This window comes from Oryzias latipes, chromosome 8, assembly GCF_053564925.1.
Source record: "Oryzias latipes strain Hd-rR chromosome 8, Olatipes_Hd-rR_3.1".
Classification (NCBI taxonomy): Eukaryota; Metazoa; Chordata; class Actinopteri; order Beloniformes; family Adrianichthyidae; genus Oryzias; species Oryzias latipes.
In genome coordinates this window covers 23,844,534-23,988,698 of record NC_136244.1, presented here as the reverse complement: position 1 = coordinate 23,988,698, position 144,165 = coordinate 23,844,534, and the positions used below count along the sequence as shown (strand labels likewise).

General features: G+C 39.8%; 2 protein-coding genes and 1 long non-coding RNA gene across 11 annotated transcripts in view; 2 read left to right on the top strand and 1 right to left on the bottom strand.

The window, feature by feature from the left end:
- Positions 1-29,090: 29,090 nt before the first annotated feature.
- Positions 29,091-99,936, top strand: spop (speckle type BTB/POZ protein). Of its 2 annotated transcripts, none has more exons than XR_013657594.1 (3): positions 29,091-31,710; positions 94,010-98,314; positions 98,955-99,936. XR_013657594.1 is itself a non-coding variant. In XM_078950994.1 (3 exons), exons 1-3 carry the CDS (start codon positions 34,927-34,929, stop codon positions 98,971-98,973), a joined length of 228 nt encoding a protein of 75 aa, XP_078807120.1. In that variant the 5' UTR covers positions 34,683-34,926; the 3' UTR covers positions 98,974-99,936. The 2 variants fall into 2 exon arrangements, 1 of the variants encoding a protein (XP_078807120.1); XM_078950994.1 differs by lacking the exon at positions 29,091-31,710 and adding an exon at positions 34,683-34,953 and having other exon boundaries at positions 94,010-94,191.
- On the bottom strand, positions 54,258-61,731 carry LOC105354518 (uncharacterized). Of its 8 annotated transcripts, XM_023957931.2 has the most exons (11): positions 61,403-61,725; positions 58,875-58,944; positions 58,317-58,403; positions 58,139-58,246; positions 57,964-58,068; positions 57,780-57,893; positions 57,596-57,709; positions 57,421-57,525; positions 57,246-57,350; positions 57,110-57,175; positions 54,258-55,398 (listed from the first exon to the last, which is right to left on the bottom strand). In XM_023957931.2, exons 1-11 carry the CDS (start codon positions 61,478-61,480, stop codon positions 55,178-55,180), a joined length of 1,173 nt encoding a protein of 390 aa, XP_023813699.2. In that variant the 5' UTR covers positions 61,481-61,725; the 3' UTR covers positions 54,258-55,177. The 8 variants fall into 8 exon arrangements, with proteins under 8 accessions (XP_023813699.2, XP_078807115.1, XP_078807114.1 ...); XM_078950989.1 differs by lacking the exon at positions 57,964-58,068 and having other exon boundaries at positions 61,403-61,731; XM_078950988.1 differs by lacking the exon at positions 57,421-57,525.
- A 40,500-nt stretch (positions 99,937-140,436) lies between the features above and the next one.
- LOC144994165 (uncharacterized) overlaps positions 140,437-144,165 on the top strand; it is a 6,195-nt gene continuing 2,466 nt past the window's right edge. Inside the window, exon 1 of the long non-coding RNA XR_013657593.1 lies at positions 140,437-141,611. This is a non-coding gene — a long non-coding RNA (uncharacterized LOC144994165). The remainder of the gene's footprint in view (positions 141,612-144,165) is intronic.

Genomic DNA, 144,165 nt, shown 5'->3' with positions numbered 1-144,165 from the left:
TTCATTTGTTCAAGGGTCTTTTGTGCAGGTCTGTATACACACCATTAGAAGACAGTCCTTGCTGACCTTGTACTTACAGCCAATTTGCTGTGATCAAGGTGACAAGTGCTTCCATATGGATACGTAGTAATTAGCTAAGAGGAGATGGAGAAAGGTTAGAGCTGGTGGGGCATTAGAGGACCTGTCACAGACTCCCGCTCATCTAACTCTCCCATAATCTGTCAGCTTGTCTGGGGGGCCTTGCTCCCCAGTCTCTTTTCTCACACTTCGCTGCTTCAGTTAATTGAAGCCACTCCAGATCAGTCAGGAGAACCGGTACAGCATGGAAGAAAACACCAAACCGCTCCTCTGACATGCCAGTCACTGCTCAGGTGTGGCACAAAATTCAATTCAATTCAGATTCTTTCTGAACTTTGAATTAAGACGAATTCTGAGTTCAGAACAACCACTGAGACTTTTCAAAGTCAGGCTTTTGCAAATTAAGCTTGAGATCATTCCTGAAAAAGTAGTATTTAAGAAACAATCCCATCAACCCTTGAAGCATTTCTGTGTGTGATACACTCATATCAATGAAACTTCATAGTAAAGAACAAGCACAGTAAATGAGAAAGAGATCTTGATTATCTAGAATAAGAATAAACTATAAGTTTTTAGTGCTTTTAAAAATGGAATACAATCATGGGCAGGATAGGATGTTCCTATGCATTTCTGCAATGTTGTTTTGAAACATTTGTGAGATAGATTTTTACATTGTCGGTTACAGCTTTGGAAAATGTATCCCGCTTTTCTGTTTTAGCACTTAAAAGAAACACTTTGAAGCAAGAATTCCTGAACTTGTAGCTTTCTTTGTTTGTTCTGCAGAGGCACAGCTTTATCCGTAGAACCATTGTACTAGTCTGCTGTATCCTCAGTTGTTCTTTTTTTTAAATCATAAATCCAAGCATTTTTGTTTAGACAATAAGGAAAAGGTTTTCTATTTTTGTTCAGATTTTGCAGAGAGTTGGGGGAAGTGTCACAGTATACATTTGTCAAAAACTTTTAACTTTTTGGAACTAGCCTAGGTTAGTTTTTCAAAAAACTTTTGTATTTTTTGTGTCAGGTCTCACCCTTAACCCAAACTGACACAAGCAGAAACCTTGTTTCTGGCTGAAGTCCTCTGTACATCTACAGCAAGTTCCCTCGGCTGTTGCTGAAAATGAACCATTGTGATGTTTGTCTGCAGTTGTTAAACTTTAAAGACAATATGAGGTTCAACAGTTCTTAAATTTCTATCAAATGTAAGATTTGTATTTTTAATTTTTTTGTATTTTTAATTTTTAATTTTTAGAAAATTGGTAAATGTCTAAATGTCTAAATTGTTGCTTGAAAAAAAGATGAATGTTATCTTCTCTTCGACACAGTTATAAATGAAACGGCGAGTTCATAAAAAAGAAACAAAAAAAAAAACAAGCAAAGTGCACCTATAGGATGAAAGCAAAACCGTTTATTAATATATAAATACCACTAAAATCAGAAGAACCATACAGAAGCAAAGAGGTTTCCAAAGATTAGTCTCCGACACGTTTTTTTATTTTCATTATTGTATTTCTTTTGTCTGACATAAAAATAGTTTCTTGCTTATCATAAAGTAGCCACATTAGGATTATGGTAAAGAAACAGTTTTTTCTCTAATTTATAGTTTGCTAGCTGAGTTTGGTAAAGGCAGTAAATGTAATATTTATCACTACGTTTTTATTGAATTCATCAGCTTTAAAAAAAAAAAAAACCTCTTATGTCTGTGTCTTTGAAAGCGCTGAAATTTCTCTTTGAAAACACAGTCAGCGGACTGTTTAGCGTCCAGATTGTTTTGAACTGTGCATGTGTAACTACAGTTACGGTAGGGTAAGGGAGGGAGACCACGTCCTAACCTGAATAGCTTCCCCAACATTTAGCCCTTCAAAAGATATGGAAAAAAATAGTGTCTTCATATCCTGTCGTTACTTCCGCTTGATGACATCATGAGTCGCCAGTCATCTAAATTAGTGCGTAGCTGTCAGCGTTTGGAAAAAACAGCAACTTCAGTTTTTTAAATTTAAAAGTCATGCTAAAATAAAAGCTCAACACTAACATTTAAATGTAAAATTATGTCCTTCAGAAATGCTTTTCTTCTTCGTACCACAAGCACAATGCAGATCACCATACTGACGGAGGAATACCCAGCCCTCAGCCCTCGGCTCCTCCTTTAAAAAAACATTTTCGGACACCACTATAGCTTGAAATGCCCCTACAATTGAAGCAATAGGGAGGAGCCAGAGGGGTTCAGAATTGGATTCATCCTTTTTTTTTTTTTACAGATTTGGAGAAAGTGATAATAAAGTGGAGTCTGCTCCCTGCTCTGCTCCATTCTGATGCATCCCCCTGCAGACAAATAGATCCATTTATGTGATTTATGTGTTCGGCTGGATAGCTTCGATATCGCTCGCCATTTCCGGTGCCCCTGTCATGTTAGAATGAGGCTGTGAGGGGCTTTAAGCTAGCAGGAGTGAGTGAAAAGAAAGAGATGATGGGAAATGAGGTGAGGCTTACTCCACACCACAACTCAGAGCCGAACTTGCAGAAACTATGTTCTAGAAAACAACATAGATTTTTAGATTTGTGGCTAGAATATTCATAATCATAATAAAAGCCCACATTGAACGTTTTGAAAATAGATCAAAAGATGGGTGAGAGGTTGGATTCAGGAGTGAGACTTAAAGGATAAAACTTGCAGAGCTGGTATTCTGCATCTTAAATAAAACACGTGCAGTACTGTGCCCCTCAGCGGCCTTGTTTGCTTCCTGCTATACTAAGTTCTTTAGATGCTGAAGGACAGTCATTGGGTCCACCGTAGATCTTTTTTTGAAAAGCCTCTTGGGAGTTAATGTCTGCAGTGAGAAATAGATCTTGTGTATTACTTTAAATGCCAGGCTTGTCCTCAGAACGCTTTATTGTAGTAGCCTTTACTTACACTGTAGCTCAGTCAGGTGACATTTAATGCTCAGTCATTACTTTGCCACGACAGCTTCAGTCCTACAGTGGTTGACACCAGCTTCAATATGAACAGACAGATGTGACAGCTGGCTCACCATATGTGATGAGCATTTTAGATCTTTATGCTGTAATTATTTCTCCCCTTGGGACCCGTATTGACATTTAGGTTTCTTAACATTTAAACCCTGTAAATGGCCAGCCACTAGTTGACATGCCCTGTTTCTTGGCATCCTGGAAGCAGACTGTAAACAGATGCACGCTAACTGCAGTGTCTTATTGTTCGACAGCTGTCATGGACTTGATGTCTTCAGATTCATCAAAGTTGTACAGAAGCTTCTTAGTTTTTCTGTGTTTAAACTTTTCTTTTCTTCCAGGAGAAGAGAAATGTGTTATATTTTTGTGAGGCATTATAATGTATTTGTTCTTGTGGCACACATTGATTGCATAGTGCAAATATTGCATAAAATCAAGAATTTGATTTGAAAGTTGTGTCAGCTGAATACACTCAGTTTTCTCTGAATAATTTTACTTCCAAATTTCCTTTTTTCTTCACTCTGCTGTCTCACCTGAGCGTTTTCATTTCACTTTCAGCCTCTGCTGGTTTTAATGTCTGTTGCCGCGGCAACTCTCTAGCTTTCTCCACTCATGTCTTTTTTTCTTCATCTCTCTGTGCTTCTTGTTAAGTCTGCCTGAGCTGGTTAATGGTTGTTTGTTTATTTATTTATTTTATCCACGGTTCCCTTTTACTGTAGAGAGAACTGTCCTGTCTCTTTACATGCAGCCGAAGTTAGCTGCAGGTCTTATTTTTCTTACTGGCTTTATTATTATTATTTTCTTTTACTGCGTCCACCTTGCAATTTCTTCTTTTTTTTCCACATAAATAAAGAAACTTCCACTGTTGGTTTTCAGTCGTGCAGAAAATTGTCGACTGTCATTGCTTATCCAATGACATACTTGGATGCAAACAAGTTTGCTTAGTGTACCTTGACTAATTCTTTTTTCTTTTTTTTTTTGTTTTCATGGTAGTTTAGATGGAGTTCAGACAATTTTGTGGGAAGTGTAGTGAAATGCAAACGGATGACAGCACACGTTTTGCAGAACATCTCAGAAATTTGGGCTATTGACTGATCTGAAAAAGTAAACAAATTTGGCTTTTATTTACACATTTATTCATTGCTGTTCTCAATTTAGGTGTTTTTTGTGAAACTAAAAAGGGTCTTTACACTCCCTCTCACTATAGAGCCCCTCAAACCAACAACTTAACATCACAGGTACAACAAGTGAGTGACCTTGGGAGCATCTCAGGCAGACTACTCTAGCAGTGCTTACTTCAGTCACTCCCCTAGGGCGGTTCAGTTAATCAACTCACCTGTTCAGCGTCCTATTTAAGTCCAGGTGTGCAAGCTGGTTATTCTCTTCCTTTACCGCAAGCTCTGCGTTCGTCACCGGTTCACATGTTCGCTGTTCTCTTTCTCAATTTTTCAGCGTCATGTTGTCTTCCCCCCATTCTTTTTCAAGCTCGATGGTCCCCTTTATTTTGGTGTGGGGGCGTCCGTCTGCCCCTTCTTTTTCGCCTGTTCAACGGGTATTGTCCTGGCTCCCGGCGCGCCTTTCGGCGCCCCAGTTCTCGCGTCTCCGGCGTGCATCTGCGGGGAAGCGTCCTGCAGTAATCAGGTTGTCAGTGGCGCTCGATCGGGAGTTGTATTGTCCTTCTTGAATGCCGTGTTCGCCGGTGTCTCTATGGTGAGCGTGCGTGCTACCCTCTTTGTGTGGTTTTTTTCTGTGTTGTGGCTTTTCCAAGTTTGCGGATCTTCCTGGTTCCTGGTTCCTGCTCCACCCGGTCATCGGTGACATCCCTAAGGACCCTGGGAATTGCAGTTCTTTTTTCTTGAAAGTAATGATGTGTACCTGGTTCGGTTTCTGCTGTGTGGCTCTGCGTCGTCCAGTTATCGTTTTGGGGATTGTGGGGTCTTTTCCATGGTTGTGAGGGTTGGCGGTCCTTGCCGGTCGGGTTTATCATGCTGGCTGAATTTGCTGTGGCTTTTGGCGTTTTCCCTGTTGTGTGTTATTTAGGAGCCGGATGTGAATCTTGGCCATCATTCGATGCTGGCTTTGTTATGGTGGCTCTCTGTTTTGTCTCTTTTCTGTTAAAGCTGCTGTGTACATTCGATAGTTCAGCCGGCGTTTGGATTGGTCCTTCGTTGGACCTGTCTCTCATTTGTGGACATTTTACTTGTCATTGGTCTCTTTTATGAAATATCTGAGGCTCCTTTTCTCATTTCATTTCGCTTGGCCCAGAAACGGCGATCTTCGTATCGTCACAACAGTATGCTCGGCGTCTGGTTCTGCTCCACCCTTCCTCCGTTGGGGCCAGCCGTTGTGTGGACAGCCACCCCGCTCTGTGTTCCCCAGAGACTCCAGCCCTAGCCTTTGGGGAACTAACATCAGCCACCCGTGTGAATGTGTCAGCTTCGTCCGCAGACCCGTCTTCTCTACCTATCAGATATTTTGTTCTCTCTGGTTGGTTTGTGGGGGCTATGTGATGGGCTCTTTTCAGTGCCCCGTTTTCCAGTCAGCCCCTAAGGGTGGCCTCTTGGAAGTATTCAGGTTTGACGCGACTTATTTTAGACCTGTCGGCGCCTCGCAGTTCATCCATTCTGGGCATCAGCAGCCTATTACCTCGTGATCCTTCGGTTTTGTTGGTTTTTTGCACTCGGCTGACCATGCCGTGTCCATGATTAATTCTACCGGTAGCAATGCAGGGCTGGGGAAGGCGGATTATAATGATATTCTCAATTTTCTGCCTCTCTGTCCCTCCCAGTGGCGTCTTCTTGGTGTTAGGTGGCGCACAAAGTGTTTATCAGTTTTGCCTTTTGGCTGTCGTAAAAGTCCTCATGTTTTCGACTACATTCTGCATATATATATTGTTATGTCTTGCTGCTTCTGCTTTGCTGCATCCCCTGTCATTCTGCTCACCTGGCAGGTGTGGCCAATGATCTTGATCAGCACCTGCCAGGTATTTAAGTCATAGGACCACAACCAAAGGAAGAGGCATGCAGAGAGAGCAGAGCAGGAGGCTGAGGAGCAGTGGGTTTGAGTTGGAGCTGTGCTGGTTGGTTGTTTCCATTTTGATTCCCTCTTGGTCCTCAGCAGTCTTATACTGCTGGGTTTTGTTATTTTAGTTTGGGGTTGGACCTTGGTAGTCCTTATTTGCGGGCTTTGTTTATTTTGTTTCAATAGTTACATTTTGTTAGGCAGCCTTAGCAGGGAGCTGCTGACTCCGACGGTCAACGTGGCTGGGTCAGTTGTCTCCCTGAATTATTTTCTGTTTGGCCAAGGCTCCAATCCCTTTGTTTTGTCTTTTGTTGGGACCAGCACAGTAATTATTGCTTTCTGTTTTACAGGACACAGGTTATTTCTACCATCTAATAAACCGTGTTCCTAAACTTTGGTGTCCATCGTCCATATGTTTTGGCCCCTTTTTGATTTACCCCTAGACTGGGACAGGTTTGCCTGTCGGGGGCCGTAACAATATATATATATATATATATATATATATATATATACTACCACGATTAAAAGAGACACCATAAGACAAGTAATAACAGAATAATTATTTTTTTATTTATTGTAAACTGTTTTACTTAAGATTTTATTTAGACATTAGCAGGGTGGGATAAGACAACATTTAAATTTTAGGGGGTACTGCAGACTTTTGGGGGATTTTTAAAACTAGTTTCAAGCATTTTCTTCCCTTAGTTTTTTCGATTTGGCCACACATAAATTTAGTAAAAATAACTACCTATATTTTTGTATTTTGGTTATGGATTATATCAAATATAATGGGTAGAACATGAGATGTCCTCCAATTCTGGAATGACCTTTGAATAAATAAATATTCACAAATGCAATTTATGCTAAATTTTCTTCATGAATAGATTCCATTATGAGAAGTGCCACAGGAACATGTTAAAACCATCATTTTCATTGGAGTGGGTCTTTAAAAGACATTCACTCCATGTATTAAGCTTATTAAAAACCTAAAAGATTGTCTTGTTTTGCTTCGTTATTCCTAATTCTTTGTTTCTGCCTGCATCCCCTAGCTTGTGCCTTTCTGCAATGTGGCATCTGCCGGAGCGGTGAAAGTCTCTCTGGTGTTTCTGATTGGCTGCTTAGAAATTGGAACGTGTCTGCCTGGACTCAAATGACTTCATTAGAGAGAGTGATCATCTCTGAGGGGGTTTGCACCAAAAGCCTCCTCCCTCAGAGGAGATTTAAACGGGTAAAACAGTTAACGCGAGTCATTTCAAATGGCACAACAAGCAAAGCAGATGAGTTTTTTTGGCCTAAAAGTTTGATAGTGGCAGGAGTGCTCTCTGAGACAGACAACGAGAAGGCAATAAATTAGGCAGGCTTGCATTCCAAGCATAACTGCTGGTTACGCTCCTACATTCACAGTGACGATCTGAAATGTCACCGCGTGTTTGTGTGAGTCTGTGCACTTTTGGTATTCTAGCAGCTTTATCTGCCTGGCATTTCCTTTTTTCAGAACCGTCTGCAGTACCAAGCACCATCTGATGACCCTCCAAAAGGCTCAGTGCTGCAGAGAATATTGAGGGGAAAACATGTAACCTTAACTTGAATTCGGAAGGCTGAGATTTGAAGGATGACACACATGGGGTTTTGTCACCTTTGGTAACACCAGCAGTTATTTTGCTGGTGTTATCTTAATAGTACCGGTGGGAGCGGATTTGATGCTGGCGGAGCTGACTTTTTGCGAGCCCTTGTGTGTGGGTAATGAACTGATGACAAATCAGACTGGCGGCTGATTAATACACATGATATGATACATTCACAGTTGTTTGGTATACGCCTGTTGCTGCAGCTCTGGGGTCCTTCTCTTTATAAGAGTGCAAGAAAGTTGGAATTAAAGTGCCAACTACATGGAAAAATGTAACTTATTTGGAACCTGTTCTGTTTTTTAGCTAGAACAACATTTGATGATCTTCTTCACGTAGCTCAGTAATGAGTTTAACACAATATATAGATTACACATATACACATAACACACACACCCACAGACTTTCATTTTTGTTACAAAAGTTTTTTTCCCCTGAACATTCAATTGTTTCCTTAAAAATAAAAATAAATAAATGGTATTTTACATTAATATTGATTTTAGTAGTTGTCTAATTGGTTAATGGAATACATAATCATTATTTGGATTACATTTTTTTGTTTACTTCAAAGGAAAAGGTTTGCTTTGCATTTTTAGAGAAACACAACTTCATCCAAAATATGCAGTAATGTGGAAAGATCAACCTGTCAGAGCTACCATTTATTAGCCAAACAGTTAAAAAACAGGATTGTTTCAAAACTTTTAATATAAACGCCACTTTAACAGCCTGGTGGGAATTTCTCAAAATATCAAAATCAACAATTCAACCGTGCAAAATGACACCCATCTGGAACAACCCGGACATCCTTATAAACAAAAAAATGATTCACTTCCCAGCTTGGCAAGCAGGGGGCATAAAACAACTAGAGCACATAATTATTGATAGAAGATTCATAACTCCCCAGGAACTTCAAAACAAACATGGAATAAATAACTTCTTGGAATATCAGCAACTTAAATCAAGTATTACTAAAAAGTATAAATATAAAGACGACGATTTAAAGCTACCAGATGTAGTTACCACTCTGATTAATTTTTCAATGAATAGACCTCTCTCCAAAGTATACAAACTTTTATGTAATTTAGATAACAATATTGCCCTTCCAACAACAAAATGGGATGCAGATTTGAGCATCAGCACAGATGAAAGCTTCTGGTCAGAACTCTGTCTAAACACCTTTAAACTGACAAAAAGTCCAAATCTGCAGCTAATCTATCTCAAAACTCTTCACAGAATTTACTTCACTGGACAGAGGATGTTCAAGATGGGTCTCAGTAACTCAGACATTTGCGAGCACTGTGATAATAATCTACCCGACAGCTACATGCACGCACTGTGGTTCTGCACTCCTGTCCAGGCTCTCTGGCAGCAGGTATGTGCCGATTTATCAGTCTGGCTTAAGGTTTCAATCACTGCCTCACCGTCACTTTGTGTGCTTGGTGACATGAGTGCCATCGATATAGAAGAAGGATTAGCATCTATCATTTTCATAACTCTTTGTATTGCCAAAAAAACTATTTTAATAAATTGGAAATACAAGAAAAATATAAACATAAGTCAACACAGAAATCTGCTGTTTGATCATAGATAGATAGATAGATAGATGACTTTATTAATCCCACAATGGGGAAATTTCATTTCTGTGGCAGCAATCAATGACTAAACAGAAAAACACCCCTGGGACCGTGGAGTGTCACTTTGACACGGTGTTGTACAGTCTGATGGCTGTGGGGAGGAATGACCTGCGGTAGCGCTCCTTCTTACACTGAGGGTGCAACAGTCTTGTGCTGAAGGAGCTGGTCCCGGCTGCCGCTGCTGCTGCGGCGGGGGTCTGGGTGTGGGGCCCCTTCCCTTCTTTCCTTTTCCAACACCAAAGATTTTCAAACATGGTTGAAATTAATAAAGTTTGGCCTCAATTACAAAAGGGGTTTATTCAGACCTTTGGTTTGTCTGAAGATTAATAACCCCTCTTATTAAAGTAAAATATGTCCAACACAAGAGGCCCCCAGCTCTCATCTGCCTGCCTAGCTGTTGGACAGGACAAGTTAAAAAAAAAAAAAAAAAAAAATGCAGTAATTTTTTTGTCATAAACAGCTTTTTCATCATGTAACCAGCCATTTCTATTAACGGGCCCATGTCATGCATAATCAACTTGTTTGAGCTTTTAAGTGAGTTATGATGTTAACTTCTAACAAAAAACAACCCCAAAGCGGTATTTTGATCCATTCATGCTTTTCTGAGTATTCCTCTAAAAAAACCTGCGCCCTGAGCACCAGCCCCTCCCAACCCACAAAAACAAGTGGGTGAACTGCCCCTTCCAGGAAGAGTCTGCGCTGCCAGCACCACACCCAGGCTGACAAACACACCCACTTTCTCCACAGAGCGGGGTTTGGTAAAAACTCATTCCTTTTATACACAATATGCACATCCATCTTTGCAGAAGTTCCGATGTTTGTTTTTGTAGATGAAACACAGACACGCTGCAGAGGCCGACTCTAGCTCCACGTCATGAAATGGGCGGCGCCTACAAGGAGCGAAAGGCGGAGCCTCAGAGATCGAGTCGTCTTACTAGACATAGAAAATTGAGAAAAATGAGCTGTGAAAATAAGTGATAAATAAATGTGTATCTGTATTACTTAATTATTTTTTGAAGTGGAATTAAAAAATAAAATTTATTTTTTACGATTTTCAATCAGCAGATTTCACTCTTTTGGGGGAATAACCCCTCTAATGTTGTAAAAGACTAATACATGCACCTATTATTTGATGACATACATAACTACAATCCATAGAACTGCATCATAACTTAGTTAGTAAAATACACATAAACTGATTAAGTGAGGGATAATCTGTGTGAGTTTCGTTTGAATCAGTTTATCTTCTGCATGAAATTTAAACTCAGTTACATTATCCTTCGCAAAGTATTCCTGACATATTTTTATGAAAGCTAGGATTTAAAGTGACATTTTTTTGTTTTGGGTTGTATAATCATTCACAGAAAATGTAAAGAGAATACCTTTAGCTTTAAAAAAAATAATCTGCTGCTTAACTAACACTTTATAAAACAGGTTTCCTGAAACTTAACTGAATGTGTGTGTATGTATTTGGTAATTGGGAAGCTGAGTGATGTGGGGGCAGTCGGGGAAGGGTCCTAAAGTGCAAACGATAGATAGCACTGAACTTATTAACGAAGCTACCTTTCCTCCCATCTCTTCATTGAAAAGAGCAACAGCAGAGAAAAAAGAGCAGAGGGTGCCCCTGGCTTCAGAGGCTGCTCTGTGATCTGTGAGGGTCTGGCCGGGTTCTCCACTCTGTACATCTCAGTATTTAAGCTGAATAAAGGCAGTACAAACCCATTCAGAGGCAGGTTTCATTTATAAATAATCACAGTGAATCCTGTAAAACACATCTATTCCCTCTTTAAAAAAGTATAAGTGGTTTAGATTAACTAGTACTTTAAAATTAACGTGTGCGTGCCCCACACAGATTTGCCCATATTTTACCCTCAGACAGCCCGTATCCGCATGTAGGGGCATTTGTGACTAAGGCATTAGCTGTGAGAACAGATAGATGCTCTTAATCCTGAATTGTAACGACTCTGTCTGGTTAATTTTTACCACAGTAGCCGCTGCAAAATGGTCTCAAATGCAGACGTTTTCCGAGAGAGGGAGATTAGATGTGACATCTGGTAAGAAGTGCAAATATTGTTCCCTGAGGTGAAAATGAACTGCTGTGAGGAAGAATGTCAGTTCTGAACCCCTGCGGCATTAGATTGTCCTTGATCCCTATATTGCAGCAGAGTGATATGACAGTATGACACGTTAAGTGAACAGTTGATCTTAATTGGCTCCTTCTCAGTCAGTGTGTCGACGTTGGTGATGGTGGGTTTCTCTGGGGATTAAAGTACTCGATGCTAACAGAAAGACCAGTGCAGGGACACAACAATGTAATTAAATAAAAACACTTTAATTGATATGAGCTTCATTGATGGGTTCTAATAGTGCTGCTGGATCCCTTGACACACATTTAAATTGTATGAGAAATACAAGACAGGATATTAAATTGCTGGATGGTAATTGGCAGTTCGGTGCAAAGACAGCACGCACAGAGACAGAGATTATTAGTCTTGTTTTTTGTCATGCTTTTTTGTAATTAGTTACGCTTTATTAAAGTTTCTCCTCACCTGAACTATAGGGAGTCCACATCGTGTCTAACAACAGCTGCGATCTTCAACTTATTTGGTTTGTTGCCCACTTCACACAGTTTTACTCAAAAACTTTGAACCCATTAAAACAGTTTATCATTTTAATTCTTATCGTGGTGGAGGGTTGATTTAGATGGAAGCAAAGACATTAGAAATTAGAGGTGTGAAAAGGAATTTAATGTTTTCCACAACTTCTCAGAAGTCTTTTGTGGGTGTTTTAAAATTAAACAATAGACTAAACATCTTTTATCACCTTTCTGAAAAGTAGGTAATTCCATGAATTTTTCACAGTTTTACTTGTAAATAGAAATTTTCTAAGAAATGAAGCGCAAAAATGAATTTCATAGAATTTGGACCTTTTAATGAATCTGTTGAACATGGAAGTGAATCAGAAAAAGCTGCTATCTTTGGCTAAATGTGAAAAAGTCATGAACTATCAGTACACAAAAAAAATACAATTTAATAGTTTGTCACAACACATCTTTAGTTTTATTATTTTACCACACATATTTGATCATTTTCAAAGCTTTTCTACATTAGCATATATAGTGTAACATTAGGATTATTCTTAATTTTAATAAAACACTTACACCATTACTCTATTGAATGTTTCAGAGTAATTTTCACTTAGTTCTTTTTAGGCTATTCTTTTCTTAGATTTATCTCTGTGGCTTTTAGCTTAAAATGGTACAATTCCCCGTTAATGATCAGATTTAATCAGTTTCTCATCTCTTTTTAATCTTTATGCTTTAGACTACAAAAGCTGAAAGCTGTTGGACCATAAAGTTTCAGACAAAGCACATGCATGATGTCTGACACCCTGTGAAAGAGCTGGATCAGAACAGATTAAACAAGCCACAGGGATGAAGACGAGGTGAAGGAAATACTTTGTGTTTGGTCTCTTTCATAAACTTGGACTACTGCTAATTATCAAGCTCTTTGGTCCTCGCTAAAGGTGTTTGAAATCCACTGGTTGGAGATAATTGAGCCAAAATGTGTTACATAACAAAGTCACGGTGAAGGGCAGCTGCCTAAAAAGGCTCTCTGCAGGTTCACTCTTTACTGTGTCAAACACACCTTCAAAATTAGAGTGACCCCATTGGAAATAGTCTTTCCACAGCGTTTGTCTTTGTTGTTTGTTGGCATCAAAGCTTTGACGATGTGGAAGCTACCTTTTTGTTTTTTGATAAGCTTTAGTCAAAACAGAGAAAGCTGATGGCAGATTTCTCTGACAGAACTGTTTTCTTCTAATTATTTGCCTTTAAACGTCATTCAGAGGTGTTCTGAATTTATTCCCCTGATTAGTGAGTTTCTACCCTCATGCAACATATAGTTTTTCTTCATTTATTAACTGAGCTCTGAAATTTAATTTGATGCTTTATGAAATATGGATGTTCGGTTTTGGATCTATAGATGCTGGATGGAGAGGGGTTCCCTGGAGGATGTGAGGAGTAAAGAGAAAACAAGGTGAGGAGCGACTCCCCGCAGGTCTATTTGCATTTTAATTACAAACGGCGTCATTGCACTGATTGCTGTAACAAAGCAGCCCCCCCCTTCTCCTTTCAGTCCTCCCTTTTGTTTCCAGTTCAAATCCCGTCAGGAGAAACCGACATCATGCCGGGGGCCTCTGCAGGGTGGTAAATAAACAGGGAGGATGCTGCACAAAAGTGTACGTCCAGAATGGTAACATGAGCTTAAGAGATGCTTTACCTCGCTGAGAGAATGTAAACATGGGACAAATGGAGTTTCTTATCAGCTCAGTCCAGGAAATCAGCTCCTGCCACAACAGGTTTTAGTGTGATGCCCTGACTGGCTGTACTGTAGTGAGGTACATCTCACTGCATGTTCATGGTTTCCATTGGAAAGCTGTCAAACCTGCTCCACGATGCCTCAATTAATGTGATGTTATTGATTATTGAGGCTGTGTATTGGCAAGAATGATATGATATCACCATATGTCACAATACCTCATGACACATTGTTAGGGGTGTATTGTTTCGTTTTACCCATGATTCAATTCACATCGTAATTTGTGGTTCCCGATCCAATTCATAGTGGATAATAGATCATTTTAAACGATCTGATTCTGTGTGTTGTCCGCTGTGATGCTTTTGGTCCTTTTTATGCTATATTAAAACAAAGCTACTATGTCTGAATCCAAATGTATGGATATAGTCGATGTAACCCGTGTGCTATCCTATGACCCCTGCCTTACATTGATGTCTTCTCCCTACCATGACAAAGATGGATTAAGGTGGAGAGGATTTCATGTAATCCATGGACACCAGTGAAGATCACAAATCATTGAAGAAAAAAGGTTCAGCGCACTGTCTAGTGGGTCTAGATCAGTGGTCCCCAAACTTTTTGTCACCGTTGACCGGTACAACGCAAGACACGTTTACCGCAGACCGGTGTGTGTGTGTGTGTGGGGGGGGGGGGGGGGGGGGGGGGGCAATTTTGAAGGCTTCATCGCCGGTCACCGCCTATTACGCACAGCGGGTTTGGTGCGTGGGAATTGCCCGTGGCGATAAATCCATATTTTAAATAGGTTTCTTGATACTGCCTGTTAAAGGCAGATTTCCCTTTTTTAGCGGGTGCAGGTTCCTCTTCTGTCCCTTCATTGAACCGTTTCGCCTTGTCAAAGCAACTTTCTAAAGAAGTTTGTTTTTTGCTCATCTTGTTTTTTTTGGGTTTAATTTTAGCGGGGTGTATCACGTGATGTTTGGTGTCGCGACTTTGACGTGCGTTAAGTGTGAAGGATGTAACAGAGGGAATCCGGTCACTTTTCAAAATAAAACGTTTTTTTTGAAAAAAAAAACAATAAAATGGAAATTATTTTTTCTTTCTGTGCATCCCCATGCCAAAATTTCCCGCGGCCCGGTGCCAAGTGTCCCGCGGCCCGGGCCCGGGGGTTGGGGACCACTGGTCTAGATGAGCCAACTCCCAATGTTAAAGTGCCTAGGATAGCACAAGGGTTAATAATAATAATGGATTAGATTTATCTGCGCTTTTTCTTGGTGCTCAAAGCGTTTACAATTGTCCATTATTCATTCACTCCTCATTCATTTTTGGTGATGGTAACTACTAATGTAGCCTCAGCGGCCCTGGGGCATACTGACAGAGGCGTGGCTGCCAGTTTGAGCCAACGGCTCCTCTGACCATCACTGAGACATTCATGCACGTTCACACACCAGTGGAGCTGCACTGGAGGCAGGGAGGGTCAAGTGTCTTGCCCAAGGACACAACGACAACTGGCTGGGAGGGAGCAGGGATTTAACCACCAACCCTTCGGTCATTGGACAACCCGCTCTACTACCTGAGCCACTGCCGCCCGATTTATTTCCTTTAGAAATGATTTTATACTGGTATCGGCCGCTTCGATTGACAACTTGACTCAGAGAGATCGATCTTGTTGGATCGTAGGAATATATATTGATTCATCAATTAATGCTACACCCTTTTTAAATTCTTTACAGGTATATTAGTGTTCAGTGTGCTTTCCTGCTGTTGATTCATTACTAAACTATTTCTGATAATAATATAAACATTAATATTTTACCCTCAATCCAAAATGTCCTTTTTGTTAACTTTAAATCTTCATTGTCTTGCACAAGTCTATTCTATATCAGGCTTCCAGAGTTTTGCCTGGATATTGAAGTCATTATTTGAGGCTTAATGTTTATTTTAGGTGATCTCTTCTTTAACAGCATGTTACAGTTGTTAAACATCCAAATATTTCTCTTGTTCTTTTGTCTTAAGCAGGACGTGCAACCCTAATGATGGTCTAAAGCATTAGAGGATGTGTGTGGCTCCTACATGGTTGCTTGGCTTTATAGCGGTTTTAAGTAGATATTGCAGGAGGGGAAAATGGGAATCTGAGGAAATGGTTTAAACAAGAGAAGGAGGCCATCAGTGATATGGAGAGCGATGGTGATGTTGTTCTGGTGGGGTTAGCTCCACGGTTCAGGGAGGACCTCTGTCGCTGCCAGTGCCTCTTAATCCATCACACCGCCCGCGGCCCTGGATCCGACACACTCCAGCGTTTCTCCGACCCTCTGTCGAATTTGTGCTCGGCTCTATCATGCATGTTTCTGTGTCTGGCATTTTCTCTTCCAAGTTCTCACTCCCTTTTTCTCTCTCAGAGTGTCAAGGCTATCAGTTGTGCTTCGGGCAAGATGGACGGACGGGTTTCCATGCATACTCTGCACTGGGCATTTTTCCCTTTCTCTGCTGTCTGAGAGACATGCCTACAATATATGTCTCTATTCTAAACCGTTAAACACTGAATTACCTCAATGAAAAGGTCATTAGTTTGTTTCAAATTTTCTTGCTAGAGTTAAAAGAGAAAATACGAATCAGTAAAGAATCCCTGCAATAAAGAATCTACCTGTGGACGTAAATATGTCAACAAATCGCACACACATACACACAGTTTCTGTCTTATTAGTTTGTTCTCAGAGCTCTTCAATCTGCCTCTTTTCCTTGCTGATTTGTTGGGTGTCTTTTCTGCACAAGGTGACCGTCAAAACACTGAACCATCCCCACCGTGATTGCAGGCTGTTTCCCATCAGCCACGCCACAGAGCTCCTCCCCCTGCCCACCTGGTGGCGCTGTCTAAACACTGTGCCACCCGCTTGTCTTTTTCTGATCCGGGGACCAGCGCCCCGAGGGATGAGCGGGTGGGTGCCTCTGTTTTTTGATAGCTCCCCAATTTAGATAACACATCCAAATCTGTCTAAGTGGTGGTTTGCTGTGTGTCTCATTATTTCTTTCTTTATTTTTAATAATGAATTTTTATTTCTGTTTTTATGTCTGGGTAGTAGCAGTAATGAATTCCAGAAGGCTTTCTGTCTCTCTCTTTTCTGTCACTCTTCACCTCCGATCTCGCAGCACGTCTGTTTGCCTGAAGTCCCTGCCATATGGCCGTGCCCGAGGATTGCTGGGATAAACATGAAATCTTTGATATAAAATCCATTGATTTGAGTGTGCATGACAGGCTTCTCGACATCTTCCGCAAGTGCAGTGAGAGCTCTGCTTTTTTTGGGAAAGAGACACTCACTAACCTTACGTCAAACAATTTGATACATTGAAATAAATACCAGCTGATTATTTTCAAACATTAGTGAGCTGCTATTTAGCCAAAGATGTTCATTGAATTAAACGTATATTAGTAAACAAAAATGTATAGATTAGTTTTTCCACTTTTAGACCACGATGAGTCTAACCAAGAACCAGCCAAGTCGCCATGCATTTAAAGACACACCGATAAAAATTTTGTTTTTGGTGTTCTTGTGGTATTTCTCCGATGACTGAGGACATATATTGAGAAAAGAAAGCTTAAATTAGCATTTCTGAACAATTATTTCCGTTTGAAACAGATTATTGACAAATAGATCGATGTACATTTTTGGTTCCCTCGTCCGAGCTGCAATCTGGCAGAATTTTTATTGCACCAGTTGGGGATGTGAGGGAGTTCACATGGACAGAGAGCTATCAGCAATGGGGAGGGGAAGGGGGGCGGGGCTCCTCCTCGGAAACAGTCCTATCCCACAATTCTAAAGTGAATTTCTAAAAAACTACATGCTTCTTTGCAGTCCTAGAAAATGACAGTTTTTTTCCCCCCATTTTGCTTAAAAACATTAAAATCATCATTACAAGGCCAATGGGATAGCTTAGAAGATAGATCAAAAGATAATTGGAGTGGGACTTGAAGTTAAAGTTTGTTAAAAGTTGAGTTATTTGTGCTTTTCTTTACAACAAAGTTCTTTAACAATTTTTTTCTATGGTTGGCACAAGACTAAAGAGAGTTAGGGCATTTCTTTATGTAACAAAACAGTGGTCTCCTAAACTGATTGTGAACCCACATACAAATAAACATCAAACACGATTCTCCCCAATGAGAAACATGTCTTCAATTAGTCAGCTTATCATTTCAGAGGAGTAAAAAAAACATTTTGTCAAACCAATAATTACCCAGCTAGACGCAACCTGGAAACATATAAATTTCACATCATGATTATTTTTTCTAAATTTGATCAGAGGCACATTTGTTTTCTTTTTTACAGTAGCATTTGCAACATGTTTGAATTTGATCTGCATTTGATCTACATACAAATTATATTTGGCGTGAACGGTGCAGGGATGCCACAATTCTCACTTTAAAACCCAAACCTATGTTACACCAATTAAACCCAGGTATTCATGTCTGTTTACCACTTGTTTATGTGAAATGTTTCAATAACGTGTAAAATTGATTAATTATTTATTATTTTATTAATTACACCAGGGTTAGTAACTGAAAAGGTTTCCTTTTTTGTTACCTGCAAATTAAAAATTTATATATTTTCTGATTTTTTTATTTTTTGTTGTTGTTATGTAATACACAAAACATTATGAAAAAAAAAACTATGACCCAAAAATCAAAGTTTGAACCCAGTCGTGGCAAAAGTGAGTTGTTGTTTCCGTATGTTGGATGTCCGTGGCAGATGCTCGCTCTGAAGTTTCCCATGAGCCTCTGTGAGGTCAAAGGGCATAGAAACAAAAACAAAACTATTATTTTGAGTTTTTGTCAGTCCCAAGCAAGCAGACTGCTGCTGTCCTGCAAGAAGAGACTTCACCAAAGTTCATTGTGACTTTAATTGAAATGTTTGTGTGACATTTAAAGTCTTACTCTGATCCCCTTCTGATCTATGATCAAAGCGTCTCCAGTGGCAGTTTAGTTATAATCATGAATTTTTTAGCCCAAATCAATGACCTGTGTTGTTTTCAAGGATATAGTTTCTGCAGAGAGGCAGGAATTCATTAAAAATTTGCCTCTGATTTGTGGGTGGAAGTTAGCCTCCCTGATACCCCATCATGCCTTTGTTTACACTCTCTCCCACTAGCTTACAGCCCCTCACAGCTCCAACTATACATTACCAGTACAACAAAAATAGCAAGCAATATTGGAGCTATCCAGTTGTACAGTTTTGATCCAGATACCAGCTCAGACAAGGAAAACAGTGACGTTCGTGAATCTAGTCTTTTACAAGTGGATGGAGTGGGGCAGGGAGACGTTGGCCCACTCGTTTCAGTCTCCACGTCACAACTGAGAGCTTTTTCCAATGACACTTTTTCATCTACTCCTGATTCATCACTATTTAAATATACAAATTCTCATAAACTTAGTTTTAATCTTAAAGTCTTTTATTTTTGTCCTCCATCATTAGAAAAATTCTACAAGAACATGTTAAAAACACCAAAAACGCCATTTTCAATCGGAGTGAGTCTTTAAAGCTAACAGAGTATCATCATATCGATGGTTTCTTTATCTGTATCGTTTTATCTGTTGTGACAGCCATCTTGTCAATACTATTATGACTGATCATAGTGGGTGAGAAACTCACAAGTTTGGGAATGGATGCTCAACAGCTTAGACGTCCAATCCACTGTGAAACCTGCTTCTTTGACAGACTTAGAGGAGGACAGATGGAAGAAAAATGGGTAAAAAAAATGCAATGTCAGCTTATCTTACTAGAAGATTTGCAGATGGAAGTGACATATGCTCAGAGTTTGTTTTTCATGGACAGGAGTTTACAGATAAAAAAAACATCTGAGCTCACACACACCCATCTGTGCATCATGGGTTGATTTGGTTAGCATTAGCTAGTTAGCATTTGTTTGTGATGTGGTTCCTGTATAGTCCGGTTGGCTGTGAAATGCAGACGCCGCCATCCCATCGCCTCATTCAGTGTCTGTATGCAAAGGAATCTGTCTTTTGGTTCGTCAGCCTTTCTGCAGAGCTGCTGTGTGACAGAGATGGTGGATGGACTGACAGAGTGGGAGCAGACCGTCACTCTGTAATGAATAGAAATCGTCTCTCCTCATCTGGCTTAGCTTCCCGAAAGCAGGCATGGGACAGCGTTGGGAAATGGAGTGTTCCTCACACCCTTTATTCTGTTTTTTACCTACTCCCACACTTGCTGCAATGCACAAAACACACACTAACATATTTTTCACTTTTGCTGGTTGTCTGCCCTGTGGTTTTTAAGGCCTCACTTCAGGCAAAACAGCTGGTGCTGATATTATTGGTAACATTAATCTTCATCACAGTGCTGTCAATACAAACACTTTTTCATGGAAAAGAATCCAGTGAAAGTATTAGAGTAGCATCATTATTTTTGGCAGGAAAGATTATATACTGTCTGTTTGTTTTTTACCTGGAAAGTTACAGAAATTAGCACACAAACTTTGTCAAAGGTAAAATATGTCCTTCAGAAGAATCTGACTTTTTAAATCAGTTAACAGCTTGATGTAAAAGGAATTCTACGAAGTGAATTTGTACACGGTTTCACTTCCACATCAGATAGTCCTGATGTGGGTCCAAAGAAAAGAAGTATCTTTTTCGGCTATGCTCACACTGCAGGCTGAAACGACCCAATTCCGATTTTTTTGGCCCTATGTGACCAATCTGATCTTTTCATGACAGTCTGAACGACACAGATCCGATCTTTTCAAATGTGACCCAGGCCACCTGGGTATGTGGTCCTGAATCCCATACATATCCGATCTTTTGAAATGCGACCTCCGTCTGAACGGCCAGGCCACATGTATCTGACCCGTACGTGATTGATACGCTACAAACGACACAAAAAGATCTCCGCTGTTGACAACACTGTTGTTGACATCCATTGTTAACGTTAGCTACTTCCGCAAACAATGAATGACGTCGTTCACCGTTGAGTACTCTTCTGCACATGCGGGTCACTTCTGGGTCATTTCACGGTCACACAGGAGATCACAAAAGTTTGCATTTGATTGGAAATGAGAACAGCCTTGCAAAAAAAGCGAATTTTTAAAAAAATATCGGAATTGAGCACTAAGCCCTGCAGTATGAATGTAGCCTTTGAAACTTTGCCATAAAACGTCATTTTTAGTAAAATATTGTCTAAAGGGATAAAAACTTTTAGAAGACATTTTAGATCAAAGGTTAGGTAAAAATGACTCCTGATTGGATATTGATCTGGCGTTGTCAACAGATAGTTCCCCTGATTCTGGAAATTGAGCTCCCACTCATAAATTCATATCTGTCTGTGCTGGACTGTTCTCATATTCACCTGTGTCACAGGATTAAAGAAAAATGTGCGAGGTCTGGCGGATATGATGAACCAACTGGCAGTAACAACACTTGTTTTCCATTTAAACTACCTAAATTTTGTTTTTTCTTTGTTATGAAATTAAAAAAATGTGTTTCTTTCAAACACTGCTGTGATCCATAACCCATAAGAAGCCAAAGCCATTTTTCTCAAAAATGAAAATATTTGGGATAAACCAACTGGAGCACAGAACACTCTGATGTCACTATGGGTACTTATGGGTTAAAATCATAATAATCTTTGTTACCCTTCATGTTATATTAGTTATTAATTTGCAGGAATGTCCAAATATTAAGTAAATATGTCATGTATACAAATTATTATGCAGAAAATTTGTAAACTGCATCAAAAGGTTTAAAAAATGCAGGAACAATGAAAGAAAAATATAGATATAAAGTTTAGAGACATACATTATTTTTCTTGCTTTTTTGTATTTTTTTCATCCAACAAAACAAGTTGGCAACTCTGCCTCTATTTTTTATTAGAGGAATAAATCTTGGATAATAAAGCCTTGTTGTATTATATTTATGAGAATGAAATCGATCCGGAGCTTCACTGTGGTTCAATAAACTGTCTGAACTGAACATCATCAGAACCTCAGAATTGGACATTTAGGCCTCAAAATGCAGCTTTATAGCTCAGACTAGGTGTGAAGGTTTAGTTGTCTGGTTTTATTGTTTTTATTTTTTTAATTCAAAACAAAAAGTAACTTTGTCTTATTTTTATTCCTTCTAATGTCAACACATTTTAATTCGCTCTTTGAGGTCTTGGAAAAAGTTTTTCCTTTCATCTAAATTATCACACATTCATCCTTCGTCCGTTAATTATTTTTAGAGAGAAAAAAAAAAAATTATTATAGTTTGATGTTTTCTTCTATTTTTTTGCTATATCAGTCATTCACACTGTCATCCTCACATCGCCATGGCGACTGACTTCAGAACATTTCTCCTCAGAGGGAGTCCTATGATTAACATGTTTTTTTTTTACTTTTCTCAGTTGATTATTCTGCTTTTTTCTTGCTAAGTTTTCTGTTCTTGATATAAAGGCTTGAAAAAAACCATTTGTTTCGTCTTTTTTAAGTGTCATCTGGGTTTACTTTGAGAGCTGTGAGCCTGATGCCAGTGTTTTCGTGTTTTCCTAAATTGATTCGCCGTGCGATTACTGAGTATTCACGCTGCTCTTTGAGGGACCATGAGCAAAAATAAACTGAAAAATTGTGCTTTAGATTTGCCCTTTTTACCGTTCCAGGCTAACGACACAAGCAGGAAAATAAACATTTCTCAGAAAAGTGTGAGTATCTGAACCTCTGTTAATTAATGGATAGTCTCAGGTAGTTCATATCTATGCAACCCTTTGATCCCAACTTTATTTGGTTATAACAGTTTTTTACAGAGTAAAAGAAATACCTCTGGTGTTTTTCAACAGATACAAACAGAAAAAGGAGGCATTGAATGGAGCAGGCATCAGCTTTTACTGTTAATTAAGTCATATCTTCTGCACGGTTGTTAGGTGTCACCTCTTCTTTCTCCAGTCTGCTCACCAAGACAAGGATGTCTTTGGTTTTTTTTTTTTGTTCCTCTCCGTCTCATTTCTTGCTCCGTCTCTTCACATTTCTGGTCTTATACTCAGTTCCTGACAAATTATATCAGGTCCTGAACTTCACTTTCAATCAGACACTAATTAGGCTTAGAAAGTGAAAGATTTCTTGGGTAGGACATTGTAAGACTTGAAGGCTGCGTGAGAAAGGCTGATCTTTATGACCTGTCATTAGCTATCACAGAATTTATGTAGAGAAACCTGATAGGTGTAAAAAAAAAAACGAGGAGATGAAATTACGGATTTAAAAAACAAAAAGGATGTTTTGAAAGTGTCAAGTTTTCATTTTTAATTGTATTCAAACTAATATTTAAGAGAAGATATCAAAAGTATACCTCAGACCACCTGCTGTGATATCAATGACTATGACGCTATGTTCTCAGCGGCCTAAGCGACACGCCTTTAAGCGACGGCTTTTAATGAAAAGTCAATGCAAACACGCTTATTTGAGTGCTTTTTACAGTTTTGGGGCTCTACAAACATAACATGTGCCCATTGAATGTGCATTAAAAGTTAAACAAGTTGAATTTTGACCAATCTGGGACTTGGATTGGGTAGTGACGTATGGGTAGAGAGAGTCCTTTTCTAAACACGAAAGTACCAACCGTTTGAAAATTTGTCATGGAGGAGATTTTCACCGTTTCGATATTTTGCAAGTTGGCCACATGCGCTAGTATCAGGTAGTGAGAGTCTAGTGTGAACACAGTGGGCTAAAAGTGCATTCAAAGAATTTACCACATTCTTGAATGCACTTAACATGTCCGGAGTGAATGAAGCTTTACACTGTACGATCTACACATTTCTGAAAATTATGGTATTAGAAAATTGTGAAATAGGGATGTCCTCCTAATCAGGTTTTTCTTTACCCTGATCTGGTCCCATGTTGTTTGATTTTGCCGTTACAGTCCCAATCCAATACTTTGGTTGCGCGCATTACCTTCTAATGAGCTCACACCTGATTGGTGGGTGCCATCGAATCGTTGACTTAGACCGACTCGGACTGATCACTGCTTACTGATGACATTTGGCTCCAACTGTCCGTATCCTGGTCACCTCCCACACCTACCTGTTAACGACCTGCTCACCTGCTCCCTATCAGCTCATCAGCCTGCAGCTTTTACCTGAACTACCTCACCCTTCAGCCGACGTCAGTCCGTCTGCTTCCTGCGGTAGAGTAAACTGACCCACGCTAAGCTCTCAAGCCGAGCTTTATGCCAAGTACCATGCTTTAATCTTCACACTGATCCACTCTGTGTTTTACTTCTCCAGGAATTAATACCAACTTTGTCTCCCCACTGTAGACCTCTTGTCATTCCACAGGAAACCAATCAAGCATCCAAATCTTCAGTCATGACAACTTCCACCAGACCAACAGCTCATCCGTTTCATCACCCACCCACACCACGTTCGTTGCAAGCGAGAACCCTCCACCACTACTGGGACTCAATAAAAACCTTGTTTTCATCTCACTTCAGTTTTTGTAATGCTTCTTTGACCAGCCCCTATCCAGCATAACCCCAACATTACGGTGTCTGCATTGCGGAAAAATGGCAACTGAACTGACTTCATTTGGGTAGAGCTGGAAGGAATCTAATTTTTTATGGATGATGTCGTCATACAGTCAATTTTGATGTTAAAAACAGTTTATTGCAGGTTTACAGTTAAAAAAGGGAATGCCATGAAATGAATCACAAAAAATAAAGCTACCAAATAAATGTCCAGGCAAACTTCAGAGACAGATTTGATCCTGTTTAAATTCTACAGATTCAAATAATGACGTGGCCTGTGTGTATATGAGAAATATCTGACTTTTTCAGTATTTTGGATGCACCAAAGCAACTTCCGAATAAAACATTTAATTGTCGTCCTTCACTTAGAGCCGCGATGGATGGGTGGGTGTGGCTAGGCTGGAGTCAGATGCCTGGCACAGCGCTCTGCTCCTCTCACAGCAAAACAAAGATGAATCCATGCGCAGATGAAGAAAGGCTTCCTCCAGTGAAGCAGAGCACACACTGCTGCTGTGCTCTGAATGCCAAAAGCTCCTTTAAAAGAACCAAATTCAGACTGCTTACATCCTGCTTTTTGAAAACACCACTCATTTAGACCACATCTTTAGATGCATAAGCACACTCTCAAGGTCACCGTTCCTTACAGTAATATTTTCTCCTTGTTCTAGTTAAAGTTGGATTAGTGTGGGTTTTTCCATGCTTCTGCAGGCCGCCTAACTGTTTTTGAGTCTGGACATTCTGCTCGGGAGTCATGGCTCCAGCTCTTCCTGCACCAGGTGTGCACGCCTCAGCCCACTCCTGTCCCTTCTGGCTCGTGCTCATGCCACACTCCTCTCTGCACCTGCTGCTTCCAGCAGGGCCACGTCCAGAGCCCCCAGTCCCCCTACCCCAACCCAAACAGTCCAGCAGCCCTGTGGCTTAGAGCTGCTGGTATTCTCATGTGAGGGATGCCTGCAGGAGTGACTGTGACATGTTAATGAGAAGATGCTTTTAAATGAGAAAACAAATACATTTCTTTGTCTTATCCAGAAAAAACAAAGGAAAAAGGTATTTTCCATGATAAAAAAGAACTGCTCTGATTTAGGTATTTGCTATCTAATTATTATTCTGTGACCTGTTTGCCGATTGTCTTACATTGCAATATTTTAAGATACAATAGTTTTAATAGTTTATGTGCCTAAATTATTATTATTTTCATTGGCTTCTGAGGAAAAAATGAGCTTTTGATCGAAACTTTCTGCAGTAAAGTTTTTTTAATTCGTGGCATTTACAATGTTAGTGTTATGAACCACTTTTGAGTCTTCTTTTGGATGCATCTGTACATGTTTATTATCTTCAGATTTTCCATGAATAAAGCGTGTCACTGATCATTTCTGATTTCTCACCTTCTTTGTCCTTTCAAAGCTGTTTTGTTTCCATTTTTACAAAATCCTTTCTTCTCCTGTCGTTTGTTGTCAGCATTTATGGAGATGAAAGGCAGTTTTGATGTCTGGTTTTGAAGTCCAAGCTGACCAAACATAGCCTACCTATAGACATCTATGAATGAACAGATCTGGTTTCACATGTGCCATTTGCTATGTTTTTTTGTTTTGTTTTGAGTTTCAGTAGTGAACTTCTCCTCAAAAGCTTCAGCTTTTGTCATGAAGAGAAGGCAGAGGTCATCAAAAGCTCTACTTTTTTTCTGAACAACTACAGTTTTCCCATCACCATTACCATGGTCACTTATAAATGTCAGCCATAAATTCTGGCTTTAAGTGTGATTGAAAAGATCCTAAACATTCTTATAAGAAGAAGCAAGAAATTGACTTTAATAAAAAAAAAAAACATGTATAGATAATAAAACATTAATAATTTCAGGGTGACTAATTTGTTTACTGTCATCGAGTGTGGGTTTGGTTTTTTACATTTGTAGTTGTACTGTTTGAATGCAGAGAAAAACCTTTCTCTGCATTCAAAAAACAGTTGCATATAAGATCCTGATGCAATGTTTGAGGACCTTGCCTGAAGTTTGAGATGCAAATAAAAGCTGACATTTTTATAAATTCCTTTGGGAAACTTCCAAAATGTGGTTTCTTATACTAAATATGAATTGGATCCAGATATAAAAAGACAAAGGAGGGGATTTCAGATATGTTTTTCTTAAACAACGCAGATATGTGTCTTACATCAGAGAAGGATGGAGATCATCTTAAATGCAATCCTCTGGTCAAATTCTAGATATGCTGTAAAATTGTGAGATGCTTTCAGGGAAAACATCGTATAGACTCCAGTTATGCTTAAAGCCTTAAATTCTATTTACTCAAATGTGACAATGAATCAAAGTTAGATCAAACGACCGAGTATTTCTGCTTTACAAATCAACTTGGCATTCTTTAAATAACCCCTTACAGCCCATCACGTCTTTTTTGGATGAGGACATTTTGATCAGAAATGAGCATGAGAAACTATCGAAAAAGCTCTGACCCAAATGTATTTTACGTTGAAAGGGTAAGCTGTGTTGTCTCAGTCAGAGTTCCAGGGTTGCTGGAGGTGAAGCAAAGCCCGACAGATCACTAAAAGAAACATTATTAATGCAACACAGATAGCTCTATATACCATAAAACAATTCAGAAAAATGTATTTTGAACCATTAACCTGCATATTATTGTGGATACATTTCTCAGTTCAGTTTTCTGATCAAAGATTTTCCGCTCAGTGACTTCAGAAGCTAAGATGACTCAGAAAAACATCTTGAATTCTTCTTCAGATCCTCTACAGCTCCTCACATTCAAATTGTTGATTCTGTTTTTTCATCCACTGTTTATAAGATATATTTGTCTCAATGGGCTTGGTATAATTACAGCCCCCATATGCTTCACATGTTAATTAACAGTCCATATGGCTTTGTTAGTGTTTCATGTTTCTTAAGCCTTAAATGGCTGTGTAACAATGCGTGAGTTAAATAGTCGTTATGTAAAACTCTTTCTTTTAGAAACGATGTATCTGTTTATAAAACAGACTTTTTCCATTGCGTGTTTAATTAAAGACATTGTTTTCAAATCTGATAACCTTTGTTTCATAATGAGAAAAAGTAAAAAATATATTATTTGATAGATGGAAGTTCTCTAAAGAACCTATGTCATAAGTAATTTTGGGTGTTAAATCGTAATACTACAAGTACGAGCTACAGTGAAATTTTTCTGTAATTGTGTCAGTTGTTTTTCAGAAAAAGAAAAGAAAAAGGACGAAAAAGTGCTTTTTCTTTTATTTTTACCAAACAAATTACGCTGATCGTGACATCTTAACATGATGCAACAAAAGGGCATAAATGTCTTCAATGTACGGAGCACCTGAGTTCCGTCTGTGCCGAAAGAGCTCAGACTAAAGAAACTTCACAAAACTCAAATCAAATCAAATCTAAACGTTGTTTTAGAGCACTATTTCGCTGCTAAAGTCCTTTACATAAAAACAATTTACAAACCCAAAGCAAGACAGATCAAAGCAAAACTTATCAAAGACATTGTTACAGTCCAATGTGTGGAAACACGGAATTTAGCAAAGACGTGATCATACAGTGTGGTGGAATGTTCTGATAATGTTCCCTCTGGATTTTTTGGATGTGGTGGGCTGAACTAAAATGTGAATGGATTTACCATTAATTCTGGTTTACTAGTTTTTTTGTACACATATTTAATTTACATTTATATTTAAGATGCTAAAGATCTTGGTCTTGGTCTAAAGGTCTTGGATCCATTTTAAATCAGTGAATCAAAATGAACTAATAGTCCACTCTAAATTGGATTGTCAACCACAAATTATGAAATGATTTTAAAATAATTATTACACCCCTGATTTAAACTGAAATTCTTTGAAATTGCACTTTTTTTATTCAAAAGTGTTAAAGAAATACATTTTAAATTCAGGAAAAACAAAAATATACTTTTTATGTAACGTATAATCACACTGAATGCTAATTTGTGCCTTGAAGCTGTTGCAATATACTCTTAAGTACATTTCTGCTTTGTTTCTGCTTTTGGAGGTGTGCAACACTCATAATAATGATGGAGTAGTTTTCAATCCACTCATGACGAGTCGAACGGTAGATAAACTCTTAAAAAATCTTGTTGGGAAAAAATCATGGGAAAAAAAAATTTAATAAAACCTCTAAGCTTCATGTGTTTCTTTGGTTTGTTTCATTTTCTTCCCCCTGTTGAGTCGCTACTCCTGAAGGTAAGGACGAGGAGAACAAATACTATTATCACTACTTTTGGTTGGCTGTCCAAAAAGTGTACTGTTTGCCAAATTTAAGTTTTTTTATCCTCAATGTCAAAGGACAAGAAAGCAAAGCAGATGGTAAGTGTTAAATGCTCATTACACAATTAAAAAAAACAGGCAAACAAAAAAAAATGTGTGTGTTGCAAGACAAACCTCAAATTAAGGAAGACATAAAATGTTGAACCTGCAGGATCCTCCTCACCTCCACAAAGCTTTAAGACTAGCCAGCCCTCTAAAAAAAACACACAGGAAAGTTTTAATTTTCTGCGTTTGCATCCTGAACACATTTTTCTCAGAAATGGATTTTTTTTCATTGCCAAAAAGTTATTTAAACCTTCATCCATATAATTTCATATTAGGCAGAAAACCGAGAATGCCTCAAAGTTGGCGAGTTACAAAATGAAGACCTTCTCTTACACCTATGTCTGCCGGGCTTTCAAATTTGTTGCTGGTGGAGAGTGTGTCTAATACGCCCAGAGTGTCTTATAATGTGGGGTTCTGATAGCCATACGGGCTTGAGTAATCACTGCTGGTTGGTTTCTTTTCTTGTAAATATATAATTCAGAGAAGCATGGGACATTTTTAATTTTAATTAAAAAAGACGCCACCTTTTTAGAAGTCTTCGTTTGCTTCCCTCCCAGTTGATGAATTTGATATGAAGGTGCCTTCAATTCCTGTTTTTCTATTTCTATTTCTATATATTTAATTGGGTTATGGGAGGAAAAGCAAACTTGTGTGGAACAGAATTTGCGGGTGCCAGATGTGACCGCTTGGTTATCAGGCTGCCTCCCTCCCCCTCGCTGCCCTGCGGCGTTCTCAACAAGGCGTGTGGAGGAGGAGAGATTGGGTGAGGGAATGGGGGCGGCCCGGGAGAAACTAGGTGGGAGTCGGAAGTCTCTTTGAATCACAGGCGAATGCGGTGAGGCTGTGTACAACCCCCTGTGGTCCTGATTGGGCAAAAAGGGAAATTCGTTTTTCCTGCTGTGAAACATTCCCCCAACGAGAACTTCCAGTCTTTCATTTATGTAGACCTCTTCTGTCACTTTTAACATAATTGAATTTTTCTTCCACAAATATTTATTTGATTCTGCAAATATATTGCTTCATGTAGGAGACTCAAAAGGAAAACTGGAATTTATTTAATTCAACTGCACTCCAAAAATGTTTATTATTTCTTACAATTTTTGTGAAATATCCCAAAAACCAGAAAGTTCAAGTGCAAGAACCTTATGCTACATGGACACATGGACGCATTAAAAACATGCTTAACGGCATTCTTGAACACGCTTTAAACGTACAGTGTTCAGACTGGACTGTTGCTACCAAATATTAACGCATGCCATCACAGTTGGAAGAGGCTTGGTGCAACATGTCGAAGCAGTGGAAATTCTGTAAATCTAGCTCCAGGATTTTTCTTTCACAACTCTGTTCCGATATATGAAAGAATTTGTGCCATAGAATTTTGGTCAGTCACAAACCGCAATTATTAATTTCTCCTTCACGATCAATTTTCAAATGGTTGGTGCTTCCAAGTTTTGCAACACGACGCTACCCGTAGTCCGAGTCCCTGATTGGTCAAGGTTTGGCCTGGTTTAACTTTCACCATGCGTTCAATGGCCAGACATTTTGTACAATGAGCTTCAAAATGGTGGTAAAAACGTGTGTTTTTTTAAAAAAATGGGGGCCCAACAGCCCATTAACATGCATTTACATAGACGTGTGTTTCGGAGCCCGGTTTGAACGTTGCATAATTCCCAACTGCCCCTCCAGGTGGATTCGAGCTGTGAGACCTCTCAATGAACCTGTACGGGTAGAGAGTAAATGTTTATGCACCTTTTGTTTAACGGGCATGCTGCGGGCGACAGGTGGTAGTGAACAGCTAAACAACGTTTAAGGGTGAAGTAGGTAAGATGCAGGCGGGTCGCACAGATTTTTCATTTTTCAACCCCTACTGTCATGGTGCCTCTGTCAGACTCCTCCCCCTCCCAGCTCTGCTCTGCTCCTGACTCACAGCTGTGACCCATCATCTCATCAAGCCTCTGTTCTTCATAAGGAGACCCAGCTCCAGCAGTCTTCGCCAGTCCGTTAACCCTAATGGTTTAATCTCAAGCCAAGAGAGTCACCACAGTCTAATACCACCTCGAGCAGCAGCAGTCTCACGGTTAACACGCTGACGCCTTCCATCCTCAAGAGCCACAGTTCCCGTGCTCCGCAAGAAACTCCAGCCACGCCACTCTCCAAGAACTCCAGCCTCGCCTCTCTCAAGAGCCGCAGCCACGCTCCTCTGGAACACCAGCCACGCTCCGCGCCAGGATCGCCCACTCAGATCTACAGTCACGTCTACCCATAGTCCTGTCTGGATCAGTGAAATAAATCTTACTTACCTACAACTTACCTGCCTCTTCCTTCTGGGTTCCAGCACTTGGGTCCGTTTCGTGTTCTGATCATGACACCTACTAAAGAATGCGCACTACGCAAGAGGCCCGTTAGTGCTGTTCAAGTGATAAATATGCACTCCTTGCGTGCAGCCTAACTGTTTCATTAGAAAGTGTAGCATGCATGGGCAGCATTTGCGCATGGTCATAGAGGATTCAGGACTAAAGTGCGACGTAAGGGCATCGCATTACAGCATTACCCGTACATCATAATAGTGTGTCACTTACATTATTCTTACAAATACTTACACTTACCTCACGCACAACAATGGTACGTTCTATTTTCATGGCATCCCTTAAGTTGGACATACAAGCCTCAAGGGAACTGCAAGACAACTGAGATGCAGCCCCTTTTATACAACCCTCTAGGGGCCAGGACAACCCAAATATTCAAGTATGCAAATATTCTAAAAGCTTTGTGCAGCTAGATTTTATTAGTTTGTTCAATTTATTCCTACAAAATCCGTGAATGTGTTTGACCTTACAACTTACAACTATTTTACACGCATCGCTCCTTAGAAAAGGCGGGACCATCTTGTGTTGTGAATCTCACTTTCCATCCCGTTTCTGTTTTTTGGGTCTCAGAGGGATTCTAGCTCTAAATAGTGTGCTGTGTAGAGCACACCCCATCCCATTCTTGCCATGTGTTCTGCTCCAATCTTCCCACAATCCCTCTTGGGAGAGCTGGTCTCCCCATTTCTCTCATCTTGCCGCTGGAGAAAAAGATCCAACTGCTTGCACATTTGTGACAGTGTAGTGAGCTCTCTGTCTCAGAGTATGGGGTTGGCGATTACTCTGATTGTTCTGGATCATTTAGAATCCAATTTGAATTTAGACCTCTGAAAAGAAAAAGAACAGCATCAATGCAGAACAGAGGCTTAATTAAGAAAGGTGAGTGTCTCCAGACTATTTCTACATTCTTTAAGTAGTAAAGCACTCTTTGAGAGTTCTGAACCAGCACCTTAACAACAGACCAAAGGTTGCAGGAAAAAAAAAAAATCTTGTTACATTTTTGTTTTATTTTATTTATGCATCAATGTCTGAGTATTCTTTTTAATGGTCCAAAAAGTAAAATGTAACCTTGTAGAAGTCCTTCTTTTTTGTGTCGAAACACTTCAACAAATGTGGGGCCGAAGGTAAAAAGCAATGAGTGTTAGTTTAGTCCAATGCTCAGTGGTGTATTTTGGACTGCAGCAGGACAGGGTCACGGTTGTTATTTATCTTTTTTTAAAGCTTTTCTTTTATTTTCTATTGGAAAGGGCCAGAAGAGTTCTGTTTTGTGTGTGTGTGTGTGTGTGAGATGCTTTTGCAGCACACTCATACAGTGGTTAAAAGAATAATGCCCTTCACTGTCATGGATAATGGGATACATTTTTAATTATTCCTGACATTATTAAGTGATTCTGAGCTGCTGCAATCACATTTCACAAAGCTTCTTGGTCAGAACTAATGCAGATGAATAGATGTATGGATAGATGGATAGACGCAGACTCGTTATCCAGACAGTCCAAAAGAAAAACACAATACAATACCAGGTGCAAGAGTACACAATATATAAAAGACATAAAAAAGTGTTATAAGAAAAGGCAGAGATGAAAGTATACAAACATTTATAATGTTTAAAAAATGGTTAGATTCAAATGCAGCTCTTCCAGCATTTCCATATCTGACTACTGAAACCATATGGCACTGGATATAATAACACTAATGGATGTGTGTTTTCTGATGCATTTAGTCTACAAATAAACTTGAAAATGAAGGTATGTATGTAGTAGTGAGAATAATTTATAATAATTGTCTCCTTGAATTTATTCCAAATTCAAAATAAACGTTTTGCTAAAGAAGACCTGAAGTTTGGCTCTAAACTCCATGTTGGCACTTTGTTTAGTTAATGTCTCTTTTGGACAAGGTTTCCACAAAGAATAACTGCAAAATGTTAGCTTTCATTTAAACAGAAAAATGTTTACATCAACAACATGGCTCCTAGACATCATTAGCCGGATCCAGAAGTCCAGGACTGGAGGTGTACCCCCACCCCTTCCCTTATTTCGGCCCAAAGATACTCCTTTTTTTGGTCAAAGAGGCAAATTTTACTGGCGACCCGACAGTTATCGGAGATGTCTCACATGGGAGATGTCGAAAAGCCGCTTATCTCCGGGACAGAATACGCTGATTGTGTTGAAAAGTTACAGTTTTCGAAGGAAAAGTAAAGACTAGAGCTAAAGCTCTGGTGTATATAAACACTTTTGTTTGTATCCTCTTTGAAAGGAATAAAAAGCTTACTGTTGTTTTTGGTCCAATTTTAAGCTCATCTTGCACACTAACCCTTTTTATTTACATCAATAATTTTCAATAAAAGGTGCTACAATTCTTAATACTTGTAAAATTTCCATATCCATTTTCATGTGGGCGGCAGTGGCTCAGGCGGTTGGGCGGGTCGTCCAATGGTCGAAGGGTCGGCGGTTCGATGCCCACTCCTCCCAGCCAACTGTCGTTGTGTCCTTGGGCAAGACACTTCACCCTCTTTGCCTCCAGTGTGTCTCCACTGGTGTGTGAATGTGCATGAATGCCCCGGTGATGGTCAGAGGGGCCGTAGGTGCGAACTGGCAGCCACGCCTCCGTCAGTCTGCTCCAGGGCAGCTGTGGCTACAACAGTAGCTACCATCACCAAGTATGAATGAGGAGTAAATGAAAAATGGACACACTGTAAGCGCTTTGAGTGACTTGAAAAGCGGAGATAAATCCAATCCATCATTTCCGGTTAATGATGTCTGGGCACAATCTTGTCGGCAGCCAGTTCCCCTTAATAATCCTTTTCCAAAGTGTTGCTGGTCAGTGTTTTGTTGGTTTCTCATGTATTTGTTGGCAATCTGGAGATCCTCTGCTAATTCTTTCTCAAAGATTAAGCCTTTCAGGATTTTGCTGTTCTACCAACTCGTGACATTAGCGGTATTTCAAACACCTGAGTTCCACAACAATGGTAAGAGTCCATTTATTCTCTGCCCTGAGACTGGCAGGTTGTTGGTTCAAATTTATGATTGGAGTCATACCAATGACTCTAAAAATAGAACCCAAAGCCCCCCTGCTTGACAATCAGCATTAAGGGGTTAGATTGGGGGCTTAAACCACCAAACGCTTTTTGAACGCAGTTGTGTCTGCTGCTCACTGCTTCTCCAGGGGATGGGGCAAATGCAAATTTGATAAAAGTTAATGAAACAAAAGTAGAAGAAGAGGAAACTGACATTCTTGGTTCAAATCTTGCTGGATCATAGGAAACAGCTGAGAGTGTCACTTTGTGTGGGCAATTGTCTAATAAACATGGTTGTGTAATAAAAGGACAAAAGAGGAGGAAAAAAATGTGTTGCTTTGTTGTTAGAAATGGAGGATGATGATCAAAAAACTACCTGAGCTGGGGCTGTGTTAGCATGTTTACCAGCTTGTTGTGGGTATGAATTAAGTTTACTGTATTGGCTGCATGATGACGGCGGATTCTTTTTAACCGAAAGCTTGACATTATCCCATGAACCCCTCCCGTCCGTTTCGGTTAGCCCTTGAGCCCCCCTCCAGAGAGCATGTCTCAGAGTCTGGATCCTCTGTTGATCTGTACTTACTAATGGAGATGGATTCAGGCGGCAGTGGCAGCCCGCCACCCTCCGCCTTCCACTAGACTTGGCCGCATCATTTCTCTCTCTGGCTTAATGTGCGGCTTTTCTCCTCTGAGGCTGTTGGGTGGGCTGTAAGTTGTCTCTTGACACTCCCTCGTTGCTTCCTCCCTCCTTGTTTTTACAGAGAAAACAGCTGCAACCCCCCCTGCAGACTCCCGCTCTGACAGCTCGAAGAGGGAAGATGGAGAGTTGTCACCCTTTGCTGCAAGCTGTTTTGTATTCACTGAGTTTCCTTGTAAAGTCTTTCGCTCAGATGGCGCTTTTGTTGTTGCTTTGTAGCCAGAGGCTAACTGAGTCGGTACGGGTGTGAGGGGGCCGGAGGGTCTGGTTAAGGCGGCGTTTCGGCGCAGTCCTCTTTAAAATCAGCAGCTAAAAACGTTTTGGTTGCCGTTAGTTGCGGCTGTGGGCGTGAGCTTGTCAGTGTGTGCTCCTTCGGTTACTGATGGAGGTGATCAAGCATTCTATGTGGGTGAGTGGAGCGTGGCTAATAAAGTAGAAAGCTATTGGTCAGTGTTAACATAATCAAATGGTATTGACGTTGGACGAGAGCCTGTCAATAGTCATGTTTGCTCTGACAATATCTCCTAAAGCTCCCCCTTTTAGAGATATTTTTGAAAGACTGCATCTCCGTCTGTCTGTTTTATATCAGACAGTGAGAATCGATGTGTAAATGGTAAATGGAGTTTAGATCTTTTTAAGTTGATAAACTGGTGCTGCACATTTATGGTGGCTGTGCGGTTGACTCCTCCACTAGAAACTCTTCCACTTGCAAACCAACTGCAAACCATCATCAGCTGTTGATCATAAATTGTAATTACTGCAGATTAAGGAAAGACTTAAGGAAAGACTGTGGTTGTCGTGGTTTGAGTTTGTTTTGTCTTGGTTTTTGTTTTAGTTCTTGTTCTGTCTTGTTTGGTTCTCTTTCCTGTTTTGTTTTGAAAGGTTTCCTGTTGTGTCATGTTTTTGAGTTTTACGTCCTTGGTCCCCATCTGCCCTGATCATGTTCACCTGTGTCTTGTCTGCCCTGTCTGTATATAAGTCTTGTTTCTGCCTTCCTCTTGTGCTGGTCCATTAACGTCTCTTAACGTCTTCGTGCCTCGTCGTCCCGTCATGCCATGTTCTATGTTCCATGCCACGCCACAGTGAGTTTTTGTTTTGTTTTTGTTATCCTGCTCTGCAGCGCTTTTTGTTATTAAAACCCTCTAGTCCTGAACCCGTTGGCCTCCCGTCTCTGCATTTGGGTCCTACCGGCTCTCAAGCCCACCTCACCGTGACAGTGGTCTGTTAAAGCTTCAGTCACATGAACTCATACTGGGGGGGGGGGGTATGAGTGCTGTGGGTTTTTGGGTTGTTGGGCCCGCAGAGGGTCGCAGAAAGAAGTGGGTGTATCTTAAGGGGAGCACAGGTGCGTTTTGCAGGCTTGTTGAGGCTTGTGCGGCCAACTCACGGGACGTCATGATGACGATGAATGATTGTCGTGGGTGTAGCAAGTGTATCTTGAAGTTTTTGTCAACAATGTAAAATCCGAAAGACACACCTGTGTCTCAATTACTGTATCTGAACTACTTTACCCTTACTTACCTTCACATTGGTGTCGCATTAGTGTTTACTAGGACCCGTCTCTCGCAGAATGCCCTAAAAAATGTGCATGAACGTTTTCACTGTATTGCTTTGATATTTCCTGATGGCCACCTGCGTGCCCCCGCTTGCCCCTATCCAACCTGTATTAACCCCTTTCTTTAGCCCGTTCGTCCGAGTCGGTCTGAGTCTACGTTTTCATCGAAACCATTCTCTCCAGCAGCAGTGAGCATGGTAGAAGACCACACCCCCCCGGGAGAATCTGTCAATCAACCGCCTTGAATGTTCAGCATGACCATCTACTTATAAAAGATCACCGACTTTTATTGAGGCATCACATTGGTCAGTGTATAACTTGCACTAAAGACAGACTTTCAGAGCTGGAATTGTTATTCTGACTTATCGAATGACTGAGTAATTATAGCTATATATATTTTTCTATAGAAGTCTATTGGATTTTGGCTTTGGCCACTTCCTGTTTGGAACACCAGGGGGGCGGGGGTCACTCAGTCCACACAAGGCCTTACCTGTGCTTCACTTGGGCCCCTATGGTTGCAAGGGAAATAAGGTGGTATTGGGCAGAGAGACCAACCCGTTTCTTGGTGGCCCTCTCTTTCTGTAAGCCGGCCGTGCTCCTCAGCTTCACTCCTGAATATGGATGCCCTGCTCAGTTAAACAGCTTGGCATCACTCCCACTCCCCCACCTTCTCTCCGACTCCAACTCAGGCATCATTTTTCTCACCTTCCTCATCACCTTCAGTCCTTTTTTTGACAGGGTGTGAGAAACTTTACTCCTTGCTGATGCTGCAGTGGAATTTTAAATTGGAAAAAAAACTTGTAAATCTTTGCTGATTTGATCTGAGCGACACCTGTGCACTCTTACAGACCACGTTTTTTTCCTCACTCATATTCTAATACTTTTCTCAGGTATTGACAAGATTCTTTTTAATTTAAAATGTAAAGATACATGTTTTTCTGTTAGCTTTAAAAAAAAAAAAAGTTTTCCATCGCAGTCTTTTTAGCAGCTGCTTATCCAGTCTTCAGTTGCATTGACTTCCACCGCCGTCCAGCTCTTTTTGGTATTCTGTCAGAGTGGCTGCACGCCCACAACCTTGGCCAGCTCACTCCAACAGTGAGAGCGAGCGATCCGACCTGCAGCTGATTCTCTGCCAAACCAGGTTCCTGATGCCTCACTGGCGAAGGCAGCAGGGCATTAGCTGAGCTCAGCACATGCATGGCCTCATCCTTGCTGCGTGTTTGCCTGCACACGTTCACACTGTCACCTCACTGTCATGGGTGAGCACTAAAGAACTTACACCTCTCTTTCTCTTTTCAGGGAGTCTGTTACTTGCTGAAAATTCTCTCACTTCTCCTTATTTATTCCTCTTGGCTTCTTTCCCTCCTCGTCTGTCTGTCCTGCCAACATCCCCCCCCCTCACTCCCTGGTTTAGTTTTTAACACTGCCGCTGGGGAAGTCCTCACTCATCACTGGTAGTCTTGTTTCTTACCCAAATAACACAACTTCACAAGTAGTTTCTGCACCTCTGGGTTTCATCAGAGTCTCACATGCCATGTCTTTCAAACACGTTTAAAGGACACGAAAGATTGAGTGCTAGTCAACTGAAGAAGAGTCCTCTTAGATGCCAGAACTCATACTGAGTTTTCTGTTTCATGTCTGTGCTGAGACATACAGAGAAAGTGCACAAAAGTCACTAAAGTTTGACTCTCTTGTCATTGCCGCTTTACTTTGCTGAAGAGGTCTTTGGTCTGTTGCACAAAGTGTCTACTTTATTTTTTATCTTTTAGTCAAAGCTGGCACTTCTAGATCACATAACTGGCAGTACAGTCAATGAATAAATTAGTCTTGGTGAAAGCAGAGATTTAGTGAATTTTTTTTGCATGCTTTCTTTGTGTCTCTGCGTGGTGATTGTGCTGCACGGCATTGTCAGCTTCTTTTGCGCCCACATTCTTAAGAAGCAGGGGATTACAGTGAAGGGTCTCCTGCATGAGCAGTGGTGGGAGTAACTGCATATGCACTGCACTCCTTCACCACTTCTCTCTTTGGCTGCCTGCTCCCTCAGATCCAAACAGGGGATTTGACACAGGATCTTACAGTAGCGTTGACACTTCATCTTAGAGCTTCCCACTGTGATCTGTCAGCAGAACTCCTGTCGGGATCGACGCAAAAGCAGCTCAAGCAGACAGACCCCTGTTTGAATTGCTCGGACTGAACGCATGTAGCGTACGCTTTCGATGTGAGAGCTTTTAAAGGTGACGGCCAACAAGTGAGGACTCAATAATTAATCTAAATTTTAATTAGCATAATGTTGTGGTCATCCTTTTTACCTTCTTCTATATTCCCAGTGGTCTTTTAATTATGATCACGCTATTTTCAGTTGTTGTTCTATAGGACATACTGTAGTTTCTGTAGAGTGGAACTATTCAGAGTGGAACAAATCATTCAAAATTTGTTATAATACATTACTTTGTTTTTTTGTTTGTTTTGATCATTCAAAATAAAACAATTTCAACATGAACTTAAATGCATTAAAATGTATTTAATTTTAAACTAGATTAGATGTGTAGATAGTTTCAACCATTGATTGTTTCCGATCTTTTTGTTTGCAAGAATCACAGGAACAAAAGTCATCATTATACATTATAATGACCCTTTTTGATGCTTGCTTTTGTATCTTGTCCTCTCGTCTCAGCAGTCCACAAGGGTGGAACTTGCAGCTGAAACAATGTTTTATGATTACAAGCAGTGAAGCGTTCTGTGGAGCAGCTATCTTTGATTCTTCTGTATCTAGAGTGCATCCATGTGAGCAGTGCAGTATCTTCAGAGTCGAGAAGAACCTGGAGTCCTTTATGTTCTGGTCTTCCCATGTTCGTAGTCCAGAAGACGGAGCCATGACCTGGAGATGACCGAGACTGCATGAGGAGAACAAAAATACTAACATAGAATCCACTGGCAGAAAAACAAGACAAAAAAATAAAAATTAAACAAAAAGGTGTCTATATTTATCTGAAACTGGAAAACTATTTCAGTCAGACAACTCTTGCAGAAGAACATTTATTTCACGACATCTTTAGGTTTTCACAACATCTTTAGGATGACATTCACAATATGATTCACAACTTCGTTTTGGCATAAGGCTCCGTTCAATTCCTTGAGACAATTATTTTTCCATACACTTTCGGGTAACAACCCCCGTAACGGAGCCCACAGGTGGAAGCCGGGGAGGAGGGAGGGGCAAAGAATGAGCGCTGAAGGTAAGAGAGAATGAACAATTGTACACCTGACTTAAATAGGACGCTAAGCAGGTGGGTTAATTAACAGACCCGCCCTAGGGGAGTAACCTGCAATTCTGCCGAGTGTCTGCCCGAAATGCGACGAGTCGCTTATTTCAGTCAGACAACTCTTGCAGAAGAACATTTATTTCACGACATCTTTAGGTTTTCACAACATCTTTAGGATGACATTCACAATATTATTCACAACTTCGTTTTGGCATAAGGCTCCGTTCAATTCCTTGAGACAATTATTTTTCCATACACTTTCGGGTAACAACCCCCAACACCAAGATCATCCAGAAGAAGAAGAAAATGTGAATGTATAATGTATAATCAGTGTGTAAATAAGATGAGGTGTGTTTTCGGCAGCATTCCATTTTCACTTCATTTCATTTCATTTCATTTCATTTTCCAGTATGACTGCTATGTGTTTACCCGGCACCATTGACCGTTTGGCCGCTCCCTTCGAGAACCACTCTACGAAGGGAACATGCTATCTAGTGTATCTGCTATGTGTTTACCCGGCACCATTAACCGTTTGGCCGCTCCCTTCGAGAACCACTCTACGAAGGGAACATACTATCTAGTGTATCTGCTATGTGTTTACCCGGCACCATTGACCGTTTGGCCGCTCCCTTCGAGAACCACTCTACGAAGGGAACATGATATCTAGTGTATCTGCTATGTGTTTACCCGGCACCATTGACCGTTTGGCCGCTCCCTTCGAGAACCACTCTACGAAGGGAACATGCTATCTAGTGTATCTGCTATGTGTTTACCCGGCACCATTGACCGTTTGGCCGCTCCCTTCGAGAACCACTCTACGAAGGGAACATTCTATCTAGTGTATCTGCTATGTGTTTACCCGGCACCATTGACCGTTTGGCCGCTCCCTTCGAGAACCACTCTACGAAGGGAACATGCTATCTAGTGTATCTGCTATGTGTTTACCCGGCACCATTGACCGTTTGGCCGCTCCCTTCGAGAACCACTCTACGAAGGGAACATGCTATCTAGTGTATCTGCTATGTGTTTACCCGGCACCATTGACCGTTGGGCCGCTCCCGTTCACCAGGGGAGCATACTATCTGAAGAGAGAGAGAGAAAAAGAAGACTGGAGGGGAGCCAACAAGATTACACAACCTGATTCAATTTAAACACCATGCATTTTATACTCATCATTCGCGGCTTCTACTTGAGGGAGGACTTCTCTTAAGATAATTATTTTCCTTACGCTTTAGGGTAACAAAAACCCCCAACGCCAAGATCATCCAGAAGAAGAAAATGTGAATGTATAATCAGTGTGTAAATAAGATGAGGTGTGTTTTCGGCTGCATTCCATTTTCACTTCATTTCATTTCATTTTCCAGTATGACTGCTATGTGTTTACCCGGTACCATTGACCGTTGGGCCGCTTCCTTCGAGAACCACTCTACGAAGGGAACATGCTATCTAGTGTATCTGCTATGTGTTTACCCGGCACCATTGACCGTTTGGCCGATCCCTTCGAGAACCACTCTACGAAGGGAACATGCTATCTAGTGTATCTGCTATGTGTTTACCCGGCACCATTGACCGTTTGGGTCGCTCCCTTCGAGAACCACTCTACGAAGGGAACATGCTATCTAGTGTATCTGCTATGTGTTTACCCGGCACCATTGACCGTTTGGCCGCTCCCGTTCGAGAACCACTCTACGAAGGGAACATTCTATCTAGTGTATCTGCTATGTGTTTACCCGGCACCATTGACCGTTTGGCCGCTCCCTTCGAGAACCACTCTACGAAGGGAACATGCTATCTAGTGTATCTGCTATGTGTTTACCCCGGCACCATTGACCGTTGGGCCGCTCCCGTTCGAGAACCACTCTACGAAGGGAACATGCTATCTAGTGTATCTGCTATGTGTTTACCCCGGCACCATTGACCGTTGGGCCGCTCCCATTCACCAGGGGAGCATACTACCTCAAAGAGAGAGGGAAAGAAATGAAATGGGAGCCGACATAAGAAGTACTCCTACCTGATCTTAGAACGTAAAGCCCACGTCCGCAAAACGCTGGCGGAACTATAATTCTAGCCGCCATGGACGACCCTAGGATGACACAAACTTACATCCAATACAATGCTCCCGATGACATCCTATGCCATGAATGAAATAACCCCATATTTGAAGCTTCCATCACATACTATGACGGGGTTAACGGCCATAAACATTTCATCTGGCATAATATTCACACAAGCTTAGTAAAATCCATTATTCTAAGCTGCCATCACACTATGACGGGCTCGACGCCATTATATACACATTATGCATGCTACTCACGCAGGCTTAATAACTGCCATTATTACGAACTCCAACGACAATACCACAACGAGCTTAACGGCCACAAAGTTTTCTCCCATTTGGCATACCAATTAAAATGATTGAATTGATACAACTTAGAGCAACCTAAATTTTGAGGCTTCCACCTGACAAATTTTTTCTTTCAACATTCATAATCCAAGAATTTCACACTCATTCTGCAGCTGACATAGATTGATTCAAGCCAGAAGTGTCCTTGGAACGCAGAGGAGGTCCACCACCCCTTCACTTTCAGTGCAGCAATAGGTACGTTGAGCAGTCATCGTTGCCGCACCAGATCAGGGAATGCATGGGTGACATCATTTCCTGGAAACGGAGAAGCTGATCGGGGCGTGAGGGTTCGCAGGCTCAGGATGCGATGCATAGATAAAAAACAAAGCAGTATTAGTCTTGACAAGAATATATAAATAACCCAGAAACTGATCAGTTTCAAAATGATTGAGATAAATTAAATAACAGTGCTTTTAAAAACAAATCTGAGAAAGTGAAATTTAGTAGATAGTTAAGGTAAAGACCCATTGTGGATTTATCGCACCCTAGAAACCACCATAATTACAAATTCCAACAGTGAAATAATAGTGAAATATATGACCTGCACGGAATCTTAACACCAATTTTTTGTTTTATATATTCCAATGATAAAAGTAACCTTTGACAGTTTCAGAGGGACGCACCTTCAGGAGGCCATCGAGGAGTAGGAGTAGTAGATGGGAAGAGTAGCCAAGGAGATTTGTAGATGAGGAAGGTCAACATCCCACGTAGCAGAGGATTACAGCTCGGCTGGATTTGAGGCCTTGTATATGATATTAATGGTTCTCAAATTTTAATTCAGCCAAGGGCGACTGGATACTGCAAAAGAGAACTTGAGAGCCATGAGGGATCATGGTTTTGATATTATTTTTGCTAGACTGAACCTTAAGCATTCAGAGGCGGAGTATAACAAGCCTCCAAATGGGGATGCATCTAGCAGAGTGCCATCTGCTTAGAAAAGGCAGACCGAAGACTGACTTGTGGACACAAGATTTAACTCTTGAACTAAGCTTGAGAGCGCAAGTGATATATTTCCTATGGTCAGGGTAGAAGTTGCTCAAAGTGTTAATTAACCAAGTCAACCGATGACACAATACTATCATTCAATATTGAAACAGCCTTAATATAATCTCCAAGGATGAATAACCGGACGACCCCTTAAGAACCATCAGAGCTGTAGATTCTGGCGGCCGGTCAAAAACAAACCACTCTTCTTAAATCCTTTTCCCCCAAACCAGAAGGCGCAGACACAGGAGAACAAGTGGAGGAAGCCTGAAGACACAACAGTCATCACAAAACCACTCCAGGCATAGAGAGGGAAAGATCAAACGCAAAACACGAAAATCCAGAACAGGAACACGCGGCCCAGGATCGAACTACCCCCAGCCGAGAAAACAAGGCCGCGACGAGACCGACACACTCACTAATGCGGCCGACGCAAGTCCCTGAGGACAGGGCAGGACCCACTGGGGTACACAGAGCAGGGAAAAAACAGGCGGAGCAGAACGTGCGGGGGCAATGAATGAGAATCGCTGAGTGAATAAAATGAGCCATAGACGCTGCATAAGAGAGACCAATCATAAGGGAAAATGTCCATAGAGCAGAGACGGGTCCAAGAGACACTGATTCACATTCCAACTAACCAGCAGCTACAACAACGAAGAAAACAAACAGAAGAACCGCCATAATAATAAAGCCAGCATCAAATTAAAGACAATCAAGATTTACACACAGCTCCCAAAGAACAAAACAGCAATAGAAAACAAATGCTAAAAGCCACGATAAATTCAGCCAGCATGAGAAACCTGTCCAAACGAGGTCTGCCAGCCTTCACAACCACAGAAAGGACCCCACAACCCCTGAAAAAAAAATAAAACAACCGGACGACGCAGAACTACGCAGCAGAAAAAGAATCAGAAGTGCATCATAAAGGACCCGGAAAAAACTACAATTCCCAGGGTCCTTAGGGGCGTGACGTCACCGAAGTAAACAGGAAGTGAGACGCAGCCATAGAAAACTACACGGGAAAAGTACCGCATGACGCTCACCGTGGATAATTGGGGTGACCACGGCAGACGATAAGACCCGACTACTCCTGATCGGGGGGCACGGACATCCCGAACATTGCGGAAAGCACACCCCCTGCAGATGCACGCGACCGCGGCGAAACGAACGCGCTGTGCGCCGTCAGCCGCCCACGGATCGTCAGCCGCCCGCGGATCGGAGGAGAAATTAAGGAGAGCAGACGCGGCGAAACCAAAACCCCACATCAGAAAGATGGGGATCATCCTTCCCAAGGACGGGGGAACACGGCAAGACGCCGAAAGAGAAGGAGACCCGCGGGCTCGGAGACCGGCGAAGAATGAGCGCTGAAGGTAAGAGAGAATGAACAATTGTACACCTGACTTAAATAGGACGCTAAGCAGGTGGGTTAATTAACAGACCCGCCCTAGGGGAGTAACCTGCAATTCTGCCGAGTGTCTGCCCGAAATGCGACGAGTCGCTTATTTCAAACCCTGGTTCTTTTTCTGCCAAGAGCTTGCACAGTTGAATTTTAAACTGACGTACGAATGCAGGCCAGGGACGCAGTGCTTTTACACCGTGTCACGTTGAGCAGATAAGCTTGAGACATTCTCCTATGGAGATTGGAATCTTGGTCACATTATTGTAATCTTTTTTTTTTTTTGGTTTGTGTTTCTTTTCAGTGCAAACACGATTCAAGAAATCCAATGCATGGATGATTGGATTTTGATGGTGTCATGTGGAAAGTACAGCCTTAGAAGCTTCTTCGGTTCAAAAAAGAATCAGCTGTGAAGGCTACAAACCAATTTGTTTCAAATGTTTTTTCTTCTTAGCTCGGAGGCTTTTGTCTGTATAGCCATATAATCTGCACTGGATAAGGTACATAAAAAATAATGCGTTAAACTCTTACTTTCATCATGTGGAATGGTTATGTCTGCCCTGATGGGAATGCAAAACACCTCCATAAACGGATTGTGTCACTGATTTAAAAATCCCTGAGTAGCATGTGAGAAGGCATTTCTCTTTCATTTACAAAAATGCTGTTTTGGGAAATTTCTCTCAAGAGCAGCTCTGATGAAGCTTTTTTTGTGTGCTGGACTGGTGTGTTTGTGCCTTGCTTTTTATTGCATACGCAATTAGCTTTAATTTGCCATGATCTGTGCAGCAGTCGTGTCCCCCAGTCATTATGTTCTGACCTCGTAAGCGAGCGTTCGTTTTTGTGACTGTAAAAAGCTCCCGCCACCGAGCACATGCAAACTCCACAGCCTTTCCAGGCTCTTCTGAATCCTTCCTGTCACTGTCACGATAATTGGCACTTAATAAACACAAGATAATTGGGCTGCTTTGATCCCTGCTATTTCTCACTTTTGGCCAAAAAGGCACATCTATTGTGTGTCATGTTTACTGTGGTGGTGAGATGAACGAGTGAAGAGGGGGAAATGGATTCTTCTCTCCTCTGAAGTGTTAAAAGCCCCCTGTGGGCATTAGTTCCTTCACGCTGCACCTTTTGCCATTGTTCCTCCGCTGCTCACCGCCTCAACTCATTACAAACCTCCTCTTCTGCGCGGACATTCCTTAATCATGCTTTAGAAGTCTCTTAAAAACTTTGTTTGTGTGTTTCAGAGTCAGAGAACACACCGATATGTCCTGGGGAAAGACTGGGGCTTCAAAAAGTTCATACGGGGGGTGGGGGGGGAACTTCCCATTAGACCAGGCAAATGGCTTGATGACAAACTAACACTTTTCTTTTCTGGGAGGTAAGGGGTTGAGACAGCTCTTTTGAACTCTGTTACTTTCTGAAAGCGTGATCACGGTGTCTCCTTTTTTTAAGCTCAAAATCTCCTCAGAGAAATTCACAGTACATGCTGCACTTTCAAAAAGGATAATTCTGTTTGTATTGTGGGTTCAAAATTGGAGAAGCTGTTTGAAAGCTGCACATAAACACTGGCATCTTTGACTGAAACTTGATACTGAGCTGTGTGTGCAGAAGAGGAACTGTTTGACTGAATACATTTACGACATCTCAAATGTTGAAAATGCCCTTTTCTGCTGTTACCGTCCTCATCGTATCTGCTTAACTACCAGTGATTTAGTATTTCGATTGGTGAAATATGCATGCTTTTACCCATGCTGCATCGCCTCTGGCTTTGGCTGGCTCTTTCATCGCTAACATACAAGCTGATTGTCATTCCTCCTGCATGGTGGATTGGCTCCGACTCCTCTGATCCAAAGTTGGCTGCTGCCTCTCATCGTAAATTCCCCTGTTGTTCTTCATCTGCAATACAGGGGGCAGCAGAGGTCAACTGTCCTTTTCCTTTGCTCCCCTCTGGAGCCGGGGAGCAGAGAAGAGGTTAAACCTTCCAGATATGTTAATGTTGTAGCTGTAATGCATGCAGCCATAAATGTTTAAAAAGGCATGGCAGTGGCTGTTTAAAACAATTCTAATTAACCCTGCGGGTACGGAGGAGAACATGTCTTCAAGTCTTCCCCTTTTGTAGTGTGAGAGTCTGTTTAAAGTTTTTCCAAACTGGGCTTATTGACAGAGGGGTAGGAGGGGCAGCACTGCATCTTGTGGGATTTGTGTATTTGCCGTGTTGTGTGTATTTGTGTTTTGAGGACGAGCATAAGAAAACATGAGCACATTCCTTCGCATGACCCTCTTTACGCATCCAAACTCCTCAAGAGGCAGGATGTGGAAGTTGCTGGTTCAAGTCCTTGGTGGCCACTGGCTCTCACATTAATTTGTCACTTTGTGACAATTAAATGGGCAAGAAAATCCTTCATAAACACATGGTAGTTTTTGACTTTTGCATGTTTAATAAAGACAGTCCAAAGTCACGGATGTGAGGAGGGAGGGTGTGATAGAGCAAGGACAGTCTGGGAGTAGGATGTCTAGCTGGGCTGTGATGAAGCTGCCAGATCCGAGGTCTGGTGGTGTTTTACACCAACACATGGGCAGGAGAGCTGGCAGAGCTCGTTTTGGGCGTGTTTTGGTGAGCGGATGGTGCTAAGAAAGTGTGGAACTGGTGTTTGAATCTGTTTTCCTGGTTCCCTTCCATGTGAAAGTGATGCCCAGTGTTTACTGTCAGAGACCTGGCTCTGCTTTCGTCCAGATGGTCTCATCCTGCATCTGAGAGCCCCGTCGCCCCACAGCCCAGATCTCTCCCTCTTTTTTCTTTCTCTCATCTCTTCCTCCTTTCCCCCTCAATGGTGTCTGTCATTCATTCTCAGCCTCCTCCTCCCACTTTCATGTTTTGCTGCTCTCTTAGAACGTTATTTTCATCTGTGTCTTGCTGGTCTTCTTAACTCAAGTCTGGCTTTTTTGCTCTCGGCATTGCCTCTCCTTTTCCTCCATCATCACTGACGTGCCTCATTTTTGTCATTCCTTCTTCTTTTTAATCTGTTGTGTTAAAGAAGCAAAGCATGTCGGCCAGAGAGGGGATAACCCCTTTATGTCACCCCTGGTTTTGTCATCCACTCAGTGACCTCCTGGGACATCATAGGTAAAAATGTATCTCAGGAAATCTGCTGTATTTTATGTTTAAGAAGAGCAACACCAGCCGGGGCGCCCCTTTGTCTCTGCTGTCTTTTCTGTCTACTTCTCTGCCGGAGAGATTTAGACACCTACAGGTATTTAATGAGGAGATAGCTCCTATTAAAGGTGCTGCGCTGGCTGTCAAAGTCAGCACAAAAGACAGACACAAAATGGAGGGATAGGAGTTAAAGGTTGAGGGAAAGGATGTCGGTCGAAAAGTGGTGACAGTGTGTGCAAAATTAAATTTAAAAAGTAGAATTTTATTTAATTTTACTGCAAAAAATATATGTGTTATACCAAGTATATTTCCCTAACTGTTAGTAATATTAACTTATGGCAGTAAATATAAATGAATGACTTAATATGGATTGTTATACCAGGATAAAATGACTTAAAAAAAGCAACATTTTGATGTTATGGTTGTTCTTTTTTCTAGGTCAAAATGAACTGAATTTGAAATGTATTTTTAAATATGAAGTCATAGTATACATTGCAAAAAAGAGGTAGACTAAAATAGGAAAATAATTCTACCGTTAGGACAAAAATCACTATAAAGTAATTTTCTACCTTGCCCAAAGTGCTGTACAGTCACAGTCCCATTCACGCTTTTACACTGCCGAACACTGGCGCCAACCTCTAACCACCAGGAGCAATGTGGGGTTCAGTGTCTTGCTCAAGAACACTTTGAAACAGTGGGGAGCAGAGCGGGAACCGAACCTGCAATCTCCCAATTAAAGTTCTACCACTCAACCTCTGCAAGTCATAAAGTAGTAATTTTATCCGTTCGTGCACCAATTTTTTTTTACTGAATTTGAAATACTATAAAAAGTTTAAATCTTGAAACCAGAGTTCCACACAAGCTTTCAAAAAGGAAAAAAAAGCCAAAAAATCCAACCGTTAGATAGAATTAATTCAATTGAATGTTATACAGCCCAATAGCAAGTAACTAGCAAGTATTTTTTCTAGTTCTAAGCAAATAGTTTGTACTTTTTTTAATACTAATTCTAATTAATTTTAATAATAGTGACAAAAAACTGGTGTAATAAGTGGAAAAGACTTATTTTGGAGAAAAATGAGAATATAATCTTAGTACAAGTTGGCCCATCTCAATAAATCGTCATAAAATCTTAAACTAGCACTATTCTTATAACATTAATCTACATTTTTGCTTCCAAAATGACAATGAATTTCAGTCTAACTTGTCAACATTAATTGAACTTTACAATAACATCCTTAAAACTGAACCAAAATTACAGCACAAATTGAGTTTTATGAGTCTTAAATCAAGCTTTTCTATTGTCAGGAGTACAGAGCAAAAATATTTAGACTCATTTTAATAGGAATTTTCTATTGTCTAGATTCCTAGCTCTCAATCAGACAAAAAATCAGTGTTGATTTTGAGAAAAGCTCGAAAAGGTGCAGAACAAAGAGAAGTTAAAACGATTTCAAACCTTATCTTAAATGCCACAAAAAAAGGTTTAAGGATCACATAATTTGTTGTGAAATATTAGCTATCAAGTCATTGCACAAACTGCATTTCTTTGCTATTTGGACTAAAAATGAATCAAATTTTAAATTTTTTACTGCATTTATTTTATCTATATTACATTTCTGAACCACCGAGACAAATTTCTATATCTTGGTTGTATATCTATATCTATAGCTGAAATATTCTCTATTTAAGGCTTAATGCTTCCTGGCCTGCCATCTGCCCTGCAGACGATAGAGATGCCTAAAAAAATAACTTCAGTCATAACAGCCACACGTCTAAGATCCTTTGGCACACGCGGAAAAACCGCAACAACTTCAGGCTGTCATGATTCGCCTGGAGGCAGAGTTTTGTTGACTGACAGTGTGGGAGGTACTACTCTGGAAGTCAGTTGTGACTGACTTAAAAGGAAAAAAGGGTATTGTTTTTGTAAGGATGAAGCTTCAATCTGCCAGTCATCTTAAATTGGCTACTGAGAAGCAAAAGAATTCAAGTTTAGTCATCCAAAAATCGAGTCAGGGTGCAGTAGATAGATTTCTTTTTACTGGAGATTTCTTAATTTGACTGCGCTTCCTGACTAGTTGGTTCTGAATCTGGGATGATATAAGATTTGGATGTTGTCTGATTTAGACACAGATATGTGAGGAGACGTGAAAGTTTCCCTCTGGGATTTTTTTCAGGTTTGGTATAAGACAAAAACAACAAAAAAGACCTCAGCGAATCGAAAAAGAAAGTAGGTTTATTAAGACGGAAATTTCCGACTGAAACAGAATCTGTAAGTGTAGTTTAATTATAAGAGGAATTTTAATCAGATGCCTCTGATGTTATTGGATGGCTCATACATGTGGACATAGCTCAGTAAATATGAAGAAATAGGAAGAAAGAGCTGTGTAGAGATATGATAAGGAGCTGAAAAAGACTCTTGACCCGCACCCTCAACCCCATCACGGATGGCGTTCAGGAGGAAGATCAGTTCAGTTAGTGAAGCGAGTCAAACTGTTCTAAGAGTTTGAAGTCATCCTCAAATTCAGATTAAGCAATAAATAATCTGCATCTGATCTGATAAGAACCAGATTACACAATAGAGGTGGGATTATATAAATCCACTTCTTTTCACTCCCTTTCAAAATTAAACTACTTGATTTTATTTGATTATCATCAAATGTAATGAATTTATTGTGACTGTTCGTGACGTGTGTGTCCTGTATGCATAACTGCAAATAAGTCTATTTATGACTATGATTAACATGAACGCACAAGAAGATGGCATCATCTTCTTTCTTCTTTGTCAATTTTCTTTGTTTTTGAATCAATGTTTCACTCAAAGACCAACTCTGATCATCTTCTGATCTATCATAAAAGCTTATATTTTTAATAAAGGTATCAAAAACCAAACTCAGCTCAATGACTGTATATTAGGGGTGTCAGACACCAGCCCTTGAAGGTCGGCCTCCTGCCGTTTTTTTGCAGCAGCCGCTGCCTTATCTGCTGCAGATTACTTGGATCAGGTGTGTTTTGCCAATAAGAAGCTCTGGTTAAAGGTAAGTTGGAAAACATGACCTGGAGTTTGAGACCTGTACTTCATCTGGTCAAAACACAAGTGCACAAAAGTGGTTTAGTGCATCCTTTTTTCAAAAGTAGGGAGCTGAGAGTAAAATGAATTCCCGACCCAAATCTTCCCGTGTGATTAGCTTTCAGAAGATTGACAAACTTTGATGAGATTTGCTGTAATGTTTTGTGACTGGCGTCTTTGCTGCCATTAGCTATTTGATAGGTTTCCCCTGGAGGCTCCAGCAACTGTGTTCCTCTAAGGGTGGGGTGGTGGTGGGAGCATAAGTCAGCGGCTGTGCTGATGTTCAGCTGTTTTCTCACGGCGTTGGTGAGGTTTGCCTCTCCTGTCTTTGGGTAAGCACTTTGCCGGGTGACAGCACCCATCCTTTACAGGGCTCTGCCATATGCTGTGCTGCTGTCAGAGGAGACAACTGCAGATGCTCCAGCTGCTCTCCTCCTGCACACCGAACACCACGCACACGCTGGTGCACAGCCGCCTTTTGGAGCATGATAAAGAGGCCGAGGTGGAAAGAGAAACATGGAGAAGGAAGTTAAGGAAAATGCATGCTCAATCAGATTGGAGTTTGGAGAAAAAACTGTTGAGTAAAATGTTTTCACGAATGGGGACCCCCTACGCCAAAAAAACAAACAAACAAACAAACAAACAAACAAAAAAAAACATTAAACAAAGGTGATTCTGATTCTTAAGGCTGGCAAGTTAAAGTCCCACTCAGATTGTCTTTTGATTTATATTCAGTGTTCCCAAAGGTCTTTTAATAATAATTATGCAGTTTTTAGCCCAAATCAACTATGTTGTTTCAAGGACATAGTTTCTGCAGAGCGGCAGGAGTTCATTGGAAATTCACCTCTAAAATGTGGGTGAGACTGTTGGCATGCAGCAACCCCTCCCGTCCTTTTGTCATAGTTCTCTGTTTAAAGACAGTCCAATGAAAATTGTGTTTTCAATGTGTTCTTGTGGCATTTTTCTTACTATGAAGGACTCATATAAAGACATTTGAGTTCAAAATGGCATTGTCTGAGTTTTCTTTACTGAAATAGTTGGGAAGCAGGAATAGATGAAAAACATCGGTTTAAGCTTATAGTTGTGTAAAATTTACACTCGACAGGTCACGAGCTCCCTGCTCTGCTCCATTCTGATGCATCCACTTATGTGGATGTACGTCTTTGTTTTCATTGTCCGAGCTGGTGTCTGGCTCAAAACTATACAGCTGAATAGCTCTAATGTTGCTCGCCATTTTTGTTGCACCAGTAATGTTAGCTTGGGGCTGTCAGGGGCTGTGAGCTAGCAGGAGAGAGTTTAAACATAGGGATGATGGGAAAAAAAGGAAGAGTCACCCAGAACTCAGAGGTGAATTTCTGATGAACTCCTGCCGCTCTGCAGAAACTATGTCCTTGAAAATGACAGCTTTAACCATTGGGAACACTTTAAAAATGGCTCAAAAGATTATTAGAATGGGACTTTACCCCTAAACAACAGAGATGTCGCTGGCGACACCAAAATAACACGCTCTTTGACATACTGTAAATAAATCTGCGACCATCCATGAGATCAACGGGAATCTGCTGATTCTGATGCAGAGAAAAGCGTCTCAGAATCGGGTGGAATTGCATTAATTACAGTGCAGCACAGAATGTAATGTTGAGTTCTTCCTCCAAAGGCATTTTTTCTTCTGCTTCCTGTTTCACTAGGATTAGAATGAAGAAACACTCAACTCAACACGCAATTTTTAACTTAATTTTCTTTGTACATGTCCTCCATCATGTTAGTAAACACAGTTTTCATCGTAGAAGGTCTTTCGGAAGCAGAAATGAAAATGCTCATTCTGGGTCAGGGACATGGGAGCATTGATTAGGCTGCAAGTCTGAGTTCTCCTCCTGTTATTTCACTGTGACGGCCTGCTGGCACCCATTTTTGAGCCACAAAGGATCCTATAATGGATGTTGTCTCTGTTGGGCTTTTGTAGCAACACTGCATCAAGTCTGGTTTTTAATCCCAACCAAGACTCCCAGCTCCTCCTCCTCCTGTAAAGATCATTGAAACTGAACAGACAGGAAACTTTCCCTTGCTCATTTATTGATGATTTTCTGTCCAGACATTTTCTACAAGTGCTTTAGATCAAGTGTCAGGGCTATCGCCACAGTCTCTTTCTGCGGCCCCCCTTAAATGGGGGGCGGGGGAGCTTGCAGAAGCCATGCAGAGGCTTCTGCTCTCTGTGAGTGTCTTCACGTCTGTTGAATCTTACTCACATTTACGCGGACAAATGCTTCTTAATAAACAGCTTTTTTTGTCTAATGAGGTGTTTCTAGATTGTGTAAGCATGTGCTCTTCTGACTACATTACACATCGCTATTTTAACCCTTTGGTGTTTTCCTTTTTCCCATTAGCAGGTCTAATTTTACTTACTGTCCGCACTTTCATCACACTAAGCTTGTGAAGACGTTTTTTTTTTGCCCGACCTAAACCCTGACGCTATGTGGTATAATCCTATATTTTGTGGTTGCTGGATTTTAAAATTAAATCCCCACAGCCTTATGAATAAGTCATTTTCTCAGGCTGCCTACAACCCAACACCTCGTCTTCCAGCCGTTGATGGTATAGGCCACCGTGTGAGTTGAGAAATCAGTCAATCACTTTTTTTTCCTCCACAGCAATTATGCCGTCAAGCATAAAAGTACACATCTGCTTTTCTGCAGAACTTGACTCAGCTTAATCAGTCTTAAGAGAACCACGTTGATATCTGACACATGTCAAAAGAAAATATGAACCCAAACATGTTAGAATATGAACACAAGAATGACAAACACTCACCGGCCTCTTAAGCCTTGCTAGACCATGTTGGACCCCCTTTCGCATTCAGCACTGCCTTAATCTTTGGTGGCATAGATTCTGGAAACAGTCCTCACAGGGTTTGGTCCATGCTGGCATCACACAGTTGTTGCAGATTTGTCGACTGCACATCCATGATGCCAGTCTCCCGTTCCACCACATCCCGAAGGTGATCTATTGGTTTGAGATCTGGTGACTGTGCAGACTATCTGAGTTCAGTGAACTCGTTGTCATGTTCTAGAAATCCATCAGAGATGATTCCAGTTTTATGACATGGCGCCTTATCCTGCTGGAGGTGGTCATGAGAAGATGGGGACACAGTGGTTATTAAGGCATGGTAGGCTGTGGTGTTGGAGCCATGCTTAGGTGGTCCTAAGGCAGGAACGGCGAACAAGTTTGACATCAAGAGCCAAATTTTTTCACTGACCTGCCAAGACGTACACACACAGACACGCAATTAAAGCCATATTATTTCCCATAACACACTCCTCTCCCTACAATACAACAGCAAGTATTGTACTTGTGTTTATGTCAACGAAAGTGTCCACCCTCAATACACACATCAAATGCAGCTTAGCCAGAGTTAACACAGCGACCACCTTGGAGTTTAGATACCCCCTACACACACACACACACACACACACACACACACACACACACACACACACACACACACACCCATTCTTGCACATACTACATAGTGAGGTCCAGGGAAATCGCCAGAGAAGTGAGGACCAGCCTTTCTGGTTCACTTACATGAGTGTAAAACGCCCTTTTGGACACCAGAGGTCGTCCTTTTTAACAATATGAGGTTAGATTCTGGGTAACATTAAGTTTTTGATAAAAGTTTTAAACTGTGTAAGTGAGGACCAGCATGGAAAACACACTCCAGGTTTTTAGTTTTCCTGTGGATGAAATATTGATGTTAAAACTTAATTCCAGGAGAGAGTTATGGTACAAAAATTCTTTATAATCAATTCTACATTTGTTTTAAGTAATTGATTTTGCAAGAATTGATTGTAAAACGGACTATGCATGCTTTCAAAGAAAAATAAAATTCAATTACAGTATTTTCAGGCTTTTTCTTTATTGAACACCTTTTAACAGCAAATCTGCTCATAGTAAAAAAACATAAATCCTTTAAAAAAGCATAAATCTTTTAGAAAAACAGAAATCTTTTGGAAAAACAGAAATCTTTTAGAAAAACAGAAATCTTTTAGAAAAATATAAATCTTTCAGAAAAACAAAAATCTTTTAGAAAGATATAAATCTTTTAGAAAAACAGAAATCTTTTAGAAAAATATAAATCTTTTAGAAAAACAGAAATCTTTAAGAAAAATTTAAATCTTTTAGAAAAACAGAAATCTTTTAGAAAATTTAAATCTTTTAGAAAAACAGAAATCTTTTAGAAAAATTTAAATCTTTTAGAAAAAAAGAATTCTTTTGGAAAAACATTAATCTTTCAGAAAAACAGAAATCTTTTAGAAAGACTTAAATCTTTTGGAAAAATATAAATCTTTTAGAAAAACAGAAATCCTTCAGAAAAACAGAAATCTTTTAGAAAAATTGAAATCTTTAAAAAAACTGAAGTCTTTTAGAAAGGCTTAAACCTTTGGGAAAAATATAAAACCTTTAGAAAAACAGAAATCTTTTAGAAAAATATAAATCTTTTAGAAAAACAGAAATCTTTTAGAAAGACTTAAATCTTTTGGAAAAATATAAAACCTTTAGAAAAACAGAAATCTTTTAGAAAAATATAAATCTTTTAGAAAAACAGAAATCTTTTAGAAAGACTTAAATCTTTTGGAAAAATATAAAACCTTTAAAAAAACAAATCTTTTAGAAAAATATAAATCTTTTAGAAAAACAGAAATCTTTTAACAAAAAATAAATCCAGAAACATAAATATATTGCACTTAAAAATAATAGAAATTGTGCATTAAATTAAGTAACATTAAATTAAAAGAGCAAAACAGGATAAATAATCCTAAATCATATTTTTCTTTTTCACTTTAATGATTTCATTGTAGACGAAGTATCTTATATCTTTCCATGACCTGTTTTTTAGTTCAGGAGACTCCTCGATGCAAATGCTGCAGTCAGTTTTTCCTGGTACCCTTCTAAGTCCAATAAAGCCGGCCATCTTTTGTGTGACTGCAGTTCTCTCTTCTTGGCTCCATGGCTTCTTAATGATTGCTCTTGGCAATTCTACAAATAAAAAAGAAAGCAAAAGAATTGAAGAAAAAATCTTGCAAAGTTTGTAAACAAATTTATAGTTTGAAAAGTCACATGTTCTATTTTTCTCAAATCTCTGTTATTCTCAAAGTAGCTTGGGTAATTACATGACTACAGTAGGTGACCAAATATGTTCATAACATTTTCTTCAAAAACTAAAAATAAAACACAACCAATGCTTGAGTCTTAGCCCAACCTTCTGCAGATTTCATCTTCTTTTCTGTAAAAAGCCAGACTCAGACATTTATTTTACTTAAGCTTCCGGCCCTTCGGCTTCCCCTCTGACTGCTAAAAAATACTTAATAGCGAGCACCAACTAGTTCCAATGGTTCCTAAGTCACTATAGCCGAAGTTTGTGACCCTGCATGGTGAAATGGCATCAGCTGACTCAGAAGCGGCCAGAAAATATTCTGATAGCTGAGGAAGAAAATCATGGAGAATAATTATCATCTGGATGAATAAATGGTGGATGAACACGGCCTCTTCTGGAGGAAGCCACGCTCAGAAACACGCTGCTGTCAGACTGACGCGCCATGGCCAACGCTTAAATCTGCAGGACCTCTCGCACTAAACTGATGAAAGAGGAAACACGGCTCCTGGTTTTAAGGCACAGAATGACAGAGAGACAGTCCTAATGTGTGTTATAAATTACACTACGGTCTATTTCTGTGAATAAAATAAAAAACTATTTATGTTCAGCAATATTCCAATGTTCTTTAATGAATGTTTCACAAAGCATTAAACATGTTTCAGAAGGTTTCTTGATGTGGAAGGATCGGTGACGGGCATTCTTCGGCCGCAGCAGGGGGTGGGGTTGGGGGGTGGTTCTCCGTATTCACGGGTGTGTCTGGTCCCTATGGTCCCTAACCCCAGCGAATATGGGGGGAATACTGGGATAATTAAAGATCAGTACAGTATTCCCTCCATATTCATGGGAGTAAGGGACTGGAGACACCCAAGAATCCACAGAATCTGCAAATACAGGAAACCACCCCAGCCCACTGCGGAAGATTGTCCGTCACCGATCCTTACTCATCAAAAATAGACTGTACCGTACTGTACTTTATAACGCACATTAGGAGTGTCAATCTGTCTCTCTGTGCCTTAATACCAGGGGTATGTTCTTCCTCCTTCATTAGTTAAGTGAGAGCTCTGCATCTCTTCGCCGCGAGGGTGTTCCACGTCCCGCTGTGCCACGGAGGAGAAGTGCTTTACTTCACGTGGGTGTGATCTGATGCACAGAAGTTTACATTCAAATGTATATAATGAATTTTTGTTTTATGCATTATGCATACATTTTAATGTAAAACACTAAAATTTGAGAATTCATTTCCATTCATTTTCTATACCCTTTATTCCCTTTCGGGGTCACAGGGCTGCCGGAGCCCATCCCGGCCACTTGGGCGAAGGCAGGGGATGCCCTGGACAGGTCGCCAGTCTGTTGCAGGATTTGAAAATACTATAATTTAAACTTTAAATGTACATTTTTAGATGAAATGTTCTCTTAAACTTGTCCTTTTCACAGCAATTAGAAATATGTTTATATAGACATACTGGAACTCATCTTTTGTAACCTGACCCTGCCTCTGTTTGCCTGCCAGCTGCCCGATCGTTGCCTCGATTTTTGCCCACCAGTGTCTCTCCTCCGAAGATCTTTTTTAAGAGTTAAGATCTCCAATCTTACCTCTTTTCTTTGAAATCAACTTTTTTTTCTTTTGTCCACCATAGCTGGAGACCTGCCCGCCTCCATCTGAGAGAGATATAATTAATACAGGTCTTAAATTACAGTTAATAACTGAGGTTTTCAAAGCTTAACGCACCATCATCGTCATCATCGTCATCGCCACCATGATGTTTCGGTGCTTCCATTATGGTGTCTCCTTTTTTCTTTCGTCCACCAGAGCTTGAGGCCTGCCCGTCTCCATCTAAGAGAGATGTAATTAATACAGGTCTTACACTACAGTTAATAACTGAGATTTTCAAAGCTTAACGCACCATCATCGTCATCATCGTCATCGCCACCATGATGTTTCGGTGCTTCCATTTTGGTGTCTCCTTTTTTCTTTTGTCCACCAGAGCTTGAGACCTGCCCGTCTCCATCTAAGAGAGATGTAATTAATACAGGTCTTAAACTACAGTTAATAACTGAGGTTTTCAAAGCTTAACGCACCATCATCGTCATCAACGTCGTCATCATCATCGCCACCACGGTGTTTCGGTGCTTCCATTATGGTGTCTCCTTTCTTCTTTCGTCCACCAGAGCTTGAGGCCTTCCCGTCTCCATCTAAGAGAGATGTAATTAATACAGGTCTTACACTACAGTTAATAACTGAGGTTTTCAAAGCTTAACGCACCATCATCGTCATCAACGTCGTCATCATCATCGCCACCACGATGTTTCGGTGCTTCCATTATGGTGTCTCCTTTCTTCTTTCGTCCACCAGAGCTTGAGGCCTGCCCGTCTCCATCTAAGAGAGATGTAATTAATACAGGTCTTAAACTACAGTTAATAACTGAGGTTTTCAAAGCTTAACTCACCATCATCGTCATCATCGTCATCGCCACCATGATGTTTCGGTGCTTCCATTTTGGTGTCTCCTTTTTTCTTTTGTCCACCAGAGCTTGAGACCTGCCCGTCTCCATCTAAGAGAGATGTAATTAATACAGGTCTTAAACTACAGTTAATAACTGAGGTTTTCAAAGCTTAACGCACCATCATCGTCAACGTTATCATCATCGCCTCCACTCTGTTTCGGTGTGTCCCTTTTGGTGTCTCCTTTTTTCTTTCTTCCACCAGAGCTTGAGGCCTGCTCGTCTCCATCTAAGAGAGATGTAATTAATACAGGTCTTACACTACAGTTAATAACTGAGGTTTTACAAGCTTAATGCACCATCATCGCCATCATCATCGCCACCATGATGTTTGAGTTCATCCTTTTTCTTTTTTTCACCAGAGCTTGAGGCTTGCCTGTTTCCATCTGAGAGAGATGTAATTAATACGTTAATACATTATGACCTGATGAGATATAAATCTTGTTTTAGTTCAAATCTTTGTAATATTTTAAAGGCCTAAACCATGCAAAATCTATTTTTAGAGCATTTGTGTTTTAAAATGTTAATTCCTCACTATAAAAAAAACCCAAAATGGTATTTTGATCCATTCACACATTTCCGAGTATTCCTCTAAAAACCTGAACTCTGACCATCAGCCCCTCCTAACCCAAGTAAATAAGCGCATTCTAGCGAACTGACATAGACCAGTGAGAACAGCCCCTTCTAGGCAGAATCTTCGCTGCCAGCACCCCCCCTTCGTAGGCTAACACAGACCAACTATTAGGCCCTTTAATGCTGCTGTATCATTACATGATGACCAGTGGTTATCTGCATCAAATCTACAGAAGGAAGTAAATGTAAAAAGCAAACAAAAAAAATCCAAACATCAGTCTTACCTGATGAGATGCATTCTTCAGCTGCTGTATGGCATTCAGTTCGATCAAGATCTGCCATAGCAGCCTCCAACTGCAGGACAGAGAAAAAAAGGCTAAATCAAATTGTTATTGGCAGCCTGAATTAATATAGGCTGCAAATAAAAAAATACACTTAAACCATGAACTTCATGAAGTGATGAACTTCTTTCAGTTCACCACTCTACTCCCCTCCTGAGGTTTATATTTGGTATATTTAACACATGAAAACAAAGTCAATAGCAGTACATAAAGGTGGACCTGTGGGCCATATGAATTCAGAGGATATCAAAGCTTCATTAGGTTGACAACTAAACAAATAACATAAAAATGTACATACACAAAAAATATTTTTCATCTGCTAAAAAACTGCTGCAAATTCAGTAAAACTAATATAAAATAAAGTGACATCAGGTAAAATTAAAGCCATAAGCGGCGTTGTATGGCCCGCAGATGCAACCCGCCTTCCGCGCCCAACTCTTCGCACCACTGCTGCCCTCACCGCCCTCACTTGCCACATTTGATCAAGTCTAGTCAAAACTGCTTACTCTAATTATTCTAACTATGCTATCTATGCTAATGTAGCTAAAAGTGCTAGCGTAGCTAAAAGTGCTAGCGTAGCAATCAGCGTCATCAACTCTCTCAGAAAAACACATTGCTCAAAATGCTAATGATGCTAAGTATGCTAGCTATGCTATTTTGGCTAAAGTGCTAGCATTATGATCAGCATCATCAACTCTCTCAGAAAAATATATTACCTAAAATGCTAATTATGCTAACAAGTCTAATGTGGCTACAAGTGCTAGCATAGTGATCGCTATACGTCATAAGATGGTAAAAAACCCACTTTTTTCAAAATGACTGCTTATCTGTTAATTTTATCTCCATAGCAACCATTTTGTGTTTTGGTCGCCTCGGGATGATGAACAGATCGACGTTAGTTTCAGACGAATCGGTAAAAGTAAACTTTTTGTTGTCCTTAGCAACAGTGGTTTTGTGCTAGACACGCCCAGATTCCTTATATGTCCATACCCAGTGTTTTTCAATGTATTCAGTTTCAGGCATGAATGCATGCATTCAAATTTTCACAGTATTCCATTGAGCAACATAAGAGTTATAACAGTGCGCCACTTTGCTAGCTCACCACGTGCACGCCGTTCAAAAACTACAACTTCTAATTCCAACAGCATGCCATTGAAAAGGTTTCAAGATGATCGATGAAAATTCCAACGACAAGTTTATGTTTGAATCCGGTGGTAAAGGTGTTTTTTATGGAAAATTCAAGATGGCGGCCTTTTCCAGGGGTCAAAGGTTGACGAAACTCCAGAGGTGATTGTAGACTTACGCTAGGGAGTTGCGAGTCAAATTTCCTAAAAAAAACAATCGCTTGAAAATAAGTTAATTTTTCCATATTGTGTAAAACGCAAAAATCTCAAAATGGCAGATTTTGGCACAAAATGGCCGCCAAATCATAGGTCATGTCGCCATCAAATAATTTGGCCTATTTGAAATAAAGATATAAATTAACATTCATTGTACATAAATTATGGGAGTCAAATCTACAACAGCTAAACCATGGGTCTGAAAAATCTAAAAAAAATTATTAAATATATAAAAATGAATGAATTTTCAATGTTCACAGTAATTAAACTATCAGAATATAATATTTTTCAATCGAATATATATCAATTTTGATATATTTTAATCTGACAGGAGCACATTCAAGTTCCTTTAAAAATAAAATTGTGTCAAAAAATATCCTACAGCAGTCCATTTATTGGCAGTTGTTATAATGCATTTCTCCCAATTAAGAACTTTTCTTCTAAACAGAAACTGCTGGTTCAACATACGATAAGAGTGTGTTCTTTAAACCTAATCTAAATATAAACAGTTTTGATAATAGATTTAATCATCGTTAATCATCTGACCTGTGCATTTTGGAAAATTGATAAAACCCATAAGGCCTCTTAATTTAGTGTCATGTCAGGTGTGGTTAAAAACAGATTTATTAAACTATGAAGAGATAACCAAAATAACTCTAATATGGTAACAACATGTAACTTACAAACCTATTATTTATGCTCAATAAAAAACATATTAGGCTACTTAGAAGCTCCATGTAAAAGCTCCTGCTGAAATAAATCAAATAGAACAACTTAAATTCATGACTAAAATTCAAGAAAGATGATTGAGCACCCCCCCCCCCCCCTTCTCCCATGCACCTGGCTCTTAGCTGTTGCCGTGCAGACTTACTTCTCCTCCCCCACTGGATGAGCTTGTTTGAGCATTTTTGTGAGTCATAAAACTCTCAGTGGGAGAATAAAAAACAAAATAAAGATTCTCAGCTTAAAGAGTCAAATTTTTAACATAATTGAGCTGTTTTAAAGATTTAATAATCTGCATGCCCTGGTTTTCAATCATAACTTGTTGGGTTTCACTTAAAAATAAAATATAAATTGAAAAAAACAAACTATTTAAAAATACAAAAAACATTAAATAAATTGTTTTCTTACCTGTGCCTTTTCATGCCTTATTTCACACTCTCCATGGTGAGTCTGCAACTTCTTGATCCCCTTTTGAAAACGCTCCATCTTGTCACTAAGCAGCTCCCTGCAGGTGTGGACTTTTGCCCTCACTGCTCTCTGGCAAAGCGCTGTGATTGGCTGATTCTGATGGGCCCATTAATTGAGCGGTGGAGGAGGGGTGACACCCTGCTACTTCATGAAGCCTAAAACTCCTCACTGAGTTTCCAGATATTGTTGGCCGTTTTTTCTTTTCAAATTAAATAGATAGATCAGAGGTGCTCACACTTTTTTGGCGTGTGAGCTAATATATATATATATATATATATATATATATATATATATATATATATATATATATATATATATATATATATATATATATATATATATATATATTTTTTTTTTTCAGAATAAAATACTGTTTAATACATGTAGTAGCTTTTTTGACATGTGAGCTCATATATATATAGACATATATACGTATATGTCTATATATATATATATATATATATAAATATATATATATACAGTAAATCCGCATTTTTCGCGGGGGTTATGTTCCAAAAAGAACCCATCATGGGCAAAATCCGTGAAGTAGAAACCTTTTTTTTAACAATTATTATACAATTGAATACTCTATTATACATTGAAAAGAAAGAAAAAAACATTTTACAGGCTCAACATTTTTATTTGTGATACAAACATTTTGTATCACAAATAAAAGTACTTTAGAAACTTTTTTCAACAAATAACTTCTGTACTGTACTGTCAAATAATAATTTTAATCATCGATGTGAACAGTAGGGTTCAAATTGCAGAGATAAGCACTGCCCACCGCGACCCGAGTAATTGGATTAAATGGGAGGAAATTTAAAATGATTTTGAAAAAAATACAAAGTACAGTGGGACAAAATAGTGACTCAGGTGTATTTCACTGCTCTTCAGACTGAGCCGCTGCATCCTGACTCCGCTCTGTAGTGTTTTCTTCTTTTGCAGCCCGCGGTGCCGCAGGTGCTTTTGCTGGTCCACAGAGTTTTTTCGACATTATGGGTTTTGGAGAAACTCCAAATTGCAACAGTATTTGCACGTACGTAATGTAAATTTGGCAAGCTGTTTTACGTACATGTACATATTATACTGCAATTTTATTGACTCTTTGCACAGCCTACACCTTGGGTCTGGTCTGGTGTGGTAGATCTGAACCTCTATAGGTCTTACTTAGAAGCCAGCACAATGGCAAAAATAAGACCCAGGCAATAAACAGCTACGCACTGCCATTTATCAGATACCCTGCAGGAATAATAAGATGGCCAAAGGAAGAGATACAGACCACGGATGTTAAAACATGAAAGCTCCTCACCATGCATGGAGGGTTCCATCCCAAATCCAGCACCCTGAGACTGTATGCTAGCTGCAAGGAAGAAGACCGAAGACTAGTGAGCGTAGAAGCCACTATCCAGGATGAAACATCCAAGATGCATGAGTACATCAAGCTCAAGGCCCCAACTGACAGTGTGCTCAGTGAATGTCTCAGGCAATGGAGAGCAGATGATACAGTGCTGGAGGACAGATCCTCATGGGAGGACAAACCCCTGCATGGGATGTACCACCAGACAATAACTGAAGTGGCTGACATCAAGAAGTCTTCCCAATGGCTAGAAAGGGCTGGCCTACAGGACAGCACTGAAGCACTCATCCTGGCAGCTCAGGAAAAAGCTCTGAGCAGCAGAGCCATAGAGGCTCAGATCTACCACACCAGACAAGACCCAAGGTGTAGATCTACCACACCAGACCAGACCCACGGTGTAGGCTGTGCAAAGAGGCGCCTGAAGCAATCCAGCACATAACTTCAGGGTGTAAGATGTTGACTGGGAAAGCATACATGGAGCGCCACAATCAAGTGGCTGGAATAATATACAGGAACATGTGTGCAGAATATGGACTGGAAACCCCAAGGTCAAAATGGGAGAAACCTCCAAAGGTGATAGAGAATTAGAGGGCAAAGATCCAGTGGGACTTCCAGATCCAGACTGATAGGATGGTAATGGCGAACCAACCAGACATTGTAGTGGTGGATAAAGAACGGATGAAAGCCGTTGTGGTGGATGTGGCAGTGCCAAGCGATGGAAATATCAGGAAGAAGGAACATGAACATGCTGCAAACCGTGTTTTGGGGGGAGCATGGCATTTCTAAAGGACTGCTGGCACCGTTGGAAGCGTGTGCCGCGGAAAAAACTGCTTCCTCTGTGAGCTCAGGTCCATCAGGGGGGTATGTGCAGTGACATATGTATCAGAGGTTGTTCGATTGGCTGTTCTGCATGTCAATCAAGTCCCATACTTCTTGGAGGATTTTGATTTTCTGACTGATTATTTAGAAATATATTTTTTATTTATCTTTGGTGGTCTGCGATCTACCCTCATGTCCTTGAAGATAGACCCGTCGATCGCGATCGACGTAATGAGCAACCCTGAGATAGAGATAGACATACAGATATATGGTCAGATAGATAGATATATAGTCAGACAGACAGATAAATAGAGAGACAGACAGACGGACAGTCAGATAGAAAGATAGACAGACAGATGGAGAGAAAGACAGACAGACAGACATTAAAAAATGTAGGCCTAAGTAAGTAATAAATATATATAAAGAGTAAGGGTAAAGGGGCTGCTTGTGAGTCACTCTCAGTCCAATACTAGCTTGGGTTACACGTGCAAAATGTCTTTGATTGGATCTAAAATCGTATTACATATGAACATGAGCCTATGTACATGTAATGTACATGGGACCAGAAAAACTTTATCTGATAATAACAATCGTTTACCTATGCCACATTTTTGATCGGAATAAATCATTTTGACATGAGCAGAACTGTCAAATACCGTAATAATATAAACGACTGTAGAAGAAGAAATTGGAGTTCCGTTGTAAACAAACAAAACTGCAGCATAGAGCAAGATGATCTTCTAAACATTCTTTTATTATTGTTGTGATTTTAATTAAGGGCCATTTTATTATGTGCAGCCAGTGCTTTATTCTTGGAAGCACAGACCCAGAAGAAGGGTTAGGTTTAGGTTAGTGAGTGCTAACAGCATTTAGCCTAGGATGTACTTAAAACCTATGCGGTCAATGCCACAATGTGCTTCTTGGCTGCACTTAAATATGTGGGAATAACATCAGCCATTATTTTGTCTGGACACGAATGGTAACACAAATCCACATGATTCTTTGCACGGTTTCTCAGGACTGTGCGTAGTGAAATTTCTTAATTCAAGTGCCACCTCCACCAGCTCACACACCATCTCAAAGCCGCTCCTCTGCTCTGAGACACAGTTCCCCTGGGAGACACAGTTTTCCTGAGTCCGGCAGCTCGATCATGCAGAGCATGACAGTGTGCAGTGCACACGGTAACAAAGCACTTTTCCCTGCTCACACATAAGAAGCTATGAGTCTGTCTGCTCTGCTCAGAGACATGGTTAGCAAACTCAGAGCAGCCAGTCGGTCCTCTTTGTGCTCCAAAGCCTCCTCTGGAGCGCCACACCGTCTTTGCACGACGTAAAAGCCAGTGCAGAAGTGAACCACAATAGTAATTAATTGTTTGTATGCAATTGGCATAACCCACCTATCTCAAGGAAATTTTTATCCGAATGAGTCTGATCGGGTCAGAGTATTTGGCGTGTTTACATGACGCATTTTTATTCTTATCAGGCGTTGATTCCAATTTCTTTTGTCCATGTAAACACAGCTACAGTTCCTTCATTCACTATCTAATGTGGGTTAATGGAATACAATTTTACTCTTTATTTTGTGCATGTTAAACAGCTATTGATAGGGAAAGAAGCTACTGTACGTAATTAAGTCACTTTTTTTACTGTAAAGTTTTAATGTGATGATCTTGGAAAATATGAGATTCATGAGATTTCAGCATTCTTGAATTTGCAGATCAACCTGCTGGGCCAAACCCCTCTCCACCGTTCAATTAATTGCTATCTATTTATCGGTCGATAGATAGCTGTGGTCCATCTTCTCTCTAAACGTTGTTCTCTCCAGTTTGTGGCAAACTACTTGAACTCCTGACCTCACTGTGTGCCGCAGCACTCTGATTGGCTGATTTTTGGTCGACCATTAATTGAATGGTGGGGGAGGGGGAGGCTCAGCAGGTATTTCTCAGAAGTCATCAAACCTAAAACTCCTTATCAAGTCTCCAGATATTTTCGAAGGGGATTTATAATTATTTTTCTGGCAAATTTAAACTCTATACAAAGGAACAATGAGTTGTTGTGCAAACTGTTAGACTAAAATATACATTTGTATCTCTAAGGCACTTGCTTTTTTGCGTTTTATAGGTTATTTACTATCTTAGACACAATTTAATAAAGGGTTGAAACAATTCAGGTCCTGCAGTTTTTGACTGGACCTGGTCGTAGATGGTCTGAGTGTGAAAAATGTGATAAATAAATAATGTTGAATAAAGGAGGCACTATATTCCTAGGACTGGGACATCCGCGTCAGGACTCTGATCAGAGAGCACAGGACAGATGAGCGGTTTAAACTTTTATCTTCAGTTTTCTTCAGTTTTTACAGAGCTCACAGCCTTGCCACATGTAGCCTGCCTGCTCCCCTCCCTCCCTCTGTTTTTTCCTTAGGACCTTGCTCGTCCAGATACACGCCTGAACAGAATGTACTAAACAGAGAGTAATTCACAGCAGTGCCTGAACAAATTATACTTAGCAGGTGGAAATTTACAACAACAACCCTATTTTACATTTTCACAAGTCAAATAAAAGGTTTCAGAAATCAGTTTGAAAATGTAGGGGGTGGGTTTAAAAAAAATAAACATTTGTTTTTGTACAACCTTACAAAGGGCAAATATGTTGATTATCTATTAAATTTGCTACCATATCAAACATGTTTTTGACAAGTTCAAGAAATACAACCACAATAAGTATAACAGGGTATTATGGTCTTGATCCTGTGGACAAGATCAGCTGCACCTTTAAGAAGCCTGCCATGGATCATCAAGGGGGCGGAGCTTAAAAGACCAGATGACCTAAAACAGGAAGCCTGGGCAAATTAAAAATGTTTGGCTGGGATTGTTAGCCGTGTTTTAGGATTATGCTTGACGTCCCAGGGCCATTCCAATACAAGCTTTACACCACTGGATTACGTTTTTGTAGTTCTCTCTGTGAATGGGTTATTGCATTTTTTTTTCCTTCACTTTTTTCCTTCCCATTGGATACAAAATTCACAGACTTGGAAAGAAGATGGTGAGATCAAGTCTGTTTATTTTGTTTATTTATGAGCGGTATTTCCAAATTTACAAAGTGAATGGTGGTGTATATATGGTGGAGTATATTTTGCTTAATGAACTGCTTGAGGGGTGGAGGGTGGGGTTATTATTGTTGATACATTTGAGACAGCTGATTTGTTTTTGACCATTATGTTTACATTTTTTACTCGCACATTTAATCAACTTAGTATTTAATTGCTTATCTGTGTTTTCTGCGGGAGAGCAGAGGGAATTGTTACAATTTCCATTTGCTTATATACTTTAGTTTATTTTATTTACTTTTTAATAATCAAAAGTTGAAAACATTTTGACACATTTTGCACCACTATAATAGGGTGCCCCTTAAACATCTCCATATTCTTAACTATAGTTCAGTTGCAGATATTACTGACCTTGTTTGGGGAGACCCAGGTTCAAACCCCACCTCAGGGTATTTTACATGATGGCTCATGCCAGTCTTCATACACTTTATGAACTTATTTCGTACTACAATAATCACAACCTTAATCTTCTAAACATTAATGCCCCCCTTAAAACTAGAACTGTCTCTTTCAATGTAACTGCCCCCTGGTTTACTTCCACCCTCAGGAAACTAAAATCAAGTGGACGCCAACTGGAAAGACTCTAAAAGCGGCCTCTATACCCATAAAGACACGTACTCCTTCTCCTCTACAAAGACTCAATTCCCAATGCCAAATCTACATATTACTCCAGCTTAATAAACTCAAGTGAAGGAAACTCCAAAACCCATGTCTCTATACTCTCAAAGATAACAGAACCTCCAAATTTCCTCACCTGTTCAGCTCGGATTTCTGCAACACCATCGCAACCTTTTTCACTTATTTTATTTATTTCAATAAAACCCTGGTTCACATCCAATTTCCCCAAACTAAACAGCAGTAAAAAGAACTTTTACTTGTAGGCACCAAGTCCAGTCTAAGTAAAATAAATAACATAATCCCTTTTGACAACTCCGTCATCTTCCCCTCCCCTTCAAGTTAAGTGCCTGAGTGTCATCATCACAAACTTCAACTAGTTCAAAACTATGCTGCTTGCATCATCATACAGTGCTCCCCGATCCATCATATCACACCCATACTCAAGCAGCTTCACTGGCTACATGTCCCCCACTGAATCACCTACAAAATCCTCCTTCTAATCTACAAAACCATTCATACCCCCCCCCCCCCAAACTCTCAGATCTCCCTCAAGTTTTAACTCCCACCCACTCCCTTGGGTCGTCATCCTCCCCTCAACTTGTTATCGAAAGTGCTCACCTTGTGGAGAAATGGGCATTTAGTTGCTCTGCCCCACAACTCTGGAACCCCTCCTCCCCGACCTCCGGATTATGGACTCACTCCCTCTCTTCATCTCCAGCCTCAAAACTCACCTTTTCAGACTAGTCTACTCTTCCTGACTGGACTGCATATTCTTTTTAAACTTTAAACTTAACGTCTTTTAAATCTGTGCTTTTATCCCTTTTCGGCGACCTTGAGTTCGAAAAAAGGCACCTGATTAATAAAATGTATTATTATTATTACTAAAAAATTATGCATTTATCATGCATTTATTAATACTTACAATTGTTAAAAGTGTCCAGACTTATTGGTCAGTGGTCAATTCAGATTAAAAAAAAATGGAAAAATTATTTTTAATTCCTAATAGAAAATGATTTGCTTCAGTAATTTGATATATTCTAACAGTTTATTGCTCTGAACAGAAAGGATCTCTTGTAGACTCTTCTGGTCGGGTCTGAAGGAAACACTGATCCCCATCGCAGGAAATCTGTTGAAGCTTCTGACTGATGACACTGTTTCTAAACCACTTAGTTGTAAAGATAATGCTCTGTTATGGATTATCTCCCTATTATGGTGTATCTATCCTCTTTCCCACAATGAGCTCTAATAATGAATATAGTTGTAAACGTTAATCAGTTCACATCAACCAATTTATGAATCAATGCTATGTATTTACTGAGGAACTAAATCAAAATATGTGAAATGGTTTTGATATGATCAAAAAGCACTCTTGAAGAATATGACAACAGATATTTACAACAAATGACCTGTTTTAGAAGTCTCAACCAATTTGACCACTGGCTTCTTTTAGCACTGGCTGGGCCACTAAGTCTTTTTTGTTAATAGTGCAAAATGCAGTCCTGTACCTCCTCTTCTAATATACAATGTCTAAAAGATGCTTACAAAATTTCTTAAATTTTACAGTATAAATACCAATAATAATAATAATAATAATAATGTATGTGAAACCCCATACAAGAAGTGTAAAGAGGATACATTACATTAGCGATTTAATTAAAAAATTAGCGATATTTAATAAATCTTTAGATTTTAATTTTAAAACTGAGTCACATTAGGTATATTTCTAAAAAAATTATATTTTTATATATATATATATATATATATTATATATATATTATTTTTAAACTATTAAATATTAAGCAAAGCATGCTTTTCTAGAGATGCCATTTTCAGTTAATGGACCATCTTGATGTAATTCCCGATTAGACCTGTAGTTGGCCCCAAAGTACGCTTTTACAACAGCAGTGCCTAAAAAAACTGTAGGGGGAGATCATGAGCAAAGTCTGTGTGAAAATTCAGGTGAAAAAAATGCACTTTTGGCCAAAAGTGGGGACTTCTGGGAAAATGAGAGGGAAGCATCTATGGGCAAAGTAGAGCAGTTTTCAATCAAAAAAAAAGTGAGAACCGGCAAATGTCCTCACTTCCAGAAATTGACCTCACTTTGTTGGTTAAAAACTCTCGCTGGTCCTCAGTAAGCAGTAAGTGCAAGAACACCCACACACACACACACACACACACACACACACCCACGCATGTGCACACACACACACATACTCTCTCTCTCACTATCTAATTCTCTGACTCTCTCTGACACAAACAACTACTCAGTGACGTGCAGTGAGGTTGATGCTGGTGAGGCACTGACTCCTCTGAAGTCTGATTTACGATTGTAAGAACGGAATATTTCACCATTCATCCAACAGTATTTAACTGGTAATTCTTTGTAACTCAACATTCCTCTTTTAATGACACTTACACCAACAAATACACAAACATCTGGACAGAGCATCCTTCTGGTGTCTGAGTAATTCATATTCACAATAAACACATTACATTTCAGATGTGTGTAGCATAAATTTTATTTTAACCTTCATTAAAAATGTTGCTTTTATAACTTTTTTTTTAATTTAAACAATTGAATTTTTGCATGAAAAGCTGATAATTGCTGGAATATTAAAATATTGTAATGACTCACGCGAACATCATTGTAGTGGGAAAACATGCACTGAACTGCAGTTTAACTGGAGGCTGTTTAAGAAATTTCTGTGCCTCTCCTTTCCGGTTTCTTTATTTGAACACATTCACAAACAGCCAGTCAGCATGGACATCACTTCTGCTCACAGCCCCCTGACTCATGGATTTACACCCAAGATTTTCCACTTCCCATGAGTCTTGGGGGCTCAAGGCGGGGCTAACCCCCAGGTCGCTACACTATTCACACAAGCATGCCCTGTCAGGTGTGTTTTCCAAACTGCATCTCAGAATTTCTTACCTTGCTGGAGTGATGCAATGATGATCTCAGTGGGATTTCTGGCATCTCCTACAAAGCCTCTGCAGATCAGGTTTTATTCAGTTGTAGCCATTCTGAGCAGTCCCTTTACGTCAGTGTCAGTCAACGGACCAATGCCTTGATTTCATGTGTTTCAAGGTAATAAATAGGAACCCGCAGACATACTGTATATTGGGGAGAACGCCGACAGCAGCTTGAGAGCAGCTCTTTGACATACGGGTATTTTTCCGTTCTCCAAAACGTAACAGGGCCTTCTTTCAAAGAGATTTCAGATCAATCATCTCCGGTTTGCTCGCTGCCTCATCAGTGACAAGCGGGGATCTCAGGCAGTCAGTCGTTGCATTAAAGGGTCGATGAGAAAAGAGATCAGCGGTTGCTTCCGCTACAGGTCTGCAAACCGCAAAGTAAATTTCCGTGCAGTTGTGCAAGCAGCGTCACGTTCTGCGCTTTATTCATTTGGATTGCAGCTTTCTGCTGTGAGCTCCACAAGGAAGGAAAGTGGGATGATGACCGTTTTTGAATGTGTACTTTGAAAAGCTTCAACTTGTTAATAAAGGAGACAATTTGTGTCAGATCAAGAAGAGTTTTTTTATTTTCTCCGGGATACGTTTTGTTCTTTTCTGCCATGAACTTTTTTACTGCTTCCAAAAGCTCATAATAATAAACATAGTGACTTGCCATTTCGGTCAGTGAAAAAAGTAAGAATCTTCCCATTCTTCCAGAAACGTCCTGTACTTATCTTTATACTCTAAGTTAAGCCATTTTGACCATGAGGGTACATTCTGCACCCACATGAAATGTTTACTTATTTTTTCACGGTAACCCGTGCAAACGAACAGCGGTCAGTTATGTGTCGGGAACAGCACTAAAACACACACACTGCCAAATTACTTTTATCATTATTTATTATGTATGTTTAATACCCTCTGATGGATTTGAGTGTGGTTTAAGAGGGAAAAACTATTAAATGAGTCACAGAATATAGAAAATATGATGAGACACAAAGAGCCGCATGCTTATTGACTGAGAGCCAATAAACATTACACCACACCCACTAGCCTGAACCGTTGATAGGTGGCAGGATGGATCCATGCTTTCATGTTGTTGACGCCAAATTCTGAGCCTACCATCCGAATGTCACAGCAGATATTAGGACTCAGATAACGTTTTTAGAATCTTCCATTGTCCAGTTTTGGTGAGTCTGTGTGAATTATAGCATCAGTTTCCTGTTCTCAGCGGACAGGAGTGACACCCGGTGTTGTCTTCTGCTGCTGTAGCCCATCTGCCTCAAGGCTGGACGTGTTGTGCGTTCAGAGAAGCTTTTTCTGCAGACATCGCTTCTGACCAGTTGTTATCATGGTTACCGGTATTTGGCATCAACGTTGCTTTTCTGCCAACAGAACTGCTACTCATTGAATATTTTCGCTTTTTCTGATCAATCTCTGTTAACTCTAAAGATGGTTGTGGGTGAATATCCCAGTGGATTAGCAGTTTCTGAAATACCAGCCCGTCTGGCACCAACAACCATGCCACATTCAAAGTCACTTAAATGAATTTTCTTCCACATTCTGATGCTCGATTTGAACTGCATCAGATTGTCTTGATCATGTCTACATGCCTAAATGCACTGACTTTCAATGTGCAGTACCTAATACAGTGGCCAGTGAGTGTATGTTTCAAATTCCATCTAAAAAACCCAAAATACTCCACACAAGAGAAGTATTTAAAAAATATATATATATATATTTTGGACTTTTTTGTAGAAGTAGTCCCGTCATTAGGGGCTACACAGACATGGAAGTGCACATGCAGAAGTGGTCAGCTTTTCTTCCAGATTGTGAAATGATTGACTGGTGTATCATATGTCTTTGTTGACAGCCTAGAGACTCTTCAGTGTTAAACAAATTGAGGGTAAAACAGTGAATTTTTTTGGTCAAGACTTGTTTCTGCTTCAAACTGGCCACTGCATCATCATGACTTAAGTTCACAACGATAAGAAGTGAGCCATTTGAGCGTTTGACATCCACTTATGGTGAGGATTTGATCAACCACCACTGTGGTGCTCTGAAAACCACAAGCCCACTTTTACCTACAGCTTGAAGTTTCTAGAAATGATTTGCGTGGTGCTTGGGGAACTATTTTCTCCACAAAAGCCCATTTCAAGCTACGAGTGTTTCAGTTGATGCAAAATGACCATAAATACTTGAGTGCCCAATGATTCAACATTTTAAATTGTTCTGTTCTGGAAATGACTCACTTTTTGACTGGTTGTTGGATCACAAAGGAGCTAAGTTTTGAAAATGTTTTATTTTTATGTTGGTGGCTTTACATATGGTTGAAAAATCTCCAATCCCAGTAAAAAAGTGTACGTTAACATTATCAAAATTAGCCTAGGTTGATTAAAATGTTCTGACAGCACATCAATGATGCCAATCTCCTGTTCCAAAACATCCCAAAGGTGATATATCCAGCATTTACCACTTAGGGTAAATACACCTTAAGTAACTTCTTGAGTACAATATGCACCTAAGAGTGGTGTTACTGAACAAAAGGGATTTCTATTGTATTTTCATGTTGACATATTAATAGTCTTCTTTGAATATTATAATTGGTTATAGAAAAACAATTGTTTAAATTAAACATTTGTAATCTGGTGTGTTTAAAATTCTTGCTGTACAACTCTGTACAACAATATTTTTTGCAATCCTGATCCAACAAGTTTTAGACTATAAAAACACATATGTTCTTTAACCTGTACGTTTAAAACCTGTAAATCTACCTTTACTTCATTTAAGTTTGAGTATAATCTACCTTACTCTGTTAAAACTAAAAATTATTTTCTTTTTTACACCAAAAGAGAAAAAAAGCTTAAATACTGAGCAGGCTGTATACATAACAACTTTTCATTAAGTAAAGAGGTTAAAAAAATAATTTCCACTGTGGATGAACCTTCAATCAGAGAATAAATTAAAATAAAATGGAACAAGGATGCTGGTTTTCTCTTAAAGCGTCAATTACTTTTTCACAGGCTCCATGCTGAAGACACTACAACCTCTGTATCTACATGTTTTCTAAATCAAATATTACATCATTGAAATGTGTGATTTTATTTTGTGAAAGCAATAAGATCCACAAGTGGGTGGAAGCAATGAATACGAAAGGGAGCGGGTGTGAAAAAGCCTGGGAGTGTGCCATGACATCAAGCCTGTTTACTCCGGCTGGCTGCAGAGAGGAGGGCGAGCTGTGCATTATAAAGAGCCATTGATGAGTTTTGTGCTTGGGGGGTTCAGACGACAGGTTTAAAGATCACAGATCTATTAAGCCACTGTGATGAAATGTGCCGTGGTGCATGTTGTGTGTGTATTAATGTGACTTTAATGGAAGTACTACTTTTTCCACACTTTATTATTTGTTTCATTTCTCGGTTAATGTGAGCCACATGAGTGCGTTTTAAAATGCCCTTTACATAAACATGGATGCATTTTGAATAAAGAAATTTGTCATTCTTTCAGATTATATTTGTTTCAGGTTCAAATACATCACATTTTCATTAAATTCTCATTAAATATGTAATTGAGTCTATAATGAAGCCATGATGCATTACAGCTGTTCCCTTTAAATGTCTTGTAATAAATCTAAAATAATTTCTTTGACCCTCATGATCTTGTTCTGTCAACAACACAACTGCTAGTGACAGATTATGTTGGATGTGAAACACAGTGAGGATATGATTTAATTAATACTATAATAAACCAAAAAAAAATCTTCATTTACTTTGTTCCAGTATTTGAGTTTGTGTTTGTTTGTTTCAGTGGATTCATCCAGTGCTCTGTGGTAGGTTTCTTAATTACCACGAGCAGCCAGATTTGGACGACTTTCAGCACTTAGTATTCTGTCTTCAGCGCTATTGAGGACACTTTTTTTCCCTCTCAGGACTCTTTGTTTTTGCTAGTACTTAAGTTATCTTTCTAAAAGTGGGTTAAAACTGGATTTATGAGCAAGATGGCAAAGTAACAAAAGCCCAATTTTCCAAAATTTAAAGACCCACACTAATCATCTTTTGATCTATTTTCACAGCGTTCCAAGTGGTCTTTTAATTATGATTATTCCGTTTTTAGCCAAAAGAAAAAAAAAACTATTATTTTCTAGAACATGGTTTCTGCAGAGCGACGGTAGTTCATTAGAAATTTGCCTCTGAGTTTTTTAGACTGGACCGTTGGCGAGTTGTAAGCCTCCCAGCTCTGCCCATGATCCCTTTGTTTACACTCTCTCTTGTTAGTTTACAGCCGCTCACACCCCCAACCTAACATTACCGATGCAACAAAAATGACGAGCAATATCGGAGCTGTCCAGTTGCTAAGCCGCCACTTCCGACGAGGAAAACAAAGACGTACATGGATCTATTTGTCTTTGTGGATGCATAAGAACGAAGCGGAGCGGAGTGATTTGAATTATGAAAATACTTCGAAACGCAAATTTAAAGGACCTATATCATGCAAGATCAACTTTTTTGAGCTTGTAAGTGTATTTATGATGTTAGCTCTTCATGAAAAACACCCCCAAAACAGTTTTGTGCTCCATTAACGCATCTCTGAGCATTCCTGATCCAATCCTGCTCTGAGCACCGGCCCCTCCCTATCACTGAGAATGATCGGGTCCAAGAGCCCTTTCCAGGAAAAGTCTACACTGCCAGCACCACTCCCAGGCTAACATAGACACACACTTTTTGTGTGGAGCTAGCTAGTGGTTTCATTTTAGCATTGACTCTTAGAAGAAGTAGTTCCTCTTGCACCTAAAATGCAGAGACAACATCAACTAGTTTTGTCTTCTAAGTGCCAAAAATGTGTTTTAGGTTGTGATTCTCTTTGTCAAGTGTGTAAGACTCCCCAATATGCACATCCATCTTTGCAAAAGTTCGGATGTGGTTTCTTTTTGTGGGAGAACGCAGACACTCTGCAGGTGCCAACTCTAGGACGACGTCATGAAATGGGCGGCACCCGCAAGGAGAGACAGGTGGTGCCAAAGAGAGTGCAGCATCTTGCTTCCGGATATAAGGAGCTTACTAATATACAGTAGCTCATATTTCATAAAAAACGTTTTCCTTAGAGTGATAAAAGTAATTTACTACCATTTGGATTTAGTTTAATCTGAAAGGCTTAAAAATAGCCATTTAGGCCCTTTAAGCCAACTTTTATTTATATGTGTTATCCATCATCCGAAAAATGCCGCAAGAACATTTTAAAAACAGCAAAAACACAATTTTCATCGGAGTAGGTCTTTGATAACAAATCAGTCCCTCGTCTGGACTTCAGTAGCCCCACATTAGAAGAAAGCAAAAAAGGACGGTGGTAGTAGCCCACAGCAGGTGCAGGGTAAAACCTGCTGTTTACAACATGATTTGAGTGAATCAGAATGTGATTTCAGAGATACTTTTCATTAAAGAAGAAGCTGCAGCTCAAATGCTGGAAATGACCTGATCTTGTAAATGTGTAATTTGAAATGGGTCCAGCAATTTTGAGTAATCATCAAAGCCAAATTGCATTGGAAAGTTTGTGTATCTGCGTGTCGGTGTTCCATCAATCTGAATGTCAGTTTTCCTTTTGGAAAATTGCAGTTTAGCTTTGGTTGTAAACAATCAAATGGATGCTACAGTTCCTGCAGAATTTGGTTGGTAATTACATTTCTGTTATTATGTCTAAAACTTTCTCCACTTGTCCTGCACAGTAGAGCAGCATTCATTAATTTAACTATTCTGTCATTATTTTAAATAACAAATTTAAAAGCTCATTTATGTAAGCAAATTCTTGTTGAGTAATTGGCTTTTTGTTGTCTAAATATATCTGCTAAACCTAACGCAACTCTTACCCTAACCCTAACCCCTGTATCTGCTTATTTTTATTTAATACCAAAAATATATTGTGTGTAACAAATAGTTTTTATGGGATTCATACAAAGTAAAACTGTAGATTTATTTTCTGATGATGGAATTTATGAACAATTATTAGGTGAGGTCAGTTGGACTAAAGTTTTATGTGATGTATTCTGACAGTTGCTTCGCATGTTAATTGACCTATTAATTATGAGTGCGCCGTTTGTGCAAACTCAAAGTATGTTCATGCAAATTAGAGGGTGAAAGAAAGAGTTTCTCTTTGGAGCGGCGGAGAGCCACGTCGAAGCGTTTTCGCTTTGACGATTTGAGCCCATAAATGTGCCTGACCAAGTGTCTGTTTGCGTTCAGGATGTTTGCCAACGCAACGGGCTGCAAAGAGAAAATGAGACCTGGGAGGTGAAAAAAACAAGTGTTCCATACCTTAATGAATTTTATTTGATTAGATCCCATTTTTTCCTCTCAAACTATTTCACGCATGGCGAAACACTGTGAATCCATAAACAAACACACAAACAAGCAGAAAAAGATTGATGCATTATGAATAAATCATCTGGGTACTGAAACTCAATATTAACTCTGCATTGCCTGGAGGCTTTAGAGGGAGCTTGCGACAGATCCATCTTGATGTCTGAGCAGCTGACTGGAAGGCAAGTGCTTAAGCAAGTACTTATCTTGGGAACTTAATTACCAAAACAAATGATGATTGTGATAATACAACGGCAATGATTCTTCATTACTGTTATTCTTTACCTAAGGTTGTATACAAAATGTGTTTTTCTCGTCATCATCATCATAATCAGCGATGAAACTCCTGGGTAATAAATAAAAGTCCTTTTCTTGTTCAGTTGCTTGATTTGTTCGCTCAAGTCTTCAAATCACTGCTGGTTGGCTTGTCTTTCATTTCCAGACATTTACATCTGACAGATATAGCATTAGACACACGAGCAGGTGAACAGAAGACGTGCTGCCTCGTTTGTCTGAAAAGTTTTCCTAAAATTCATCTCAATAATGTGTCTCTATAGAGTTTGTTTTTCAAACCAGCGTGTTGGTTTGTGACTCCCTATTTTTGCATGCTTCTCTTTGGCCATTAAATAATTAAAAGAGATCACAGTTGTGTGCAAACTGCGAGGCAGTGCACACAGTGTAATCAAATGCACACTTCCAACAGAAGACAGGGGTCATGGACGCCTAATGAAAATCTATACGCACATCACCTCTAAGTGCAGACAAAGTCTGTGAGTCTGAACAAAAGAAAGACATTCACTGAAATGTTATTTTTCCTGAAGCTATTTACTCACCGGGTATGTGTGGAGCGCTTAAGAACGTGCTTGGTGTCCGCACAGGTCTGCCGTTACCTTATTCTAGCGCATGTACTCACAGTTGGAAGAGGCTTGGTGCGACATGTCGTGGCGGTGCATATCTCATGAATCTTGCTCCAGGCTTTTTCTTTCACAACTCTATTCCGAAATATGAAAGACATGGTGTGATATAATTCCGGTTAGACACAAACTGCAATTATTAATTTCTCCTCCGTGATTGATTTTCAAATGGTTGGCACTTATGTGTTTTTGAAAGGGATGCTACCTATACGAGCCTTCCAAATCTAAATCATTGATTTATCTAAGTTCAACTGGTTTAGTGCACATTCAGTTGCTGAACTAAAAACTAGCAACGCATGGATGCCATATCCTGTTAAAGTACCTGCACACTGACAGCGTCAAGTGGTGTTCAAGCAGCCACTTTGATTAAAAAAATCTATGCAAATGCGCTTTAACACAAATGTTGGGCTTTAGCATTCAGAACCGATGTTCACGCATTGCCACACACATTTTTGAGTCTGGTCACGGGCTCTACATACAAAACAGATGTTTATTGATCGTGCCGGAAGTTAAACTGGTTCAACTTCTTGACGCTAAATCACGACAACACTGAACTTTGACCAATCAGGGAGTTGGATTTGGAAGTGACGTGTGTGAAGCGTCTTTTTTAAAACAAAGAAGTGCCAACTAATGTAAGCATGAGGACCAAAGGGAACTTCTGCTCAGCCATAATTATATGACACCATCCCGTTAATATATCGGAAATAAAGCTGTGAAAGAAGAAGTCTGGAGCAAGATTTGAGGAATTAGCGTTGCTTCATCCCAGTATAGGTGACAGACAAGTACTAAAAAACAGTAAAAAAAAAAAAAGTTTTGCTGCAGCTGAAACCTCATTTAGTGGTACCTTAACCTGTACATTCGAGCGTTTTAAGAGACTTTCATTTGAAAGCGGTCACTCCAACGCATGCTTCCGATCCCGGTGGGAACACGGCATGATGCTGATTCTTTTTTCACCTTCGAGTTTAAGCAATTCATTTCAAATACTCTCCCAACAGACCAGTTCATAAGATTAAAAGCTCAAAGTTATGCAGCTTGCAATTACACAACTATGCGTACCAGCGACTTCAGTATTTCCAACTCCTCCTCATTTTAGCAGTGTTGGCTATTTATTAAGTAGAAGAAAAATGCTCATACACAGACTGAGGAATGTCAAACAGTCCAAAAAAGGGTTTTATTTTCTTCTTAGATCTTAACTTTTCCACACTTTTGCAGGGGATACGATGATGCTGAAGGTAAAAATGTAAATTGTAAATTGTCCCAACTTCCTCCAGCAGCTAAGAGGTTCTTTTGCTGTCAAATCCTACAAAGCTTTGCATTTTGGATTCTGAGTCAGATTCACTGGAGTGCACAGACTTGTAAGTAATCTCCTTACTGACTGCAGTGCAGGCACACGCAGCTCAAGAAGTGACTTAAATGCTAACAACAAAGGAATATGTGGACGACTCATTTTACATAAGCTTCTAGTTGTATGTCGTAAATCAACATTAAGTGTCCACTCATCCGATAAGCCATGAGTGCTGTGGAAGTGGGTTGTGGTGAGGAAGACCACGAGGTTGACTTTGATTGAAGATGACAGCAAATAGTGCGGGACCGTCAAGGCAGCCGCTAGCCGCAGCTGAACAACCAGGTGCTGCAGTTTAGGTTCAGGCTGGTTAAACAGTGGAGTAATTGGTCAAGTTATCTAGTAATTAGACGGGCTCTGCCTTGCTGCCTCGCAGAGCCCAGCGATGGCTTGACCATACTAATTGGGCTATTTATACCGAAACACATTGACCAGGCGCTCTGGTTCACCATCCAATTCGCAGTACTTGTTTATTTTTTCAGTGGGTACTCAGGACACAGTCCCACTCGTCCTCTCCTCCACTGAACTTCTGTCCTCTGCCCTCGGTTTCTTTGTCCATCCATCTCTTCCTCCTCTGGTTTTCTCTCCTCCGCTTGTAAACAGATGCTCCCTCTCTAGCAGACTTTCTGTTTTTCTCATCAGTGTCATATGAATGCCAGTGTCTCTCCAAGCGACTGTCTCTTCCTTCTGTGAGTGTTTGTGATCATTTCTTTCAGAGTTTGAGGAGATGGAAGTATGTCAGTCATATAGACCTCTGCAGCCGCCTGTTGTAAGCATTCCACCTCACACACATGAATATTTACTCCATTCATTCGGAAGAGTCACACTTTTCTTTGTTCTTGCCCTGTTATTTCTGTAGTATATGAGCTGTATGTGAAAGGCCATCCACACTCTGATCCCACCAGTATCCCACTCCCCTCTTTGTGTATCAGATATTTTCTTTATTTTTCTGCTGGTTTTCTTTGGCAGTTCTGCTTCAGTAATCTCTAAGCTTTTATAATGTTTATCATAAGCTCTTCTCCCTACCTTTGGTAGTTTAATTTTATGTAAAAAAGTTGAGCCCTTATAATGAAAAGAGTATTTAACCTTTTAACGACGGAGATTGTGACACACTCTTTAACATACTGTAACTCTTTGACCGTTTACCTAATCAACATAATTCAGAATGATGTTAATCGCATAAACACTTCACTTCTGTAAAGTGTTGCTTGTCAGCGCAAAGTTGCTTTTTCTCAGAAAAACAAGTGAAACATCTCCATTGATTGAGGATACTGACCAGTGAAGTGTCATAGCAGTTATAGTTTCTGTTGAAAAAAATATGTTTTTAGAACTGGAATATCTCTCAAATAACTGAAAGTCACTGGTGTCACATTAAAAGTTGCACCCTGTATGAGTTGCAAATTTCAGATTTCTTGAATCCTTCAATGACTAATGGATAAAAAATGACAAACTTGACCCAATATTTCTTTAAGAAATTGTTTTTGACACGGTTCCTGTTTTTTTGCGCATTCAGTTTCAAGATAGAGAGCATTTACCATTCTCTAGTCAAGTACTTGTTTTTATGCCGTATTCATCAGAAATCAATAGTTTTTGTTCAATATTAATCCTCTTAGTAGTTCTAAATTTGATCAAATTTGAGGTATGAAAGAACAATTAAGAAGTCAAGATATAAAATACGTAATGTTCCGTTTGCATGGAAAAAAACAACAACTTTGATCTTCGACGTTTAATTTGCATTTTCCAAACCTGTCCATCTTTCGTGAATTAGATTTGTATTACCTTCCTTTCGGTGTGTCTTTCTGAGTGTGTTTCTTTTTCTTTCAGCCGTACCCTTAAACCTCCATCAGAAGCAAACAAGGCTCCTTGACATTCAATTTCTTGCTTGGCACGCACTTCTCTTTTGTCTGTGGCTCCCCTCCTTTTCCCGGGCTCTTTTTGTGCGAGTTAAATAGAAGGATGGATGTGCCACGAACAAATAGATGGGCACATGGTTGAATGGGGATGGAAGAAGAAGCAAGTACCTTTTTTTTGTGTTTGCTTGTTTTTGGGTGTTAGGTCCAGCTTTCACAGAAAGTTCAGCTTCTAAATACATTAATTTTTAGATTTCCTGACAACAATATTCCAAGAGGTTGAAGAAAAACAATTATGCTATTTTTTGGAGTTTTTCAAATTCATTATCTGGACATTTAAAAAGAAAGGAAAGAAATATTTTTATAAAAAAATATATTATTTTCAATTATGAAATAAATCGTGCTTTCTAGCTACTAATGATACAACAATGAAACTGACTTTATATCACTGTGAAAAAGCAGTTTTTGTATAACAATAGCTTTAAAAACACAATTAAATATAGTGCATTATGATATGAACTTAAGGATACTACAACACCCAAATCATGAAATGTTGACGTAATCTTTAGTGGATCCACTCAGTAGCACTGTAATTTAGGTAACAGAGAATGTTGTGTCAGTTGACTTTTATTTTTACAAGAAATTTAAATCAGTTTTTGTTTTATTAAAACAACAACCGTAGTTGTCTCAAAACTCTACACCAAAGACAAAAAAACCATCAACATAAATCTTATTGATTATGATCATTTCAATCCAGTTCAGTAAAGATTGATTCAATAACGCCAGCCTCTGTATTTATATTTGCAATATAAAAGTGTTCTGATTTAAACATCCCTGATGTGTCGCTGCAATTATATCAAGCAGAAATAACGTTTGTGATTCATATTATCAATGAGTCCTTCCTTTTTTTTATGATGCTTCTGAGTGCCTTCACTAATATTGTTTTTTAAAAATTTTGAGTGTTAAGCTGTACACAGTGGAAACAGTTGCTGCTTCACCTGCACCTTAGTCACAACTGCCCTTTCGGGTGGATATGGGCTTTGCGGGTAAAAAATGAGCAAACCTGCACCGTGCGCTCAGGTGGTTTGCACAAAATATCAAAGTCAAAGATCGCTCAGTAGCCTGTCAGGCAAAAATGCGCATGCACATTTTTCTATAGGCATGCTGCAGGCGACGGGTCGTAACGAACACTAATGCAACACGTAAGTTGTAGTATTTTTTATTTTTTCAACATCCCCAAGCCGACTCCATTAGTGCTGTTCATGTAAAAGTGTCACATTCTTGGGCGCGGAACCTGGCTGTCAGGAATGAGGTAATTAGACAATCAGAGTGTACTTTATGTCGGCATCCTGCATCACGTGCACACCCAGTGCACAGCATTTCTGTGCAGTTAATAAGGAGCCAGTGTGTGCTCTTTACTATGACAGCCTATGATGGCATCACACATAACTTACATTATCCCTACAAATACTTCATGATACACTTACACACACATGACAGAGGTACTTTCCATTTTTTGACATCGCTTTAAGGGACGTGTGAGCCTTAAGGGAACTGCAAGACACTCCTGCGCTCCCATTAAGATGCAGCTCCTTCTGTCTACGACCACCTATTGTTGTTATATATTCAGAATCAATATTTTAATCTGATCAATGACCTAGTCACATGCACCCATACACTTTTAAGCATTTTATACTAAATGAAAATCTGGTTATTTTTGCATTGAAGTGCGCTCCAAACCATGCTATCAATAACCAATATTTTTTAATTAGAATATATTACAAGCAAGTGAAAAAAATGCCAGTCAAGTCTGCCAGACATGACTTCGTAATTAGTGTGTGTTTTTGTGTTTGGGTCTGCTTGTGTGTAAGTGTTTTTGCCGAAAGTCCTGTTGAGAGATAAATGAGTCTGGTTGACTTTGTCTGGAACAGGTGGTGAAATCAGCAGGGAAGACACAGACAGGCAGCTCTCATGCTCTCCAACACTGACACTCCCCATTTGACTTCAATGCCTGGCTTGTTTGAGACTGTAGTCACTCTGATTGGATAAAGACAAAACAATAGGTAGCATTTGAATTGCTCCCATATTGAGCAGCTGATGTATTGATTAAAGGAGCAAATAAGTCACATTAATCATTCACAGCATGCTTGATTGACACACTCATTTTCTTCTTATAAGCGCTGTGTACTTTTTATCTGCCTCCAAGGGAATTAGTTAAAGAGATGAGCTGACTCCATGATAACTCTTTAAATTGGTCAGTGTTGACGCGACTCATTGATTTGGAGTTAATTTGTGTGTGAGTGTATCCACGTGTGTACGTCTCAGGTCATGGTTGGAGTTCTGGTAGGCTGAGGAGCATCCAGATTCACTGGCTGCTCGCTGTGTTGCTGACCTGAAGCTCCGGGCACACAAAGCTCTCCTGGCAGGTGAGAATGTCGCGTCAAGAAAAGGTGAATGATAAAGCTTTATTTGAAGTTGTCAGGCGCTTCAACAAGAACCTTTTGACAGAAAACTCTTGATTGCGCTTGCCCTGCAGGATCAAAGGCCAACTGTTTTTTTCATGGAGCCCCTTTTTGTGTTTGCTGATGATGCTTTTGAATATGAGCTTTACCTCCATGTTGAAGTCCTATCCCTGTATGGGGATTTGATGAAAAGCCATCCTTATTGTGGTAATTAACCTAAAAACCGGCTATGTAAACTAGAGTTCTTTAACGAGAGTCATATGAAATCAAAGAACGGTGGTAACTTGGGACGCTTCAAAACCAGATAAATCATCTCCACGTGTTGTTTGCCGGTTGCTATAGCTCTTTTTCTTGCACCAACCTAATACAAGGAATTCCCAATCCTCTCAAGAAACTATCCCTTTACATCTAACACAGCAGAGCTAGTGCTTCTAGCTGATGATGAAAACTACGGAAAAAGCCACAAAGAGCGGAGTCAAGAGCATTAGGTCTGTGAGCGAGACGTGCCTCCTCCATGCATATCTGGAGTGTGGGGATATTTGGGGTTTGCTGTTAAATGCGATGACCAGGCAGCGAAGAGGTGTGCTGTCTGCAGCCTTTGCTACTCGTCTTGTCGACATGAGCAACATCTCCAGCCTCACCATCCAACTGGGACGCTGTGTAAAAGTGGGAGAGCTGAGCCGGAAAGACTAACAAAGGAACAGCTGTCTATCTGAGGGTTTTCCATGCTACCTCCCATAAACACAAAGAAACGTATATGTACGGAATTTAACAGTTTTCTTCATTATACTCAAGATTTATAAGTTCTGAAGTCTGAGGAAAATCTACATTGAAGCAAAAGTGTTAATGCTTATTGTAAGTTCAAATGTTTCTACAACACAGTGAGGTAGAGTTAGGCACTTGAATTTCCCCTATAAGGTTTGGTTTATTTTACCTCTTAGCAAAAAAGAAAGATTTTTGTCCTTCTTTGATACTATACAATTGTATTGGATGTGACCTGAGTATGAGGTACAAATCGAACTGTAAGTGCTATTGTTGCATCCCTAGTGGTAACCATAAATGCCAGTTGTAAAGAAATGCAATGGGATTTTTCTTTTGCCTGCTTTTAGAGTATATTCTGCATTTCAGTCTGCAACCAGAGAAAAACTGCACAATGGCCTTGCATGAGCTCTCGTGTCCTTGCAGTGATCACAGGTCATGCCTATGGACACTGAAAACTGTTTTCGGTGGCATCTGCTTTAAAGCTATATTTAGTATCTGTAATATACTGGGCTGGCATTTAAAAAGAAATGAAAAAGGTGGCTGTGTCATCTTCCATTATGTTTACTTGTTTCCTTCAGCAGAACCCTATAAGATGTGCTCTGTGAGGATTAATGGAAGCACATGAATGAATAACACAAAGTAAATTACTGTGCTGAACTTAGATTAGATTAAAAGGCACAATTTAAGTGCATACTAGTTACCACTGTGGTCATTCTCCCTTCAGACTTCCGTATTTATAGCTGTGCAATGGTGGAACAAGAAACTGAGTGTTATCAAATCAGCAGCATCCCTCTTAGGTATCTCTTGAAAACTCATTTAGTCCAAGAACATCTTCTCTCCTAACACCTCTAACACCTGACACACTGAACTCACACTTACTCTGTGCTGCCTTCTGTGTTCTAGTTTTTTCTTTTTAGATGTTTTATATTTAGTTCTTTGGCTAGAATTTCGCTTTGTACCAATGTTTGAGTGTTATTGAATAAAAAATGTCGCCAATGAGCTCCAGGAAATGCACTGAACAAACTGTTCTCAATGCAAACACTCATTGCTCCCATTGGTGGAGCTTCTTACTCCGTATAAATCAGAATGATCTAGAATCCATCCATCCGTCCGTCCATCCATCCGTCCGTCCGTCCGTCCGTCCATTCCATGTTAGTATATTTACTAGTATATCACACTTGATGCCATATGTGGGAATAATTTGAATCTTTAGTTTTAAACTAAGGTACCTTAGTTTTAAATTAATTAGAGAGAAAAAAAAATACTTTATATTTTCATTTGATGTGTTTAAGTACTTCTGCCTGAAAGGGGTATGTCTTCACTATCTTCAATTCTCACCAAATACCAGAAAATGACTTGAGAGCATCTTTGTCTACATTTTAATGGCCACAACTAAAGTTTCGTTGACCTTTGGTCCCAGGTAGAGGGCACCAACTTGATCTATCGCCTTCAAACTCCTTGAGCATCATTGGGAAAAATTTGGGTTTTGAAGATTGTCAATTTTTGTCGACAGCTTTAGCATGGAGAGCTCACAAAAGCTGTGTTGCCTTGCTGCTCTCACATTTTTCTCAAAATATTGGGATATGATGATATGAACATAGTACGAATGTGGACGTTGTAAACAAAAAATCAGTTGCCAGGGAAATTAAAAATGATACTTTTGTCAATTCTTCTTAGAATTACATTGACCTGTTCGTCACCTCCAGGCGACCAGAAAATAACATGGTTGCTATGGAGATAAATCCAACAGAGAAGCCGCCATTTTGAAAAAAGTATTTTTTTTAATGAATTTGTCACAGGCAACTGTGGCCAGGGTGGTTGGGGCAGAGGGGGACAGCAAGGGTGGCGACAGGTAGCACCTACAGCATACAATGCCACTCACAACTTTAATTTCATATATGTTGTAGAAGGTTTTAATTAGAGTTTGGGGATTTTGCAGCTTTAAGTGTAGCTTCAGAAGGTTGTTGCTCTTAAAAGAAACACTTGCTTTGCAGCTGTAGCACTTTTTTTCCTCCAAGTTCGAATGCTATTGAATTATCTTTGCTCTCTGCTTGGATGGTTAAAATGGAATACCCTCCACATTCGTGTAAAGATCTAATATCAATGCTTTCAGCTCTAGTGTGCCGTTGTCGGCCTTGAGTTGAGATAAAAATATAGTAACTTACACACTCCAGCAGTCAAACGCAAACTCGATTCTTATATTGGGATCTTTAAAGACGGCCGGCATCAGGCGGGGGGAGTTTGAGGAAGGGGTGAACTGTGTCTCTGCAGAGAGAAGGGGAGGCGGTTTATTATTGGATTTGTTGAAACGTGTGTGTGTGAACCCATTTTAATTATGTGCTGCTGTGGTTTGGGGTCTTCCCCTTTTTCGCTTTCGCTCTCTGCTCTACTTGGTCCAAATGACATCCCTTCTCCTCTTACCCGTTCCCGTGACAACTCTCTGTGCCGTTAATCGCCGTGGAGACGGACAGGGAGGGATCAAACAAAGGAGGGAGAGCAACTCAAATTGGCTCTACATTGGTTATGTGATCTTTAAAACAGTCTGTCTTCCCATCTTTTAGCTTTTCTTTATTTACTGTTCCACACCTCTTTTCTCTGCTGTCCTCTTTTACTTTTATGCTTATCCTTTGTAAATCTTTCTGCCATTGTGCATTCATTCTTTGCATCCTTTGTTTGTTTTCTTTTCATGCATTTTCTTTGTCCCTCTCTCTTGAGTTTTGTCCATATACCTTCAGTTGTTTGTCATTCTCTGAGTCTGCATTACTCTGCCTTTTCACGTCTGTGTTTTCATTTCCTCACCTCTTCTCCATTATTCCTGTCCAGCCTCGGTCTTACTCCTCCTGTCTTGCTCACCCTATTGTTGCTACAATATGAGCTCAGTAGGTCTCAGATGCAGCAGATACTGTAGATTTATTGTAGTTCTGCACTAAATGCTGTCTTGTTACTTAGGAGAAGGTTTGTTTCAGTGCATATATGCTTTTTCAGCTTCCCTAAACCATGATTGATTGCATCTGTGGCACAAAAAAGTTGTTATTTAAAAAACTGGATCATCATTGGTAATGCTCGGGGGGGAGGGGCCTTTAGATAAAATAATGATTTATAACCAACTATAAAAATAAATAAATAAGATCCACACAATCCTGCATTGTTTTGTTTTTTTTAGTGCTGGATTTCAGTTGTGATAGGCAGTTACCATCAGTCCAGTCATAAAAACAATGTCCCAAACCTTAATTTACATATATTTTACATTCTTGGAAAGTATTTTGATGAAATAAACCAAAATGATCCAAGACTGATTTTAATTTGTTGTCTTGCATTTTGCAAATTAACAGAAAATGAGCATTGAACATTTTAACCCTTTAAAAATCCACTCCGATGAAAATCGTGTTTAACATGTTGGTTGCAGTGAAGTCTGATAATTTGGAATTACACTGGTCAGTAGCTTCTTCACTTATGCCTAAGTCACAACTGTCCTTTCGGGTGGATAATATGTTTTGTTTTGTGTTTTTCCCATGATGGAACAAAATTAAGCAAAAATTGCATTTCAGAGTAGTTCTTTATTCAAAATGTTGTGAATCAGGTAGAGATTGAAAAAAAAAATACAGTTTGAAATAGATCGTATTTGTGATGTTTGGGACAGGAAGTGGGGCGGGGTTGCTTTTGGCTTTCTCTCAGAGGTGCATTTCTAATGGACTAGATTTGGGCTAAAAATGACATAATTAAAAGACCACTGGTAATGCTTTTAAGAATCAGTGAAACAGAAACAGAAAAATATCAGAAATGTGTTCTGGGGTCCATTTTGGTCTGTGTTCCACATATTTTTATTTTTAAAGAAAAAAATGGTTTCTGGTTAAAATAGCACCAATTTTTCTTCGGGAAAGAATCCGCTGATTTACGTTGATTACGTAAGCACTTCACTACTAAAAAGTGATGCATATTACCGGAAAGCTGCTTTTTTCTGCTTCAGAATCTGCAGGAATTCTGTTAATTGAGGAAAAGGTTGAATAGTTATTGTAGTCAAACGACTGTCAGCACTGGAACTAAAGCTCCGATGTTAAAGGGTTCAATATTATTAAGCGCTTGATCTGTATTGACAAAAAGATCTATTAGGATCTTTCAAATCATCAGTTTAGAAATGCTCCAAGTAATTTATGCTTTAATTTATTCTTTAATTTTCAAATTTCTGAGCTTGTGTTGAAGGGGGATTCACACCAAAGCATTAGGACCACAAGAGCAGAAACAAGAGTGAAGGAAAACTACAAACGAGTAAGTTAAACCGTAGATTCGTTTAAAATAAAAAAAAAGGCCAAAGCACAAACTAAAGAAGTGCAAATACAGACAACAGTTTTAAAATGTCTCATGAGCAGATTTAGTGGAGTGATGGAACAATTTCATATAATGATTAGCTGACTAGAAAAATGCTTCAACCCACCAAAGGGTGTCGTAAAATTCAGTTAGCGTTTTTTTCTTTTTCTATTATCAGTATTTCATGTGATCGCTTAAATTCCTCAAAAGAAATCAGAAAACAGCTGGAGCTGCAGTTCAATTTCTCATTGTGTTCTGATTTTTTTTCTGCCGTCTTCTTCATTGTTAACCTGAGCGCTCCCCTAATGGCCTAGGAACACATTTTACTTCGATAATTAGTATTCACTTGTGGCTTCAGAGTTGATGGATGTCATCGTGTTTCCAAATGAGTAATTTAATGGTCAGCCATATTAACAGCCCATTATTAAGTGATTTAATTAATTAGATCATTGACTTTGGCACATTGGTATTAATGTGTCAAGATGTTTGTTAAAATTTAATACATGCTAATTAAGCATTACTAAATGACAAACGTGAAGTGTTGCTCTGTGAGCACAAAATCAAAGTGTCCAAAAAAATGCATACAGCAGTTTCTATATGACTGTAAGCAAAGGCCAGACTGTGGAGTAACACAAGGCAGGAGAGCTAATACAGAATCTACTAAACACAACAAAATAAGGTAAAATTGTCATTCATCTTCCTCCATTTTTGTCCCTTTCAGGGTCACGGGGCTGCTGGAGCCTATCCCGGCCACTCGTGGGCGACGGCAGGGGACACCCTGGACAGGTCGCCAGTCTGCCACAGAGCCACTCTGATCATCTTTCCATCGATTGTGTTGTTTTTGCGAAAATTCCCAAATTTGTGTCCCTTTCTTGGAGATGGTTTCTGCAGAGTTCATTAGAAAAATGCTTCTAACTTCGGGATCATTGACGGCAGCAAGTCCACCCGAAATTCCCGAAATTTGTTTACACACTTAACCACTAGCTCACACCCTTAACCTATAATTGGCAGTGATACAAAAATCAATATCAGAGATAGATGTACAGTTTTAAGCCAGACGAGGAAAGACGTACATGGATCTAGTCATCCACATCAGGATGGAGCCGAGCAGGGAGCTTGTGGCCCGTCGACTGTAGTTTGTACGTCACCACTACAAGCTTGGTCAGACATCATGACTTGAATGAAGGAATACTCGTATTTACAATTTTGAGATAAATTTCCTTTAAATGTGTCCTTCATCAACAGAAAAAAATCCATCTTCATCGGAGTGAGTCTTTAAGACCATTTGTATCCACCTCACAGAGACTTCTCTGGAACAAACATTGCGCCCCGTTTCTACCTTTTCCTTTGTATGTATTGCAGCTCGCCTGCCATCATGTTTGAACATGGGATGAGGAGAGTAAAAAAGATGACTTCATTGCTATTCCTGCTTCCTCTGCATCGAGTCTGATGTGTTTCTGTTTGTGGTGTTTGGCGGTGGTTCTGCTTCAGGCCAAAAAGAACTCTGAAGGACCTATCTTTATTCCATAAGCCATCTTTTCTTTTGGTGGAATTTATGGATTTAACAAACTTTTAGGTTTTTGCTGTTGCTCTTTATCAAGATGGTGGCACACAACATGAGATAGCAAACTCATTTTTTGGTCCAGTTTGATTTAAACTCCTCAGAAGTTTGTAAAATTGATTTAGAACCGGTCCTGACGGGCTGGCAGCAGCTGATAATTTTGTTCTGGCCCTGTTCTAGGCAGCATACCATGACCACTTCTGGAAATATGCAATTAAAAACAATAAACAATTATAATTAAAATGAGAAATGCAAAAAAAAATCATCAGTTTTTATGCAATGATTCATGAAAACTTTTCGTAAACTTCAAAACACAATGCAAACATCTGCTGTGTGTGTTTCACAGAACACGAGTGGTTTTATTACCCCTTCAATTTATCATGTTTAGAGAGACCGCTCTTTTATTACTTTACACTGGCTTGTTTTTGCCCCCAGTAACTATAAATATTCATAAATATGTTAATTCCTGAATTCCTGAATTTATAGTAAACCTTCATAACACTTAAAAATATTACAACTTAAATGGAATGCTCTGAAGAATTTATTTAAAGCCTGTAAATGTTCGTTTTCATTTTCCCTGAATGTGGTTGATTTGCATATGTGCAAGAAGTAGAAGTTATACGTTTTAAGGAAGTACATCTTTGCTTATGTTATTCTAACACATTATATGTACATTACAGCTCATATTGGTGCATTTTCTGTGACACTTTTTCTCACATTTACATATATTTGGTCCTTATGCTGCAGAAACATGATACACTGAGGATGTATGGCATCCTATTAAGGATAAGCTCTTACTATAAACAAATAAAAGGGAATTCTTTATTTGTGGTTTGTGCTTTTTGGTTGTGTAACTTTGGAAAATATTCATGAAAGTAATGTAATCAGTCTAACACCCTGTGGAGTGATGGAAATAAAACAGAGTGTGTGTGTGGTGCACACACTGTCCCTGTGCCACAATTGGTTGTTTTCATGTGATAGGAGGCAGTGAGATTGCACCGCGGTGATTTAGCCGTCATGTCAGCGTAATATTGATGCCGGCAAAGCTCAAATGGGGAAATTATAAAGCGCAGGGCCAGGAAACGCATCTTAATTGCTGCTTAACAGGGTGCCTTTCGTCAGAAACAGGGAGAAATGGTGGGCCACGTCCCCATACGATACCGGGAAAACAGATAGATGAGTTAACACTCCTCTGCAGCACTCTGTAGAGGAGAGACAAATGAGCTCATAAAGAAGCACTCTAATAGAGGGCTGCTCTGTGGATAAAGGACAGCTTTAGACACTGTAACTACAGGAGTGCTGGCGACTTAATGAAGGCTGCCTATGTTTTGTGGACGGATATCCTGTTTCTCAGGTGGCTTCAGTCGGATTTTGCTGTGATGTTTGTTGAATTTCATAAAAACCGAGACCTTAGATTTCGGAAATTGGCTGGAAAATCAAACGTCTGAGCTTTTCCTCACTAAACATCTGTAACACAAATGAGGGTAATTTAAGAAAATACATTTCTTTGCTAGATGCAATATGTAATTTGTCTTTCTCAGGGGATAAAGAGGTTGACAAATAAGACTGTTTTTACATTTCAGTACGTCTTAAAAAAGCCATCTAAATGCTGCTGCACATGAATTATTACCCTGTCATTATTTGTTAAAGTTTGTTAAAGAAGAACTAAGCGAAACTGCAAACATAAGCGACTAAAAACCCAGTTTTAAAAAGAAGTTACTTCAAAAAACAACAGAATTTTTATTATTTTTCACATCAGCCTCACAAATCATTGAATAGGATTTTTAGCACCCTCCTCCTAATAATGTTTCGTCAGCTCGTTAACATTTGCTGCCATTTGTTTATGCAGAGCCGTTTTAAGGTCACACCACAGCATTTCTGTCACGTCAGGACTCTCTGGGTCTGTCCAAATCTCTTTCATTTTTCACTCAGTTTTGTAGATCTGCTGCAAGCTTCAGGATCCCTGAGTTGTTGCTCTGGTCTTCACTTTAATCTTAAGAAATTTTGTAAATTCTTGTTTGACTGGTTTGAGTTCTGAGGCTGCAAATCCGGCCCAAACCGTTGTAGGTACCATAACCGTTCGGCCTGGAACTTCAGTTCGGGGTCCTTTCGACTGAAGGTAACGTCACACTACGGTAACCCCACATGGACAAACTACGTAGCGTTGAGATCTGCCCGGGCTCTACATTAGCTCTGCAGAATTTTCATTTCTCGTTCCCTTTTATCACCTAAAGTTATTTTCCCTCATAAATTGTGTCTGACAATATTCTTTGTAATTTTTATAAAGACATGTTGCCACAATCCGCTTGTTATTCCAGTTTTCCGGGTCCGTTCTGCCAATAAAGCACTGGGCGCACGGATTAAAAAAACTATAAGCGAACATGCATTCAATAATAATCATAACAATAATAAAGGCACGTTTAAAAGACAATCTGGCTTTATGTCGGAGCTGTGTTTGTTTACAACAGACTTCATAATATTTTCTTCTATGGTAGGATCGTAATTTGTCCAGACCAATCACTATCTGACACGTCATCGGACCAACGGACAGCCAATCACATAATGTGACGTCAGCACTAGTCCTGGGAGTAATGGTTATGGTACCAACACCGTCAGTTCTCCACCACCGTGCCTCAAAGGTGTTATAAAGAGCTTTACTGTAGACTAGAGCTAAACATGAACACTTTGGCAGTTGGTATTATTGAAAGTCCCACAAAAATCATCTTTTGATTTATTTAAAAGTGTTTAAAGTGGTATTTTAGTTATGATTATGCAGTTTTTAGCCTAAAAAACTTGTGACATAGTTTCTGCAGAGTGGCACTATTTTATTGGAAACTTGCCTCTGAGTTGGTGTACAGTAACCCCGCCCCCACTTCCCATCCCAGTCCCACCGAGCCTAATTTTCTTTATATCTGTCTTCCATCTTGACAAAAATGGCACAAGAACATGTTGTACAACAATGTACATCGAAGTGGGGCTTTTACAAAACTTTTGAGATTTGTTCTGATTCTGCCTCCTGGTGGCATTTCCTGCTACAACAGATTTATTTTTTACTTCTAATGTGGAGTTTACACATCCCACCCATGCACATGTCCCTCCAGCTTCATTCCAATAACATGTTGATGTGTTGTTTGATGTGAGTTAATGTCTAGTTCAGGATGAGTACTGCTCACGTTCCCCTGACCTTTAACCTTACAGGATAAAGCAAGTATAGAAAAATAATGGATAACTGTGGCCAAAATGTTGCTTTCGCAGTTGCACAGTTTGACTTTTTGACTGGACTCTTGACAAATCCGCAGGTTTTCCTCCTGTGAATCACACATTGAGAGTTAATTCACATGGATCTTCTAATTATTTTCTGACTTATAAGCAAGTTTCCCCAGAAGGACGATCTTGAGTTTGTTTGGCAAAGTGGAGCTGCTGAATCTTTCCATTCCTTGTACTTTAAAATCTTAAGACAATCTTTTTTTTGTCTGCACACACGTAGTCTTTGGCCAATCCACATTAAATAAAAATTGAACACAGGCAGGTTTGAATAGACTTAAATCTGTCTTAGTGTGATTGTGATGCTATTTAGGGGTTAGAGTTGACACAAATTTACTAAAATTGTTGCCCCCCCTCTCCAAAAAAAAAAAAAAGAAAAAAAGAAAAGCAAGTGGTCACCTCTGAGACAGTAAAGGTCTGCTTATAATTGGTTTATTGCTGTCTCCTTCCTCTCAATAGAGCGGGAAAGGCTCAGGTTTCTGTCCCTGTGCCAGAGTGCGATAAAGCCTGTTTTTCTGGCTACAGGCACAGTCAGGCAATGAAAGCTCAGAATTCACTTTCAGGAATGAATGGCAAAAAATGAAAAATAAAAAGAACTCCAACGTTGTTTTGTTGGAGTGTGTGAAGACAGCTGTCATTATTTTTTTTTGCATGATCTGGCTCTTAGAAGTGTATCATTGCTGAATGTCCCCGTGTGTGTGTATTGAAGGTCAGAGAGTTTAATTTAGGCAGATTTTGACTTGCTCTCATGTAAAACAGTCTCTGCTGCTTTGCATAGTTTTGGAGGATTGTCAAAGCATCGACTACCCTTCTTCTCCTGCCTTTTTATCCATGTAAACCCTGACTGTTTCATCCTCTCCTGTCCTCTCCCCCCGTTCAGAAACGTGTGGAGATAAATGAGGAGGAGCCAGATGTCTTCAAAGAGATGATGTGCTTCATCTACACAGGCATGGCCCCCAACCTGGACAAGATGGCTGATGACCTGCTGGCTGCAGCTGACGAGCTACAGTGTGTGCGTGGATTTGCACCTGTCACCACGTGTATTTACACTCACACTAATGGGTGAGATTAGGCACCTAAAAACACACCTGGGACAGATCGCATAGAACAGGTGCAGATGCAAAAGCAGGCACATTCAAGAGTAGATGGGATGTACATGGCCCAACCTGTTCTTTCTTAGCCTCAACCTCAACACCATCTACCTGTCAGGTCGAAGTTTAAAGGTCTTAAACCCAAAACTATGGGGTGCTGGACTATCTAGTGCCCTGGATTTTGAAAGCAATTTGGACTCACGTCTTTCTATCTAAAATGGCAAAAAAAAGAGGTCACAGAGTTCCCAAAGTTAAAACCTAATAAATTTGAAGATCTTAAGAAAATCTTCATGAATCCACAGTATGCGTAAGAGGAAAAAGTAGATGGTTTCTAACAGATACATTTAAATACTTTTTTTTTACGTGAAAAATTGTTCAGATTGTGATATATTTTCGGCAATCAGTGTGTGACTGTGTGTCTGCATGGGTGACGGTGAAGCGCTTTGAGTAGATAGTAAAACGCTATAGAAGCACACGCCATTTACTTTTTAACAAGCTAATGAGCATCAAAGCACACTGATTTCTGGCAGAGGCTTCTGGGAGATTTCTAGGGCACTGGATTTTAAAATTGTACATTTGGACATCTCTACAAAATGGCAAAAGAAGTATTTGGTCCACTAGAACTGAAGGAACTCAGACACAACCTAAAACCTACACGGGTGCCCACACTTTTTCGGTGTGCGATCTGCTCTTGAAACAACCTCCAAAACAACTACCGACATGTTTTACACTCACCGACCACTTTACCCGGTTGGAACCCCTTTTGCCTTTATAAATACCTTGTCCTTGTTGGCATAGATTCAACAAGGTACTGGAAACATTCCTCAAAGAGTTTGGTCCATGTTGACATGATAGCATTGCTGCAGATTTGTCGACTGCACATCCACGATCCCAATCTCCTGTTCCACCTCATCCCAAAGGTTCTCTATTAGGAGGGCATCTGGGGACTGTGAAGGCCATTTGAGTCCAGTGAACTCATTGTCGTATTCAAGAAACCAGTCTGAGATGATTCCAGCTTCATGACATGGAGCGTTTTCTTGCTGGAAGTAGCCGTCAGAAGATGATACTCTGTGGTCATAAAGGAATGGATGAATCTTAATCAATTGACTACAATACTTTTCAGAATCTGTCATTTTTATCCAAAGATTTTCTACTTTCATGAACTGTGGGTTACTGTAACTACTGTATATTTATCCATTTTTATTTGAATGTAGCATGTCAGTAAACTTCTGAAAGGAAAGCTTTCATTTTGCCTGTCCTCACACTGAGTTAAACCCTTACGGTTGCAGCAGTTCATAAGTGGAGGCAGTTCGGCACAGGGTCAGTGTCTTCCGTCACTCAGGAAAACGACATGAGTGACAGCCGCCTCATCGTTGACAGTCGTGTCTCCACTGTTCTGGTTCAATCTGTTCACACAAGCTGGAACAAAGGAGTAACAAAGGTTAAGAGAAATGTCCCACTACAGGAAACGAAGGGAATCATAGAGGTTTCCGATCTTTTTACCTTATTTTGACCCTACTATTTGAAATCTTCATTTTCTAAAAGGCTTGTTTTCAGTAGGGTCAAAAGAAAACAGTTCAAAAATGTCCTTGTAGCTTGTTTGTGTAAGGCATTTATTAATATTTCTGCAGACAAAATGACTGATGCGATCCTAACAAATAAAAATGATGCACATGCCGTGCTTTAAGTAAAACAGGGCACACAGATTTTTCTGATGCATGCACTTTTGAAAAAGCTCCACTTAAACCGTTATTGCTTAAAAAAAACTGGAGCTGTGCTGCGTCCAACCAAGGCTTTTGCACCATTGATGAAATTCAACACACGGATGTGTTTCACAGATTTAGAGACGTTGTTCTTGCAATACAGTTGTCAGGAGTGAGATGTGAGCAGCTCATCCGCTGACAAACTGAAAGCAAGCGTTCTCTTTTGGGTGCTCATGGTGGAAAACAATGTTAAGCAAATAGTGGACTGACAAATAAATGTTACGGAGAAAATGGGCAAATCTAGAAGCAGCTGTGTCTTCATGATGTTTGTCTCGTAAAAAAAGCGATTCAGAGAGGAGATATGAAGAAATGTCAGCAAGAAAAGTCTGTTCTGCCAAATTTAAGCTCTGTGTGGATGCCATGGCCTGACTAGAAAAAGATTTCTCAGGGACATAAATTAAATCAACAAAATGGACAACAAAGAAACAGAGAATTCAAAGAAAAAAAAAGACAGATTAAAGCACACTGTGCACTAAAATACATCAGAAATTAAGAGTCAATCTTGATCCTCTTGTTTAGGATGCCTCAAAAAAACCAGCAGACCATTGAAACCCTAAAGCAGCCTAGGGCTAAAATCATAGTACCGTATTTTCCGGACTATAAGTCGCACCGGAGTATAAGTCGCACCAGCCCAAAAATGCATTATAAAGTAGAAAAAAACACAGATAAGTCGCACTGGACTATAAGTCGCATTTTAACTTTCACAACCTTATATGACACAATCATAGCAGACTGTTATCTAATAATTTCACAGTAATTTTTTCTCAAACTTATTTATTTATTCCTTTCATGAAGCATCATTGGCTAACTAATACTCTGTTTTCATCCTGTATTTGTAGAAACAGTTTTCACTTTTATTGCATTTCTGAATCTATAAAATCATTGGAAAATAGAATATTATGTTGTTAGCCTTCAAGATCTTACTGTAAAAAAAAGTTTGCTGATTCTCTGAGTCACTTAACATCCTCTTAACACTTAATATACCTCATACATCAAATTGACCCAGGAACATCATCTCTGTTCCTCACAAATGAACATAACAGGAGGGTTAACAATGTATTTATTTCAATTTATTTCTAATATAAGTCGCTGCGGAGTATAAGTCGCACCCCTTGCCAAACTATGAAAAAAAGTGCGACTTATAGTCCGGAAAATACGGTAAGTTAAAATTAAATACATAAGATGTATGTAAAAACATAAAATGGAATCAAGATTCAATACATAGAATAGATTAAAACTAATATAGTAAATAAACAGATAGGATTAACTGAAAGCAAAATTAAAAAGGTTGGTCTTAAGCCTCTTCTTTAAAACCATTACGACCTCTGCAGCCCTGAGGCTCTCCGGCAGACTGTTCCAGAGGCGAGGACCGTAATGGCAGAATGCAACTTAAGTTTTGGTTCTAATCTTAGGGACAACTAAAAGGATAGCAGCAGAAGTCCTCAGGGTCCACGAGGGCTCATACTTTAGAATTACAACTAAATAAGAAGGCCCAAGACCTGGAAACGCTTGCATGAACTCCATAAGTAAATTTAAGCCCTTTTTTGTACGTTTTAAAGAAAAACTGCAACAAAACGATCTCATCACACTAGTATCAAAACTTCACCTTTGTATACTCAAATTGATCTGCCCACTCCTATTCACAATTACTTCACGATACACTTACCACATGTACGACAATGTTACATTGCATTGTCACAATGTCCCTTGAGGTTGCTGCACGAGCCTCAAGAGAACTGTGAGGCTGAATCTGAATTCGTCCCCTACCCCTATGGCTTCTTTCTATCCCTCCAATTGTAGGGGTATTTGGGGGGTTGGGCTGTCTGAAATAGTTTTTATAAGAGCTAACCCTCGCAGCAGAGGGATGGCGAGCTCTCCTCCGTGAGGGTGTTCCGTGTCTTGCTGTGCCACGAGGAAAAATCTCATTTCTTCACGTGGGTGTGCTCTGAAACACAGAAGTTTACATCTATATGTAAGTACTGACTTTTTGTTTTGGCATAACCTTTTTAAAGTTCTAAAACCGATGATTTTGTGTATTTTCCGAGCGCTAGCAGCTCCGGACTAATGTAGCTGAGCGGTGACTATTGAAGACATCATTGATCGGGAGTAACATCCGAATTTGAAGACACATAACTCTTCTTTTGGAGGGCTCAATGTAGGGAGGTGGGGAGAAGCCCTAAGGGGGGTGGAAGAATCCGGATTCGGCCCAAGACTCCCTTGAAGATGCAGCTGCTCCTCTCTACGACCCTCCACATGTCTGGACAACCCAAAAGGCTGCAGCACCTGTACGGGTCAACCCCCTGTAGAGGGTGCACACGACTAAGGCTTAAGGTTGGCAAGAACGTTCACTAAGCTCAAGCTGATGAAACAAAACAAAAAAAAACAAACTATCAGAATCAAAACTACTTTATTGATCCACACGTGGGAAATTTGTTCAATTATCAAAAGATATAAGCTGCCTTAACTAAACTACATCCTCCGAATAACAGGACATGTGGACAGACAGTCCAAGCAAAACGAAAGGAAAAGAACAGCTAACCAGCAACTAAGCAGCATTAAGTGTGTGTGTGCAGTTCTTCTGTGCTCTGTACTCGTTCAAGTAACTTTTGTATGAGAGGCTTTTCTGTTGCTGATTAGTGAAAGACGTCCTAAACATCTCAAACTATTCTCAAATGGTTTAAGGTGAAAAACCGGGGCTACAAGTCACCTTTACTATTCATAGAAAATGTTTCTAATTACGAGAAATGATCATTTTTTCTTGACATTTTTTAATCAGAACTTCTATTTTGTTTAATTTACTCTCCCTACTGGCAGCTGAGATAGTTGTTACTTCCTTTTTTTTCATTTTGGAGCTGCAGTGGATTAATCCTGTGGTTGTGTATCATTACAAAGTGCAGCGATAGCTGTTGTTGGCGGTGCTGTTTAAATAATTGAGTTAACCTGCCGCTTCTTGTGTTCCTGTCACTGGCAGTATGCTCTGGAGAGGCTGAAGGTGATGTGCAAGGATGCTCTGTGCACGAGTCTGTCTGCGGGGATCCTTATCCTCGCCGACCAGCACACCGCCGTCCAGCTCCAGATTCATGACGTGGACTTCATAAACCGGCGAGCTGCACAGATATTTTTACACAGTTGTGTCAGTTGTGCTTTTTTAACCAAAAACAATAATTGGATTAATTTAGTGCCAAATTCTAGAGGTTTAACTTGATAAGTTGGAGTCTTCTCCTTGGTGAGATGATCCAGACTGTACTTGTCCAATGGCATCATCTTGTCTGTGTTTTCCATCCTGCCGACATCTCTTTGTTTACTCCTGTTTTCTCTCCTCAGCTCCACATCGTCTCCTGGCTTTTCCCCCACCTGGGCTCCAGTTCGCCCCCTCCCTTTCCTTTCTCCCTCCTTTTATCCCTCTTTGTTTTGTGCTTAAGAACTCCTGCAGGCCTGAAGGTGTTCAGTAATGCAGATTCCAGCCCGTAATCCCAGTCATTAATTGTGGTTATGGGCGTTATGACAGTTTAATTTGCGACAGTGTTGTTGTGGTGGTGGGAAAATTGGCCACAGGGGACTCCTGGCCAGCAAAGCATTATCAACCCTCCTCCTGCGGACACAATTGACAGCAACAAGAGCAGCAAAACAAAAATCAATTTAGAGGCCAAATATCGAGAACAGGAGACGCAGAGCAACCAATATTCTGACTCCAGAAGCACCTCTTTCCAGACCGGTCTTTACAAGCATCTCAGCGCCTTTCAGTGGCAACAAAAGGAATGCTCTTTATCCTGCCTCTGTCTCATTTATTCCTCCTCTCCAGGGATGGAGAAAAGAGTAAAGCCACCCAAGCTCACTTTATACACTTTGTTTATTGAGCTTGCAGAGCTGACTCATTTCTTTTCTGTCTAACGCGATTTTTGTAAACCTGGTTAAACGTATAAATAAATCCCTGGAAGGAGATGCACCATAAAGTCTGTTTTTGAGAGAGAAAAGAGGAGTGCATTTGTGTGATTAATTTATACTTTAATTAACCTTCACACAAGACTTCCTGTTCATTATCATGGCTGCCATCTTACTCTTGCATTTTTGCCTCCGCCTGTGTCAGCTTCACCTCGAGGTGAGTGAAGGATTTTGGGAATTCAGCACAGACTTCTGTTCAGTTCCCCCCAAAGCTCATCATTATTATTTTAATAAGTGACACTATTGTGAAGCTGATGATTAAGAAAAGCTAAACTTGAGCCCATAGGGAACAAGTAAATACAGATTTAATCCAAGAGAACTCGACGGACGTTTTTCATTTTGGGATTAAACATAAAATCGGCAAGTTTAAAGGGAAAAAATCTGAGTGTGTACAATATTCCCTTGTTTACTAAAGGAGATACACTCTATAAAATAACTTACAATAGGTGGAGTCAATGAACATGTTCACACTTTTGTCTTTTGTTTAAATACCCACACAGATAAAAACTGTGTTTTTGGTGTTTTTTTTACATGTTCTTGTAGCATTTTCTGATGATGCAGGACATATACTACAAAAATTAGGATTAAACTTGCGTTTCTGAACATTTTTTATTCAAATTGTTGTGAATCAGGAGCAGACGACAAAATGCAGTTTTAAATAGAATGTCTTTGTTACGTACAAAATATGCTGGGCGGGGCACAAGCTCCCTGCTCCCTTCCATTCTGATGCATCCACTTGCAGGGAAATAGGTCCATCCATGTACGTCTTTGTTTTCCACGTCTGAGCTGGCATCTGGATGAAAACTGGATATTTCCAGTACTGCTCACCATTTTTGTAGCACTATTAATGCTAGGTTGGGATTGTCAGAGAGAGTGTAAATAAAGGGATAATGGAAAATGAGGGAAGGCCACTTCTCCCCAATAGTTTATCCCACAATTCAAAAGCAGATTTCTAATGAACTCCTGCCACTCTGCAGAAACTACATCTTAGAAAACAACTCAGTTTTTTTTTTTAAATTTAGGCTAAAAGTGACACAATCATAACTAAAAGACCCTGGGAACATATTGAAAATAAATCAAAAGATGATCTGAGTAACGTATTTTCCGGACTAAGTCGCTGCGGAGTATAGTCGCACCAGCCCAAAAATGTATTATAAAATAGAAAAAAACACAGATAAGTCGCACTGGACTAGAAGTCGCATTTTGACGGGAAATTTATTTGACAAAATCTGAGACCAAGATATAATAACTTGCACAAACTCATATGACACAATCATAGCAGACTGTTTATCTCATAATTTCACAATAATTCTTTCTCAAACTTATTTATATATTCCTTTCATGAAGCATCATTGGCCAACTAATACTCTGTTTTCACCCTGTATTTGTAGAAACAGTTGTCATTTTTATTGCATATCAGAATCTATGAAATCATTGGAAAATAGAATATTATGTTTTTAGCCTTCAAGATCTTACTGTAATAAAATGTCTGCTGATTCTCTGAGTCACTTAACATCCTCTTAACACTTAACATACCTCATACATTAATTTTGGCAGGAACATCATCTCTGTTCCTCACAAATGAACATAACAGGAGGGTTAACAATGTATTTATTTCAATTTATTTCTAATATAAGTCGCTGTGGAGTATAAGTCGCACACCTTGCCAAACTATGAAAAAAAGGGCGACTTATAGTCCGGAAAATACGGTAATTCTTCAAACTCTTAAAGTTCAATCCTTTATAAAAAAATGAGTTCAGTATTATAGAATGAACCTAAGTATACGATCGCGAAGATTTATGGAAATGTGGCAAACTGAACTCTGTACCAGAGACATGGCAAGGAGGAGTCTGATTGACAGTAGTCGACAGCCAATCAAGATGCAGAACATAGTTCAATGTTTAAAAAAAAAAGTATAGCAAATTTGCACTACAAAAATCTGCAAAACAGCGAGAACGCGGAAGGTGAACTGTATCATAGCGAGTGAACACTGTATTTGAATACACAAACAAAAGAGCAACTACACGGTGAACGGAAGGCAAAATCTTAGATTGTTCCACCAAATGGCCCTGAATACTTAAACAAATGGATGTACATTCACAAAGTAATCCCACCGTGCAGGAACCCTTAATCTGCTCTCCAGCCCTTTCCTTCCCCTCCTGATCTCTATGTGCCCTTTTGCTGGCCTGTTGCCTTAGCTGCAGCACACCGGCCATTACTGTGGGCAGGGGTTCATTTCCTCCACAGAGGATAAGGTCAGAGGGTGGCTGGAGGTCTAGAGCTGCTGTGCAGACAGCAAATGAGCAAACGCACAATAAACACCAGTGGGTCAAGCATATACATGCAGAGACATAAATACAAGTGCACAAGCACAAACACACATGTTGTTGTGTATTGACACACAATAAACCACGAAAAATGTCATTAAAGGCCACACAGCGGTGAGCGTGATAGTGCAGCTGCGCGCCCTCAGGGTGGAAGACGGGCGAGGACCGCCGCAGGGTCTGCTGGTGATGAGCGCCAATATTTGACCACAAACTCCTCAGGGGTCAAGACAAACAACATCTCTGTACTCTTAGACAACGCGAGGAGTGTGATGGTTTGCTTGTTGCATCTTGAAGATAAATGAGAGATCATTCCCTGTAAACCTAAAAAAGTTTTTGCTGTTTTATTTTATTTTTTTCAAAATTATGACATCAGATGGAAAATAAAAAGTGGTGAAGGTCTGAAGAATCCATCAACCAAAAAACAAAATCTTCTGATTGATTTTTTTTTTCTTTTTGCCATTTTATTTTGACATTCAGTAGTCACTGCTGTTTTAAACGTGTAATCTTGATTATTGTCTCCAGGCACTTTGAGATGAGCACATGGAGCATGCAGCTGGAGAGCTGAGGCACACTTTGCCTTTCGCCTAATACACAACTTCCTGTCAACAAAAATATCCTGTTGGTGCCAGAAGCAGGGAGTTCATTTAAATAATCAAAAGTTTCAAAATGGGGTGCGTGTTCACTTTTTAACAGCTATTAGCAGGTGGATCAACAGAATAAATGAAACATGGCAAGTGGTAGGAGTCGATCACTGAACACACTGATAGTTTTCAAAAAATAACAGAAAAATTAACATTTAAAGATTGCATAGCATAAGTAGAACAGCTCAGTGTTAGACTAATTTGCTTTAAGCCTAAGGGCTGATTTACACAGGTCTGTTTGCGATGCGTTGCGTTGCCTGAGAAATCCATCTCACAACCGTTATTTAGTTTATATTGTCTCCGTTGCATCTCTGGTCCGTCCCCCCTCTCCAATGGCTCCCGGAGGAGTGGTTTGTCCTGTCAGCCCCATGTCAAGTAGTTCCTCCTGCTCTCCTGGTTCATCCAAAACTTTAGCAGTCAGGCCCTATGCCCTCTCGTCCTCATTGATTTTGTAAAATGCACATTTTATGTCATAAATAATGTCAGGTCTTTGTACTGCCAATATTAAACTTTTGTCGTCCATGATGTAAATAGATCTGTGAGTTATCACATGGGCACGTCACCTTACATATAAAATAGCCTTTTGTTCATTCAATCATATTCTAAGCTGTATTGTCCCTTTCGGGGTCATGGGGCTGCTGGAGCCTGTCCCATGTGGGTGAAGGTTGGGAAGATCATGGACAGTTCACCAGTCTGTTGCAGGGCATAATAACATTTCTTAGCATATTATTTTGAAAGAAAGTACAACAGAAGCTTTTATTTTGAAACCTGTTTTCTGTTTCTCTGGCTTTTTGCTGCAATTAAAGTCCACATGTAAGTGTTGCTGCAACAGTCAACAGACAGAAATAGAACTCTTGCATAAAGCTTGCATTGTATGCCAAAGGGATGTGAGGCGCAAACATGACGGAGGCGATGGAAACATTGAGATTTGATTAATTAATGTTTTTGTGTGTGTTTCAACGCTACACAACAGTGGAAATCAACCTTCAGGCACATACACCCGTATGGGTGCTGTGGGCTTTTGGGTTGTCCTGGACCGTGAAGGGTCACAGAGAGGAATAGCTGCATCTTAAGTGGAGCGCAAGTCTGTCTTTCCCTTCTTTTGAGGCCTTCACATCCACCTTAGGGGACATTTTGAAAATGAAGGATACCATTCTCGTGCATGTGGTAAGTGCATTGTGAAGTATTCGTAAGAATAATGGAAGCTACATGCACTTGACGGATGGGTGACGCTGTTGTATGGTGCCCTTATGCAACACCGTAATTGTTAGTAAGGTGCAAGTACTAACTCCTTACTGCATGTAAATACTTACACACGGGGCATGCACATACGACGCCCACACATTTCTTAAACTAAACTCACTCTTATCATGTGAACAGCACTAAAGGCATCCTTGCAGAATTTTGGAGATTGTTGGACCTTGTTGGAAAATCTGTATTTGTACCTGGCTGACGTCCTTGCTTTGTCAGAGCAACCTTCATCTTTGCTTGCTTTGGGCCCAGTGAATTATAATAGAGCATCACCTTCCAAAAGTGACCTTGAAGCGTTATCTTTGGTCCCCTGTCCAAAAACAACACACTCCGGCTGTCACTCTTACTTGGCAGGCTTGATTCTGTGGCCTCACGGCTGGGACCCTCATTAACAGACGGGCTGTTGTTTCAGAAACGCAGCAAATCCTCACAAGTACAAGTTAACAGCCTGTTTGTTTGGAAGTTTACTCATGAAAATAAGCTGATTATAAAAGCAGCTGGTAATTAATTTTCTGTTGATAAACTCATAAAATGTGTACTCGGAGTTAGACACGACGACACTAAAGATGAAAATGACCCACGTTAATTTCATGTTGTCTGAATTTTGTGATTTATTTTCCCAGAAATGACCTCATGGGTTACATGTTTGAAGAAAAAAGCGGCTCTTCCAGCTGGTATGATGTATCCTTGATGCTTCATAGCTGCAGAGGATGGAGTCTGATAATCAAAACTCTTTAAAAACAGCTCATCCAATTACATGTGCCTGTCCATTTTGTTCTTCCACATCTTTGCACCTGCTCTCAGTAATTTTTCCGTCTGTCTATTCTTTCTAGACCTTCCTTTGCTCTCGTAGCACCCAGAGATGTTCAGCACCGACAAGGATGCGGCTAGAAACCACTAGGCCAGCTAGCCGTTCCATAGAGGAGGTTGAACCATGTCTGTAGGAAGGGACTGGTGAATTCTGAATTCTGATTTAAGACATTTATGGCTTGAAAGCCAACAGCTTATGCATTTTTCAAATACTTAGTTATTGGAAGGTCACAATCTTGTAATGTGAGTCAGACACACAAACACTGGCCCTGAATCTAAACTTTGGAAGCATTTTTCATGCTGTTGTGTTGCATAGTAGGAAAATCTACATGGTGCTTTGTAAAAACAAATGACTAGAAAGCAGCTGTTGCTCATCTTTTTGGTCCAAAAAAATTTACTTGTAATGGTAAAAACAGTAAAATAAATGAGAGTTTAAACAAATCGATACGCTGTGTTTAGTATTCGGCTCTTCAGCAGATCAACGGCCTTGAAATGATGGTGGAGCGGTCTCTACTTTCATTTATTGAATGGTCTAATCCACCCGGCTGCTCCTGGGTCACTGTTGCATTTCCTGCATGTCAGAAATGTTGGTGGACATGAATCTGCCAGAAAAGTTCCCATGCTCCACTTCTTTTTCTCTCTCTCTGGATTTCCATTTGGAGTTCCCCGGATTTCATGTGTTGTCAAATGAAGCCTGTTCAGACAACAAAGGATGTAAGGGTATAAATATGAGGGGAAAAATCAACAATTTACGAGAAAAAAAAAATCATTTTGAAAAAAAAATAAAAAATCGGAATTTCATAAAAATAAATATGTATATTTATGAGAAAAGAGTTGTACAATTATGCAAAGAACCGTAACTAATTTATGAGAATAAAGTCATGAAATGACGGGATAAAAGTCAAATTTATGAGCATAAACCTGTATAGCTATGAAAAAAAAATTGTACAAAAACATAAGTAATTTACAAGATCACGGGTAAAATGTCAATGCTTTGTTACAAGAAATTTGTACAATTGTGAGAAAAAAATTCAACAATTTACAAAAATACAGTCTTAAATTTATGCTTCAAAAATTTCTAATTTTACAAGGAAAAAATGTTAGGTCTTTCAAAATAAAATGTTACATAAAATGTTTGAAATACTTCAACCAAGACAATCAAAAAGAAGAATCTATGTTGCAGATAAATCAGAGAAATTGGATGAACTCATGGGTGGAGCTGCAGGGGTGCAAAGGAAGCAGCTTTTTGCAGCTTGCTGCCGCATCACACTGTCATGGTAATACATTTCAGTTTCATCTTAATCCTGTTGTGATCAGAGCTCAATCCCCTGTGTACTCTCTGCCGGTGAAGGCGAACATCCTGCAGTGTTTATTGTGTGAACTCAGCTTATGCTCAAACCTCTTTGACTTGGTCTGCGCAGCTTCCAGGGGGCTGGAACCGCTCTCTAGAGAGCCGGACCTCTCGTTTGCTCTGTTTTAGCTGGCCTTAAAGGCCAAAATGTTCACAGATTTACAAAGAATTAAGGAAGATCATCCTTGAGCTCTGCTCATCAGTCACCATCAAACAGCCACTGATCACATGAGGCCAAAATCCCAAAGACTAATGTAGAGAAATAAACAGCTGTTACTCAGTCACTATATTTGTCAGAATAACCATTCGTGCTCTGATACCTTTTTTTGTAACGTTCCTGACAATCGTACTAGGCTTTTCACAAACTTTGGTTTCTTTATTGCAAATTATTCCAGTTATAAACTGGCCGATTAAATGCCTCAATAAAAGTCCAATGTCTGGCCTGATTTAAGTGTTGGAGATGTGGACTTTTAACAAGCCCACTCCTGATTGGCGCGAGTGGTTGCCATAGAAACTTTGACTCAGACAGACTCATATCAATCACTGACGTTGTCTGGCTCTAACGTGGTGAAAAAATGGCGACTAAATTTACTTCATTTTGTTGAATCCGGAAGTAAACCATTTTCGATGGATGACAACATAGTGCTGGGATTTGAAACATATTCAACTTTATTACATAACACACACACTGAAAGAAATGATCATAAATACGATTTTTGTTCTTTGGCAGTGTTTTTTTCTTTAAAGAAATGAGACACAAAAAAACAGAAAGAGCTACTCGTCTCATGACTCAACCTCAGAATCCTGCAATGTCCTGTTAAAGGAGAGTTAGTAACAGAGACTTTTTATAGAATATTACCTGAACCAACACATAGACATTAGTATGTATCCAAACTTTAAAATGAATTACTCAGTCTTGTTATTTTATAGTTAGTTTGTATCTTTACAAAAGTAAAGCAGAGTTATCATTTGCATTTTTTAAGCTAGTGTTTCAGTTCAGAGTAAGTTAAAAAATGTTTAATGTGAAAAACAAAGGAGGAGGTAAACATGTTAACAAGACTCACTAGTGACATCATTTCCTCTTTTGAGACTCACACAGCTCAGTAAGGCATTAAAATCATAAAAAAATCCCATTATCAGGGAATAAATAGTAAAAATATCTAAAAGTATTTTTTTTTACAAAAATGACGGCAACAATAACATAAAAAAGCCTTTTGGTCAAAATCTTGCAGAAAACATGCAGCCTTTCATTGACATCAGATAAAATGATCAATTTTGGAGTAAATATTGAGTTTTTTTTCTCTTTTCTAAAGGTCAAAATGTGTCTGTCAGACATTTAGTATGTAAACTTGGCAGCAGCTCTGTACTGAGTGTGCATTCATGTCAGCTCAGAGCTTTTCCGAGGACATTCCTGTGAGGTTTGTTATCTGGAGTCGGCCGTATCTCTGTGACCTTCTCTGTGTGGGCTGAAGTCTGAGTGATTTCGTTTTTTTTCTTTCCCTCTGACAGTCGGCGTGGACAGCAGCTTGTAGTCGTCCTTCATTGTGTTTGTTAAGATGCGTCTCTCCTTTAGCTCCAGATGAGACGATTAGCAGAGAGATGGAGCGATGCGTGCAGAGACGCGTCCTCAGTTGTTATGCGTCCTGCACGAACCCGTCACTCCCCACCTCCTCCTCCTCCTCTTCCTCCCCCTCATTCACTCATCCTTCTACCAGAGAAAGGAGAGCGAGGAGGGCGGGTCAGCGCTGTGACAAGCTCTGCATCCGTGTCAGCCCACCATCACTGAAGAGGAGGAAGAGCCAGGCGGAGATTAAACCCTTCTCTGTGCCGCAAAGAAGAATGGGAGAAGTGTTCATGCTGGTACTGAGGAGGAAGGGGTCAAACCAGATCAGGGGATGGAAATGTGACCCTCAAAGCCAAAGATGGAATAACATACTGGCATTCATTATAAAGCTTTGATGAATGGATCACAAAGACGTGCAGAATTTCCTCCTTTAGGCGTTTGCATTAGGAGTGATACTATACAGACATTTGTTCCTTTACATAAATCAGAAAATGGTTTTAAATTTAAGTACATCATTCTAATTTGATTTTTTATTATTTAATTCAATTCATTTGTTGCTCTTAATCATAAATAGACACATAAACTCTTATGCATACAGAATATGATACATGAGACTATTAAATTTAAAAAAATATAAATTAAGTTTCTCTAAAGGAGTTGAATTGCTTAAAGGGGAGTTAAAAGAAGAAAACTTTTGACTACTATTTTTCTGTGTTTAACTTTTTTATTTTTTATTTGTTTTTACCTTGATTGTCATAATCCGAGTTCTCCACTTCTAATCGGTTATTAAAACTTTACCAACACAGATTCAGGTCATCAAAAATCCACAAGTATCAATGAACCACATGATGAAGATGAAGTACATATTAATAATGTGAGCAAAGATATCATTATTTTAGAAATCATTAAAACCTATACAGATCATTTATAAAGCCGTTTTAGTAGCTTCTGATTTTTTTTAAACAGAATTAGGGAAAAAAAAAAACAGAAAATGTTTCCCTACAATATTTTCATTTTAAAATTTTAGACATTTCTTTAAATTCTTTTTGGTGTTTTTTGTCAGGAAAACCAGATTAAATGAAAAGTTTGTGGTAACGCTTTATTTTAACAGGACAGTATTTACAGTGTACTTGAATGATATTTATATGGCACCTATTGTGCAACTACTGGATACTTACTGGGTATTTACATGGTACTTTTTATGGAATTTACTGGGTACTTACAGGGTGTTTACATGGTACTTTTTATGGAATTTACTGGGTACTTACAGGGTGTTTACATGGTACTTTTTATGGAACTTACTGTGTACTTACTTGGTACTTTTTGTGTCTACTCGGTACTTACATGGTACTTGCTTTGTTATGTGGTACTATTTGGTTCATACATGTGGTACATGTTGTGCAAAGGTGTCTTTTGTGGTCCTTACCACATGTAAGAACAAGGTAAGTACAAATAAAGTACCTTGACTTTTAAGTCTGCACTCAATATATGTTTCATGGTATTTACCATGAATTTACCACAGAAAGTACCCCTTAAGTACAATAAAACTGGACTGCTAAAGAAAGTCAGTGCTATTTCCACTCAACTACATGGTAATTTCAGTAGTAAATGCTGGCTATGTTCACTTGAATATTACTTGTTACTTACCCCTTAAGTACATATAAATACCACTTAACTAAACTGTAAGTACTGTACTGTAAAACAAAGCGTTTCCAAGTTTGTCTTATTGTTTTGTTCAAAGCTTCAGATTTTTTTTATTTTAAATTTTTTTAGTACACATCTTATTGTTTAACAAAAAGCAAACCACATTTCTTTAGTTTATAAAGAAATAGATACAGTCTAAAGGCCCGTACACACCGGGACGAATATTCGCCAGGCGTTATTCGCCAACGTTTTTTGTGTTCACACCGAGGCGATTTTCGCTGACGCTGAGCCGAGCGAACATGCAATTTCATTCCCTGACATTAGATGGCGCTTAATGTAAACAGAAATATTCCTGTACACAAGGTGGCGCTGCGCAACTTTACGCTTCTTAAAGTTGCTTTTAACTCAGAAGAAGAGAGAAAGTCTTTACGCGCTTGTCAGAATAATACAAAGAAAACATGAATATTTCAAGCATCAGTAGCTCCAACTGGTGCTTGGTTCGGGGATATTTTAGAATGTCCGTCATTACTTCTTCGCAGCAGTGTAGACGCTACTTGGCGTCTATCTTCTTCGCTGGTATGTGTGCTCAGCAAGGCAGTTTTGTGTTTGAGCGCCCCCAAGTTGTGTTTTACTGTAACTCCAGAAGCTCCAGACACGTGTGCAAAAGCGGCATTCTCATTGGTCGAATAGATTTCGACGCGAGGCGTCAAAAAAAAAAAAACGAACCCGAGGCGTTTTTTTTTTTGACGCTTTGACGCGTGGCGTTTTTTCGCGTCGGTGTGCAAACTATCATTGGTACCCTTTGTTTAGTCACGAGGCGTTAAACGTCGGCGAAATTCGTCCCGGTGTTAACGGGCCTTAATGGATACTTTTGGAGTTGTCAAAAAAATAAAAAAAATATTTACAGAACATATCCCTTTTTTTGGTGTTGTTCATTACAATGGTAGATGACAGTTTTTCTTTTTTAGGAGAGTTTAACAAACCGCTGATGAGCAGAAAAAAATGATGTGCAGACCTGAAGGTGACAGCTGTTTTCCTTCTGAGCTTGTTAGTGATCACAGCAACATTCACACAAATTTGCTCACATTAATTACTGCGATTCTTCTTTGATATGTTTTATCTAAAGTAAAAAACAAACATTTCAGTATTAGCCACCCTTTTTATGTAACCAATTTAAAGGATGTAGTTTTAGAGGATTTGCCACAAAATGAAAGTGCTATCTGTCAATCAAAATGGCAAATGATGTGTGTTTGAATACAGACAGTGGAAATATTTCAGTGTTTGTTATATTGAACCTCAGTGCAGCATTTGATAAAGTTGACCACGCTAAATTACTCAAATGTCTGGAAAACTGGGAGGCTCTCACATGACTAGTACCAAAGTGATTCTACACCTGAATGAAAAACAGGAAGTAGTTTTTGCCAGTTACATACTACACATCAGAGCCAACAGAAATTGAATATGGGTTTCCCCAAGGCGCCATCCTGGGGCCACTTCTATTTAACATCGACATGCTCCCAGTGGCTCAGATATAACGAACAAAAACATTGATGACCATGTATGCAGATGACAAGCGGATACATATTACAATGACACCGGGAGGCAGATGCCCTCTACAGGCTCTTGGTAAATGCACTGAGGACATTAATGAGTGGACGTGTCACAACTTACTTTTAATCAAAACAGAGGGTTTTGTCTTTGAGGAATGGGCGGAGGTTGATACAGAGCTTCAATCTCTTCATCAAACCAGCCTTGTAGTCTTACTAAATCAGCCTACAATCGTCTTAAAAATGTTTCAAAGATTAAAGATCTGACGTATACGCAGGAAAAACTAGATTTGAACTGATGTTTATGTGCTCATCTTTAGTCGACTTGACCACTGCAACAGTGTTTTTTTTGGACTAATAAAAAGGAAACTGCAGCTGATTCAGAACTCTGCTGCTCAGGTTCTCACAAGGACCAAAAATGTAGAACCACATCAGCCCACTTCTGAGGTCTTTACACCGGCTGCATAGTTGCCCGAGGGTAGACTTTAAAGTTCTGTTGCTGGTTAATAAAGCTTTGAATGTTTTAGCACTAAAATACATGCTGGACCTGACCCAGTATGAACCAGCCAGACCTCGCCGGTCATCTGGATCTGGTCTTTTGTCAGTTTGTGGAATCAAAAACAGTCATGGAGGAGCTGCATTCACCATCTGTGTGCCACAGATCTGGAACAGACTTCTGAAGAGGTTTGGATCAGCTGAAACGTCTTATTTTAATCCAGGTTCAAGACCCACCTGTCCTCAGCTGCAGTTAGTTTTTATTTAGAAGTTTACATCTAAACTATAACTTTTAACTTTCTTTAACATTTTTTGATTGTTTCTTTGAGTGTTTTATGTAAAGGACCATCTTTTGAACACAAAATGTGCTACCTGCCTATCAGCCTTTTGAAGCTGTTACAGTAATGTTGCTTAAAGAAATGCTGTCATTAAGAGTATTAAAACTTTTATAACCTTTGTGATTTTTAACCATCCATCTGTCATGAAATCCCAAGTAATCCACTCAGATAGTATCACCCGTGACAGGCGGGAAGAGCTCAGGCCTTGGGGCAGAGAAATGGAAGCATGAAGTGACAGGGGTAATGGATGGATAGAGGGATGAAGAGTGATTGGGTGTCATACAGGTGGGATAAGGCCAGACAGATAGTGAATGAAGGTGCGATGGAGGATGGATGGCCGGAGCACCTCAGACATTGAAAGCGCTGAAAGATTTGTCTTCTCTGAGCACCATTTGTCTTGTTTTTTCCTCTCCAACAAGTCTTTGCAGGTTAAATCTCATAAAGCTATTTACTGTGACAATACAGAGGCAGCTGCTGCTGCAGCGCATTTGCTATGATACTGTTCCTGCACAGGAATGCTGCACTTTGGGGAGCATCCTCCCTTTCTGGGAGGATTTTCTCGAGGATCAGACGAGCAAACAGACTGCAATTCACAACCAAGTGCCCGCTAATGATGCTGCATATAGAAAATTAGCGGACAGAAAAATGAAGCAACAGACATGGGAGCAGAGTTACACCCACACAGATGCAATTATACTCACATATGCATCTATATATGAGCTTCTAATTGCTTTGTGCTCTCCGCGTCATTCTGACGGTGTGCCAGGGCAATATTGCAGTGCTGTGGGTGTTTGCCCAGCTCATAACTGCAGACCAATGTGGCAGAGACAAGCTCATATATTAAGATAACCTGGAATCGGAATGGAATAGTATTTCCCCTGTGGTTCAAACAGCTTCTGTGGTTGTAAACTGATAGTGGATGAGATTTGGCTTTAATGAAGCAAGACTTATTGTGCAACACAGGAGTGTATGTTTCATTATTCAGGGGTGTGTCTGGAGAGTGCATGTGAGTGTTCATTTTTCCTTCTTAACAAGGACTGCTGTCAGCCACGGCTGCAGGTTTGCTCGCATCCTCTCCCGTCAAAAACGTCCCGCATCACCATTTTTCCTGATTCAAGTCTGAGGACGCCATTTACTGCAAACTCATCAAGGTTTTTTTTCCGCCCTCGTTCCTCCAGTAATCTTCCTCAAGGTTGTTTTTGAGTGTGCATGCAGTTTGTGAGATTGTCGGCCAGATCTGTTTGTTAGTGTCCTGGCTGTAATGAGACCTGTGGAGCACAGGAGTGATGGAGCTGAGCGCATCAGGACGACTCTCTTTGCAACCCAAAATGAAAGAAGAGCAGCAGATACACCAACTGGTGAAGAAAGATCAAGACAGCCAGACAACCAGCCCATTAAATATGTTTTTTAAAGCCTGATAGATAATCTCTAAAGCCCCCTTCATGACTAAGATAAAAATTTGAATAAATTGTGTTTTTATCAGTTTTAAAGTGAGAGCTGACCAAGCTTAAAGCTTCATGGTAATTGGTCACATCATTTTTCTGCAAAATGTCCCTCTCTAATGCTACCTCATGCACTTTAGCAGTAACTGGAATTCCAGCAGGAATTATTAGCTCTGTTACTCGGTAGCTGCTGAAATATTTTACAGCCCATCTCCCCGCAGAGCATTAATCCTGTCAGAATAGGCTGAAGATATACATGCGCGGAGCGACAGAATGAGGGATGATTGAAAAATAAATGGAGACCTGAGTAGAGTTTTAATGTCACGGAGGAACCATTTAGGTTTTTCGCTGTAAAATTAACAAAAGGAAGTGGAGGGAAAAAAAATCCTAACAAGTGCGAACCAAATCTACATTAATGCGAGCGCATCTATGATGCTTTTAAAGAAAAGATCAACCGAAAAATGTCATATTAACTTCTCAACTAAGAAATAATATTGAAGGGGAGGGGAGGGGGGCAACAGAGCACAGTGCTCTGATCAGAGAGCAAATGCCAGAGTTCATTTTAAAAAGAACCTGGTGAAACTGCACAGAATTGTTCTCCATCTCAGCTTTGGAGTAATACTGTGCAGCTTTCTGTTGCTGTGATGTCAGTGTCAGGCCAACTCCACACTGACGAACAGCGCTGAGATTTGATTTACATATACAAAAAACATTTATTTTTGAATCTAAAGTCTGTTGTGAATGATTGTGGCAGTTGGAGGCAGATTTTGGGTTTATGGATGGTCAACAGCAAACATGCTAATAGAATCAGTAATTCAGAAACTGGAGAGCACCATTGAAGGAGGTTCAAAGAAAATCACTGCAGGGCTTTTTTTTTAGCAGGAAAAATGTTTTCATTCTCGTCTTTGGTCATGGTGAGGACTTAATTTCAGCTACTGGTTTCCCACTTTTCATCAACCGATTGAAGTTCTGTCTGTTGCGATGCTTCATCCGTTTTTCTGCAAAACTTTTCTTCCTGACGACTAAGTCGGGTCAACGAAATGCAGCCTCAGTCTAGACTGAACTGTTGTGCCAAAAGAACTGACAAGATATGGTTCTAGCTAAGAGTGGAAAACTGTTCCAGAAAGAATTCAGGAGAGAAAAATGTAGAAAAGGTTAAAACACCAGTTTCAAAAGGAAAAAACGAGAATGAGATTTAAACTGCAGGGGAGAGTTGCTGAAGGGCATCGCAGGAAAAACAGGCTTGTCTTACGAGCTCTGTGGCCCATTTGTTACCTGGGTGTGGGTAAATGAGAGCTCTCTCTTAGCCTCGTTAAGCATGATACACTGCCTCGCCCATCGGTGCGGCGCTGATTAAAATTTACCCTCCCGTGTTTGGGGAGGAAGGTAGCTGAGCCTGCACTCCTCAAGCAAATGGGCTGAGAGGTCACGGCTCAGCGACCCCCACAAGCGTGACTTAATATAGTTAGCATTTTCCCTCCCCTGCTGCTGCGCTGTTCGAGAACGCACTTCTCCCTCTGCAGTTTCTAAACAGATTAGAGTTCCCTACTTTCTGGGATTTTATCACTTCAGAGAACTTCTCTCCAAATTTGAGGCCAGCATTGTTTAGGTATACAGCAAAAAGGCAGAAAGTTGCCTGGAAAAAGGGATTGTGACAAAACTGAAGAGACAATTGCCACCAGTCCTGCAGACTGCCCCGGGTATTATCCTCTGTTTGCTTTGTATTTAGCTCATGTTTGTTTGTTTTCTGGCTCTTAAATTCCAATCATATCCACCTGTCTGATGAAAACCTGCAAACTCTGCCAGAAAGCTGCCTCATCTCAAGGTGCTGCTGTGTTGTAAGATGCCAAGCATCATTGTTGTGAACATCTGCGCTTGTAATTGTTTCTATCCTGTAGGAGCCAATTTAACAGTTTGGAAATAATGTCCTTAAAGAGTTTCTGAAAGTCCATGTTTGCAGAATTCACCTGTGGATGCACAAAAATGGATTAAAAAAAACCTGACCTGAGAGCAGACCCAAGGATCAGGTGTGGAAAACATCTTTCCTTCATGCAGGCTTGTAAATGCTGGTCCAGACGAGACTCTGCACTGCCAAGAACAAAATTCGCCATGAAGCAAGCTTGCAACTTTTGAGATGAATTGGTTGTGGCTTCCAAAAAGCTCACATCATCAGTCACCTTCAGCAGGACTGATAAACTCTGTACACGCTGGGTAAAGAGGATCTGCATCCAGAGAAAGAGGAAAACTACAAGGCAGCGGACACACACTTTTAATATCCTCGCCCCATTTCGCTTGCTCATTTCCTGCTCGCCTGTTTGGGTCTGTTTCATAAAACCCTGACACTAAGAAAATAAACTCTTTAATTAATCCGAGTGTCTGGAAAAAACCAACAAAACCAACAAAGTCTGAAAGTTATTTGATTTTTCATAGTTTACTGAATGCTGTGGAATGGTGGGCTTCTTTGTGACTCTGGTTGTGATCAGACTGCAGAATGCTGCAGGTTTGTGCTGGCACACCTGCCTGCAGCAAATTCTGGCATCAGGTAAACCTGCTGGCAGGAAAGACCTCTGAAAGCTGGCAAGAACAAATATCCTCTGTGTCAAACACAGAGAGCTTTGTGATGACTTTTTTTTGTGTGTGAGGATTTTGCATTTTTAGTGAGTCGTCACTCACATTATGTACTTCAGTTGATGGGTTTCTTCATTTTGTTTTTTTAGAATTTATCAGCACGACAGAAAGAGAACAGGATGAACTTGTTGAGTTTAATTGGATAGTTGCAGTTTGATGGATGGCGAATCGAGCCGCTGCAGCAGAATGTTCTCTTCTTTCAGAGGAAACTCCGTTCTTCTGTGTGGTGTGCATCTAAAATGAACATAAACTAAATGTTTTTAGAATTGTAATAGAGATTCAAAGATTCTAATTCAAACAGAAGTAAACATGTTTCCAGTTTTTTAGCCATGGGTGTCGTTTAAAAGAAGGTTTTTTGTTTTCTTTTTCTTTCTGCTCTATTTACACTCAAAAGACTAGACTGAGAGTTCAAGTGAAGAATTTCAATCTGATCTGATGGTGTGAAAGTCTCATCAGATCCTTCAGGAACAGAGACATCAAATCAGCACTGGTGAGAACAACCATAAAGATATTAATGATTAAACTGCAAAAGAGGAAGCCTAAAAATGGGAAAAGAACACTAACCTTAGAAGAATATCACCTGCAAAGTAATTAAATTATCTCTCTATGCAGCTAGTCGTTTTTTACTTAACAAGAAATCTTACAGCTAGATTTAGAAAGAAAGAGTTCCACACAAGCATTCAAAAAGGGGAAAAATAAGAATTACTTTAAATTGAATGTTCCACAACATAATATTAAGTATTTTTTTGCCAGTTCTGAGCAAAATAATTCTTTTTTGAGTTTTCATGCACCTAATTGTAGTTCATTTTGATCTTAGTCACAAAAGAACCAGTGTAATAGGTCAAAATTAGTCATTTTAGAACAAAATTTAACAAAATGAAAATCTTAGTACAATTGACCAATCTTAAAGGGTCTATACCACGCCTTTCATAGTAAAGGTTTTAAATCTTAGCAAGTATCAAACAGTTTGCTGTGAGCATCTGGTTTTCCTTCTTAGTGTGTCGATATAAATCAGTAAATACAGAAAAAGTGGGTTCAGAGGTCAAACATTTGTGACTCACATCTATTGAATGATTGAACATGTCTGCCTGTCAGATCCTCCCACATTCATGCCTGTGAACTGTTGAATCAGTGTGTCTGACCCACACATACGTCCTGTGGATCAACACTGTCCACTGTCACTTATTTGGTCACGTGACTTCGGACGTGAATGGGTATGAAAGCACGTTGGTGGAGTTAAGTGTTGGACAGCTGAAGGCTGAAGCCACCTCCTCTGATCAAGCTGGGATCGCCCGTTGTGACGTAAATGAGGCTTCAGTCGTTCTCGTTTGTGCTAAATGTGGACATTGTGCTTCTTCAAAGATTGTCACTTTGTGGAACAAGCAGACACCAGAGGAACTTGTTCTTCCGTGTTGAGCTACACATGATGAGACGTTTAGTGTTCACAAGTGTCAGAGCTCTCCTTGTTTCTCTGGACTTCAGTTAAATTCAGCCCAGCTTGTGTTTGAGCTGCCTGCTCTTCCAGCTGAACTTGTTTCTGTTTAAGGAGGATGGTGAGCTTTAAATAAAAAAGACAAATCTTTAGTTTCTCAATCATTTGATGTCAATTCTGCTTAATCCCAGCAAATATTCTACATCGATTAATGCTGAGTTGTTGTTAAACACAAGAAAAAGTGCAGCAGCGTTCATCTTTACATGAGCTCCTTCAAGGAGCTTTAACTAAAGGGGAGCATTGCAAATGTTCTGAACTTTCATAAATGAGCAGTAATTGTTAGAAACTCACTCGAAACAAGAGGACACTTATGTCTTTAGCATCACTTGAACCCAAAGACTGTCTTGTTCTGTTCTTTGAGTTTTCTGGATGAAAAGATTTAAAGTATATTTTTAACTCAAATTTAAATTCAAGAAAAAGAATCTGAAGTTGCCTTTGCTTTTCATTATACGTTAGCCCTGGAGTGCAAATCACATCAACAAAATACTCAAACAAATATTTAAAATTATGAAAATTAAAAAAAAAAAATTTGAAAGAGAATTCAATGAAGTAAAACATTATTGAAAAAGAAATTAAAACAAAATAAAAAAGAAAGTTTTTTTTTAGAAATCATTAAAATCAATCAAATATTTCCAGAAATCAAATGAAATATTAAAAATATTAAGCAAATGATGATGATGCTTGTTCACCTTTTTATCAGGATGTTGTTTGGCAGTGTTAAACTTCACGGTTAAGGAAAAGCATCTTTCTGCTTTTCGTTTTATTCAAAACTCAAACATCATCATCCGATCATCCATTTGATACCAGCGTGATGAGATCGATACTTTTGATGTCGTTTTTCTTTAATACGTACAGTAAAGAGCTTTTATTTACTCACGGAGTTCATGCAAGTGCAGCGTCTATTTGTCTGCAGTGTTGTCAGATTGGGCAAGAAACTGCCCAATTTGAGTAAATAACCGTCGAATTTTTGCAGGAAACTGCCCAATCTGGCAACGTTTTGCGCCTGTGTAAACCGCGCAAATCCTCCTCTCTCGCTTCTGCTTACGCCTTGCTCGTCCCTGCTTCATTGGAGAGCAGATTCATTAAAGAGCCACATATTTGCACGAAAGGCAGGATTTTTTGTTGTTGTTTATATTTTCACATTTGTTACAGTGTTGCTTCTGTTTACTTTTTTCACTGGTGACTTTGATATTTTACTCTTTATATTTTTTTTTAACATTTGTTTTTGGTGCTGTTATACTTACATTTTGGTTACATTTGAGCTTTTTTAAAGTTTTGCTCTAGTTACTTTTTTCTTATAATTATTATTTTGTTATTATACATGTTCTACAATTAGGTGTATGTTCAGTTCAGGTTGCTGTAATTAGTTAATTAACATATTTATTTACCAAAAGTCTCTGTTCTGTGTTTTATTATACATCTCTACCATGGTCCGGGTGAATTATGGATTCTGATTGGCTGCTGAGTGTGCATTAAAAAGTGACAATGCACGCCTAAAAAAGATTTTCTAATTACATAGCTTAAATGTTCTATATTACTGCGCTGGCTAACAAGGGGTAAGAGGTGAACTTTCTCTCTGAATGTTTGCTTTATTTGACCCATCGTGACGATCAACGTATAAAACGCTTTCCTTTGCCGCTGCAGTCGAGTTCAGGAGGTGCACCACGTAACAAATAGTCCGCTTTTTGTGAAAAAAGCGATCCAAACCGAAAAAATAAAAAGAATAAAGTACAAAAAACTGGTTGAATATTTATTTCTTTTGTAAATAACCATGTTATGTGGGTTAATAGACGATGAATTAACGCACTTTCCGGAAGCTGGCGTCCTCTGCTTCGCATCAGATGGTTCAGGCTTCCATGGCATGTGTTAATTTCTGATAATGCACACTTCATTGGCCATTAACCCTTACTTAATTAACAAAAAATGACTATTTTCGACAATATTTTATATTCAAACATTTCAGGAGAAAAGTATTGGTACTAGCCCAGTAATTACTTCGTATCAGATTGATACCAAAATTCCCAGCATCGCCCAACCCTACTAAAATCTACCATTTCTGGTGGCTTATTTTGTTTCCTTTTTTAAAATTTCAATTTGATTTCTGGAATCTTATCTTCTTTTCTGGCATTTTTTTTAAGGTTTTGGTTTCTGGAATTTTGGTTTGATTTAGAAAATGTGAAGTTTATTTTGTAATTATTTGATTTTGATTTTGATCTTTAGTATGCTTTGGAATTGTTGATATGATTTGAACTTCAAGGCCACCGTATCATTTCATCAGAAAAATCTTACATTCTTGGACTGATTGTTACTATATTTTATCTTGGACCAACATGGGATGATATCTGGAGCATTTGCTACTTTTTACAGATTTACCAAAACAATTTAGGTTTAAAAATAGTTAATTTTAGGATTACATGGACATAACATTGCATTTCTGGGTTGCACTGTTGAATACTGCTTAAATGATAAGAACGTTACATTCAAGTGAAACAAAGAAACAAAATCATTAAAATATACAGAAGAATACCACAAAGCAAAGAGTCTGTTTAGAAAATTGAAAGTTCAAGTAATTTTTTTTTAAACTCTTCAAATCCGAGTTGTAAGTTTGGCTAAAAACTCAATCTGATTGGAGGCAAACATGTTTATTTGTAAAATGGGTTTTAAGTTGGCAATGAGGAAGAAAAGGACTAAAGAATGACAAAAATCATGTCATGTCGAGTTCAGGAGGTGCACCACGTAACAAATAGTCCGCCTTTTGTGAAAAAAGCGATCCAAACCGAAAAAATAAAAAGAATAAAGTGGTGTGGTGGTTTAAAAGTAAGATAATCGTAGTGATGAAGCCACTACTGCCTCTTTCTTTACCTGTGGAGGAAGCATCATGACTTGGGATTGTCATCCCAAGATTGAAAAATATTTGATCAAATTTCCCTACCTTTAAAAACACTAAAAATGTTGAATCACAAATAAGATATTATTTAAACTGAACTTATTGACTGCAGACCTGCACCCCACGGAGAGTGTTTGGGTTCACTAGGGAGGACTTTTCGTGATGCCATAGATTTGGGTGAAAAATTGTAGCAAATGTGACTTTTCATAAATTCAGGAAACGTGAATAAAACAGTCAGCGTGTGCTGCAATCATAAAATTACTGTGACCTTTTTTTTGATGGACAAAGCAGATAAAAGTTTAGGAGATCATTAAGGCTCTGTGCACTGAGGATACGCGGTCAGAACTTTAAGAGCATCCATTCAACAGTGAGACAGCTTAAAAATGATGGAATATTCTCCACAAAAAGCAAAAAAAGTGAATTATGGTCAGCTTTGAATTTCCTGTGGTTCAAAGTGTGGCAGAACATTTGGTTTGTTGGACACGAGCAGCCACGGAGACGTCATGTAGCATGATTCATGTTTTTCAAATTCATAACTTTCTGTTAGTCCCTTTCCCTATTGAGTTTCTAAATTAATGTTTTATTCCCCTGAGGAAGTGGATAACTTGACTTTCTTCTTCCTATCTCAACCTCCCCCCTCTACTGCCTCTTTGCAACACCTCCTCCGTCCAACAGCCCTCCTCTCACATCTCTCCACCTCTCAGTCTCTCCTCAAACCTTTCGTTGTTTTTTTTTTCTGCATCTGTAGTCAGCCCCGCACCCACCTTCATTTCCATTCTTCCTTTTCTTCATCTCTCTCCTCATCCCTCTGTCGGTTGGAGGTTCGGGTTTATCGGGGTGTAATTGGGTTGTGTTATGTTTGAAAACTTCTGGGAGAACGGCTTTAATCTTTAGTCACACTTGAGCTGTAAAGCGAAAGCTGGAGGCATCTGGACACAACAGTCATTCTTCCCCTCACCGAATGCCTTTTCAAATCCTTTTTATGGAGGCACAAGACATGAAGTCATATCCGTGGATTTTTCACTTGCTGCCTGGTTCAGCCATGACTACTTCAAATCCCACCCCAGTCATCTTTTTTTTTTATTCCCAGTGGTCTTTTAATTATGAAAATACAGTTTTTAGCCCAAATAAAAAAAAAAAAAAAGTCATTTTCTAGAATGTAGTTTCTGCAGAAGCCTTAGACCAGTGACACACACAAACGCGCACACACACACTGAAGGAGGAGGATTTGGGGAAGAAAGGAGGGAGGTAAGAATGTGTGCCCTGTCTAGGCTACCCCACCTTGGTGGGACACAGCCTGGGTATATAGATAGATAGTTTCTGCAGAGCAGCAGGAGTTCACCAGAAATTTACCTCGAAGTTGTAGACGTGGAATAAGCCTGTGGTCATTTCCCTTCAACATCTTGTTAACAGTCTCACCTGCTACCTTACAGCCCACCCACACCCCCAACCTAATAATAGCAATGCCATAAAAATGGCGAGTGATAGTTATCCAGCTGTTTGGAGCCAGATATTTTCAAGCTGCATTTTTTGTCTACTCCTGAGTCGCAATGATTTGATTAAAGAAATACTCAAAAATGCAATTCTAGGCTTAAAGTTATTTATGTGTGTCCTCCATCATGAGAAAAAATGCTGCAAAAACATGTTAAAAACAGAATTTTCACCGGAGTGGGTCTTTCAATGTTTGCTGAGAAGTTTTCCGGACTATTCAGGTTTTTCCGACTCCATGTTTCTGTTAGTGTGTTTTAAATATATATATGGTCAGGTTGCACCCACAGCAAATAAAATGCATTAGTGCTCTCCAGGTGGTGTGTTGACTAGATAATGAGAGTGGAGGTAATTGATTGGGGGTTGTAATTAGTGGCTAGCTGTCACTGATTAATCACAGTCTGCCACTTCCAACGTTATCATCTCTGCGCTGTTTTGAGCATGTGTCTGCTTCACTGGGCAGCGCTTCAGCCCTCGTCGTGATTATCTCTGTGCTCGTGCCTGACCTGTGCGCACACTTTCATGACCTGCTTTCTTTCTGCTTGAAAAAAGAAACCATTAAAAGTTTCCTCCATTGCTCGGTGCAGATGTTTCATATTTTCCTGCCCGGCACCCTCAGATCCTCTCAGCTGCTCGTTCAAACCGCGAGGCTGCAGCAGTCTGCGTTCGTGCCTCTAGGCTACCCTGTCATTTGTGATTAGTACTGATTTGTAAAATTAGCCCACTTTAATCTCACAATTAAACAATCTAATAAGTTTCTGGGTTGTATCAGATAAAACTTTACGAGAGACTCATTGGTATGCAGAAGCTTGTGAAGTAATTGCTGTTAACTAGATAATTTTGGCTGTAATCAGCAGGTTTTTGCACCGCTGAGCTTCCTGTTACATCTGCAGATTGCTGCTAGATATCTATATTTGATGCTAAATATTTAACAGACCTTCAGCAAACAAAATACACCACTGTGTGTGTGTGTGTGTGTGTGTGTGCTGTGGGTACAGCTCAAATTGAGAGGGACTAAATCTGTCCACAAGGCTATAGTATGGGTTAAGCGTTCATGGCAAAATAACTGTGTGTGCACATTTACCTGGTTCTTTTTCTGTTGATTAACACTCAGGCTGAGTTCAACCTCCAGGTTGGCAGTGTCATGGAAACCGTCAACGAGTCCTGGAAGATTAAACCTCTCTGTTTTTCTAGCATTTTTTTTTTTCAAACTCCGGTCTATATGAAGACCAACTTGTGTTTTTGGCTACTTTAGGTTGTTTTTTGTTATCCAGCTGTGGACATACACAGAATCTGGAACCTCTTTGCTGAACTACAATGAGATGTTTTTCTTTTTTTTTCTACAGTTCAGTCAGGCAGTTACATTGCAGATGGTCGTTGACTCATTGTGCCACATAAACACCTCATGGCGCCATACTTAGTAACAGCTCCAGATTTCTTCAAATGAAGTTTACATGTAAAAAAATAGGGTAACACTCCTCTGATTTCTTATTTTATGCTTATATATGACAGTTTCTTTACTTTGAGGTGATTGAAGGTGAACAGAAGTAAGATTGCTTGTTTTTATCTTGATTTATTTCAATAAAAAGAAAAACAGTTAACCAAAATTTGGGAATTCTAATTAAAATTTGCTGCTAATATCAGTAAAACTTATGTCGACCTCTAACAAAAAAGCCTACTGACATTCTGGATTACAATGAGAACTGAAAAGGCCACCAAGTAGATTTTTATGGGACAGTTAGAAGCCCATTGTTGTGTGCACCCTCAAATGTGAGGGAAAAAGGAGTGGAACCCAAAATCCCTCACTTCAGCACAGTTGAGAGAAACGACAGGATGATGTATGAGATGACTCGTCCTTCAAGAGGCTTTGCTCTGTCTGCTGTTATCCCCACAAACAGGTCCGTGAGCACTTGAAAGGTCACCATGGGGAGTGTTGATCCAGGATTTTGGTTATTACCCCTCATTAGTTATGCAACTCCTCTGACCAGCTGAGTCTGGGAAACTCCTGCTGCTGATGAGACGCTTCTGTCAGGAACTCTTGGTTCCTTACCACTCATGCAGACCACAGATGTTCTCATCACACCTTCAGTGAAGTGAGTTTATACTTCAGCCCTCCTTACTGCTATGCTGTCTAACGTTGTGGTCCTGCACCTCCGGAATGCAGAGGGGAAGAAAAAAACGATATACAATTTTTTCCCATTTTATTCATAATCTGATTCTGAAGGAGCTTTTATTTTGAAAAACTACTGGATTCTCCACACCTCGCTCATTCTTGACCCAGGTCGAGTTGGTCCCAAAAAATCCCAAATGAAAAAGAGAAAGCGGGTCAAAAAAAGGAAGATGTTTGTTTTATTTCCAGTGTTGTGGTTGTGCTTCTTTTGATTTACTGAAAGATGATACATCAAATTCGTTCTGTCAGTTTTATACTACAGGCATGAAAACTCTCCCTCCATCTAGAAAAAAAAGGGGAGCAGAAATTGTTTTAGGCTTGAACAATTTTTTTTATCTCCCTCTTTCCATCAACTCTTGTTCTGATGCCATACATCACAAAGAGCATTAAAACACTGATGAAAACACGGCTAATGTAGCTGTCACACAAAGGGCTCCCGCTTACTTGGAATTCCATTAAAACTTCCAAAGCTGATGTTGTTTGTTTCTCTTCTTTTTTATTTTTCCCCCCATCTTTATTTTCAATTCAAAGTCTCTTTTTTCCTCCTGAGTGAGCCAGTTGCCCTCCTCTGTGCATCATTTTAACTTGTAAGTCTTTGTGGGTTCATCTGACTCTTCCTCACTCATTCCCTCTGTCTCAGAAGCTCCTGGGGGGGAGGGGGGATTTTTTTTTATTCTGAAGGAGGGAAATGCAAATATATCTGCAGCTCTGGAACAATTACTCCCCCTGACAGTTTCTGTGAACACACACTTTTACATCTAAGCGTTTAGAGCAGTCAATCATTTACCTGCCTTTTTTTCTCTTTAGGTCCTGCAAAGATCTGCAGCAGCAGCTCCTGACCTCCAGGCTCATCATACAATTTTTCATTTCAGATTCACGAGCGGCAGAAAATCTTTGCAATTAAAAGATTTAATTGGCACCAAGTAGTGCAGCGTGGGTGACGCTTTCCAATAATTCCACACGAAAGTAGGTGTTTTGTTGTTCTGTAAATACGGATTGAACAACAAATAAAGAATATTTAAACTTTTGAATGAAAAGACGGTCATCGCAGTTACCAGTGAGGTGTTACTTAAAGGATTTCTCTGCATGCTGCCAAAACCTTAAGTCATAATTAATGAAGCGTTTTTGGCTTGTTGTTTACTCTGTGTTGTGTTTTTAATGGGGCACAAGACAAGGTATCCATATTGTGTTCATTGACATCATCATAAGATTCATGGTTAATAAATAAGGAAATGAATTGATGTAGAAACACAAAGGTACGTGAGCAATGATGGGAGTAATAATCATCTCTGTGCTGTCGCACAGCTAATGAGCACGAGCATGATACCTTACACAATAAGCAGCAGCGCTGTGTTGCTGCTAATTAAGACTGTGTAATTGCCGTCTGTGTTGAGTTCAAACATGTTTTCCACTGCAGAAAAATAATGTAAAGCATAACTTGACTTTTGGTTTGTGTGCTTTGTTTAGGTTTCTCTCTTTAATAATGCAAACGCATTTCTGCTGTTAATAGATGATCGAAATAGGCACAGTTCAGATTTAAGTTCTGAGTCGCTCGTAAACGTTCTCATGAAGTGGTCCTCCAGCACTCACAGAGGATTGAGTCACATCTGGGTCAGATGAGCTGATCTAGTGGGATTCTGTTCATTAACTAACAACAAAAGGCCTCACAAAGTGATCATGGAGGAAGGTGATACTAGCTGCTTATCAAAAAATGATGCATAGAGGCGTCATGGCTGCGCCAGTCCACTGTGGAGGCTAAAGACGTGTAGTTATGGGATGCTCACCAGCATGTAAAGGTCAAATGTGCTCCAAACTTTTGGCCTTTCTACATTAAAATGAAAGTTTTAGACCTAAAATGACATTTACATCTAGGTGGTGCAATGGTTAGTGAGAAGATCTGAATCCCGGCTGGGACCTCTCTGCGTGTAGTTTTCATGTTCTCCTCATGCATGTGCGGGTTTTCTCCACCATAAAAGGTTAAATGATATCTCTGAATTGCACCAAGGTGTGCATTGGGTGTGTGGGGCCCTGCAGCTTGCAGACCTTTCCAGGGTTTACCCCACCTATGCCCAACAGTGGCTGGGTTGGTTCCAGCAACCCCAGGACACTGAAAGCAAATGAATGGATAGATGGATCTGCCTCCAAAACCAGAGCCCGGATCTTCTTCCAGAAAAGAGGATCCTTGAGCTCATTCTTGAGTCAGCATTAAGACCCTCACCAAGTCCTCTATAAAGTCGACTAATAAAAAAAGATGTTCACGTGTTTGTGATCAGAGTATAGACAACAAACAGAATAGTGTCCTCACCTGTTAAGGTGGGATGTTTCTGTATAAAATTATAGTTGTCAGGAATCCTTCAGAATGAGCCTGTCGGGTTCTGGAGTGTCTAAGGAGGGGGACCCCTTCCAGTTTCCTCAGGAAATTCATAAAAGCTTTCTGTCACAGGCAGCAGGTGCTTCTCCCTCATCTGAAAAAATGCATTAAACTGGACTCCTTCTCCCAAAATTTTGATTGATGTTTAGATTTTTGTTTGGGTTGATTGACATTTGTATTCTTTAACAGAGGAAGCCCTGATAGTTTTACATGGAGTATATGAAGCTGTCTGGAGCAGACGCTGTGGATGAGAGGCGAGGGGCAACAGCCCTCAAGCCAAAATGATATTGGTCCACAGTGGGGGTCTTTAGTGACAGGAGTGGTAATAAAATAAAGATGAGACTGGGCCTGTGATATTTACGGAAGGACAATGTGATTACGAGAGGTCTGTTAGTTCTGCTTTGAAGCTCCTAGGATGTGATGAAAAGCTGGGGGAAATATTGAACCGGGGCAGTTTTGTAAAGACCCGCCTTTTGCCATTCTCGCTGGCCTCAGAGAAAACCTCCGTGTCATGTAAATAAAGGGAGAAGAGAGGAAGGATGATTGCTTCAGAGGGACGGGGACAGCATATGGGGGGGAGGACGAAAATAAAAAGTGAGAAGGGCTGGAGAATGTGTCAGTGCAGTATAAAGATGAGGTAAATGGAATCTTCTGAGAGACGAAGGAAAGCGTTTTGAGAACGGGGGGGGGGGGGGGGGGGGCACTGGAGCTGAAATAAAGATGAAAAGGGAGGCAGCGTTTGAATGACAGCGAGATGCAGAAGCTGCTTTCAGTATTCGGGGCAGAGCAGGAGTTTGGAGGTGGACAGTCAAGCGGCGTTCAGCCTCTTTCAACCTTTGCCGACCAGACGGGCCAAAAAATGTTTCGATCAGTTCTGTCTTTTTCTGGGTTTAAATGCTCAGTTTGACTTTTTGTCTTTCTGTTTTAGTTTGGAGGCGCCATGATCCTCATGTTGGAAAGCATGAGAAGTATTTTTGAGTGTTGAGGTGGTAAACCTTTCTAGATTTGGAATGCTTTTGGTTCCAGGTCTCTACCTTCAATGACCATAAATCTTTGTTCACACCGCTCTCCACAATACGCATTCAGGCAAACACTTTCATTGAAAAGTCTTTATAAACAAGGGGAAACGCGTTTCAGACTTCCGTGTTCAGAACTCTTGCGGTCACTTGTAGCTACGCACATTTTGGAGACCATTTTTGGGATATGCGGACAGAACACACACCCATTGAAGACACATTGGAAGTTAAACCAGGTCAAACTTAGACTAATCAAAGACTCTGCTTTGGTGATGACGTTTAGAATGCATCAATCGTTTGAAAATTGATCATGAAGGAGAAATTAATCATTGCGATTTGTGCCGGGCCAAAGTTTTACGACATCAAGTCTTTTGTATATTGAAAGGAGCTATGAAAGAAAAAGCCTGGAGCAAGATTCACAAGATTTGCACTACTTTGACATTTTGCTCCAAGCCTCTTCCAACTTTAGGTGGCGAACACACGCTAGTAGACAGTAGAAAAAGAAAAAGAAGAAGCCCCTCTCTCCTTGTCCAGTGCTAGCATAAGATGGTTAAACAAAACTTTGTTTTGTTCCTGTGTTTTAGGTCCGACTTCAGGGTTTGCAAACACATAATCCTGATTATAAAAAAAAGCCAGAAAAGCCTCTGAAAGAGACCAGTGTTCAAACAACTCCTGGCTATGATGTTAAGTGTTTTTGGAAACCAGATATGAGGAAAATAAAAGTATCAGAGAGGTGAAAGTCTGCTTCCTAATCTATAAAGGTCTTTCCCAGCATGCACAAGAAGACCCTGTAAATACCCCACATCACAGTGGTGCGTCTGATGTTCCATCAACCAAAACTGGCACTTGTCACTCTAATTTTTGATGAGCAGCTGCCAGCAGCTCCACACGGCTGCCCTGATCAAACTGAGCTCAATAGTGTTCAACACAGCTGTTATCCAGCTCAAAAGGTTTTCTGTTGCCTTCTTTTTTGGAAAATTGTCTGCCTGTTTTCCAATTTCTTGAAATCTGATGGAACACATTTCTCATAAGAACCTACCAAGATCCTGTTTTCAATGGACTTCTTTGCTCTTTCTAAAAAAAGAAAAACCATAGGTTTGATTTGAACTCATTTAGGAATCTGTCCATTTGGAGCTGGTAGTTTACAGAAAAAATAGATTTGATGATTGCATTGTTTTTCATTTTTACAATGTTTACAAGATACTTTCGAACAACAACAAAAAATCTGTACTCTTAACCCTCGAACAGTAAAGAATAAAAACTTGGAGGAAAAAAAATCTTCCTGTGTTACAAGTAACTTTATTTGCACCAACATAAAAAAATGCATTAAATGTTTGTATGTATATGTTTTAAATTTTATGAAATGAATTTCTTGCAATGTGTTAGGATATAAAATTAGGAGTATTTGAATGTTTTTTCTATGGTTTATATGCTTTTTATTGGATGAGAAGAGCATTTTTTCCCCACCATAAAAATACTTTGGGATGGTATAAATAACATTTTATATATTTAACACGGTAAAAACACAGAACTTATAAGAATTTATAAGGTTTTTCCTCATGACTTTTCTTTAAAACGTAATCCATTTAGTGTATTATTTATAGTATAAGTTGCAGTTTTTTGTCTAGTTTGTGTTAAGTATTAGTGACTTGAAGTGATATAAAGAGCTTACCTGACTTTTTAGCATGTTCTTTATGCTAATGTTATCTGAATAATTGTTTACATGTTGGGCTAATATACTAAATTCCTCCTGTTAATTGAATCAAATAAGCATGAACATGTCATAGTAGTGAAGCATGCATATATTAAGTCTATTATTATCCTCTTTAGTTATAATATAATTTGCCTTTCAAAATAAAATGTCCCTCTATTGTTCCCATATTCAGTTAAATAAATGTCCCCCAAAATTGGAACTTATATTTTATTCTTTCTTCTTTATTATGCATTTGTTTGGCTGCTGCGACTTGTAGGACGAAAAATACAGAAAACTACATCATCCAAATTAAATTCTAAAATATACAAATACAAATTGTTTTAAACGATAAAAACAAAGAACTTTGCACTCTGCTGTTAATGCTGTAGAGAATTGTCAGTTCAGTGATAAGACTGTAGAGATGATGCTAAAAAACGTAAAAAAATATGAAATTGGTTAGTATTATAGAGTTCTATGCCATTCAAATATACCAATGTCTTGTCAAAATACCCAGATTTTCCACAATATTTCATAGAAAACAAAGTCTGTTGCCTAAATATTGTTGCTCTTTTTGATTCTTTCTGGGTTTCTGCTACTGTTATTCCTCAGTAGCCAAATGGAAAGCATTTTGGCACCCTGATGGCATTTGAAAGCGGGTTTATAAATAAAGTTTCATTCATTCATTCATCGTTCTCTTCTTCCCACCTCAATAAAACTTTTGTCCACCCGAATCTTTCCCTCCTTGCCTGATGAAGACTTCCTCCTCCTCCTCTTCGTCCTCCTCACTAATTCCTGCTGCTATCACACAGGCGAAAAATGTAAAATTGAAATGTTCTTAAGAAAAATGTGTTTATTTTTATGTCTAAAGTCATAACACGACACAGAGTAGGTTTGGTAAATGGAGCTCCTTACAGGCTGTTCATGTTTCAGTATCCTCTGGTGCGCAGTCATTGTTTAAGGTTAACGTAATGGCGCTAAATAAGCCATTTACATTTGAGTGCTCAGAGCTCTGAGGGTTTTCTCTCGCAGTTCCTGCCAGGTTACAAAAAGTCTAGTCTGTGTTCTGGGGTCAGCCAAAGTTTCTTCTAATAGTTTGGGGCTCGGTGCACGAGGCCACGTCCAGGGGCTTGAAGGTCACAGCGCTCTACCAGCGCTACAAGCTACGCGGACATTTTTGCACCGCTAATAGAATTTGCGGGCCATCTGTTTTTGTGCGGTGTGCCAGCCCGGAACCCCTGCTAATTATGTTATAATATCGCGTTCAGTGGCAGCCGTCTCTTTAATATTCCCACGGCAAACACTCCGGGGGCAGGCTCCAATAAAAGCAGGTGGCTGGAGACAGAGATGCAGAAACATGAACCCACATGCTCACTTCTAATGAAATAACACTGTTGCTGAAAGCGCATATCTTAGCCGGGTTGGGAAATATGTTCGGAATCTGAGCCATGTTGCCAGGCGACTGCAGCCTGGAATGGCGTGTCTGTAGTGACAGACAGATGGTGGAAGGAAGCACGTGGTGAAACCAAAAGGCTGGAGATACGTTCTCTGCAAGACTGTGTGTTTATTTGGAAGTATTGGCTGGCTGTTGTTGGCTGACTAAGACAGCAGTGTTTGCAGTGTCACATTTTAGCACATCAGGGGAGGTGAGCAACATGCTTTAATAGGCCTGGCTGACTCCTGTGCTCTGTAAAATGCTATTATCACGAGTTATTGGGATATTCTGAGCTGCCAGCACCGGGTTTCTTGTTTGCTCTGCTGGCGCTTTGTAATCTTTTTATTACACGGTATGACTTTGTTTTGTTGATGTTTCCTCTGCGTGCCTTTGTCGTTCTCACATTGACCTTGGTCCACACAAAGTGAGAGTCACACCAATACTCACAGCGCGCCTCATTAAATTAGAGTACTGTCAGAGGGAAGCTGATATAATGCTGCTGCACTCTTTGTCTGTCCCAATTTGTCATGTGAATGACGCAGGTAATATATTCTGTTCTTGTTGCCTCTACTAATGTCACAGATGAAACCAATGCTGTTTAGGGGATGTAATTCTTCGTACAGGTGGATGATCATCTCCTTTTGTTGTTTAGTCAAACTGCTTTGCACACGTGGTGTGAAGAAAACAGTTAAGCCGTGAAGATTGTCTCAATGATCTGAACTGCCGCTTTTCGTTGTACTCTTTGTGCATTTTATCATCACATAAGGATGGGAGCATAGCCTGCATTTTTCTGGTCTTTTAAAGTCAAACATCCTCCTTATTTGAAGTTAAATCCCAAGGAATTGTTCTCAGAGGACAGGGGTCTTTATCGCATTGAACACGAGCAAATTGTCCGCTGATTAACGTGTCAGGAAACGAGCCCCAGCGTGAGCCCAATGTAACAATAACGCTAAGAGAACAGTGAGATACGAAAAGAGAAAAATCCTTTTGATACTGACAGACAGAGGATGTGTAGCATTACTATGCAGCAGTGGTGTGAGTCTGACCGCTTGTGTTGATCGAGACCTCTCCCTGAAGGTAGAAGGCCCTCAGACAGGATTCAAAGCTCCAGCTTACTGTCAGACGCCCGTCTGTAATTTGTAATTACAGCACAAGCAGGCCAGCCACTAGCCAGTAATTCAATCCGAAACACAGATTTAATTCTCCACATTTGCATATTAATGAGAAAAAAATGTGAGTGGTTTTGGCAGGTGAAGAAGCAGACGATGGTTAAAAGTCGGAAATTTAGATATTTACTACTCATGTGCTTGGCGAGTGGAGGTCAGTGCCTGATTCTGCATGTATTTGCATACATCTACATGTCAATGATGGGGTTTTTACTGGTAGAAATTCAACTGACTTTCTGTCTTTTTACGGCCACCGTTTCCTGTTCCACAGCTTAACGTTAATCGTTTGATTGTACTTGTTCCTGGGCGTTTTGTTTTCCAGTCGCTTTGTCTGTTTCATAAAGAATGATAGAGTGAACATGGCTGCAGAAACATTTCCCGCTCTTATTTGGTTACAGAAATTAACCTTGAATGAGTGACTGTATATGATTGATGAAGCTGAAGAAACCGTTGCAGCCACTTACACAGCAGGGGTTTTATTATCATATTGTGAGAGATTTTTGAAGGATTCAGGGGAATTTGTGGAAAATCCTATTTATCAAGTATAGATTTTAACCATCTAAAAATCAAAATGCTAATCTAATTTTTTCCATTTTGTTTCATGATGAAGAACAAATTCCACAATTTTGTTTATTTTTATTTTAGGCTGAGCTTTACTTGTTTTTTCTTCATGGGGTCAGGAAATGGAAAATGTGAGAATCCTGCCGGTTCTTTAAAGAAAACTGACTTGACCCATGGAGCCATGTTTGGCTGCTGTTTTTTTAAATTGATTTTTTTCTGTTTTTTTATTTATTTTATTTTTATTTCTATCATTTTATTTTTTGGACACTGTTAATTGCTGCTACCCAAAATGAACAAACAATCAGGGAGTTAGTGGAGTCGCAGTAACTTTTGTTCTTGAGCAGAGGTGCTCACTTTTTCTGCATGCAAGCTACTTTTGAGACAAAAAGCTCGACCGGTAGACGCGGTTGACGTACTGAGCATCCCTTTTGTGGAGGTATCAGTCTGCTATTTTACATGTTGTCAACAAGGTTGGAAGTTACAGGATTTGCAAAAATGATCTGTCTAATGTGTAGCGTGGTACCAGCAAGTTCTAGAGTTACTTTGCAGTGAGCTGTCAGTAACTCTTGATGTAGGACCCAAAATGCATTTATACAAAAACTAAAACATGACAAAACTATGGGAGCAACAAAAAGGGTGATGTCAATGGTAAAAATGTATAAAAGTTTGGAGTTGTGTTTTTCTCAATGTAGCAGCTTTCTGTACAGTGCTTTGAGTGGGCCGATACTCAACGGCACTTAAAACCCGCACTTCTAAAAATAGCTCTTTAGAGTACAGCTAATTCTGTACTCGAAAACTTTAATTATGATTATTATTTTTTAAGAAATGAAAGCATTACTGGAGTGTAATAATCAAAGAGTATTATATTGAAATGTGCAATACTGATTACTAAAATTTTTAAATTACAATCAATAAGCTAATGATATTCTTTACTTGATCTGCAATGTGTAGCAACAATTACTGGTTTATTGTGATAATGTGTTCTAATAATAATCAATGATTATTACATATTGGTTACCGATACTGTTTACTGAAATCATGAATGAATGTTTTCGGAAGATAAGATAATCATTTTGTTACTTGAAAAGAATCTATGGGACCAGAACCGGATTACAAAAACTGTTAAACTATAAAATGAATTAACTCAGTAGGGGGGGATTATAGAAGTTTGCTTCTTCCCACTCCTATTTAAGTAATAAATCAAGCTCTACTTGACTTTAGTTAATGATCACTGTATTTAATTAGGCAAAATGTGATTTTCAGTGATTTTTTTGTTTTGTTTAATTTCTGTCTTTTTAAACTATGCATTTCAACATTTCTGTAATGAGTTTGATAAATATTTGAAAATTCCTTATTGCTTTGACTACAATGCTGGAAGTAAATCAATAAATCAAATTAAATCAAATGTGACATTCTCTACTGTGGCTTCCAGAAGTGTGTCGAGTTTCTGCGAAGCGCCCATCGAGACTTGCTTCATCTAGGGGAGGAGCTGAAAATGATGACGTCCGAAGCTTCGCCGCCCAGCTGTACCTTGTGACTGATTCATGACGTGGTTCAGATTGTGCCGCGAGTTTGACAGCGACATGAATACTTCAGGGTCCATTCAAAATGTAGGTATTTGATGAAGAATAGGGTCAGTGAGACTCTGGGGACAATTTAGACAGAGGTAGGGATAATTTGGAGAGAATGTGAAGATTTAGGAGAAACTTTTTTTGTTTTTTTAAATAAAATCATTATTGTGTCCCTTCAACAATTACTGACAGAATGACTCAATCTCAGTGTTGTAAAAGCAGGATCATTGTCCAAACCACAACATCCCTCAACATCATTCTGCACTCATGGTGCAGAAAGAAATAAACATAACATGCAAAAATAACTAAGGGCAAAACAGAGTGAAACAGCCAGACAGAAAAAGCCACACTTAAACCCCATTGCGTCCAGACAGGGAAAGTGAATGGTATCCCACAATTCTTTGTGCTGTTCTTAGTTGTCTGTTTGCCTATTAATAAATCAAATAAATAATCAATGTCATAATTGTACATCCATTTAAATAACTTTAAGTAAACATTCAATGCATGACATCATTTATTTATATACTTTATTGACCATATTATTTTTACAGATATCCAAGAGTTTATTGTAAACTGTTTTCTGGTTAAGATGTATTTTGTCAAATGATGTGAAGAACATTCTCTGGAGATGCTCTTTAGTTTTACTTCTGGATTAAATGCTAAGAACACAAATGTTCAAAAACATCAAGTAATGAAGAGCCTTAAACAAAACCAAAATTTCCCAAAATGCTACTGCTTCACTGCAGTTCTGTCAGTGTCGGCTCATCCCATGAAATTGGCTGTGTGATTTGTATTACTTGGGTCCAGATTGTTTGATTTCTTGAACCTGTGTTGAAGTCAGTGACTCATGCAAAAACAGCCTTCTGCGTTGCGCATTTCTCTGCTGCAGCCTTGAGTAAAGGCAGCTCTTTGGTTGTGGTCGGGTGCGTCTGTGGTTTATAAGCCACGCGGCCAACCCATTAAACCCGCCGCTCTTTTGTAAAGGTTGTCTGCCTCTTAAACGGCGTCATCTTTATTGATGTGTTTCCCTTCCAGCCCCCTCCCATCATGTTGAGAAATATGCAATATGGCCCTGGTTTAAATTCAGTTCTCCAACACGAGCTGTTTATTATGGAAGACAGGCCAACTATAAGAGCTATAGCTTTGGAGGGGGGGAAAAGTGTGTGCCGCCTAGGGGGGGGGGGACACAACTGTCACAGCAAGAAATGATACAACAAATTAATGTCTTCCTTTCACAGATAGCTACACAACGGCGCACGCACACACAGAAGCACACACGGCAGTGGCTGCACATGCCCCGGCCCGCTTAGTCCTGACAATACAGCGGCTGGCAAAGTGGCCGCCTCTGTGATCGGACGCACAAATCACAGCAGGAGGGATGTGATGGTGCCGTCCCGCTGCTCGCACGACCAGCCACAGCCAAGGCAGAGGACAAGCTGGGACAAGCTGGCACGAAGAAAAAAAAGGGGAAGTTACTCCACAGCCGCTCTCACCGTCACACTCTAACTGCAAGCAGCAGTTTGTATCTTTTAGAAATCTTATCAAGGTTTCACCAACGCTTCTCTGCCCTCATTTATTCCTGCTTCCGTATTATCTTTTTATGCTTCTTCTGGCGCAGAGTAACCTCTGACTTCAATTTCTCTTGGTTCATCATAGGTGGCTTTTCAGAGCGGCAGCGCCAATACAAATGTAATACACTGAGTAATAACTCTGGCTGAGTATTGATCTTCAGGGATTTCTGGACTGTGTTAAGTACTCCATCTCATCAGCTTCAATCTTTACATGACAGCGGAGGCGCACCTGCTTACTCCTGACCATGCAGGCATCAGAGGGAAGGCACCAGGTGTTTAAAGGAAGGGATGACTCGTGTGATGGAGGTCTGATTAGCCGATCTCGCCATGCTATTTGAGTCTGTCCCTTAACTCAAAGCTCCCCTACCCATCTCACCCCCTCCGCTTCTCAGAGCTGCTAATGACTGCAAATTGCAGCGCAGTGGGGGAGAGATACTAAAATCCAGATACTGCCAGCTACGCCTGGCATCTCCATGCCCGCCGGCTAGGAGGCCTGTGGCCCCCTCTCATGTCAGCTCCATCTATGTAGAAGTTGACTCAACTTCTCTGTGTTTGGAAGAGTTTGATCCTAAAGCATAAAGCTCTACAGAAGAAACACTCAGAACCGTCTGTTTGTCACATTGCATTAAAAATGTTCAGATGAATGTTGTGCTTTTTGTGGAACTAAACATTTGATTTTGATTTATTTTACACATAAAAAAATTATTGTGCAACAAGGTCAATCAAACCAAAGAAAAATAGCCAATGTTAAGTTATGTCACAGAAACTAGCCCGTTGTTCTTTTTTTTTTCCTTGGTCACACATCAATAAAATTTTACAGAAAGAAAAACAAAACAACTAAAATTGAAATTAAATAGAAGGGGATCTACAACAACAAAAGCCAACAATTTATTCTCACAGTCAAATATTTATTATGAAGTTTAGCTGTACAGTCTTTGGTCATTTTATTAGGCAAACCTGTCCAAGTGCTCGTTAACACACCTTTCTAATCAGTCAATCACATGCACAACTCAATGCATTTATGCATATAGACATGGTCAAGACGATCTGGTGCAGTTCAAACCAAGTATTAGAATGGAGAAGAAAACGCATTTAACTGACTTTGAACGTAGCATGGTTGTTGGTGCCAGACGGGCTGGTCTGAGTATTTCAGAAACTGCTGATCTACTGGGATTTTCACCCACAACCATCTCTAGGGTTTACAGAGAATGGTCTGAAAAACAGAAAAATATCCATTGAGCGGCTGTTTTGTGGATGGAAAGGCCTTGTTAATGCCAGAGGTCAGGGGAGAATGGTCAGACTGGTTCCAACCAGTCTGACCATTCCAGTCTGACAGAAAGGCAACAGAAACTCAAAGAACCAACCGTGGTCTGCAGAAGAGCATCCCTAAACACACAACACGTCCAACCTTGAGGCAGATGGGCTAAAGCAGCAGAAGACCAGACAGGGTGTGACTCCTGTCAGCTAAAAATAGGAAACTGAGGCTACAACTCAAACAGACTCACTTAAATTGGACAATAGAGTCTCCATTTGTGTTGCGACATTTAGATGGTAGGGTCAGAATTTGGCGTCAACAACGTGAAAGCATGGATCCATCCTGCCTTGTATCAAGGGTTCAGGCTGGTGGTGGTGGTGTATTGGTGTGGGGGATATTTTCCTGGCACGCTTTGGGCCCCTTAGTATCAACTGTTCATGGCTCCAGTGCCACAGCCTACCTGAGTATTGCTGCTGACCATGTCCATCCGTTTCTGACCACAGTGTACCATCTTCTGATTACTACTTCCAGCAGGATACTGCATCATATCATAAAGCTGGAATCATTTCAGACTGGATTCTTGAACATGACAATGAGTTCACTGGACTCAGATGGCCTCCACAGTCACCTGGTCTCTACCCAATAGAGAACCTTTGGGATGTGGTGGAACGGGAGGTTGGATGTGCAAGTTGGATGTGCATGTCAATATGGACCCAACTCTCTTAGGAATGTTTCCAGTATGTTGTTGAATCTATGCCACCAAGGATTAACTTTTGTGCTATCCTAGGCACTTTAACATTGGGAGTTGGGTCATCTAGACCCACTAGACAGTGGGCTGAACCTTTTTCTTCAATGATTTGTGATCCTCACTGGTGTCCATGGATCACATGAAATCTTTCCACCTTTATCCACCTTTGTCATGGTTGGGAATAACACGTCAATGCAAGGGTGGGGTCATCTAAGATAGCACAAGGGTTACGCCCGTTCTAAAGGCAAAAGGGGGTCCAACCTAGTACTAGTAAGATGCACTTGATATAGTATTTGTTTGCTAAATGTCTATAGCATAAATGTGCAATTTGGCGATGCATGTAATCAAAAAAAAATTCTGACGCCCTTTTTGTGCTTTTTTTTTCTCTTGTACATATTTTAGAATGTTATTCCAAATATGAAGTCATAATATAAAATACGTCTTCATGCATTGCTGATTTTTTTTCCCTCTCATGACCCCCGGCTGTGTTCGAGGCTGACAGTTCTGCTCACTGTGGAAATAATGGACAGCAAAACTCCCACTGCTTGGTCTCCTGTCTGAGCTAGTCCTGCTGAGGTTCTGCCATCCATTGTGCACCATTGAAAAACCACATGCAACATTTATTTAAATATTTTGCATGTTGTCATCTTTAAATGCAATCAGATAAGTCTTTGTTATCAGTATTACCTATAAATGACTGACATTTTTGAAATTTTAGCTCGTATTTTCACGTTGGTGATCGCCATCTGTTCATCTATCTGAGGATCAGGTAGAAATGGTGCCGGTGACGTTCGAGGTGAGTGAAAGTCTTGTCATCCTCTTGTCTGCTGTGACTGAAATTTGCTGCACCCCCCCCTCCCCCTCAAAAGCTTCCAGCTTCTTCAAAAAAGGTTGATGATGTCTGCAGCAGAGATGTGATGAATTGCATGCAAGTGCTGAGCTTGCATTTTGAATTACTGGAGACAAAAGTAATTCCGATCAGCCCAGCCCTTATGAGGTAATTAAAAATGTCCCCCGTCCCTCCGTTTGGTTTGTTGAAAAGGTGTTCAGTTTATTGTCTGACTTTCACGCACAGAAGGTACAGATGAATTTGTGTTTGAAGATGCATCTCCACCTTTCCTTTTCTTTAAGTTTAGATTTCTAATATAAATACAAAACTATTTTTTCCATCTCTGAAAACAGGTTTATTATTTTTTAAGGTCTTTGAGTAATTCTAGTATTAAGCTCTGTATCAGATTTGAGTCTGATTTTTTGTCTGACGGTCTGAGTTACATCAGAGTAGGCCAACGAGACAACATCCACAAATAAGCAGAGATATACTGTTCATTCTTTTCGTCCTTGGGTATCCTCACCTCATATTCCTCGAGTGCCAATTATAATGTCAGAAGAAGAAAGATCAGAGGCGGGTAGGCAGTGTTATGATAAATCTGTACTGCCATCCCTGTGGTGTATTTCATTTGGAATGGGATTTGGCAGAGAGGAGAGTAAATCTCAGATGAAGTACCTGACCTGTTTCTGTGTCCTGTCATAGCTCGCTTGTATCGGCTTTTCTCTCATTTCTGCAAAGAGATGTCCCTCTTGTTTCAAACTTGATTTTCCAAAACTTTCTGCATCAGCAGCAGCACAACCGGATCTGCCCGGTCTACAAAATGCTGCCCAATTATGCCCTTACATTCATGCAGTAGGAAAAATATATCATTCCTTCCTTCGCTTTCTCCTCATGCTTATTCAATCATTAAAATGATTTCTCTCATTTTCAATAACCGTTTCCAATTACCCTTTCTTGTTAGAAAAACCGAGCTGCCTGAATACAATATGAAATGTTAATTAAAGGGCTATAAGCAGCACAGATTTAAAACTCTGATACAAACTTATTTTTTCTTTTTTTCGTCTCTCCCTGCAGCAGATGGCTTTGGTCAGAGGTGGACAGGTAACAGATGACCCCTGTGTCCCCCAGGAGTGAACTCTGCTCCATCATGCCCCACCCTGCCTGCCTTGCCACCAACCTTCCTCCCTCCTGAAAGACCTCCAGACCTCTCTCTGCACCAGCGTCCAGCCCCCTCCCATCACTTGGTGCCATCATTGCCTCTCCCCTCGCTCTGAGGTGGATCTCCAGGGTCAGCCTCCTCCCTTTTCTCCTCCCACTCAGAGGTGCGAGCCTTCTGGACAGGGCAGATGGTAAGAGAGGGCCAAGAGGAGACGTCCTCTAACCTGGGAGCGCAGCCAGACCTGGCCCAAATGCCTGAAGCCTGCTTAATCGACCTGGTCTGAGTTTGCAAGAACTTGTTTCACTTTGCGTGAACATGTGCGTGTTGTAACAAAGTGTTTTAGTGTGATTTAAGTGTTTATGAATATTTTTAAGGCCATCTCTACCATCGGACGGCATCTTCCAGGCGGCTGCAGAGCTTCCCCACAAACAATACGATGAAGAATTTATCCAGTTTAACTTTAAATGAGAACTTTTCCACAGTAGCTTGACAAATGTTGTTTTCTGGTTAAAGCAATAAATACAATGCAGAGTCATTTTAAATGAAGGGATAAGCTTGTTTCAGGGGGATCAGTGCTGCCTGGTAAATGTTTAGTCCAATTTTAAAACAAAGCGTTATTTGTTAATACACTACTGCTTATGAGAATTAACATGAAAACATTCACAAACAAAACACTTTTTTGTAATTAACTCTGCATTTATTTTAACCAAAAAAGAAGATTTACAAAACTTCATTGGGGTGATTTAAAGGGCCTATATCAGGCTGTTCTAATTCTTTCAGAGTAAACTGTATCCTTAAATATGATAATATGTTATCTTTGGCACAATAAAGAACACTTTTGTAAATGAAATATTAGTTGTTTTTTATTCCCAGAAGCCTTAGAGGCACCAGCTTTCGCTTGAGCGTGTCTGTGTCCTGCCCACGAAAACAAACAACATCTAAAACTTTTGCTAAAATGAATGTGCATATTGTGGAGCCTTACACTCTGACTTCTTCATCAGATTTGATTGTAGGACTTGGGCCAGCTGTGAGGTTTAGTCTCCTGGACAATCCACCTTAATACAGGCCAAGCATAACCCTTGCGCTATCCTACGCACTTTACCATTGGGAGTTGGGTCATCTAGACCCACTAGACAGTGCTCTGAACCTTTTTCTTCAATGATTTGTGATCTTCACTGGTGTCCATGGATTACATGAAATCTTTCCACCTTTATCCACCTTTGTCATGGTAGGGAGAACACGTCAAAGTAAGGGTGGGGTCATCTAAGATAGCACAAGGGTTAACTGAACAGTCATCTATGAAAAGGCGTTCACAGACAAACAGTTGCCGGCTGGTTCCTGTTTCTGAAGAGTAGACTTCTCTTTGGGGAGGCTGAACAAACTCCTAAATCTCTTGTAGCCTAAAACATATTTTTTACCACCTAAAATGCATCACCTTACGCAAAAAAGTGAGCCATTGTTGTGTCTGCAGATTAGCAGCAAGAGGAACCTTCTTCTCAGAGTTGATGCCAGGATTCGAACCAGGGCCTCCTTGATTTTAGGTGGGAGCGCTAACCACTACACCCCCATGCAGTCTAAGTCCAAATATTTTCTTTTCAAAGAAAGGTTACTTGTGTAGGAAAAATAAATGTCTATGAACGGCTACACTGTGCACTGCTCACATCCTCGTATTTACCACAATAAAACATCACAGAGTAGTTCTGTGCTTGTATAGATCACATTCTGCAAATATTATTTACAATTGTGTCCTTGTCCCTGAAGTTCAAAGGATAAACAGTCAAACCTTTAGAATATTGCATTAGAGTACATTTTTGTTAATTACCAGAGGTGCTCTGGGCTCTCAGAGTCCTTTGTTGTAAACTGTGGTTTGTTTGTTTATTTGATTGATTTCTTGTTTCCCTTCATCTCTATGTAAAACTGACTGCTTTAATTAGTTTAAAAAATTGACTTCCTGTTTTATTTTGAAAACATTGTACTGTGGATTCCTGTCTGTCCTCTCTTGGCATAATTGACACACTTGAGTCTCATTGTCTAATCAGTCCCTGCAGTTTTTGGGCTCCCTGGTTTTTCAGTCACAATCCGATGGTTCGGTCTCTTGTGTTAGTCTGTTCTGAATTTTTTCTGAAGTTGTTTTCTTGCTCATGAGTACTATCCTCACATGACCAGAGGGTTTTCTATTTGGGCCCCTATTAATCCACCTTACACTATTGACCCTGATGGAAGACAGCAACTGGAAGAGGTGAGTAAAGCAACACCTGCAACCAAAACTGAACCTAATTCATTCTTTTAAAAAGTTCTTGTTCTTAGATAAACAGCTTGTTTTACTGTTTTTTTTAAAGGCTTTTCAGCAAAAACTATTAGTTAATGCAGGAAGAAATTGAAAGTTTGATCATAAAAAGTGGCACTAAACACATCAATTTATGAAGATGTAATTGCATTTATCAACAAATTTAAGAAATGCACAAACCTGAGGTGACTTGCATGACCTTTAGAGCAGCATCTGCCTTAATCTTTGCATACGGCTTGCATCTAATGCTTCATTTTCTCCATTTGAAATGCTTTGGCTGGTAAATAACTTATTAAAAGCTGGAAAGTGTGACTTGGAGAAAAATCTTTTGCAGGTCTTAGTGATAAATTGCTCCTGTACATACTGTAATTAGGAAATATCTGAGGGGGTTTCTATGGAAACATGCACATTCATGGACTGAGGTTAAATATACAAAGTGTTTCTCAAGTTGTTGAGGTCAGAGACGGCCGCTGTTTTGATGTTTTAATAGGTACACTGAGTTTGCAGTGGGCACATAAAAGTTCAGAAAGACCTCAAATGTGATGCCGCCTCAGAGATTTGGTTTGAGAAAAAACAAATTTACATGTGTGGGCGAGTTTGATCCCAATGAGTGAATGATATGATGGATGTGCTGGATTGAGAAATATATTGAGTCAAAAATACATGCGCCTCGAGGGAAAAGGGCTTTTGTGCTGTAGCTGGAAGAGAATAAATGCCTATGAAATATGCCTGGGAGGGTTATTTCAATCCTCGTAAGTCTTACATCTGTCTGTCTTCTCCTGGAGGCCCAAAAGCTGGAGTTTAAGGGCAATTTCTTTGCAAAAAGTCTGGTTTGAAACTAAAAAAACAATCCCAGTTTCCTGTGTTTGAAAGATATTTACGGCTATTCTCTAATATTCATTTAAAATTCATTAATACCGCAGGGACTATCTTGGCGAGCCCAGCCTAGTTTCCCTCATTTGCCCAGTGAGTCCAAACTCATTGTTGTTCTCCCCAGATGCTCTCTATTCCCTCCAATCTCTTCCTGTTATTAAATATTCAAATCTCCACCACAATCACGCTGTTTAGTAAACACTCAGGGGACTGCAGTAAGACTATTACAGCAGAGAATTCCTGTTTTTGTTCAGCTTTGCTCTGGAGTGCGGCTCACATGCTGACGGCTCCAGGATTCCCGGCTAATTGTTTGACCATTAGAGGACTGTCCTCATCCTCCGTTTGCCATTTTGTGTTTTACTCCAGCCTTACACTCTGATCTTTTCTTTTTCGTTCGTCACCCTCCATCGCATCACATGAAGGAATGTGGAACCTGCTGTCTGGATTTCACAGCTTTACATCATTTGTCATTTCCGACCATTCCGACGACAACTCGTCTTCGTCGCCACCGAATGTTTCCCTTCCAGATCTTTAGCTTCATGCTGTTTTCTAATAAGCACCACTGTAATTCCTGTCTGTTAACAATGGCGGCACGCGCTGCCATCAAGAGAACCCCAGCTGTGCCGAGGCGAGGACGGGCATCTTCTGCCCCTCCAGCTCCCCGCCCCACCCCCCATGTGCCACCACACATGCCACCTCCAAATTCTCCGCTGCCTGGAGTGTGTGCATGTGTGCCCTGGAGGCAATGCTAATGGGAGATTTTAACTACATTTCCCTCCATCCTCCCTTCCTTGTCTCCCCTCCCACTGCCGCTGCGGATATGAGCCTAGGGCAAACACGGGGCACTCTCATTAAGGGACTAGTGCTGGTATTAAATTCGCTGTTATTAGAGAGGCCTGCTTTCATTTCACTGGCACAGCAAACCGTACACACCCACAGGAGACTCGGAGTGAGGACTAGATTACACTCAGAAGGTGTGTGTGTTTGTTTGTTTTGAGCTTGAGCAATAAAAGGCGTTTGAGAAAAATGGGAATTGAAGTTGCTAAATCTTTTCCTGTAAGTGCTGCTTGCAGCAAGAGACTCCAGTTTAACAATTACAGGATAAGACGGCTGGGCAGAGGCCGCTGCTTAAATGGCACGGCTCTCCCCGCGTGCTGGGTTTTGGTCCTGCCTCAAAGGCCGTGGTCATTTTTCACATTACAGCTCAACCTCCTTTTGTCAAACATGGACAAGATCGATGCACGTACAGCAGGGAGGCCCGGCTCCACAAAATCAATGCCACTTATTTGATCAAAGACTGTTTCCACAAGGCAGAGTTCGATGTTCGTGAGTGCACTTTTATTGGTCTGAATCCTGGTTCTGGTTTCTGAAATTCGTGACCTCTTTGGCCACAGATGTCGGCGACCCCTCGGGGTGCCGAGAGGCTAAACGACAGTTACTCCTGCTCCTCCTGTTACTCTGGAAGCTTTTGAATTGATTAATGTAATGGGAATCCTTTTATGAAGCTGCTTATTAGTATTATTTTTGTTTGGTGCTGTTGTTTTAGGGAGATAATTGGGTCCCCCACCCTCAGGAAGATGCTTGAACAGGTGTTTATAGAGGTGAAGCTGAGTTCATGCTGTTACTCTGCACA

What these genes read in the sequence shown, in the direction of transcription:
- spop (XM_078950994.1), top strand. Translation starts at nt 34,927, where the DNA reads ATGGAGGTGATCAAGCATTCTATGTGG. An exon ending in TGATCAAGCATTCTATGTGG is followed by an intron (nt 34,954 to 94,009) that starts GTGAGTGGAGCG and finishes CCCCCCGTTCAG; the next exon opens with AAACGTGTGGAGATAAATGA.
- LOC105354518 (XM_023957931.2), bottom strand. Translation starts at nt 61,480, where the DNA reads ATGGAGCGTTTTCAAAAGGGGATCAAGAAGTTGCAGACTCACCATGGA. An exon ending in TGATAACGTTGACGATGATG is followed by an intron (nt 58,069 to 58,138) that starts GTGCGTTAAGCT and finishes CATCTCTCTTAG; the next exon opens with ATGGAGACGGGCAGGTCTCA. An exon ending in TGACGATGATGACGATGATG is followed by an intron (nt 57,176 to 57,245) that starts GTGCGTTAAGCT and finishes TATCTCTCTCAG; the next exon opens with ATGGAGGCGGGCAGGTCTCC.